Source organism: Natator depressus, chromosome 19, assembly GCF_965152275.1.
Source record: "Natator depressus isolate rNatDep1 chromosome 19, rNatDep2.hap1, whole genome shotgun sequence".
NCBI lineage: Eukaryota > Metazoa > Chordata > Testudines > Cheloniidae > Natator > Natator depressus.
Genome location: NC_134252.1, coordinates 9,878,613 through 10,022,791, shown reverse-complemented (window position 1 = coordinate 10,022,791; position 144,179 = coordinate 9,878,613). Strand labels below are relative to the sequence as shown.

At 44.9% G+C, this 144,179-nt stretch overlaps 1 protein-coding gene across 1 annotated transcript; it reads right to left on the bottom strand.

Moving 5' to 3' along the window:
* Positions 1-47,796: 47,796 nt before the first annotated feature.
* Positions 47,797-113,203, bottom strand: RPS6KA1 (ribosomal protein S6 kinase A1). Its single transcript, XM_074934277.1, has 23 exons — positions 112,970-113,203; positions 102,554-102,598; positions 72,188-72,241; positions 64,233-64,349; positions 61,160-61,241; positions 60,758-60,838; positions 59,585-59,664; positions 58,888-58,994; positions 57,576-57,613; positions 57,317-57,459; positions 56,676-56,746; positions 56,161-56,249; positions 55,862-55,926; positions 54,530-54,632; positions 54,044-54,171; positions 52,888-53,013; positions 52,288-52,377; positions 51,343-51,501; positions 50,946-51,107; positions 50,098-50,174; positions 49,820-49,937; positions 49,281-49,418; positions 47,797-48,885 (listed from the first exon to the last, which is right to left on the bottom strand). Exons 1-23 carry the CDS (start codon positions 113,030-113,032, stop codon positions 48,763-48,765), a joined length of 2,259 nt encoding a protein of 752 aa, XP_074790378.1. The 5' UTR covers positions 113,033-113,203; the 3' UTR covers positions 47,797-48,762.
* Between the last annotated feature and the right edge of the window lie 30,976 nt (positions 113,204-144,179).

Genomic DNA, 144,179 nt, shown 5'->3' with positions numbered 1-144,179 from the left:
CCTAAGAAGATCCAGAATGACCAACAGTATTTCACCCTCGTCCTGCTTTCTCTTCACTAAGCATGCCATCATATTGTTCTTCCTTGGTACAGAGTCATACTTTCTTTATTTTGCGCTTCCTTTCCCAGGTGTGCAGCCACTTTGTTCTCTCATACACAAAATCTCTCTCTCTCTCTCTCTCTCTCTCTGCAACTCAGAAAGCATAAGTCAGTAGATTTACTTAGAAGTAAACTTCAGTGCTATATTATACATATCTATATATACACAGTTTTAAGATTCATGGTATTTAGACAAAGTTTACAAGTACATACAGTTAAAAAAAGCTAAGATATTTTAAAATCATTTCCACTTTTTTCTTTCCTACAGAGACCAGAGTTCAAGATTCTGGATTTCCACTGATACAGTTAATGACATCACTGACATAACCACTTAATCTTATTGATGTACATCTCATCCTCCCATTCCCCTACCCTCCTATTGTCTATTTGCTTATTATGTTTTTGTCTGTTCTTAGACTGTAAATTCTTCAGGAAATATACTATTTTTTTTATATATTCTGTAAAGAATCTAGGATACTTTTACAATGTATAACAAATAATAGTAAATAATGCCTGAATCAGCATGAGAAATAAGAGCTCCTTAGAGGTCAGTGATCAACTGTTGCAGTGTGTTGTAATGATTCACTGCTAGCTATCAGCAGTTACAGAAGAAAAACAAAACCCAATCTCAGCTATTGGCAGGTAAAAGGCTTCTCAATAAAACCTTTAAAAAGAGGATTTCATGCTGGATCAAAATTGAATGATACAGTATGCTTTTTTCACAAACAGCTTTGATCATTAACAAATAGGGGCAGAACATGTTTGTAAAACATGCAAAGTGAAGAGACAGAATTGTGTTGAGACAAATGAAAAGTCCCCCCCCACCCCAATACTTACTATAGAAGTCCAATCATAAGGAACAGAGTCACCTAACATCAGCTCTCCTTCAGTATGCATCCACAATCATGATGGACAATTCATCACAGTGATATTTCAAGATTAGTTTTCTGGGACAAGTCATATCTATATAATAAGATTCCTCTTTGTATCACTCTGAAGCCTAAAATGTCTGTTGAATCAGTGTGTAGCAATGAAAGCAACTACAAGCATGACTGAGAGCTCTTTTTGTTCAGAATATCACAAGGATGAATCATCACTCGGTTTCATGGTTTGTTACCATCCAATTTTTAAGTTCTCAACCATTTTGAATTTACACCCATGCAGTATATAGCAATAGCAAGGCATGTACTGATGCCATGCCAAGAGTCCTAGACCATTGTGATATCAGAGATAACTCAAACACTACTCTAACTCTACAGTTAATTTGTATGCACCAATTTCATTGGTTGTAGGAGAAAGTGCACAAACGGTGGATTATGCAGCCCAACTGTCACCCACACAATTTGTAAGGGACTGGGGCATAGGCAGCCTGGCCTAGCAGTCACTGCTGGGCTGGTGTTCACTAGTCAAGGACAGCCACAAGGCAGTAGTCAGTGACCAGGAATCAGTGTAAATCACTGGAGCCAGGCTCGATAGGCAAGTATCAGGGCCAGAGAAAGGCTGGTGTCAGAGCTGGAGATCAGAGTTAGTTACGAGGCTGGAATCAGGAGGCAAGAATCAGGGTCAGAGTCAGGCTCAGGACAGAGACTGGAGGTGCAGAGAGCAAGGTGAAGTCTGGAGTTGCAACAAGACAGAAGTCTTCATGTTGCTCAGCAAACTTCATGGGGCACTCTCTGGAGTTAAACAGTAAGCATGTGCCAATCAGAAGGCCACAGGGTCGTGTCGCTATGGTCCCTTTGAGCAGTACCTCTTGGGGCACCTAGTCTCCACAGTGCTCCTTGGATATGGCGCTGCATGGCCTCCTGGTGGTGATGTGGGAACAGCTGCTATCCCATTCTTCACAAACCAGAGTTCTAGTCCTATGGATTCTTACATTACTCACTCCCTTCAGGTGGCATCCTTCCTCTGGGTTGGCACTGGGCCTGGTTTGTCTGGATGGTCTTGATGAAAGCTTGATGGTCTTGATGAAACCAGGTCAGAGGCATAGCAGGTTCCCAGGAGTGCTCTTCCAGACCATAGCCCTCACAATCTTTGAGGTAGTACAGTCTCCCCCTCTGCAGTTTAGAGTCAAGGATAGCATCGACTATGTATTCCTCATGCCATTGGACCTGGACCAGCAGGGGCAGCTGTGGGGACCACTCAGGAAAGGGGTCTTCCTTGTAAGGCTTCAGAAGGGATAGAATGAAATGAATGAAAGACAGGATGTATCTTAAGGGATCTGAGGGAGCTACAATTTGAAGGTGATGGTTGATTTCCTGACAAATCTGGAATGGTCTGAGGAACTGGTGGTCTAGCTTTTAGGATGGTCTGTTCATACAGAGGTGTTCTGCGGAAAGCCAGACTTTTTTGCCTACTGTTAGAGCTGGGTCTTCCTCGCGTTGACAATCTGTGTAGTGCTTGTAGTCCTTTTTCATATCTTCAAGGAGGTCCTTAAGCTCCTTATGGATATGATGAATTCACTGGATCCAGTCAGCGGCTGCTGGGTTTAGGGAGACTGCCAGCAAGGCCAGGTCTAAAGTGAGGGTGGTACCCGTAATTTGCAAAAATTTGCAAAAAAAAGTGACTCTGCCCCATGGAGGCACGGCTGGTGTTGTTGTATGAGAGCTCGGCATAAGGCAGGAGGGACAACGAGTTATCTTGATGATAGCTGACAAAACATCTTATCAGTTTTGCTCTAGTACTTGGTTCACCTTCTCTGTCTGCCCATCTGTCTGGGGGTGGTATGTGGAGGAGGTAAAAGCATAAACATCCAGTAACCAGAGAGTTTCATGCCCAAAGCGTGAGACAAACTGTGGGCCTTGGTCCAAGGTGATATGGTCGGAAGTCCATGAAGACTGATAATATGCACCAGCAGGAGATGAGCTGTTGTTTCAGCAGAGGGCAGGCAATCACAGGGATGAAGTGTGATATTTTGGTCATTTGGTCTACAACTGTCAAGACCACTGTGTGGCTGTCAGATTTGAGAACTTCACTATGAAATCAAGGGTGATTGAGGCCCAGGGTGTAGGGTGGGGTACTAGAGTTCTGAGGGACTTAGCACAGGGAATCCTGGTGCATGAACACAGGTCAGAAGTGTCAACGTAGTGCTGGACTTTGGTTCATATATGGGGTCACCAGAAGAAACAGGAAACCGTGCAGAATGTCTGAAGGTGGCCATAATGGTCCGCCAATGGGGTGTCATGGCAGAGGTGAAGCACTTCTAAACAGGGGTACCCCGGCGGAACATATATGTGCCCATCAAGTTATATGACGTTGTCTTGTGTGGAGCTTTGCATTTTGGTTCTGGCTCTTAATTTCTTGGTCTGTTCTGTCACCTCCTAGGCTAACAGATTACCCATGAAGCAGATCGGATTAGCTCAATCTGATCTTGGTGTATTGTGGCACTAAGGAAGTTGCGAGATTTTAGGAGACAGGATGATTCTTGGTGAGGTTCCTCACCCTCTTGGTAGTATTCTCCCTTCCAGCATAAGGCATTGGCTTCCTCATTACCAAGCAATACATGATTATGAAATAGAACTAAGAGAAGAATATTGCCTACCTGAGCTGCCTTTGGTTCAAGGCGCAAGCCTTACGCAGATATTAGAGGTTCTTACGGTCAGAGAATACTTGCATCTGATTTCAGGCTCCCTTGAGGTGAAGGCACCACTTTTCAAAGGCTGATTTAATTGTAAGCAGTTCTCTATCTAATATTTCACAATTCCATTCAGCAGGGGTGAGTACTGGGGAGTAGTAAGCGGAGGGGTGCAGCACCTCCTGTGGCCCATGACTCAGAGAGTCTGAATCCAATGCAGGCATTTCCACTATAAATGCCTGGACCGAGTCAGGATGTGCTAAATCAGGAGCAGTGGTGAAAGTGGCCTTGAGCTGTTTGAAGGCAAGGTGAAAGCTTCAGGCACCCAAACAAATTCAACACCCTTACTGAGGAAGTTTGTCATGGGGACTATTTGCACTGAGAAGCCTGAAATGAACCATTGGTAAAAATCTGTAAAGCCCAGGAAGAGCTGCAAGTCCTGGGGGGACCTGGGCACTGCGCAGCTGGAGATGGCATCCACCTTCTGGAGGGTCCATCTTAATGTCCTCTTGGGAAAGGCTATAACCCAATAATTCTGTAGAGGATTGGTCAAAGGTACATTTTTCTATTCAGTTTCACATACAGGCTGTGCTTCCACAGTCTTTCCAGGATGGAACAAACCCCATAACAATGCTGCTTGGGGTTCTCTGAAAACAAGGTGCGTTGCCAAGATAGATGACTATGTTGGTCCAGGATGCCTCTAAATACATCATTCTTGAAGTGTTAAAGGGTTGCGGAAGCACTGGTCAAACCAAATGGCATTACTAAAAATTCTAAGTGCACATAGAGGGGTTTGAAAGACAGACAGTCTTCCATTTATCTCCTACCCTAATGTGCACTAGGTTGTAAGCCCCTGCCAGCAGTCTGTTTTGGTGAAAATTCTGGCAGACCACACTTGAGCTAGCAACTCCAAGATTAGGGGTAGGAGACACCGGTTTTGGACTCTCACTTGGTTTAGGGCACAATAGGCTATCCAGAGAGTAGCATTCCATCCTTTTTCTTAACAATAAGGACCAGAGCTTCTGCTGGGAAGGTGGAGCACTGGATGAAGATCTTGGCCAGGTTTTCTTGGATGTACACACAAAGGGCTGCTGATTCTGGCCTGGACATTACACAGATCCATCCATATAGGGCTTTTGCCTCGAGTTGTAGGTCTATAGAGCAGTTGTAGTCTCAGTGCAGAGGTAGCATGTCTGCTTTTTTCTTTTCAAAATCTGCTTATCAGGTAGATGGGGACTCAAGTTTGGGAGTGGTTCCTTTTGGGTAGCCACTGCTACAGGAGCCAGGGACAGAGGGTGGGGGCCACCAGTATGCAGACCCTTCATCAATGTTCAGAGGGGAAGCTGATCCTCTCCTCTCACCAGGAGATGCAAGGATTGTGCTGCACCAGCCAGGTGACACCTAGAATCGGGGAAGCATGGAGAATGAATTTCACAGAACTGTAGCACCTTGTGATGCCCCTGGAGTATGGGCTCTACAGTTAATGTTTCCTGTATTACGGTTCTGAGGACAGGAGTGACCCATCTATCATTTCCATGAAAACTGATGCAGACTTTAACAATAGGGGGATTTGTAGGGCTTGAGCAGCTTTAGCACCTCTGAAATTATTGGTGGCCCCGGAATCAATCAGGGCCCACTGAGGGGGAATTGGCTTGGCCCCATTCACAATACGCAACTGTATCTGTACTTGGAAGGGGAGGACTTACATGTCCCGGATAAGGTTTCCGTCAAGGGCTGAGGGGTAATTCTGGAGCAGAGCGACCTGGTGGTGTTCAGACTGGCCCACTCTATATGGGTTCACTTGTTTCCAACTCCTTGTTGGTCGAGGTTCATGATAGGCAGGAGGTGCGGGCATGTCCTGGCACTCCATAATAAAAGCATAAATTATTGCCCCATCACCATTCCTTCTCTTACAGGATCAAGTGTCAGTGCACCAAGTAAACTGGCATCAGTACATGGTTGGACCCTGAGGTTTTCAGCATGGCATACAGGCAAGGTGGCGATGGCATGGTTCCCCTTCTCCTTTTGCTCACGCAGCAGTTGTCAATACGGAGAGAGAGTTCAAGAAAAACATCCATCCTGTTAGGATCTCAATATGGGTTAGCTTATCCCTTACCTCCTCACTAAGTCCATACTAAAATTGGTGCAGTTTAGGCTGCCTCGTTCCACTTGTCAGTTGCAAGTCACTGGAACTGGGCAGGGTATGAGGCAGCTGGTTCTCTCTCTTGCTGGAGCCTTTATAGTGGAACTTCCACTGAGTGGGCGGAATAAGGGTCATCTTGTGGGGAAAAGAAAAAAAAAAATCACAGAAAGACATTTTAGTTTGTTAACATCAGGATGTCTTGCTTCAGCAGGGGGAAGGCCCAATTTAGCACTTTTCCAGCTAGCAAATTGATCACTATTCCCACCCTCACCTGGTCAGTGGGATACATTCCTGCTCTGCCCTTGAAAATGAGACTGCATTGGTTCAAGAACCCCCTGAACTTCTGGCGGTTCTCATCAAAACATTCATGTAGCAGTACTGTTGGACCCTGTTTGGAGGGCAATGGCCCAACATGAACCTGCAGCATGGCCTTCTCTTCCTGGGATCATGCTAGCTGCATGCAAAGTGTCTGAGTTTCTGCTAGAAGCTGTGCCACTTGGGACCACAGCACATAGTTCTTGGTTTGGAGTTGAACAAGCAGCTCCTACAGATCTGGTACCCCAGTGAGTCATGATAGACATGCCCCTTCCATATCCCTTCTAAGGGGCTTCTGCAGAAGGGGTCGAAAGTGGTCTGGGGAAATTACAATAGGACCAGGGTGTAAGAAATCTAACTTAGCAGTCACAGCTGGTCTGGCAGCCACAAGTCAAGGGCAGCCACAAGGCGGTAGTCAGCAAGCAGGGATCAGAGTAATTGCTAGAGCCAGGATCAACAGGCACAAGTCAGGGTCAGAGTCAGGCTGGGGTCACACCAGAGATCAGAAAGCGAGGTGAGGGGTAGAGTCACAGCAAGCCAGAAGTCTGCCTGGTTACCCAGACAACTTCCTGGGCCACCCTCCAGGGTTAAATAGAGAGCATGGGCCAATCAGAAAGCCACAGGAGCTGTTGCCATAGTCCCTTTGGATCTACATCCTGCAACTCCTAATCTTCACAGTGCTCCTTGGAGGTAGCTCTGCATAACTTCCCAGTGGCAATGTTGGAACAGCAGCTGTCCAAGGCTCTGCAAACCTGGGTTCTAGTTCTGTGGATTGTTACACAAATAACACAACAGACCCAGAAGTGAAAGTAAGGCAGTATAGCATACCGGTAAGAAAGTGGTCACCAGTACAGGTCGTTACACAGCCGACATTAAAAGCGCTTTAAGCTCCATACCAGCAGGGCCGCTGATGCGGGGCGGGGCGGGGGCAAAAGGGGCAGCTGCCCTGGCAATTTAAAAGGGCCTGGGGCTCCTGGCAGTTGCCGGAGCCCCATGTCCTTTAAATCGCAGCTGGAGCCCGGGGTGGTGTGAGCTGGGCAGCGCTAAAGGGCTGCCTGGGAGAATCTGGCCCCAGCCCCGCCCCTTCTTCCCAAGGCCCCGCCCTTCCAGGGGCCCAGAGCCACCCCCCCCCACCTTGCCCAGGAGTCCAGCCGCACTGCGTACTGGTAAATCCTTTAAATTACTTTCACCCCTGAACAGACCCCCTCGTTTGCCACCAGCATACACGATAATCCCAAGCATCACTCTGAATCCTAGAATGTGTGAGTTAGCGTGAAGCAATGGGAACAACTACAAGAGGTTTTTGTTTAGAATATCACCAGGTTCAATCATAACTGGGGTTCACAGTCTTATACCATCCAATATTTTTAAGGCCTCAGTCATTTTTAGATTATTTTGTTTGTTTGTTTTGGTCACACATTACTTTACAAATTATACCCGTGCAATAGCACAGGCTTTTAGCTACTAGTTTGTTATCACTGTCACTGGAATGTTTGATAATGGATTCTGTTGAAGACAACAGATTCCTGCATTGTCAGGGAGACAGTCGGGATACATTAAATCAGTCTTTTCCATCTCTAATTTCTGATAACATGGCCATTTCCTTCCACCATAAAACCTGGAGCTACCCTCTCTATTAAAAAATATAGTCAATAAAGCCAACAACAACTGTAGAACCTTCCTCTTTGTCTTTCACATTGTTTTAGATACGGAACCTCTGCTGTGATAATTTCCTTGAGAAGCAGCATGGTCTAGTGACAGGGTACCGGACTGGCAATTAGCATTACAGGGTTCTACTCCTGGCTCAGACTATGCTTTTTTTGCTCTCCCATCTTTATCTTGTCTATTTAGAAGATTGTAAACTCTCCATCTTTTACAATGCGTTTGTAGCGTCCTAGTGCCTACCACAATGGGGCCCCAAATTTCAGGTGAGACCCTCTAGGACTAGGTGATTCTGTAATTATAGGTGAAGCTGGCAGCTTCACCTATAATTAAGGTTACCTAACATTTCCATTATAAGACCCTGTTTTCAGTTGCTTATAATTTTGCCAAACTTCAACTGCTGAGGCTGAAATTTTCCATGCAAAGTGGTTGCCTCAGGCTGATTATTATTATTACTAAGTTTCAGTAAAAATGATTCAGCCATTTGCAAGATCGAGGATCAGGTAAAATACATCTTTTTGCCCATGTTAAATTCTTACAGATGTTTGCTGAAAAGTTCTAGCACCTCCACATTTTGAACAGAAGGGTTGCCTTGGGGCGGAGATGTACTTTTTGCTATTCTTGTGAAAATCCACCTAAACTTGGCTGAATTAAAAGCTTCTGAAAATTGCCATTTGCACATGCTTAGCAAAGGCTTGTTAGAGACTGGCTGCAAAATTATCTGAATGTTTCATATACCCTGAGCATGGCCCACCTCCATACTTGTGGGGGACAATACCGTTCCACATGATTAAGTTTATGTTTTTTCAGTTTTCTTTATTAAAACATATAAATTATATAGAATAAAACTCTGTGATAAGACATTAAGGTTGTAAAATCAAGCACAAGATGGATGGTGCACAGAGAATGAGGCTGTTGTCTGTAGGAACTCTGCTTCATTTGCCCAGAAGTCAGATGTGTAGTGAAGAAAGCAGGGGACTGAATGAAGAGAAGGGATAGTCTTGTGGTTAAGACAACTGAATATCCCACTGGGCAAGTGGATCCTATCCATGCCTCTGCCACAGAATTACTCTGGGATGTTGGACACGCACATCTCGGACATCAGGAGCCTGATTTGCAGAAGTGCTGAGCACTGACAACTGCAACTGAAGTAAAAAAGAACTGTGCTTTGAACATATAAAGTGGTGTAAAAATGCTATTATGAAAAATCGGTCCCTACGTTTTTCAAATTTGGCAGCCAAAAATTAGTGGACACTTTTGTCCTTAATCTCTTTCTGAATTCCTCCTCTGTAAAATGAGGATAATATCTCACAGGCCTATTGTGAAGATAAATTTAATTAACATTTGTAAAGGAGTCAGATGCTATAGTGATGAGAACCACATAAAGTCCTTGAGGAAATTCGTAATTCTAGATTCACTGCAGGGTTTGAATTGTGTGCAACAAATAAAGTATGGGGCCCCACATTAAATCAAGAAGATAAAATAAAATATTTAATAATGACTGATTTGGTGCAATGAACAAGGCAAGGTCCTATGGAAAAAATAATATGTGACAATGTAATGTATCACAAGGGGCTGAATTAAGATTGCATGACCAAAACTCAAAGAATCCCATACAAGAAAACAGTGCACTACTCCATTCCCTGCAAAATTCATCCAGGTCACAAGAGTGTAAAGAAGCATGAAATACACAGGGTGAGTAGTATGTAGGTTGACCTGGCCCGGAATGCAAGCTCAGCAAATTCTCTGTGTCAGACTGTACTTGGAGAACTAAACAGTGATCCTTGCTGTAGTCAAATCTGTGCACATGCAATGTCACATAAAGAATCCCACACTTCTATATAGAAGTGCTGGAAGAAAAATCTTGTTCTAGTGTAAGGTTTTCCAAACTGTCTCATAGAAAACAAAATATTAGGACTCCCTAATGAACATATAAAAGGTGTGTGGAGTTTCCCATCATCATATTTTCTTGGGGCAAGTGGGGTGTGAAGGAAATTGGTGAGTGTAAGAGGATAGTCCAGTTTTAAAGAATATTTTAACAGCAAAACTTGCTTGCTTGGTATTTTTCACTTCATGTTCAGCAAAAGTAGAATTGTGTCTTGAATATTCAGAGGAGACTATTTTTATTTTAGAGATTAAAGTGAGAATCAACACAGAAAGGAAAAGAAGGGGGAATTCTTTTGTTGCATTTCCCTCCACTGTGTTTTCTTGTATCACTCAGAAAAGACAGTGGGATGTCCTAAGGAATCCACTTTGCCCAGTTTGAGAAACACAGTTTTAGGAGAAGACTTTCGTGCAGATCTAGACTATGCAATAAGATCTCTGTGAAGGTATGAGATTGAGAGAAGACAAAAGATTGATCACTATCAAAATAAAGACACAACAGTGTATGAGCAGGATCCAGAAGCTGGCAAGCCCACTGGTTATCAGTTGTAGGGAAAGGGCTTGATGTGTTGTGAACTGGCTGTGTTCATGCATGGAGGTCACACCTTTATTGTTTGTGAGAAAAAATGGAAAATCTACTTTCCTCTATTCTGCTAATTGTAGCTGTGACCTCAGTGGTTCTAAACCTATTTACCATTGTGGGGCACATATGCAGCTCTCTATGTTTTATGTGGGCCACAGCCACACAATATTGTGTGTGTATATTATATATATATATATATATATATATATATATATATATACACACACACACACATACATACACACACACACACACACTACTTGCATGCCCTGAGGATGTCACATGGGCTGCAGCTGTGTGCTCATTGGACCACAGGTTGAGAAAACCACTGTCTCAAACCCTCACACCACATTTCTTAACTATCTAATTTCTGTGGAGGCATAAATCGTTTTGGGAAAGGGTGATTATCTATAGTACTAACTGCAGACTTAGAGAAACAAAAATGTACTCAATACAAAAATATATAGGGTTTATACATATACTGCTGGTCTTACACATTTTCAGAAGATATGCCAGAATGGTTTAGGGAAGATTGGAAGTGGATGAATGCCAGTTTTTGCTAATCCCCAGTACCCACTTCTCTTCTCCTACAAATGATGTTCACCAGAAGAGTGACCTTCCCACCAGACATATGCATAAATTCCTTTCCACCATAAGGTTATACATCACAGTTAACTCTCAGTTTTATAAATATTATTTGTATTGCAGAAGTCCCAAAACCCACAGTCAAAATTAGTGTCCCATTGTCCTAACTGCTAAACAAATACATAGGAGGGCACCATCTCTACCTTGAAACCCCTCCCAAAATATTTGTTTCATTATTACTCATCTGTCTTTTCCTGGTAGCAGCTGCACTTCTCATAGAATTCCACTCCCACTAATAGCAGTTTGACCACTAACAGAGCCCTTGATGATTGCAGAGCGGGTTGCTTCATATGGGGACAGTACTGCTCCATTGTGCCTGTCACCTCATCTATACATTTTCCCTGCCAGCTCACTTCTGTCCTACTCAAGGTGGTCCAGCTGCTGTCACTGCTGTGTCTTCAGACCTTTCCTTCTCCTCCTCCTAGCTGCCACTTCCAAACTCCAAAGACTCTGTTCTTTCTCATTTTTTAAAAAAAGGACATCACCAGAGTCATTTTGCTACTGTTTGAACAACAACAGAGTGGAAAAGATTATTGCTCTATTGCTGAATTCTGTAAGACCACTTATATTGTAATTCTGGTCTCTCACAGCTGCAGGTAAAAACTTGCACCCTATTTTATATTAGTATTTTTACCAAATTAAAATGTTTTCAAACAAGAAATAAATCAATGCATATTACAACCTCCATGCCTTATTCAAAATGACCAATAGTTGCCAGTTTCTCTCTTGTATTCCCTTCAAAGGACTTGGCTCTGAGACCCATTTGGAAGTTCTCCAAATGTAGTATGTTGTGATCTACCCAGAGCCATCTCTTTCTTCTCTTTTCCAACCATGACATTTTCAGTAGGGTTTCTTGAAGCCAACAGCCCATACACCAGTTCTACACAAAACGCCTCTTTCAATTTGTCTTCTGCTACAGTTAACCCAGACAACAACTTTGGATTGCTGTTTCATTGAGTTTTCTGTTAAACACATTTTGAATAGGTTCCTGTGTAGCACTCGCTCAATACCCTCCCCTATCCCTGGCCTTACCATATATACATGTTTTAGAGTTTGGCTGCTTGATCTCCGCATAAAGCTTTGCTTTCCATTTACTTGCCAATTTTCCTGCTTTCTTATTACCGCCATATTACTAAGCCACCAAGATGAGATACAGTCAGGCTACGCTTTCATCTCCAAACGTGTTTCCTTGCCTTTGTAACACACACTTCAAGTATTACATATTTTTTGGGACCTGCAGTGCTTCACTCAGGTTCTTTTAGAACATCATGGAACATCTTACAGTATGACTCTCCAAGACAATGAGAATCATGTGACTAAGGCTCTCTTCCACTTTTGTTTAATATTTGCACCAGTTCACTCAGTATTCTCAAGTAACTTTTCTTACATTTTCTTCTATAAAGTGTGTAGGTACCAGCTCTACTCCGCTGCAGCTAATTCATGTTCTCTCCTGCTTTTCCTGTTTTAACTTTATTAACTTTGTACTTTGCAGAATTTGTCAATACCTGCAACCAAACAGATACAAGCCTTTGCCATACCTGCTTCCACCTACTTGCAAATCTGTTCCTGTATTTTTCTTGCTTTTCCTTAGCGCTTCTTTTATGACCCTTGTAGTCTCTTTTTGAAGTTTCAGTTTTTACTATAATATTTTTGCCTTTTCAGCAGCTTTCCAGAACACTTGTTCACCCAGCCTTAGACTGGAGCTACAAGAAATCTGCCTCCGTATCATATTTCTGGCAGATAAGACTAATATTGTACTTATTCTCTCTATGACTACGCAAAAGTTACTTATCTACCTCAGTTTCATCATCTGTAAAATGGGAACAATTATACTTTTTTGTGGGCAATAAGACTGTTCTCTTTCAGATATTCCGACAACATGATATGAATGAACAATAAACTAAGTCAAAACCTAAAGTTGTTTGGGACCCGCAGGTTGTCCTAAAGTACCTCCCTGGTTTGTCTTGGAATGAGCTTTCCCTAATACAAAAGGACCATTTGAAACTCTTTATGAAATTGTTCCCTGGATGATTAAGAATCCACCCTTTCCTAGATACACAAGGATTTTAATCCACTTTGTTCTGATAGAAAAAAAAACATTAAAATGAAAGAAAATATTGCAGGGAAAAGTCTTATGTCACTGAGAGTATTGTTGCTACATTTCAGATATGAACAAAGCAGGAAATAGGAGATGGTCTGAAGAAGATAGGTGTGAAAACATAAATACTGGGGAAGCTAACATGATCAAGACAGTAAGGCAGAGTAGAAAGAGTCTGCAAAATTCCTGGAAGAACACAGTGGAATCAAGCAGCAACTGAGCTGAAAGAAATCAGACTTTCTCATGGAGAAATGAGCGTGGCTGGAATGGTCTAGGTTAGCAGAGAGAGAGAGAGAGACTTGGAGTGTCCCAGTGGTGAGTCAAGTTAGTCTTGGAAGACCTGAAAACAGAGAGAAAGCAACATAATGTGGATATTGAATTAGTGGACGAGGCCAGAAGAGGGAGGAACAATTAAAAGATGCTCACAATGTTAAGGAAGGGAAGTTGAAAAAGCTCATTGAAATCATTGTGTTGTGGGGAGCTGAGAGGTTCACCAGAACTCCAAGTTAACTTGCTCTGTATATTGATTTCCTTGGCTTGATGGTACTATTCCCAAAACTTTATCTGCACTAGTCCTTTTTTAAAAAGCAAAAAAGAGGCATGATTTAGTCACATGGTCTCCGCTCACGACTAGAAGCCAGGGAGGCTGATTTCTAATGTGAATTTTCACAGATGTTCTCTGTGGCTGTGGAAAAGTTATTTAATTTCTCTTTTTCTGATTCATCATCTGTAAAATGGGAACAATTACAGTTATCCTCACAGATGTGTTAGGGTAAATTAAATGTCTGTAAAGAACTTTAAATAGGTAAAATGTTATATAAGTGCTAAGATTATATATATGCTTTCTTTAAAAAATTAAAAAACCTTCTTGTGGTCTCTCTGTAGGGTTACAGAAGGCTGGTGCGTGCATGCTAATAGTTTACTTGGTGCAGAATCCACCCTTTTACTTTAATTTCTACTCATATCAGGACATTGAGTGGAGAGCAAAGAGGGTTATCAATAACAGGATAACAATGTTAAATGGAAGACTCAGAGCATTATGTTAATGGAGAGGTTATTTAGGGGTTTGGGAAGGTTGGCTGGAGAGGTTGGCTTCGTTCAGAACTGCAGTTTGAATGATAATAGCAGCTCACTTTCACATTTCTACACAAGCATCCCTTGGAACATGGTAACAATTACTGTTTCTAAAAATTCACATTTCATATAGCTTTGAGAAATTAAACAAAACAAGAATCAGCAGTTTTCCCTTTTTGGTTCCTGCAAGTGTAGGTCTGATCAATGGAGGTCTATGAAGTAAGTCTGCTACCCTATAAAATAGCTTGAAGTTATCCCAATTAATACTCTATCAAAGCGTTTGTGGTGTGGGGGGTTGGCAAGGAGGAAGAAAAGCAGTGATCCTGTGTTAAGAAGGAAAGAACTCAGATCAATGCACCAGTGGGTGGACAGTCTTTTCTTTGCTTATTTTCACCAACAATACTACCATCTGTACACACCACTTCCTCTGCCTCCTGCCTTTTATAGAACAGCTCACAGAGAAAATTAACCTTAGTGCTACTGACATGGTTAAAAATATTGTGGAAAGAGAAAACACCACACAAGTAGTAAAATGTATGTCATTCAAGGTGGTCAAACAATGAATGCACAAAATAAATGCAAAAACTTAGTTAAGCTCTGTGCTCTCAAAGCTGGAAAATTAAAAGAAAGTAACTGTTACAATTGAACAAGTCCAATAGATACTATGGAGCTGTGGGAAAATACAGACAGGATTGTATCTTGATTGGATGAAGCACTTTCACAATGGCAAACAGTTTAAAATCAAACAAAAGGACTAAGCCTGGATGAGGGGCCTATCAAGTGTGTCCTAAAGACTTTCTATCTTTAAGTATCTTGATTTAGGTGTGTTCATCTGTCTTGATTGTAAGTAGGAAAATGGACAAATTTGCAAGATTTCATTTACATTATGGCAACAAGAATTTTAAAACCTGAACAAATTTCCCTGGCCATCACAGACAATTTTTGCTAAGAGACATGTTAGTTATCTATGCCCTGTACTGTATGAGGCAGAAATAATGGCTCTCAGGGAACAAAAATCCTTGTTCCATCTTCCAACCTCTAGCATCAGTAAAAGCTGATACCCTAATTAAAAGAGAGATGAATAAAAGGAACTACTAGGGGTATCCCCCTTCCTCATTTTCTTTGCTGGTAGTGAAGAACAGAGCTGGAATGGCAGAACACAAGAAGCCCAAGCAACACCTTTACAGTGGCCCAGATTTGTGTGTTGTAAGATTGGGCCCTTCTGCAAAACCATTCAATTGGGGTCACTCACATGCTTAAAATATAATCACTATACTATATATATGTTTTTATTAATGTTTTGTAACAACTTATTTAAAATATATTCATTATTTTTTGTAAAGTTTTATAAAAATAACACCTTCCCCTTGCTTTTGTTCTCTCTTCTCAGGTACTTCCATTTTTAACTTTCACTCCACCATTGGTGTCTTTTTCCTTTATCTTTTTCAGTGTCTGCATTTGTTCAGTCTAACTTTTCTGCAGTGTTTAATAATGGCTCCCTCCCCCTTTAAATTCCCCCTCCAACCAGTTTGTGCATGCCCTCCTTCTCTTTTTTCCCTTTCACACTCCTCTCTTCCTCCTTTGCTTTCTATTCCACATGATCTCATAAAAGTCTCTCAAATTCTCCTTCCTTTTCTCTATTTCCTCATCCTCAATCTTTTGTTCCAGCCTCTCTATTTCTTTTCTGTACAACCCCAACAAGGGTGAAACTGGAAACAAATGTAATCGTATTCTCCAAAGTTCCCTTACAAACTGAGATTTATCCAAATGAGACTTTACTTACAGTATATCTTCAGAATATGATTGTCCCTCTTCTTTCTAGCAAGCCTTGATCAGCAGTGAAATAATTAACAATGCTGACATTTAATTTGTCATTGTACTTCAGAGATAATAACCACTTTAAATTAATAGAAGTAATTCATACCTCTCTCAGAGCCATTGTTTCAGGTTGCATGCAGACTCAGGCAAACATCCTCCTCAGGCCACATTTTTAAGTTGATTGCTGCAATCATAAGAGTTAAAGTTTATATTCTGGAGCACAAGATGATAGCCTTCAGGGAAAAAAAAGTATTGTTTTGCCAAACTGCAGTGAACTGGATCGATTCAATCCCTGACACCCAGCATCCACTCTCACTCCCCACACACACATGGCCATCGGACCTGTCGTTCTACAGATACCCCTCTGTGATTAGCCTTCCACCCCTGCATATCTTGGAAGACAGGGAAAGTGAAATAATTGGGAAGGAGGCAAGGCACTGGTGGAAGCAAGCAGAATGGGAAGCCAATGGTTGTGATGAAATAGAAGAGATGTTGGGATGTGATGGAGGTAGGTAGAGCTGCTGGGCTAAGGTTGATGACTCCCAGGAAGCCCAAAGAATGAATTGCTGTGCTGCAGGCTGCCTGTACATACATTGTGCTGCCAGCTACATGTTGAAGAGCTAGTACAACTAGCAGGACCTGGGGGAAACAGGAGCTGCTGCTCCCTGGCCACTCAACTGCTTAGAAGAGCAGCACCATCTCATTTGGTAGCACAGAAGAACCTGAAGAAGCAGTCCTATCCTATGGACCAAGGAAGAGACCATCACACCGTGAAAGTGCCCAGTTGTGTAATGGCCGGCAAAGGATAGAGAAGGAGATTCCTTCTCTTCTGAGCAGTCAGGTTGCAGAGGAAAGAACGAGATATACTGCATTGTGTATAGAAGACAACATTTTAAAAAAATTCAAGGAACAATTCTCCAAATAAGGTAGAAGTCCGTGGACCCTGGTCGAGCTACTGTCTTGGTGTTCCTCCATTATGGAGAGGTATTTGAGATCAGATGAGTCCTTCAGCTCATCTGAGTCTAAACAGAAATTATTTTTACTATGATCCTCTTCCTGCCTCCAGTTGCACTTGTCTAGTTGATGGGAATCTTAAGTGTTTCACGAAGTACTAACTCTGACTGTACTGGAGTCTTCAATACAAAAGCCCCCTCTCCTCTTAAAGGAAGGGTCAGTTCAGATAAGACACAATCTCCTTCTCTAACAAAGGAAAAAGGCTTTGGACTTGACAGCCAAATTTACGATGGTATTTTTGATACAACCAGGTCAGACCAAGCTGATCTCCTATCACAAACATACAGAACTGGGGTTATTAGGGATTATGGGACAAAAAGTTTTGCAAATAGTCCAATAACCTACCTTAAGCTAATAATACAATAAGAGATACAATTTTCCAAAAGAGGAGTACCCGTATCTCTCAGCATGTCAAAGGATGCAGTCAGTACCTTGTAAGCTTTCAGTTAATTTGCAATAAATAACTCTAAAAAATTCCACTGGAGAGATTTACAAATTGGGACAAAACAATGCACAGGAGTTCTTAAAAGGCAATGAAATCAGAGAATAAAGATTTTGTTAAAGCATAAGAATCATTAAGTCATCCAAGCCCATTTACAATTACTGATGGTAAATCTGTCTAGTCCAGATGAGAAGTCTTCTTTTTCCAGAGCAAGTTTATGAATAATATGAGTGATTTAAAGCTCAAAGCAGGTGTGAAAGTGACTAAGACTAGTAAGAAAGATGGGAAAGAAACCATACACACAAGAAAATAGTCAACTTTGATTCTGAAATCACAAAAATGATTTACCCTAATCAGTTTTCAATACATATAATCTTAGTTTACACACAAACAGAAAAAAAAATTTAAACTCTTGAAAAAAAAATGAAAACTCCCCCACCCACCAAAAATTTATTTTTACTTTTAGCTCTCTATTTCCCCCCTTCCACCATGGATGACCTAAATTTCTAGCTGAAGTATCTGGTAAACTCCTTGCTTGGAAAAAGAATGCTAAGCTGCAAAAAGGCAAACTAAAAGGAGGGAAAAATTAATATGAAGGGCTCACTGGGCCAGGAGGCCATAAATGTCACAGAAAGGAGAAGACGCTGAAGTAATACTTCCCAGCAACATTAAAGTGATTGCGTTTGCAGAGAGATAGCGGAGGGCAGGTGTTGCCAACAGTGTTGAGAATACCAAAAAAAAAAATCTCAATTTTGCCCTCATTGCATTCATTATTTGTACAAAAATAAGTTAGAGAGAGGGACAAGCCATCAAACCAACATCCCAATCTTTCCTACTACAGAATGACCATTTACAAGGAAAATACTTGATCAAAGTAAGACAGGGACCCAGAAGGATGGAGGACCATGTTCTATCATGAGCAAAATCTAGAGGACACCCACTCAGAAGCAGGTAATCCAGTTTTATGGCCTACCGAACATACATTCAGTTCATAATTTTAAAAATTCAATAGTTACTTAGATACATACCCTTCACCTCTTTCAATTTCAACTGAAGTCATAGCAAAATTAAATAAGATTAGATTATAGTCAGTGTCTTACTTCTTTTAATTATTATTCCACTCAGTAGATGTTCATAAACAGACTACCTGAGCCAAATTGCAGTTTCCAGCATTGATATTTCAGACAGAGACTTTTTTCATATGGTTGAAGAGTTCCTAATTTATTGCTTAAAGTTAAAAAAAAAATCCTCACTTACTCCAAGGCAAACTCTCTTAATACAAAGATTTCTCCAGCATAAAACGTGTTTCTGACTTCCATGCCTATAGTATAGCTTTCCAACAATATATAGCATCCATGTTCTTAGTGTTAGATTCCCCCCCTTCACTCCAAGATACAGTAGTTCCCTTTGTTATATAAAGATTTCCCCCAATATAAAGTGATTTTTTCAATTACAAGGCTCCATTCTCTCTGTTTTATAAAGATGACAAAACACCATTGATACAATATTTATCCACCATATTGAAAGAAGAATTTAACATTTTAATAGAAACTTACAGAAAAATGTTAGAAAAAGGCAGAGGAAAATAAAACCTTTGGTCCTCTGGTTTAGATTTACCATTACAGTATTTCCTGTTGAGGACTAGATATAGTTTATTTTTAAAAGTAATTTCTACAATTATAGGTATTTCTAAATCACTGATTGCTTTGGTATCTAAGCATTGTACAAACTTAAATAGTATCAGAGTACATAATGAAAGTGGTGTTACTTCTCTTTGTTCCCTGGTGAAGTGGGGTGTATGAATTGAGGGGGGTTTGTTTTTGTTTTGTTTACTAGCACTGTTCCAGGGCCTTTTGTTGAAAGGCACATCTTACATTTGGACCTAAACACAGCCAGGCTTGGCCTTGATCTGATTTCTTCTGGCACGGAGTTCCTTAGGCAAAAAGTTCCATAGCTAGGATGTTGCCACCAAGAAGACTGGCCCCAGCAGCTGAGAATCTGATAAATAGAATTGATCTATTAATATAAATCTGGAAAACTGTTCGTATAGAAAAAATCAAGTTATTTTAAAATGAAGCCTGACTCAGTAAATAATACTTTGTAGTTTTATAACACCTTTCCTCTAACCTTCTTAAAGTGCTTCACAAGTATTAATTAAGCCTCACACAATGCCTCCAGAAAAAAAAAGTGTATATAAACTTAAAGGTACTCTAAAAACGATAGCATGTGAAATGAGTGAGCATCCACCTGTACACGACTCTTTTGCTGCAGCATTCCACACACACACACACACACACACACACACACACATCCAATCCACCTTGTGGTTACAGGTTACAAGTTTGTGGTATGTAGAGGGAACGGCAGAGCTGGTTAAAGATTCTCTTTTGCTTCGCATACCATGCAAACCTCTCATTAACTCATACATTACTTTCATTAGTGCTGAAGCACTCTTCCTCAGTGTGCTTCATGACTGGTTTGAAAAAAATTCATTAACTAAAATGAGATATCACAACCATAAATGAAAAGTCATCCTTCTGAACCGATTTCTGATTTAAAAATGGAAGGGGTTAAACTGACCTTCACTGATCCAGAAGAGGTGACGAGATAGAACTTTTTAAAAGACCAACATGGAGAATTTCAAGGGGTTATTATGAAGGGGTATCTACAAGATTATTTAAAACAAAATGTTGTTCTAAAAGCATGCTGCAGCCTCCAAAACAGAACAGATCACACATTTTAAAAAACTACCATTTGTGAATAAACAAAATGTGGGGAATCACCAGTTTTTCCTGCAGGGCTGTGGAGCTTGGATAGAGAGTTGGGGGAAGGGCAGTTGGGTTGGTGTATATGAAAACAGAGCTGGCTGCGGGGTTTGCACTTAAAAAGGGCTGTAGAGCTGGGTACTGGTTGGTAGAAGGGAGAGAACAGAATAAGCCTGAGAAAAACCCATCAGAGCTCCTGTCCTCCCCTTTCAGTGTTAATGGAAGAGATGCAAGTCTATGGAAGCTGCAGTGGGGGATGGGGATAGTGATGATGGAGGGGGTGGGGAGAAGCTGAGCAAGGCCTGAGAATCATCAGCAGCTCTTGTCCTACTCTCCTTTCAACATTAACAGGAGGATGTGAAGCCTGCTTAGCTGGGAATGGGATGAGGGAAGCAGGGCAAGAGCACAGTTTAGCTTTTGTCCTCTCTCCTCAGGGTTAATGGGAGGACATGAAGCCTGTGTACCTGGGAAGGGGGAGGGTGTTGGTGGAAAGCAGGACCTTAGAAGGATCACAATTTTTTTCCCTCCTCTCCCTGCAGGGTTAATGGAAGGATGTGAAGCCATTGTGAATGGGCAGCTTTAGGATTTGTGGGGTCCTGTGTGAAGTAAAATATGCAGGGGCCTCAAGCAAACTTCCACAAACATCATGGTACATTTGGGTTTGTTGTAGCTTTGCTTATCCGGAAAAGGAAACTAAACCAGTAAGTTACTCAGTGTTGGGGAGTAACAGTCAGCGGGGTGGGGTAGTGGTGAATTGGGGTCCTTATATCTGGAAGACAGGAGACTTTGGTTCCCAAGTTCATTTTTGAGGGCAGAAGGCAGTTCCAGCAGAAAGGGGGGGGTCCACAAAAGAACAAAAACAACTTGCCCTGCGTGGCTGCACTCTTGGGCCGTGTCCAAGGCCACCCTTGATGGTGTGACTTGAATTGGGGGGGAGGGGGAAAAGGGGGCGAGCACAAAGCTGAGAACTGCCATGTCTTTTCACCCTGCAGGATTAATTGGGGTGGGGGGTCATTCATGTGGTGGTGGTTACTGTACCGGGCAGCCCCACTTTTTTAGTCACCTTATTTTGTTGCACCAAACCTCCAGACCGGCTGGGGCTTTACAAAGCATCACTAACACAAATCCGACCCATGTCCTGCTTTTGTCTGCCCCACTGGTGTCTCCTCCAGGCCTGCCCTTCCTGCACCCCCTATCTGACCCTACACACAGCCCATGTCCCAGAGCCCACCAGCCCTAAGGCGCCTGCTCCGGCCCCCCTGCCCCACACCATTCGTCCCCCTTTGCCTCCCCCTGTCTCTGAGGGGGGCGCTCGCTGCTGTGGGGAAGGAAAAGCCCCGTCCCTGTGGATCCCGAGGCCCCTGCCTGTGTCTGGTGAAGTTAGGGGCCGGGCTGCTGGGGCAGGAGCCCCTGAGCCTGAGGGGCGGGGTGGAGCGTCGCTCTGCGCGGGCAGGGCCCCTCGTGCGGGAATGAGACGTGGGAAGCCCCCGACTGTGGGGCGAGATGGGGGGTGGAGGCCCCCCGGAGGTGGAGGCTGTTCCCGACTCCATCCGCGCCAGGTTTTCCCGCTCACTTCCCTCCCTCGCTGAGAGAGCACCCGGCTGCCTTTCACTCTCTTCGCCTTCGGCTCCCTCCGCCGCGGCCGGGACTCCTTCCCCCCACCTCACAGTCCTCCCTCCCCAAACTCTCACTTTAGCCCCAGGCTAGGCCAGCTCCTTTTTAGTTCGGTCCCGGCCGCCCCCCGGCTGGGTGCGTCCCACTCTGGACCCAGGCTGGGGGAAGCCTGGTTTGGGTCGGGACGGGGACTATTTGACGTTACTGCCACGGTCTCAGCGGAGGCGGGGGAGTTGAGCCTACGCGGTGAAACGGCTCCTCTCAGCGCTGCTTCCTGGAAACTCCCGGTTTGGGGGGGCGGGGGAGAGAGTCCCAGCCCCGACAGAGGAACCGAGCGAGCCCCCAGCTGGGGGGAGTAGGGGTCCCCTAAGCCCGAGGGGAGTGGGGCATACACAGCCCAGCCTGATGGAGGGTCGCCCCCCAAATCAGGAGGGGCGCAGCCCCCCTTACTGTATATGAGGGCGAAAGGAGAACCCCAGCCAGATTAGGGCAAGGGCGGGGAGACGTTCAGTGCCCCCCATGCAGTACACAGGGAGAGCAAAGCCAATGGGGGGGGCAGAGACCCCCCCTCATGCTCATCACCATGGCGGGAGCCAGCCAGGATTGGGAGAGACAGCAGCTCAAATGCCCCATACTTGGGGGGTAGGGAGGGAAAGCCTGCTGGGGGGGACAGTGGGACATAGAGTCCTTCAGTCCCATCCTGGACGAGGGGAGCAGGGGATGAGGGAAAACCTGGGTGACCAGGGGGTCCCCTGAGCCTCTCTAGCCCCCCCCCCCTTACAGTATACTCAGGGAGCGCAGAGAACCTCAGTGCCTCCACCCCCATCATGCTGTATGGGAGGTGGAACAGGCTGCAGCCGCACAGAGTTAATGGTAGAGAAACTGAGAAGGGGAGGGGGGAGGGGAGGCAGAGTTTGTAAATGGAAACACTGGCATATAAGCATTTAGCACAATCAAGCTGAAACGCTCCAACTGCAAAGGGCTGAAAACAAAAAATCTCCCTTTGCTGCCCCCTGGCAGTCAGCACCTGCCATTTCTCTCAGCAAAAAGAAAGAAAATCTATACATACACCCAGAGCCCCGAACAAAGTTTAAGTTTCTGCCGACTTGCAACTGTGTGTAAAAGATACTGTGCACACATTCTTAGAGTACAAGTCAGGGTTGGCCCAAGGTCATATGAATATTGGTACTAGACCCGTTTATATATGTCCCTTTCTCACTTGAACCTCAACAGGGTCCCACTTGCACTTAAGGCTCTCCCCACTTCGCATGTCAAAACCAGAAACTCACACCCATGTGTCTTCCCTTCCATGAAGGATGTCAAACAGTGAAACCCATCACATTTATAGGTAGCCTTCCTCACTTTGAATACAATGGATTCCCCTCTTCCACACAGATGAATTGCACCCTTTCCCTCCAACCCCAAACAGTAACGCTCCCCTTGAGATGCTAAAATATTAAGACTAGCATCTACATTGGTTATGAAGTATGGTTATTCTGCCAACAGTCCAAAAATAAAGATCTTATTTTCTCAAAGTCCTCTTTTTATAAGTCACTCTCTCCAGAGAGGCTAACTCCCACAGCTCACTGCACCACTCCTTTAAAAATGGAGCTGTTGATCATTTCCAGTGTTGCAATGCCATTTCCCCAACCATTAAAGAAACGTTTTCTTCATTGAAACCCCCAGATTCAGCAATTTTGGGATTGCACCCAATTAAAAAAAAAAACAGATAAAAGGTAATGAATTACTTGGAAGAGTAATGACAGGTTTCAGAGTAACAGCCGTGTTAGTCTGTATTCGTAAAAAGAAAAAAGAAAAGGAGTACTTAATAAACTGGTTAGTCTCTAAGGTGCCACAAGTACTCCTTTTCTTTTTTCTTTTTTTGGAAGAGTAAGGCTATGTCAACACTACACAGCTTTTAGCGACATGGCTGTGTTGCTACAGCCGTGCCGCTAAAAGTCGTGCAGTGTAGCCGCTGTTTGTCAGCTCTCCTGCCGACAAAAGCTTCCACCCACAACAAGCGGCGTTTGCGTTGTTGGTAGGAGAGCACTTTTGAGGGGTGGGGGTTTAACACCTCTGAAAGACAAAAGTTTTGTCGTTCAATTGCCAGTGTAGACATAGCCTAAAATTAATTCTTGCAAGTAGATCCTCCCAAAACCTATGTGACCAAGCATTTCCACAAGACTTGTATGATGCTTAACATCCTCAACAAGCATCCATTTCCTTAATGCTAATGCTGTGCATTTTTATGGGATCCAATATAATCTAAATGTAAGTTTTTGTTATATGAGTTGGTGGTGGAAATTTAATGAGACTCAATTGTACTAGAACTGCTGATCTATTTGAAGTTACTGGCCCACAAATCTTTCTGTAGTTCTAATTTGACCTCCCATGAGGAAGGAAAGGAAGGTTGGAAGCTGGTCTCATAGAGAACCCTATGTCTTTAAGAAATGTTGATGCAGGTAATCTCAGGAGCTGCTATCAAGGCCAAGCCAGAAATGTCCTGAAACAGCTTATATACAGTGTAGTTGTAGCTGTGTCAGTCCCAGGATACCTCACAGTGGGTGAGGTAATATCTTTTATTGGACCAACTTCTGTTGGTGAGAGACAAAAGCTTTTGAAGTCCGGGATATATGCCATAACACACTTAAAACCGCCTTCACCAAATAAGGACACTCCACCAAAGTAGTAGATCGCATCATGGAGGAGGCCACCCAAATACCCCAAGAAAAGCTTCAATACAGAAGAAAAACCCCTTCTGACCACACGTCCCTAGTTGTCACCTACTACCCCATACTAGAACCCATATGGGGTATCATCAAACCACCACAACCCATACTCAGTAGGGACCGCCAAAAGAAAATTTTCCTGATTCCCCCACTTCCGGCCTTCAAACAACCCCCCAACCTCTCCAAGCTCATCATCATCATCAAGCAAACTCCCACAGACCAGGACCCACCAACTCAAAGCAGCACTAGACTCTGCCAGAGCAACAGATGCAAAACATGCAGACGTATTTCCATTGCTACACTGATCAACACCCCCCACAACACAGCTTTCAAGATCCATGGATCCTACACATACCTATCACAACATGTGGTGTACCTCATCAAGTGCACTAAATGCCCCCAACAACAATTATGTGCATGGAACGGAACAATCACTAAGCTCTCGAATTAGTTTACACAGGAAAGTGATAAAAGACAAAACCATCCTATCACCTGTGGGTGAACACTTTTCAGAAAGCGATCACTTTATATCTGACCTAGCAGTCCTCCTCCTCAAAGGAAACCTGCTCAATACTTTCAAAAGACTAGCCTGGGAGTTTAAATTCATTACTCTGCTACACAAAAAGAGCATAGGCTGAACAGAGACAATTTTGCAACAATCTGTAACACACTGTGAATATTCCACTCCCCTGAGCGACATAAGTTACGCTGACATAAGCTTTAGTGTGCACAGCGCTATGTCGGAGGGAGAGCTTCTCCCATCGATATAGCTTATGCTGCTCGCGGGGGGTGGTGAGTGGGGTTATGCCAACAGGAGAGCCGTCTCCCATTGGCATAGAACGTCTTTGTCACACGTGCTGCAGCAGCACAGCTGTACCAGTACAGTAAGTGTAGACATGCCCAGAGACCCCTATGCATTAGCATAACAGGGAGCAAATGTATCAAATAGTTTTAATAAATGCACATAGATTCAGTAAAACAGAATGATTTATTAGACCAGTGGCTCCATCATTTCAACCACACTCCCAAATCCACATGTTTAAAAACCTCTGTGAACTTTGTAATGAGAAAAGCTTAGTGCACATTCTTTAAAACAATATTATTATTTGTATTACAGTAGCACTGAGGGGCAAATGAGTAATTCCAAAATACACAAGGTTTCTAAACCATCTTATGCACTAGTTGTCTGTAACACATTAAGAAAAAGGACTCACTTTTTAAATAACAATATTTTCAAATTTTTGTATCAAAATAAATTTACTTTGGGACAGATATTGTGCACCACATTCACTGATAATTTTTTACAGCCAAGTTACAAATTCCTGAAAATAAGGGGTTTATAACTGAATTGCTGACAGACCCTTAAAGAGTGACACTAAAAGCAACACTATAATGATATATTATTATCCCCACCACAACCTTATTTAGTCCACTGCAGAGTGAGGACCCAAGTCCCCCAGCCTCCTTGACATGCAAGTTCTTGCTAATGCTCCTCGTTTATCTCTTCACACCTCCATTGCCCTTACATTGCATGGTCTCCATTCCGTGACCTGGGCTGAGCATCTGACTAATTTTTTTTCAAACTATCAGCCTTCTGCTGCTTTCCTTTTATTATGAAAATATTAAAAGATAAAAAGCTTATACACCAATAGTTGATCATCTGTACACATGAGTAACTTTCTTTGGAGAAAGCTAGCAACTAAAAACATCCCACCCAAAGAACTTTGGCTAAGGAACCTAGTTTGATTTTGCCCAGGGCCTTTCTTCCCCAATCACAAACAGGTAGGGGAAAACTACCAAATAACCACTACCAAGAAGCCACTGATGCACCAGGTCCTGGTGCTGATTCTCTTGGAATAATTGTAATTTGCTGTTTAAATAGCAGGAGACAGGAAAATAATATCACTCTATCTGCATGCCATGTTACAGTAATTTTTCCTGAATGATTTCAATTCTAGGGTCTTTGAGGAGATAAAGGCCCAGATTTTGAAAGATTTTTAGGTGTTGCTGCACTCAGCCTTACAACATCTAACTCATTTAAGAGCAAAAAGAAAAGGAGAACTTGTGGCACCTTAGAGACTAACCAATTTATTTGAGCATGAGCTTTCGTGAGCTACAGCTCACTTCATCGGATGCATACTGTGGAAACTGGCATCCGATGAAGTGAGCTGTAGCTCACGAAAGCTTATGCTCAAATAAATTGGTTAGTCTCTAAGGTGCCACAAGTACTCCTTTTCTTTTTGCGAATACAGACTAACATGGCTGTTACTCTGAAACCTGTCATTTAAGAGCCTACATCATAATTTTAAAAGGGGTTTAGGCACTTGGGATTTAGGCTCTTAAGTGTCTAAATTCCTTTTGAAAAAGAGACTCAGACTTCTAAATGAGTTAGACATTGCAACACTGATTGCAGTGACACCTAAATACTTTTGCAAGGGCCAAAGTGTCTATCAATGAGGAATTTATAGAATATCCTTGTCCAGGGATTGGAATCCTTTTCATTGCCCATTGAACAATTCACATTTAGCAGTGGGATGTCCCATTGCAGAGGGAAGTTTTTCACAAGGTTAAAAATAAAAAAAATAAAAAAAAAATATCAAGCATAGCTAAATAAATAATTTTTTAAATCCAAAACTACACTGGAAATATAACTGTAGGAGAAGAGAGAGAACACATAGCTTGTTGAGTTTATGAATCCTGAATTTACATAACTCCTTTTAATCCTAAATTCCGTTTTTGTGTCCTGCAGCCTGTGTGTATGTCATTGTTTGTCACCTTGATTTTACAGATTTCCACTGTCAATTAATATTTCTGGTGCCTCCTGAAAACTTCATACATTTCTGGGTCCTACTGTACTTCCAAGTATTTTGATAAAGGAATTCTCTTCATAATGGATATTTAAAGTACAGTTATATTCGGAAAAGTGATTAAAAATGGCACTCTGGGGTTCCATGTGTATTGGTTATCAATTATTCTCGATAACATTTTCTCAATTTACAACTTTTTCTTCCCTTCACTGCCAGGCCTGCAGGTGCAACCTAGGATCTGCAAATCCAGCAGTGTTTTCTGGCTTGCATTACATCACCAATAAATAAAGATTCTGTAATTGAACTTAATTAACAATTCTGTTGATAATGAGTGGCCCAGAATAGAATCCAGCTCCCTTTCCCATGGGCACTGCACAGCTAATGCAGCTAACAGGAATAGAGTAAAGTCTAGTTTGGTAAAGAGAATGAAGTGATTGAAATATCTGTTTGATTTTGTAGTTTGCCAGTACCTCCTGCTAATGTGGTTTCCATGAAAATGTAGGCCATTACTAGGTTACCAGTGGTATCTTAAAGGAGAGTACATGCTTAACCATATTATTTCTTGCTGGATGTATACAGAGTTGAACTGACTAGCCAAATTTGGGGCAAAAAGAGAATTCCATTAACTTGGGTCTGACCATAATTGCCTTGGACACTGAGGTTCTTTCATTTTTGCACCTTTCACAAGAGTACTGACAGCTTTCCCCTACAATTGCAGGAGAAGGACATCAGTCTTTTCCATCTGTATTTTGCTTCTTTGTTAAAGATAATTCTAAATACTTATAACCCTTTTGTGGTGAAAAATAAGCTCCTCTATATCACCTATAGAGATGATAAAAGAGTAAATATGGACAGGAGTGGCTAATCACATCCTGTAGTAACTCTTCACGTGACATCAAGTTACCCTCTCTACAGGTTTGTTCAAAGTCAACCTAGAGTCAGCAGCTTTAGGATATAATTTGAATAAATGTTAATCCAAACGTTCAATAACTAGAAGGTGATGAAAGTGAATAATAGAAAGAACAACAGAGAGAAGCATAATGCAACAGATAAAAAAAAAGACTGCATTGCATAGAAGTGTTAGCAAGTGGAACAAGTGAGGGTACAATGTGAGATCTAGTATACATGTGAGTGTGCAACCATGCACAAGACCCTTTGTGTGTGTTTAAAAGAGAAAGACTGTGAAAGGACTGAAGATTTTCCACACACATTTAAGACAATATATGGTTATGCATTTATGATTTGTTGAGCATGTAATTATCCAGCACAGTATGTACATGGTATAAAATAAGCATGACTGTGAGTGGGACAGTAAGAAAGGGAGAAAATGTCTGCATGTGGGTGGATAGGTTTGTCTGTTTATGTTGTTGATTGCTTCAGAGATACAAATGGTGAATGCAATGCAGGGTAAAGCCTTATCTGGGAAGAGAAGGAGAAAACATCCTGGCTTTTGTGCTGCTACCAATTACAGTCTACTTGCTTACTATGAAGTGAGATCCACAGCACCTAGCCATATCTCATATCTCCAGGTAGATTGGATGATAGAAGATAAAAGTTTTAGAGTTTCACAGCTCTCAGAGTTGTGGGTGTTACATTTCTCACTAAGTGTCCTTGCTGTAAATGCAAGGTAAATTATTCTCTCTCTCTGTTTTTAGTTCCCTTTTTCTCTTCATGCTTTAATCGTTTTGACACCAGGCTGTACAAAAGTAATTTAAAATTAACATGATTGACAGTTGGTAGATAGAAGGGCCCAGTTCAGAACTCCGCCTCCTTCTCAGGACTACTGAAAGAGCTCTTCTGATTGGCTGCAGGACCTGAGGCAGCTGACAGGGTCATAGGAAAAACATAGCAAACAATTAATTTGCTAATTTAGTTTTCTGTTTAATTTGAAACCAGAAAATTGTCAGTCACTCATCATCCTATGAATTTAGCTGCATGGTTTCATTGCAGTGGCTGCAGCTCTTGCTAGCCAAGAGGGGACATGTTTGAAAGACAGGGAACTGTTCTGTGGAGGTATCCAATGCCATTTAATAGTCCTGGGAGAAGTTGTTAGCCTTTGAGTTCTGTAGTGCTGTTTTTTAAATGTCACATTTGTTAAACACACACATACAGTAACACTCTCACATTTAGACTGGAAAATATGTAATATACACACATGTATACCAGCTTTATAAAATTGTTGTGGAAACTTACTGGTCTAGGCTCAAAATTTACTAGTCCATCATTAGCATGATAATAAAAACAAAGTTTTATTTATTTATAAATAACTTGTCTTGGACAATCAGAATGCTTACAAGGCTAACTGGTACACACTAGTTAGAAGGTTTGTGAAGCATAATGGCCCTGGGAGTCTTGTGGTATGTCAGGGCTAATATCCTTTGATGGAAGAGGAAATTCAATTTTCTCCTATTCAGCTGTGAATGGGAGTGTGTAATTTTGAATCAATTTAGGGGGAGGGCTTCTTGAATTTGTAAGTGTTCTATGATAAATTCTGTACATACGTTTGAGGTAATAAACTGAATTGTAACAATATTTTTATTTGTGAATCTGTTATTTATGCTTTGTCTGAGTGCACCTGCTTACAGAAAGAAAGTGTCATTTGTATTCAAACTGAGAAGTCATCTCAGCCCTAATGTAAATTAATTTAATCTCAGATTGTAGCTTTTGTGGAGTGCCTTGATGAGGATCTGATTTTGCTTAGGGGGAAAAAAGTTGTAAACACACATTTAACAAATGAGTTCTTTGCCACAAAGGGAAGCCTTTGTGGCAAGTTTGTAGATGACACTAAACTGGGAGGAGTGGTAGATACGCTGGAGGGTAGGGATAGGATACAGAGGGACCTAGACAAATTAGAGGATTGGTCCAAAAGAAATCTGATGACGTTCAACAAGGACAAGTGCAGAGTCCTGCACTTTGGACAGAAGAATCCCATGCACTACTACAGACTAGGGACCAAATGGCTAGGCAGTAGTTCTGCAGAAAAGGACCTAGGGGTTACAGTGGATGAGAAGCTGGATATAAGTCAACAGTGTGCCCTTGTTGCCAAGAAGGCGAACAGAATTTTGAGCTGTATAAGTAGGGGCATTGCCAGCAGATCAAAGGATGCGATCATTCCCCTCTATTCGACACTGGTGAGGCCTCATCTGGAGTACTGTGTCCAGTTTTGGGCCCCACACTACAAGAAGGATGTGGAAAAATTAGAGAGAGTCCAGCAGAGGGCAACAAAAATGATTAGGGGGCTAGAGCACATGACTTATGAGGAGAGGCTGAGGGAACTGGGATTGTTTAGTCTGCAGAAGAGAAGAATGAGGGGGGATTTGATAGCTGCTTTCAACTGCCTGAAAGGGGGTTCCAAAGAGGATGGATCTAGACTGTTCTCAGTGGTAGCGGATGACAGAACGAGGAGTAATGGTCTCAAGTTGCAGTGGGGGAGGTTTAGGTTGGATATTAGGAAAAACTTTTTCACTAAGAGGGTGGTGAAGCACTGGAATGGGTTACCTAGGGAGGTGGTGGAATCTCCTTCCTTAGAAGTTTTTAAGGTCAGGCTTGATAAAGCCCTGGCTGGGATGATTTAGTTGGGGATTGGTCCTGCTTTGAGCAGGGGGTTGGACGAGATGACCTCCTGAGGTCCCTTCCAACCCTGATGTTCTATGATTCTATAAGCCAGGATTGGGTTAGGACATCACCACACACTAAAAGCAATGGACAGTTGCAACTAAGAAGTGCTATCCATCCCAGTCTTTTATATTGCAGTAAAATAGAGGGGTAGATTTGCAGGTAACTGCTTGGGGATTCCACATGAACTCAGCAACTCATGGAGTGATCCAGTCTTTGCAGCTGGTGACACCTGACTGTCCAGTTACTGTTTAGGTCTTCCATAAATCATGAAGCCAAACTTACTAGCTAGTAGTGCCATTCTTAACATTAGCACCCTTGTACCCAGGCCTACACAGGTCTTGGGGGGGGAGGGGGAAGGAAGAGTGTCCCACCATTTGTGCCCAAGTATGTGTGAGATAGCTAGATCAGCCTACAATTTATTAGGTACATGCAAGCACGCGGCCCCAAACCATCAAAAGGCAGAGGGGAAAGTAGGATGAATTTACCTCAGATGGTCCTCTTGTCAGAGAGAGAGGTGGGAAGCTGTCTTGCCTTCCAGTCCTGCTGCCCAAGAGGGAGACAGGGTCACTGCATGAATTGCAGGCTTGTATGGTACAAATGATCCCAATCACCATTTACTTTGCGCTTACGGTGAGCTGGGCTGATGGCAACTGCATCTCAACAATAAGGGCCTTATCCTGCACCAGCAATGTTGATGGAATCTTTGCTACTGACTTCAGTGGACACAGGATTGGGTCCTACCATTAGGCTAAAACCATAGCTGTGATAATGAGCATCCGGCTACAAAGCAGGGGAGGATTACACCTCATTTAAAGATCAGAGTCAGTCCAAGGTGGGTGCACAGTTCCACAGATCTTTTAATCAGTCACATCTACCCACTCTCCCAAGCTTTCAGATGACATCAGCAAGAGATTGTGGTCACTATTAGAGGGCCATTGACCTTTCCACTCTGATTCATAGAGGATGATACTAACAGGTAATTGTGTCATACTCTACATCAAGTTCCAGCCATCCCATCTGCAGAGCCAGCTGAATTGTCATTCACTCAACCATCAGCAGCAGCTATTTGGAGACACTTTACCTGGTCAGGCAGTCTGTGGAGAGCTGCCTAGTGCCCTGTCTCCAGTTAGGTTTCTATCTGAGGGGAGAGTCATGCCAATTAAATCAGGCAGCATTGAATCTCTAATTGACACAAATGAGACAGACAGACAGCTGGAAGCATGGGGGAGGGAAAGGGAGCAGGTGTTGTGGGTGAGAGAGAGAGAGAGAGAGAGAAATCTACTCTCATAGTGCTGCAGTCTCTTTATGCTATAGATGTATGCTAGTTAGAAACATTAAAACATATTTAAAAGTGTCAAGGGCTTTCAACTGGTGATAAAAGTAATCAGTGAAGTTAATACATTTATGAGTGTTCTATGGCTGACTGGAAGATTTTTAGAAATCTTCCACCCCAGCATTTTCTTAGTTTCCCCTCTTATTTTTATTTATCTATATAAATAAAAACATTAAAATGTCCTTCCCCTCTACACTTGAAAGTCACAGAATTGCTGTTGAACAGTTACAGTTGAGAGGATTTTAGATGTGTACATCTTTATGTTACTTTTTCTGCATTTAACAGTAGTTGATTTAGAAACAGTATTTTTTCTCCCTTTCTTTCATTAGCAGAAGATATTTTTAGCTTAAATGCCTTTTAAACTTTAATTTATAAATAAAATATAATAGTTCTGTCAATTCATAGATCTCAAACTTCAAAGCACCTCAGAGAGGAAGTGACTTGCCAAAGGTTACAGAGAAAGTCAGCAAGAGTGCCAGTAATAGAAGCTAGGTTGTTCGACTCCCAGGCGGTGCCTTGTTGTGAGTAGAGATTGCTGCCTCATCCTTAATACTGCTTTTAAGAAAATACACCCTCTCTCTAGCATTCTTGAAAAGTAAAACACTTTTTTTTGTTGTGTTTCTGGAGCTTCTAAAAGGGACTAGAAAAGCAAAGAATGCTCTTAAGATAAAAGTTTCATTTGGGCACAGATAGCGAGCCAGCCAAATTCCACTTTGGAACACTAGTGTAAATTTTGAAGTAGCAGCTGTGAAGTCAGTAGTCACTCTGTTTTATACTCTTGTAACTGGGATGAGAACCTGAACCACTACATGCATCTCCATTTGCATGCATCTCACAGATTTGTGGGTTGCGGTGCAATTATACCAAGAACATTTTTCTTTTCCACCCGCCAAAACTTTTGGAATCTCTTCCAGAATGTGTTGAACAATTTTCCTTCAACATTTTCCCTGCTGGGATCATCTCCTCCAGTAAAGACAATTCTTTGTGGTATCCATGGGAATTGCTTTCATAATTAGAAGTGTACCCAGCACAGATCAGAGAGTGTTCAAACCTGGGAGTTGGAACTAGTAGGCGGGTCTGGTTAAATCTGCCCTGCCACAAGGAGAGAAACCCAGTTATTGTTTAAACATCCTTGCCCCCTCCTTTAAATAGCATTTGGGAGTAGGGGAAAGAGGTGGGGGGGGGGGGGAAGGGGACATTTTAATTTTATTTTATTTCAGAGTGGATTTTTTAAATCTCCTTAAACTTCATTGGACAGAGAGAGTAGAATCTTAGGCTTGAAATCAGTAATAAATCCAGTTCAGGATATCAACTCTCCAGCAACAACAGCTACTGCTGTTTAAACAAAGTAGCATTCAAAGTATTTCTTCAAAATTGCAATAAAGATTAGGAACATCTAAGCAAAGGATGACTTCAAGAGACAAGCCACAATTCTGCTCTCATTTGGACCCCTGCAAATCTGAACTAGCTCTACTAACGTCAACAGAGATGCATTGGTGTTAACCACTGTGAGATCAGATTCAAGCTGGATGGTTATGTAACTCCCTTATAGGAAAACTGCTTGTGTGTGAGATTCTTACCTGGATGCAGGAGGAATTATTTGTATCCATCCAAGCATAGCCAGAAGAATATAGCTATTTTGGAATCTAAAACTAGTCAACTTAACTTTACCTGGTTTTGTTGGTGCAAAATAAATAAACCAACCTCAAAAATTGATCTACTGACAACTTAAGTCTACCAAATATTAGAAATATATAGTGTCCTGGACTATTATTAGTAAATATTTATATTATGTAGCAAACACCTAAATCTGTTTTACCCATCCCATCTCTATTCCAGTGATGCTAACAGAGAATTACCTTAGCCGGGTTCTTTCCATTATAATCAGAATGATTCAAGCCAAAATTGCTTCCATTCATCCTAATATGTGTGGCTCAAAAGCTGTTTTCTGCCTTTTTTCTTCTGTTGTAAATATTCAAGTAGATGACCAACCTGCTGTTTGCCTAATGAATGAACCTACCCTGGGGAAAAGAGAAATTTCTGTTACTTCTGATCTCTTATATTAAGCTGAAGAATTTCCACCTGTTGTAGGTTTGCAACACCATCTGCTGTTTAAAAGCAAGACAGCATTTGAGCTACACATCACACAAGCATTTGGGTTTGTTTAATAAGATATGAATGTGGAAGGGCTTTGTGTAATTAGCACTCTCCCTCACTTCTACTTTTTCAAGCTCCTGAATATATTTCATCTTGGTCTTGTTTATAGTGAGTAGTGTTGTGCTTTTTCCACTGGGAAACCTAGAAGGCATGTTGGCCAACTAGAGATGGTTAATAAAATCTAATGGCCACAGGCTGCAAAACAGGGATCTTAATCCACATCCAAACCATCCCAAAAGATGCTCAGATCCAGGGTTTGGGTTTGTATTTTGGGATAATCTTTGGCCACCATGAGAGGATGTGGATGATTTGACTTTTCTTTTGCAGCCCTGTCTGCCCCACCCTACCAGCATAGCAGATTTCTAAGTAGGACTGTTCTGTTCCCAAACAAACCTCATCCAAAAGGATCTTGTTAAGAACTCATTCTTGGAGAAGAGCGATCTACTTCTTGGAGAACTATTGATCCATAAATGAATGCACTTGCTCTTCAAATCAAGATGTTTCCCTGACTTATGACACTGCCAGGGTGATGCAGAGTGAATACACTAACCAGGTCCCCTGCTGTGAAGGTCAGATATTGACCTTGTAATATAAACCAAAGGCCCCAGTCAGGATTGCGTGACAAGCCTTCCCAGTCTCTACTGAGATTCTTTGACTCTTCACCCAAGAACCTCTCACTGACTTTTCCCCCACTGGAAGCTAGTCTGACAAACAGGTGTATTTTTGCAGTGTCATTCCAGGTGCTAGCAGACTGGTTCAATTTGTGAAGGACCTTTTGACAGAGGAGAGAGGCTGAGAAAGCCAGAAGGCTTATGAGTGGAGGCAATGCCAAGGAGCTGAACACCTTCCTTTGATTGGTGCGTCAGACCTGAGCTGAAGGGATATCTCCTTTAGTACATCTATCAATCTCCTTACTTCTTGGAGAAGCTAGTCCTGTCTTCTGTAAAAATATTTGCTTAGAGTTGGGATGATTACAATTAGGCCTGTCAAGTGATTAAAAAAATTCATTGCAATTAAAAAATTAATCGCAATTGCACAATTAATTGCACTGTTAATAATAGAATACCATTTATTTAAAGATTTTTGGATGTTTTCTACATTTTCAAATATATTGATTTCAATTACAACACAGAATACAAAGTGTACAGTACTCACTTTAAATTTATTTTTGATTACAAATATTTGCACTGTAAAAAACAAAAGAAATAGTATTTTCAATTCACCTAATAAGTACTGTAGCGCAATCTCTATCATGAAAGTTGAACTTACGAATGTGGAATTATTTACAAAAAAAACCTGCATTCAAAAATAAAACAATGTAAAACTTTAGTGCCTACAAGTCCACTCAGTCCTACTTCAGCGAATTGCTCAGACAAACAAGTTTGTTTACATTTGCAGAAGATAATGCTGCCTGCTTCTTGTTTACAATGTCACCTGCAAGCAAGAACAGGCATTTGCATGGCACTGTTGTAACCGGTGTGGCAAGATATTTACATGCCAGATGCACTAAAGATTCATATGTCCCTTCATGCTTCAACCACCATTCCAGAGGATATGCATCCATGCTGATGACGGGTTCTGCTCGATAACAATCCAAAGCCGAGTGGACTGATGCACGTTCATTTTCATTATCTGAGTCAGATGCCACCAGCAGAAGATTGATTTTCTTTTTTGGTAGTTCAGGTTCTGTAGCTTCTGCATCTGAGTGTTGCTCTTTTAAGACTTCTGAAAGCATAGAATCATAGAATATCAGGGTTGGAAGGGACCTCAGGAGGTCATCTAGTCCAACCCCCTGCTCAAAGCAGGACTGATCCCCAATTAAATCATCCCAGCCAGGGCTTTGTCAAGCCTGACCTTAAAAATATCTAAGGAAGGAGATTCCACCACCTCCCTAGGTAACGCATTCCAGTGTTTCACCACCCTCCCAGTGAAAAAGTTTTTCCTAATATCCAACCTAAATCTCCCCCACTGCAAATTGAGACCATTACTCCTTGTTCTGTCATCAGCTACCACTGAGAACAGTCTAGAGCCATCCTCTTTGGAACCCCCTTTCAGGTAGCTGAAAGCAGCTATCAAATCCCCCCTCATTCTTCTCTTCCGTAGACTAAACATCCCCAGTTCTCTCAGCCTCTCCTCATAACTCATGTGTTCCAGTCCCCTAATCATTTTTGTTGCCCTCCGCTGGACTCTTTCCAATTTTTCCACATCCTTCTTGTAGTGTGGGGCCCAAAACTGGACACAGTACTCCAGATGAGGCCTCACCAGTATCGAATAGAGGGGAACGATCACGTCCCTCGATCTGCTGGCAATGCCCCTACATATACATCCCAAAATGCCATTGGCCTTCTTGGCAACAAGGGCACACTGTTGACTCATAACCAGCTTCTTGTCCACTGTAACCCCTAGGTCCTTTTCTGCAGAACTGCTGCTGAGCCATTCTGTCCCTAGTCTGTAGCGGTGCATTGGATTCTTCCGTCGTAAGTGCGGACTCTGCACTTGTCCTTGTTGAACCTCATCAGATTTCTTTTGGCCCAATCCTCCAATTTGTCTAGGTCCCTCTGTATCCTATCCCTACCTTCCAGCATATCTACCTCTCCTCCCAGTTTAGTGTCATCTGCAAACTTGCTGAGGGTGCAATCCACACCATCCTCCAGATCATTTATGAAGATATTGAACAAAACCAGCCCCAGGACCGACCCTTGGGGCACTCCACTTGATACCGGCTGCCAATTAGACATGGAGCCATTGATCACTACCTGTTGATCACTAGCCCAACAGTCTAGCCAGCTTTCTATCCACCTTATAGTCCATGCTCCACATCTCATCCCTCTTAGATTTTGGACAGCACTTCAGATCCTTGGGTCAAGTGCTATATGGCATTTTTAGCAATCTCATATGGGCACCTTCTTTGCATTTTGTCAAATCTGCAGTGACAGTGTTTGTAAATCAAACAACATGTGCTGGGTCATCGTCCGAGACTGCTATAACATGAAATATACAGCAGAATGCAGGTTAAACAGAGCAGGGGACATACAATTCTCCCCCAAAGACTTCAGACACAAATTTAATTAATGCACTATTTTTTTAACGATCATCATCAGCATGGAAGCATGTCCTCCGGAATGGTGGCTGAAGCATGAAGGGGCATACGAATGTTTAGCATATCTTGCATGTAAATACCTTGCAACACCGGCTACAAAAGTGCCATGCGAACGCCTGTTCTCACTTTCAGGTGGCATTGTAAATAAGAAGCAGGCAGCAGTATCTCCCGTAAATGTAAACAAACTTGTTTGTCTTCGCGATTGGCTGAACAAGAAGTAGGACTGAGTGGATTTGTAGGCTCTAAAGTTTTACATTGTTTTGTTTTTGAGTGCAGTTATGTAACAACAAAAAAAATCTACATTTGTAAGTTGTACTTTCACAATAGAGATTGCACTACAGTAGGGGGTCTCAAACTGGGGGTCATGACCTCTCAGGAGGTCGCACGGTTATGTGGGGGGGGGGGGTCGCGAGCGGTTAGCCTCCACCCCAAATCCCGCTTCGCCTCCAGCATTTATAATAGTGTTAAATATTAAAAAAAAGTGTTTTTAATTTATAAGGGGGGGGGTCTCACACAGAGGCTTGCTGTGTGTGAAAGGGGTCACCAGAACAAAAGTTTGAGAACCACTGTACTACAGTACTTGTATAAGATGAATTGAAAAATACTATTTCTTTTATCATTTTTACAGTGCAAATATTTAATACAAAATAAGTGAGCACTGTATACTTTGTATTCTGTGTTGTAATAGAAATCAATATATTTGAAAATGTAGAAAAACATCAAAAATATTTAATAAATTTCAGTTGGTATTCTATTGTTTAACAGTGTGATTAATCGCGATTAATTTTTTTAATTGCATTTAATTTTTTCAAGTTAATCGCGTGAGTTAATGGCGATTAATTGATAGCCCTACTTTTTACATGACCATTTATCTTCAAAACATTTTTAGAGGTGGAGGGAATCTCTTCCCAGAATGGAGTTAGCATTAATAGCTGCTGTTCCAATGTAACGGGAGGAGGAAGGCAACAAGTTAGCTATGGTCATTAATCAAGACATCTTGGTATTTTAATAACCAGAGGCAAGAAATAGCAGCTCCAGCTTTAGAAGGGTGAAGGAAGGTTTTATTCAGAATTCACTGAAGCTAGAAATCATTGTCCCATAGAAATGTAGGCATCATCTAGTTCCCACACACCCCTGATGGAGAAATCTGTTAAAATTCTATTAAAACATTTGTTTTAAAAGGAAAGAATCAAATTACATCTAGGCAATACAGTAATCCACACACAAAATCAAACGTGTCCCTGAACTAAAAGTCTCTCTATTCCCTGAAAAAGAGCGTAATATACTGGATATTTTGGCCACGAGAGGGTGCTGGTACACACAAGTCAGACATACTTATTCTTCTGATTTGTTATTTGTTTTATTTTGAAATACAAGTACATGGTGAGAAAACTAGAAAGTTGTTGATAAATGTAAAATAGGTGAGAATGGTCTTGTGCAATTCACACTCTGTGATTGGAGGGGACACTCCAGTAAATCAAATTGTGGTAAATTTAGAAGGAAAAAAAATGGAAAAAATTTACAGTTAGCCTCTGAAATTCACTGAACTCATGAGACTGCTGAAAAAATGACTTTTTAAAACTAATAATTTTGGCTGGATAATTATGAACATTAACCTTTGCAGGCATAGACAAATACATTTCTAGTCTGGTTTCCTGTTTGACAAGGTGCAGTACCATATCCTTAAGAGGAAGGCATAAGGAATCCTATATATAGTGCAGTTATAAAATAATCTACCCAGTGGGGAAGTTTCTTCCCAATCACAGACAGTTAGTGGCTGATTTATGCCCTGAAATAGGAGGGTTTAATCTCTTTTCAAGGGCTTATCCTGGCTTTTGCTGCCAGAGCAAAGTGAGGTCTTATACTCGATGGCATCTGCTTGTCTGTAACGTGATAACTTTTGAACACTGCCTCCAGCAATTCCAAAATGTCAGGGAATGATCTACATGTGAATGAATGGACAGAACCCTATTGATTTTGGTGAAATCTGGAAAACTGGCAGGTGGCAAATGAAGGACATATGGAGCTCCTAGCACCTGTTGTGCAGACCGAGCGACTTCAGCCACCTCTAATTGTCTCCAGATCAAAGATTACTCCTGCCACCCTTCTTAGCTCTGATGATCCTTCCAATAGTTTTAAAATGTTGATACCCTGAATAACTTATCTCCAAGAGAGAAAGAAAAGAAATGGGGGGCGGAGGGAGGCAAAGCAACAGAGCCCCTGGTATAGGGGAAGGGGTGTTGCAGGGAGTCCTTGCAATAGAGGGGGATGGAAGACAGAGAGCTTGTGTGGAGAAAAACAAGGAGCCCTGGTATGTGCAATACGCTCAGCCAACAGCAGCAACAAACGGTGTGTCCTCATGGTAACAGTAATGTTACCTGTTGAAGTGTCTAATCCTTTTTTTTAGGTTAAGGTTAATCATGTTAAATGACTAAGAAAGCAACCGCCCACCTCCCTCACAAGTAAGCATTTGTCATCCATCACTATCAGAGCGCTTTACGAAAGGAAGGAAAGTATTGCCCGCTCGTATTTAAGGAGAGAGAAACTTGTCTGCAGTGGTTAAGTGACTTTTCCAAGGCCACCTGAAGCCAATGGCAGTCAGGAAGAAAACGCCTACCCCCCCAGCTCCAAACCCCTGGCTTTCTGCCTTTTCTGTGAAAGAGCAGGTGCCTAACCCCGGCCAGAGGCAGGATGCTGGACTAGATCGACTAACTGATCCAGAACAAATACATCTTATGAAAAAAAAAAAAAGCTCACTAACATTCTTTCCAGTTTAGTTGTTTATGGATTTGCACAATACTGCTGCACAGGGTCATTCCAGCTGGACCCAGATATAAGAGACAAGAGGCTGTGACTTCTAAAGCCCTCCTCCCTCACACACTGACAACAGAAGCAAATTTTAAACACCACTGGGTTGCAACTAAGCATATAAAATCATAGAGCAAGAAGTCTCCAGGGAGACATTTCCTCATGTGTGAAGAAATTAAATGCACCATTTGATCATCTAGGAGATCAGCCCCAATCTCTTGTGGCATTAACACCCACGGAAGGACCCTTGTAGAAACCTACAGCTGGATCTTCTGCAAGTAAGCTCAGAGCTCACCATCCTGAACTTAAGGGAACCAGTATAGACTTAACCTTTCACCAGGAACCATGTAATAAAGGGAAAAATCACTTCAACCTTTCCCAAAAATCCAGGCTGAACTAGCACCCGGCAGCAAAATGCTCTCTGGGGTTAGAAGGCTACTGGAGACGACCCAGCAGAAAAGAAAAGTAAAACCCTGAACCGCTGGTGCGTGAATGGAGAACGATAAGTGGACTTTTATTGAGCACTGGAATAAAACATGCTGCTGCAGAGATTTGATACATGAGTAAATCTGAATTAGAACTAAAAATGAAACTAATTTGGATTTATAGAGGAATCATCTGCCCTGCTTTTGGTCAAGATAATTAAGGCTTGATCAGCCTGTCCAATGTAAACTAAATGAAAGTTACTTACCTGTAACCAAGGTTCTTTGAGACAGACTATATATTCACACTCTTGGGATATGCACCGACCCGTTCAGCCTTCTATTAGCAAAGCCTAATCAGTTGCTCACTCATCCCTCTCGTCCCCAACCCTCAGGGTTGGAGCACATCCTGAAGGCACAGCTACAAAAGGGGGCACAGCAGTGGTTGCCTCCTCAGTTCCCTCCCCACTAATGCAGAACCACGAGTAGACTGGACTCCACTGAAGAGGGGAAGGAGGGTGAGGCCTGTGAATATGCAAAGTCCATTTTGAAGAACCTCAGTTACAGGTAAGTAACCTTCATTTCTTCTTCAACTGTCCTCTCCATATTCCCACGCTTGGGATAGGTTAGTCAGAAGTATGTAAGGAGACTGGATGGCAGGTAAGGGGTCCTAACTGAGCAAAGACTGCTGAACCAATCTGTCAAGCAGAGCAGCTGCCTTCGCTGCAGTATCTAACACATAAGAGTCAGTAAAAGTCTGACATGCACACTTGGTAGCAAAATGGGATTCCCTTTGCCGTTACCCACATATGAGAAACAATTTGTGTGATAATCTCAAATCCTTAGTTCTGTCTAAACAGAATGATAACACTCTTTCAGCATCCAAACAATGTGATTTTGCTTTACGGCTATTTGAATGCTATTTGGAAAAAAAATACACTGGCAGACTAACAGGTTGGTTAACATGAAATTTCAAAATTACATTTGGTATAAACAGTGAGCGAGGATGAAGAACTACTTTGTCTTTATGGAAAACTATAAATGGGGGAGGGGGCAGTCAGCCATCAAAGCATGAAATTCACTAACCCTCCTTGTGGATATTATTACTATGATAAAAGCAGCCTTAATTGAAAGGTAAAACAGAAAACAATTAGATAGTGGCTCAAATGGGGGTGAAACACATTGTAAAAGCACTAAGTTTAACTTCCAGGCAGGAACAGCATTTTTCAGCTGCAGGATACAGATTGAGTGCACCTTTCATAGATCTCTTAACAGGCTGATGGGAGGCTACTGATTTACCATCTATAGGTGTATGAACCGTTGCTGTTGTGGCTAAATATACCCTCCGTGACACCTCAAAAACTTTTGTCCTTCAATAACAAGTACTCTAAAATGGATTGTACAAAAGCTAATGGAGCTAAAATCCTTATAAACACCGCCTAGAGACAAATCTTTTCCATTTCAACTTTTAACATTTTCTAGTAAACTGTCTTCTTGCAGTTAGTAATACATGTTGTACATCCTCCGAGAAAGATTTCTCTATTTCCGGCAAAGACCTATTGCCCAGGCTCTAGGTGTAGTGAAGATGGATCATGGTCATCCATCCTCCTCTGCTGGTGTCGGAGCAGGTCGGGGCAGTGGCAATACTTTGATGTTTCTCTTTGACAGAAGGAGTAAGTCGGTGTACCACTGCTGTCTCAACCACGCAGAAGCAATCAGAATCAGCCTGTCTGACCTTCCTTATATCTGTCAGAATTAAGGGATGAAGGTGGGAAGGCATACATCAGATCTGTACCCCAGTTGAGGAGGAAAGCGTCCATCAAAGTGTATAGGTCCCCACCTGCCCTTGAATAAAAAATAAAATTAAGAAAAAGAGGACATTTTGTGTTGAATATTGTGGCAAAGAGATCTGTATTTGGAATGTCCCAGAGAGCAAAAATTTCCCTGATTACAGTGACTTTCAAGGATCATTTGTGCATTTGATCTGTTATCTGATTGAGGGATCCTGCTATATGAAGACCAATTGCATAAACTTGGTGAGTAATACACCACTCCCAGAGTCTCATTGTATCCTTGTAAAGCTGGAAAAAGCATGCTCCTTGTTTGTTTATATAGTATATTGCCGTCATATTGTCTGTTGCCACCTGCACCACACATTCCTTGACTTGAGGTAAGAAAGATTTTAGTGCTAACCATATTGCTCTTAACTCCAGGATGTTGCTACACAGATGACACTCATGCTGGTTCCACAAACCTTGTTACCAGATGTGCACCTCGGTTTAGCCATGATTTGAAAGATCCAATGAGTCCCCTGAATAAGAGAGAATGCCAGGCCCAGAAAGATGTTTGGTCTTGTCTTTCTTCTTCTTGGAACTAAAGGCCTCAGTTCCATAGAGGATTCAGACATAGTTCAAGAATTGTTCATATGCCTTTCCTTCAACAACAGATCCCTTCTTGGAATAGAGTCAGATGTGTTTGTAATCAGATATCTCTGATCTCAACTTTGGTGTCAATGCTGAAGACTTTGACGAGGACGGCTTCTTGGAACCGAAAGGTTTCTGAGCCAAAGCAGCTCTTTTGTTTTCCTTGTCTGGAGTCTTATAGCTCTTGGTTCTGTTTTTTTGCCAACAATGATTCTTGTAAAAGGAGGGCCTGAAGTCAGTTCTGTCTCTCCTTCTTAGCTCGAAGTGTAAATGTCCCATTGAGAAAAGATCTTTAGAGAGGGACACTCTAAGCATGAGGCTGGAAAAACTGCAAGACACGATGCACATCACTTGAATCTGTGCTGCTTGCTCTTTGGATCTGCCATTCCCTTAACAGCTAAACCTAACACTATAGTAATCTATTTACAGACAGAAGCAAGGCACTTATGTCAATCAATAAGGATCTTGAATCCTGAAGGCTCTCATCTGTCTGTGGTAGCTGCTGGAAAGAACTGAGGCGGCCACACCTGCTGTGCCACCTTTTATAACCACTCCCTCAGAACATGTTCAGACACTGAGAGTTGGGGGAAGAGAGGGGCATGCAAGCAATGGATCAGGCACTACTGGTAGAAGGCTGCATCATTCAACAACAATGGTCAGCACACGTCCCAAGAGTGGGAATATGCAGAGGAAACTCGAAGAAGAATCTAAGTTTCAAGGGGTATGGAGCTGAGATATACAAAAAGTACTTTGGAATCAAGTTAGCAAGGCAGTTAAGTAAATTCAGTATTATTGTGGAGGATTTGCATATGCAAGTTAGGCAGTACATAGTAGGGTATCCTCAGCTACCTTAAGTGATACTCCTTGCACATACTGAATACCCATTGCTGTATATACCATTATCCCAAAATTGGTGGGATACCACTACTTTTCAACCATCAGGCCAGTAGGATTGACTCGAGTACTGTTGTGACAAGTGGGCCTACAAATTTTCCGTAATTGAAAGCTCAATTGTAAGATGTTTATAAGATGGTAGGATAACTATAACAAGTGTTGATGGAAAGTAGGTCAAGTTGTTTTCAGTAATGAATGTTATAAACGGGTGCAAAAAAAAACAGACAGGGACTAACTCATTGCAAACAAGAGAGGCCATGTTGATATAACTCCAGGACTATGCTGAAATCATGCTGGGTAAAAACAAGATGTGGGGCTGAACCAAATTAATGAACCAAAAGTGGGGTGTTGGATATTAGGCTTATTTGATGACAAAATAATGAGGCAATGGGCTATTCTACCCACCATTTCCTTTGTAGGTCCTTATAGAAAGATTTTGGGGCAGAATACAGAAGAACAGATGGAGGAAAGTAAAATGAGCTTCTCCATCATGCTGTCACTCCCACCATCTCCTGGGACCCCGGACCTTCATCATCCTAATCCTGAGCGGTTCTGACCAGACCAGGCCAGAGAGAGGGACCCAGATATAGCATTGCCAGCCTTACAAGGTCCAGCTAGATCCTAAGCACCAGCTGGGAGGAAATGGGATTGGACTTCAAGAACTGTTCCAGCTCATCTGAGCTAACTTCCTCTCTTTTTTCCCCAAAAGGACAGTTATTACCATCTTTAATAAGTCTAAGAGGCTGTCAGACAAAGGGGGTTGTCCTTCTAAAATTCTCTCCAGCTAAAGGGAAAAGGAATGGGAACAAGAAATGTTGTCAAAATTGAAAGCCTTACTTAATACTTCACATTTCAAATGCTGTTTTTCCTTTTCTGTATCTTTCCATGTCTAAAGGTGGCTGATGTCTCTGTATACCAAACCCTGAACCTTGTTTAACACTATTTAAATGTTGGACCGCGACTGGGTTATGTTAACACCTTTAGCCCCCATATTCCATCTAAATGAATACAACAGTACCCCTGTGGGGAGGATTCTGTGAGGGCTTAGGTGTCCATCCTGCTTAAATAACTATTGTATCAGAGTGCATATGTGATGACCTTATGAAATTGTGATTCTTAGACCACCTTTCAAGCAGGACAAATATTGGTTTCTAGACCTGCTCCAGACCCTCCATGTTGTTCTGAGGCTCACTGCAAGTGGTGAATATGAGCAGCATTTCAAACACGTTCAAGCTGGTTAGAATGGAAAGTTTCAACCCCAAAGTTGGCTGGGAAGTATCCTCTACATTCCAAGAACATTTATGCTTCAATCTCTTGTTGTCAATAAATTGATACTGTCTACAGTTAACAGTTTGGGCAACATATCAAAAGTTCAAGGTGAGCGGCCCCATGCGCCAAACAGTTTATCTGATTCCTAACTCTGAACCCATTTGTATTGACACAGACGCTGATGCACAGAGGAGGAAGAGTAGTAACATAAGGCAGCCTTGTTGGCATGGATACAAGAGACACCACACCAGCGTGTGCCAGACCTGAGACAAACCAGAAGGGAAAAGAATTTTTAAAGAAGCCGTTACATGCAAAGGACCCAAACCACCCGCCACTAAACTATGGATCAAGGCCAGATTCAAGCAGGCACAACTCCATTGACCTCACTTCTTAAGTCTTCTGATGTCCCTGAGGAAAGTTGTTCTGTTTATGCAGGGAAATCGACCAGCATAGCTAGAGCAGAATGACTATTTCACTGTAGTCATGCCATTGTAAAACAGCCCCATGCTTTGGAAATTGGAACAGAGTAATTATTCTGGAGTAAGAGTCACTCTTACTCCAGATTAATTACTCTGCTTCCAACTTCCAAAGTATGGGGGAGTTAAAATGACATAGCAATAGAAGAATAATTATTTTGCTATAGCTATGCTGGTCAATTTCCCCATGTAGGCATACCCTAATAGATGGACCTGTGTTGCTGGGAATAGCGAGTGGACATCTCAACAGCAAGGCTTCAGAGTAGATGGCAAGTGGGAGGGGCTATTCAGAGTAACTGAAGGGAGAAAGATACTTGTGCTGTTGGATTGCTGCAAGGAAAAGGAAAATTTTAAATTGGAGGACTCCCATTAGAGAGTCAACTGGGGCAAACCAAGGAAAGTTGACACTTCTCTGTTCTCAAGAGCAGTAAATACAGCTGAGATTCACACACTGAAGAGAAAAGGAGTACTTGTGGCACCTTAAAGACTAACCAATTTATTTGAGCATAAGCTTTCGTGAGCTACAGCTCACTTTATCGGATGCATCCGATGAAGTGAGCTGTAGCTCACGAAAGCTTATGCTCAAATAAATTGGTTAGTCTCTAAGGTGCCACAAGTACTCCTTTTCTTTTTGCAAATACAGACTAACACGGCTGCTACTCTGAAACATGTCACACTGAAGAGAGTTGCTCAGTTCAGTCCTGGAAGCCATCCTTATAACATCCTTGTACAGTTATTTCAAGATTTCCCCAGTTCCTCTCACCGAAGATCCACATACACACACACACACGGGAGGGAGGCACCCAGGATATACAAGGCAGCTAGGAATCTAGGTCTCAATACTACAATATCTAAGGGTTCAGAAGGACTCAAAAAGTTCAGATGAACAGGGCTAGAAGTACAGTAACTCCACACTTAACGTCCTCCCGCTTAATGTTGTTTCAAAGTTAATCACTGCTCAATTAGGGAACATGCTCGTTTAAAGTTGTGCAGTGCTCCCTTATAACGTCATTTGGCTGCCTGCTCTGTCCATTGCTTGTAAGATTTTGTGGAAGAGCAGCAACTTTACAAGGGAGTATCACACAATTTCCTTTTCTCTGCCTCCTCCCCCTCCCTCTCAGTGCTTCCCGCACCTCCAAACAGCTGTTTGGCAGCGCTTAGGACTTTCTGGGAGGGAGGGGGAGGAGTGTGGAAGTGCTGCATCTCCACTCCTCCCCCTCCCTCCCAGAAAGTTCTAAGTGCCACCAAACACCTGTTTGGAGGCACTTAGGACTTTTGGGGGCGAGGGGGGGGGGGAAGGAGTGGGGATGCAGCGTGCTCCAGAGAGGAGGTGGAGTGGGGGTGGGAAGAGGCAGGCCTGGAGCATCCCCCGGCAAAGTCGGTGCCTGTTCTTCTCCGGGTAAGCTGCCATTGCTGCTGCGAAGGTGCTTCCTAGTGTCCTTGCCTGCAGCAGGCTGTGCCTGTGTGGGGTAAGCCAGGGGCACTTCCCACACACAGTACAGTACAGTACATAATGTCTTTTGTCTTCCCCCCCAAAATTTCCTTGGAACCTAACCCCCCGCATTTACATTAAATCTTATGGGAAAATTGGATTAGTTTAACATTATTTCACTTAACGTTGTAGTTATGTTCCTGAAAAATGCAACTTTAAGTGAGGAGTTACTGTAGTCTCTGAGGGCTGATTTCTATTAAGATTGTGATATTTAGTTCCTGTAAATAAGAGTTTCCCCTCTACAGGCCAGATTCTGCCACCCTTAATCTTGATTAGTGCCTTATTCCACAATTAATCCTAACGATTTCAGTTGCAGAGTGAGTTCTAAACTTCAGTGAAGATGGCATAATTTACCTGTTAGCAGCACTGAGTTCCCCCACCACTGAGACACCTGGGGAGAATAAATGCATTTATACACACAGCTTTTCATCTGTAGATGTCAAAACGCTTTACAAAAGGCAGGCAAATACCATCATCCCCATTTTAAAAGAGAGGAGCAGTGACTAGCATAGCTTATTCTGTAGCTAAAGGGATGGGTGAACATTCAGCCAGTAAAATAACTTCACCTGAATGACATGTTTATTATAAAGTTCAGACAGAAACCCTGAGTTACCAGCCATAGAACAAAATTAAATTAAAAAATAAAAAAGAAAAAGATTTTGCTTTGCATCATGGATTCCTGGATGGTGCTAAGTGAAACAGGAATAAAAAAGAAAGAAACCAAAGCCAACCCAGAAAGACTTGACTTCACAAAGGAGAATATTTCTTCCCCATCAGCATCTGTTCATCCAACAGAATCCTGAATGAATGCTGGGGGAAAGAGGAGGAATGGTCCAGACCCTGCAGGTATCTGGGACAGTTTAACCAAGTAGGTGCTTAAAATGGCTTATACACTCTTACGGCAGCCATGTGGGGGAAACCAAAACCTACAGGATGAAATTTAAGAACTGGTTTTACAAACTGTACACAAAAATGCGGCGACTTCTCTAATAGGTGGTTCTGGAAAGAACAGCTGCTAGTTTGACATTGGGGAGAGTACAAAAAGTTTGAGGGGGGGAGAAAAAAAAAAGGGTCAGACTTCCAGCTGCACCAGCCCTGAACCCCAAATCAGCCGTGAAAGGTGATGTGTCTAGAACCAAGGTCTGGCCCTTCACAGGAAAAGACAAATCAGATTTGCTCTTTCGTGACATCATTACACAGATTATACATTCTAGTTCTCATATACACAAATGGATCCCTTTAAAAATTGTATCAATTTACACTTTTTAAAAAAAGGTTTTACAGTGAACTTCTATCAGGACAGGCGAGTCCACGAAGAGAAGAGCTAGTCTTTCAGAAGGAAAAAGGCACTTGGCCTTGACATGGTTTGGAGGAAGACAGTTTGCAAATGGGCTTCCTTTCACGCGTTGTTTTCCTGCCTGTTTCCCGGCTTCCCATCTTCAGCAGCTTGTGCAATGTCAGGAGTGACAGCACTGCACAGCGATGGCATGGACTGCCCAGGCTTCCCACTACAGTGAGGTGGAGGGGAGCTTCTTCACCCGCCTCTGTGCCAGAATGGATGACTCAATGGGCTTCAGCTGGGGGCTTGGCTTGGAGCGGTTTAATGCAGAGTATGTTGCAACCATGGCTCCCTTGGAGAAAAGAATGAAAAAAAAAAGTCACTGAATTGTCACGGGACTGCATCCACCAATAATAGCTGGGAGGCAGAAATATCTTTGTACCCTACTGAAAATTACTTCATGGTAGGCTGGCCATCATATAAGAAACTGGTTTCTTTTTAGGAGAGAGATTATCAGAAGTCTTTCTGTGGCCTGCAGGAGTCAGTTTCTGCCTTGTACTTACTAACCATTCCCCTCCCACTGCAATTTCCCCCAGATCATTCCTTTGCCCTGGCAGCAGATGTCCTGTCCTGATCACCCTACCCCCCACACCTTGAGTCTGCTTTACCTGTTACCCAGAGGTGGTGATGGAGCAAGAGGGCACTGCTGAATGCACCACAGGCCAGGCACAGCCCCACAATGCGTACCTTTACAAGCTGTACATCCTGGTGACTCAGCTGGCTCTGGGGTAACCTATCCTTCTGCGTTATCCAGGGATGCTGCAGAACTTGTTTGGCTGTCAGGCGCTGGTGAGGGTCAATATGGAGCATCTTTGTTACCAGATCCTGGAGCAGAGAATTCAGAGAATTAGACTTCAGAAAGGTGGTGCAAACCCATCAGAGAGAGGTTCATCTCATTCAGAGGCCAGACTTAGAAGTTCGTTATCCTGGGGAATAGCAGCTATCAGCCTGGGCACAGAAGATGGGGCTGAGCCTCAATGGCCACGGATGGGCCACTATAGATTGGTAGTGCATGCCAGCACTAATTGCAAAATGCTGAAGTGCCCTACAGAGGCACCGCTGCCCCCGTTTTGGAGGGAAACGTGCATGTGAGATTGGAGCTACTGAACCCAAATGGTGCGGGAAGAAAAAGTGAAAGCAGTAGGGAGGTTTATTTTAAACAGGCTGCACAGCAGCTGTCCTTACTTGACCTGAGCTACAGACTTAATGCAGGTACCAGACCCTACCTTGGCTGCCTCAGAAACCGTGTCCCAATTTCCTCCTTTGAGAGTGAACTTCCCCCCGCCTATTCGGCTCAAGATGTCCTCTGGGGTGTCACTGGGCCCATTTGCAAAAGGAGCGTATCTGAAAAACAGAAAATTTGCAGGTTCCTCTTCTAACCGAGCAGAACTGAAATCTGAGTGAGTGATAGCCAAAAAGGGCAATATGGCCTCTGCAGCAGGGCACACCCATGAGCAATATACCCACAGACGCCGTCAGTGTGCTAAACGCAGCAGGTACTTACCCTGCCAGCATCGTATAGAGGAGTATCCCTAAACTCCAGATGTCACATCCCTCATCGTAGCCTTGACGTTTTAGTACCTATGCAGAATAAGCCAAGGGAAAGATGTCAGTTTCCCTCAGAGTTCCTGCTCTGTGAGGCAACGAGCATCGGTTTGACCCCTTTGCCTGCGTGCCGGACTTTTCTACGGCTCTGTCAGGGTCAGGGGCTGAAGGCTGGGACTCAGCTTGGCTTTGGTTACATGGCTGAAGAGGAAACATCTCAGGCATGTCAAAATAGCCATGGAAAAGAATCAGGCACGAACAGAATCACACTCTGCATATTAATTCTACTGGGAAGCCAGTTCTCTGACACCTAGATATACTCATTGAATTAGGTGGCCAGTACACTGGCTTTTCAGCCCCCTAAATGAGGGGCTTGTTTGCAAGCCAGTGACCCACCCAGTCCTGAAATGGAGGGTCACTGCTTCTAAAGCCCCACCAATAGAGCAAGTCTGTTAAGGAACCCAGAGATTGCAGGAGAGAGAAATAAATCAGGGGGCAACTTCCAGACTAGGAAAGGGAGTTGACAGAATCATTTGGGTTTGAATTGTGCCAATACTTCATGAGGAGGCAATAGATAGAGGGTAGGAAAGAAAAGAAGCAGGAGGGTATGAAACCTAGTCCCAGAACTTGCCTCAGTTAGTTTCATACTGGGAGAGTATTTCCGCTTTTGCCTGCTCCCCAAAGCGGGCCCTGCTGGCAGAGTGTGCCAGAGCTAGCCCTGGCCAACATTTCAGCAGGTAACTAATGTTGGCAGAGAACCACAGCCTGATGGAGGACAGCGAGAGTTTCAGGTCATGAGCCGCTTACCTCAGGGGCCACGAAGTTTGCAGTGTAGCAAGGGGTCATGAGAAGGCCATTCTCAGCTCTCAGCTGCTTGGCAAAGCCAAAGTCACAAATGCGAATGCTCTCTGGGTTTCCAGACTCATCCACGTAGAGAATGTTGCTGGGTTTCAAGTCTCGATGAACTACCTGTGAAGTAAACAACAGCAGGTGCTGCTGTCACACACCTCTGGCAGCTGCACTCAAGGCTGCAGGTGAAGCAAATGGCACAGTCTTAGATTTCATGCCTGGCCTGTCTCAAGACTGAAACGTATCCGAACAGGCAGCTGCTTCCTGGAGAAGGGGCAGGATAGTAGCCCTGTGCCTGCCTGCTTCCCACTTGATTGCACAGGGACTGGTCAGCATCTCAGCCTCCCGTACTCACCCCTTGAGAATGCAGATACTCTACAGTTTTACAGATCGTGTGCAGCACAGAACTGGCCTCCCGCTCAGAGAAACACTTCTGTCTGAGGATCCTGTCCAGCAGCTCCCCTCCTCTCATCAGCTCAGTCACCAGGAAAACATGCTTCCCGTCATCATACACCTGCCAAAGCAGACATGCTGGGGTTAGTCCCTAAAACAATAATGATCTCTCTCTCTCTCTCTCTCACACACACACACACACACACACACACACACACACACGTCTGTCCTGGGGGCAGAGTTACCTACAGCTACGCACCCTGTGGCCATATTAAAGTCATTTCCTGCATGTATTATGTGTTGTTTAGTCTCATGCAGATCTAGTTGGAGGGGACTTTCACAAGCTCTTTAAAAAGCTGAAGCAGAGCCAAGTTTTGATTCACAAGTGGAGGGACTCCTCTACGCAGCCTTTGTTACCAGGCAGTGCTGGGGGAATAGGCTGGTTTAATGCTGTGTGCACTCTGCCTGGGATCAGGTAAGGAATGGAGCATGGACCAAAGAAGCGCTGCTCACTGCTGGAAGACCTGATGGCACCACAGCCGCTGGGAGCACTAAGAAATTCAGTGATACTTCAAGGGAAAGTAGCTGTGTATGGTGAACCAAGTTATAGCTTGAGAGAGACAGCCGCTCTAAGCTAGGACGTGTAGCAATCAGGTAGCATCAGAAACCCACAGTGCACATCCAATGGGATGTTTCCAAAGCAGGCCTTTAGTACTTTCTACCACAAGCTCTACAGAAATCCTCCATCTCCCCCAGCACATTGCTGGGGAGCTCTGACACCTCCCCAGACCTGCCACCATTCTACTGGGGGGTTCTCAGGAGCAACAGCTTCAGCCTCAGCAGGCAGGCCTGTGCTTTCAGAGACAACATGTCTGCTTAGGTGCAAGTTCAACACGGTTACACTCACATCTTTCAGTGTGATGATGTTTGGGTGCTGCCCGTACCGCAGGAGGATCTCCATCTCCTCAGAAGGGTCTCGTTTACTCTTATCAATGATCTGCAGGAGAACACAGGTAAGTGTTAGCCAGGACTGGGGTCCTTCTGCAAGGCAGGTAGGACAGAGCTGTGTGCATGGAGAAACAACAGGTGGAGCACTGCAGAATTTAGCCAGGTTTGAGATTCTAAAATTATTTCCACTCCCCACCTCCTGTTGTCTTGGTTTTCCAGAACAACTCATTTTACTGTCAGTTATACATCCCCATGATCACATGGGGCACCACATCAGCCTTTGTTCAGGCCGAGAAGCACTTGATGGAATCCCTAAAGCCCAACACACAAGTGCAATTACTGAGAAGTCATGTGTGGTACCAAACTTCCCTCTCCCGGAACAGAATGTCACTTCCCCAGGACCCCGAGCCCAGAAATCCAGCCTGGCTTCTCGCAGGATCGCACAAAGCTGCAGGGACAACGGCACTTCGCTCCGTTTTATTTTCAGAGGCTGTTACTAGAGTAAAAAGGAAACCTGAGTGTGGGAGTGCACATGAGCGAGAGATGGCAGACTGCAAACCTTGACGGCATATTCCATGTTGGTGGATTTATGAATGCAGCGTTTACACACTGAATAGGAGCCCGCACCGATCGTCTCCCTCACTACGTAGCCTTCATTAAACTGGAGGCTCTTGCCATGCAGCTGCTACAGTGGGATGAATGGAGACATGAAACAAGGAAAAAAGCGTTAGTTTAGGGAAACACCACAGTATCTGAACACCAACAAAATGGAGAATGGACTGACTGACTGCTACCCGCTGTATCACACAGCTTTTCACTCTCCCTGTCCTTGGCAGGGAGAATAAGAAAGAAGGGCAAATGCAAACCACATTTCTAGAGTGCCTTTCAGCCCAGAGCTACCACCCACTGAAATGCAGCCACCTCTAAGGTGCGGGACAGCAGCCACATGGCACAGAGTTGGGGCAGTGCCCTGGTGTCCTTGGCTGAACAGTTCACCAGCCTGGGGAAGTTACGGAAAGAGTCAAAGGATCTTCAGCATTCAAGCAAAGCCGAAAGGACCTTGGTCTTTAAGGCTGTAATTTTCAAAGGTCCCTAAGGGAGCTAGGCATCTAAATCCTATTTAATTTCAGTGAAATCTGGGCACATAACTGCCTTAAACCCTTTGAAAAATCATAGGCCATTTCATCCGAAAGACCCACATATGGCAAGCTGCATTGACTCAACTGACTTGCCGCTGCAGGATGAAGGGTTGAGCTTGCCCCAGCAGGATATGAATCGTCTGGTCCTGTGCGTAAACATGCACGATTGGGTCAAACCTTCCAGGATTTTTGATCCTGTAGCATGTTGAAGTCTGATCTCTAGTAATCTCGCCACAGGAGATTATGTGGTGACTTTACCTTGGCCCACTATAGGCTAGGTCTCTTCATTTGTAATAGGTGATCAAGAGCTGCCTTTTCTCCCCTGCCCTTTCTCTTGTTCACATCCACAGCCTGGCTAAGCTATTGAACAAATTCATACACTTATCTGGAATCCATCGGGGAACTGCTCAGGAAGTTTGCAAGAGGAATCCCTCCTTTTCCACAGGAAAAAGCCTTGCCCTCAGGCTTCAGCCAGGCTGTCACTTATCAGCCCTCATCGTCTGGCTGACACACGCCAGGCTTCTGGAATTATCACTGCAGTTTAAGATAGGTCTTTCCTTGGTCTGGTCCCCTTACCTGTACCACAGAATGCAGAGGTGCCTGGGTAGGTTTGACCATGCCGTCCTCCATCAATCCAGTTGCCACAAAACTGAACCCTCGGAAGAGCTGATGGGCCCCCGCGCTCGGAGGAATTCCAGGGGAGTCTGGAATAAGTCAGGAAAAAGAGTGGTCCTGCAGCAGCGGGCCAGTAGCTGACAATTTACCCCTCGCATACTAAGAGTTATGGTTACTCCATAGTACTAGACAGTAGCCACACCGCATATTATTCCACAGCTGAATAGACCATTTACCCATGAGAGCCCCCTGCAGATTTACTTCTGCACCACCTACTCCTTGTCGAGAGCTGTAACCCTCTGAAGTCAGTGTTCCTCATTTTACAGTGAGGACAGGCCTAGTCCTGCTGGAATAGGAGTCAGTGTAATACGCCTCACCCCAGTACTGTGTGTTTATATAGCCAGAGCATCCAGTACCAATCTGCTATTTGCTGGGGTGCACACAAACCTTTCGGTGTACGAGAGGTGAACTCTGTGTCAAAATAAAAGGTGTCATCTGGTTGTGCCACTGCAGGTTTGAAAGGTGGTTTGATCTCCCTGCGATATAGCTTCTGCAAAACAAAACGCCAAGGATGCCATTCAACAAACCATCCCTGACAGGTAGATGTCCCAATTGGCAGACATTCCCAAACACATCCTAAGGGGATGGATTTACCAGGAACGAGAAGCCATGAGGAGGAAACTTTACAGGCTGGAAATTGCTTGGTAGCGTAGTGTAGAACTCTAGCTCAGTCAGAGTTTAAGTCTCTCATTGGAAGGCCCTTCCATGGAGCTGTTGAGTCACTTCTATGGCAGAAGCTTGCAGTATTTCTCCTCCCTAGGCATCTGCTACCCAAGAGCCAAAAAACCTTGTATCTCCAGGGTGCTAAGAAGCCAGCTATCCAGGAACTAGTTTATGCCACCAGGGTCTGCTGCGTCTTCTCTGCTCACTCTGGCATCAGATGCTGGGCCTGAAACCTACATCTAGGAACAGCTAGAGGAATTCCTGGCAGGGAGTTTTTTCCTCCCCACAGCCTTTCTGAATTGCTACTTGAAGATGGTGGGATAGGGAACCTCTCAAACTATCATGGGAGGTCTGTTCTAAAGCATTTCTAGGTCTTCTGTAGCCTCCATCACCACAGTATCCGAATGCCTCAAGCACTAACTGGCCAGTCCTCAGACGACCTCTCCAAGGTACAGGAGTAGAGATGGGGAACACAGGTGCCAAGAGATCACGTGACTTGCTCAAAGTTACACAGGAAGCCTGTGGTAAAGCAGGAAACTGAGTTCCAGTCTTAGTCACCAAACCATCCTGGCCCAATCGCTTCAGCCAGATATTATTCTATTAAGACAGTTTCTGTCTTTCAAACTGTAGATCCATTCCTTCCAAAGATTCCTGTCCCTCAAGGATATTTTCCAATACCTCCGAGGCCATCCCTCTCCTGCTAAATCCCAGATTAGCTTCCACATCTTTCCACTGCAAGAGACGGATGATGATCTCATTTTGATCTGAATTCACACATGTAGGGTATTTACTGTGACAAACATGATTTCTGTTCAGTTTCCTACTTCAGCCATCCAGGTGACTCCCGTTCCTTTTGTGCAAACACTGGTTTGGGGAAGGACTCTGACAGCTGATGAACAATAGGACACAGCCTGTTGACTGCCGGTCACTCTATAAGCATCTGTATTATTGCAGAGCTAAGTCAGTCGAGTGACTCATGCCTCTCCCCTTCATTGGTATGCAAGTTTGAGAGCATGTAGAATCCAATATCTAAGCAAAGAAAAGTTCAGTACTCACATTCCAGTCAATGGTGGAGTAGAAAGGGTGACGCTTTATCTCTTCTGCCCCATCTGTACCAGAACCTGGAAGACAGACATCACTCTGGATTTAGTGCTATATACCCACTCCACTGCTAACAAAATAAGCAAGGCAAAAATCCACTGTGCAATGTGACTGGGTATTAGTGGGAATCAAGCTGTACTGAGATATGCGGGAGAACCTAGCCAAAATCCAAATGTATCTGACCTACTTGGACAATAGGAGCCAAGATGTTGCACCTGGTGCTCCCACAAACAATGTAATACCAGATGTCTTACCTAATCTGTTGGCTGGATTTCTTTTGAAAAGGGCTCGCAGGAGACTCTGTGCTTCGGAGCTCAGGAACTGAGGCATGCCCAGCTTTGCTCTGGAAAGAAGAGAAATTGTGCAATTAACTATGAGTAAGTAAAACAAACAAACAGGCGCTGACTGCAGCTCCTCTGCCACCTAGCTTCCCACGTCTTCCCTTGACGTATGAGAGATAGAGTCAGTTTTTCGCTCAGTATTTTAACACTGTGGCCTCTGTAAGTCTGTTTATAGAAATTCTTGCAAATTAATGCCATTAAACTGTTATAACCCCCAGGATGCAAAATTACGGACATCCTAGCATAGGGTGACCAGATACCAAGTATGAAAAATCAGGACAGAGGTGAGAAGTAATAGGAGCCTATATAAGACAAAGCCCTGAATATCGGGACTGTCCCTATAGAATTAGGACATCTGGCCACCCTATCCTAGGAGCAGAGCAGCAAGCTTTGCCCCTGTAGAGACACTGAAGAATAACTCCTCTTACTTGAGAATGAAGGTCATTGTCTCCTTACGGTCTTTTCCCTGGAATGGCAGAGAGCCAGTGAGCATCTCAAACTGGAAAGAAGAGCAAGAGAGAAAGTTAAATGACTGAGTGAGAGTTTCTAGGAGCAGCAGATCCTAATATGCTTTAGGCAGAGAGCCCTGTAACACTGACCCTTAATAGGGTTAATGGTAATTTACAGAGTCTTTCAAAGAACTCCTTAGAGCTGAAAGGGCCATGGATTGAATGGCCACCAGGTGGCAGCTCTAGATCCAAACAAGGAACACTAGCATCACTTCCAGTCTGAAATGAAAGTATCTTAACAGGAAACTTAAGCGGTCTTAATGAGACAAAATGTGACAGTCTTGAGAGATTGTCAGAAGCCATCTAAATTCTACATGGAACAGCTATGAATGTAGCTGATCCCTGTGAAATTTGTTGCACTTCACTACTGATCGCTTTGGGCAGAGTAACTTATATGGGAGCTTGGAAACATTAGAGTGATTATTAGATCTTTCCCAGTTCAATAGTTCTCTGTTAGAGATACAGTATAACGCACAGAGATATTGCACCATCTCTCCAGAGCTACCATTTAAAGAGCCACCATAAAATTAGGCTTCAAACATGCTAGTTAGCTACCATACCATTAATACACCATATGACCACCAGTCAGCGCTGTGGGTGTGGCCCTGACGATTCACAACTTCTGGTGCCATATATTCCACTGTCCCACAGAAGGAATATGCTTTCTTCTCATGGTCAATGGCTTCTTTACTCAAACCAAAATCTACACAAAAGAGAAAAACCATGAACACATGCCCACTTTCTACAAATAGAGCACAGGCATGGAAGAATGTCTGTATCTCAAGTTGCAAGTCTGCAAGATTTTTGGAGTCACCTTACCTGTGAGTTTGATGTGTCCTTCTTCATCCAAGAGGATGCTGTGAGAGGGAGAAGAGAGACAGGCATGTAAACACCAATGATCATTACCATAACAGAGATGTTAACAAGCGATCCAGCACTTTTTTCTGCTCCTGAGAGGCTAGTTAAAAAGCTTTAAGAACCCCAGAAACAGATCTTAACTCCACCACTTTCAGCCCCGATGGTTTAAGCCCTTTCATCAAGATGTATGATGCAAAGAGAATGGCCCCACTTTCCTCCAGCCACTTACACTCTCCCTCCTAACAGGGATGCTTTGTGCAAGGACTCCATTATTTAAAATACCGTAGCACCTTGGAGCCCCAGTCCTGGATCAGGAACCCACTGTGCTAGGCATTATACAAACACAGATCAAAAAGACACTCCTGCCCCAAAGAGCTTACAATATAAGTATAAAGACAAGAGACAACAGATGGACAGACAGAGGACTACACGGAATCAATGAGACAACACTGGTCAGCAGGACACGCAGCTGTCTCAGCACACCCACGGCCTACCTGTTAAGTTTTTGGTAGGCACTATAGCAGAGGAGATTTGAAGAACCCCTACTTTTCCTTTGATGGGTCTATGGGGGGTTTGATGCCCGAGCCTTTATACAGTCTCTTTGGAGTACCCCTAGTATTTGCTATTATAAGCAAGCCAGCATTTTAGTCAGCTAGAATACAGAATCTGAGTCCTTGGGTCAACAAGAAAAAGCAAAGCTTAAAAAGAAGTCTGTTATTGTCAGAAACAACTGCCCTACTATTCCATACTCCCCTGGAATCCATTCTCTCTCTCTGACTGCGTCTATGTCATCTGATGTGATGTGCAAGATTCTGAGCCCAACCCTCAGGCTTCATGTGAACTTGGTCCCAAACGATTTCTGTGCAAGTTGCACAAGTGATGTGTATCTCTGCAGAGGTCCTGCTTTTTGCATAGCCCCTCCCCTGGGGGACTGTTCATTGCTCACTATATAGCCCACTACTGCCAGAGTCAGCTGGGAGCTGTAGACTAGCACGAGCTGCTCTCCTAGCCCAGAAGAGGGCAAGCGTGCTGCGCCAGTGTTCCCAGCCCGGCTGCCTAGGAAGGGAAGGAGAAAGCTGGAGCCTTCTTCTCCTTCTCTCTTTCCACACAAGAGATTTAGGCTACTGCTACTCATTCGTCCAGCCTACTTTCTCAGCTTAACAGGACGACGCTTTGGCATTTAAAGACTACAGACGTGAGACTGAGCTGCAGAAGAGCTGGCCCAGTGCTTTGTCATTAAATCAGAGGCATCGTAAAGTTCTGCTATACATACTTCTCTGGTTTGAGGTCTCGGTATAGGATTCCCAGGCTGTGTAAATGATCAAGCCCCAGAGCCAGCTCAGCTAGGTAGAACTTCACATCTTCCTCAGTGAACATTACCTGAGGGACAGAGGAGACAGACAGCTGGGTTATAAGAAATCAGCCTCCCAAGAACATACCATGAAGTTGTTTCCCATCCCAAAGGTCCCCTCACCAACATACCCAGCCACTTGCTCCCTCTCACCCCTTCAGACTTGTATTTCCTGCTACCCTGAGATTAAACAGCACAATTAGACATTGCTAAGCAGTGAGCTGATGTTAATTTAGGATCTTCATTTACATCAGCTATTGTTCTCCAATTATCTTTACCTGTCACTTCAATTTGCAGATCAACTTCCCATCCCTAGACGCCTTCCTTGCCCCCTCCTCCATAGGAGCAAATCAGTTCAATTAAGCAGCTACACTGCAGCAGGACAGAGAAAGGGAGTCACTGGTTCCCATCTCTGTCACTTTACACAGCAAGAGACACAGCTCTAGCCAGTCAGGGCTCACCTCATCTATGTAGCCACTGTTTTCTTTTCCAATGAGCTGGAGAACAGTGCTCCAAATACCAGTGGTCCTCTGCAATAGGCACCCACTGTTGCCTACACTGGTAGAGCTGAACATGCACGCACCGTGAACAGCCCAGCAAGATCCCAAGGCATGCTCACCTCTTTGGAAAGCCGAGTGAAGAGATCTCCTCCTCTCAAGAAATCCAAGATGAGATAGAGTTTGCCCTCTGTCTGGAATGCTGAAACATAGGCCAGAGCAGGAATCAGTGCCCTTCTACTCATTGACTGCTTGGCAATGTCAGATACCACCCAGAGATGGGTGGCTTTAGGTTTCCAGATGCCCCACATTCCCACTAGGCTCAATACAGATATGGCTAGTGACTGGGTGTCAAAATGAGATCACCTGCAAAGTCAGCACTGGGATGGGAGAGGACCAAGAACACTTAGGCACTGCAGGAATTGGCACTGGTGATTGAGTAGGTGGCATTCTTCCCTTGAAATCGGTGCCTAATCAATGCATGCATGCTGCGAGGCAGTGACTTACTGGAAGTGCTGTTTTTGCAAAGGAGAAATAAGAGGTGCCGACCACTGTAGTGCACAAATCTCCCATGATACCTTTCCTAGGAGTAGGAGTGTTAACCCTGGGAACAAATTCTAGCACAAGGAGTTATTCTGCCTTCTTAAATCCCCCCTGCTGTTTTGGTAACTGCAGCACCAGCTGCCTCTGGAGCCACGCACAATGGAGAGCTCAGCCCCCTAGAATTCTGAACTTAGGAGGGAGGGTGGGGAATGGAAGGGAGGGGAGACCAGGTCCAAGGGGCTGCACGGAAAAGACAAAACTAAGCTTTCAAAAGGGAACAGATTCAGGTGCATCTGCTACGCCTGCTCTTCTGTGTTTAGATAGAACTGCACTGAACACACAAAGCCCAAGGGTTTAAAATTCATCCTCTTCTCCTGTGTTATTCTATTTTCCTATTCAATAACCAGGCAGGGCATGGGACCAAGATCCTATCAGAGGAAGAGTTCATTTTTAGGGGGATTGTGCTTAGAAAGACAACAGGGCAATCTAGGCAATAAGAGGGACAGGGGCTACATGACAGATAAAGGCTCCTCCCATATTACTGGTATTGGCATAACCCTTCCAGACAGTATTTGAGAAAAATGCTTTGAGCACATTCAACAAGAATCTGTTGCTGGACATCTAGGGAACACCTCCCCCCGGCAACGCCCTGCACCTGCAATAGTGCATAGTGGACTGTTAGAAACTATTCAGGGCTGTTGCCACACACTGGCTCTGCCGTTCCTCTGGCCCAAGGCTAGCTGTGTACTCACCATAGTGCAGTTTCACCACAAAGGGATGGTTCACATCAGCTAAGATGTCCCTTTCCATTTTTGTCCTTACGCGATCGCGCACTGTGGAGAGAGATGCACAGTTCAGACCCTTCGGAACGGCACAGTGCCCCTGACACCAGCTACAGGGCTCCGCCTGCAGCCCCATGGCTTCTCTAGCTCTTGCCAAACTGTGTCTGAACTAGACGGTTCCCCAGTCCCAGCTCTGAAGTGACTTTCCTTCTTGGAGCAGCATTGAATTACTCTCTCCCACCTCAGTCAGTCAGCTAGCTGTGGGGAGATATGGGTGCATCACGACGGAATGGTGCGGAGTTTTCCCAGCACGACTTCTCATTCCATTTTGGGGATGCAGATGTGGATCAGCATGCGGAAAGCCCTTCTCACCTTTCAAGGTTGCTTTCTTCAGGACCTTCATGGCATAGAGTTGGCCATTGTCAGGTGGGGTGATTTTTCTTACTAAAAAGACCTGCATGCACAGGAGGAGAGATCAACTTGTGACTCAAGTTGTCTGGATAGAATTTTACCGCATACTAGCAAATAAACCCCCATGCGACTTCAGAACAGCGGGGAACTGCAGGGTCAGCAAGTTCAACGCTTTGAGCTCCGCAAGCAAAAGCCTACAGGTTTCCAGAGAGTCCTGGGGAGGGTATTTTAATGCTTCACCCTTCCTGCTCCCCATCTCCAAAGGAAACTTGCCCTTAGAGAACTCCTGCCTCTGCTCATCACACCTTTTTTCCTCCAACCGTCAAAACTGAAAGCAATACCTATTAAGAAAAAAAAAAAAAGCCAATCCCCAATACCGGTCACCACCCTTGGTACCATGTCAGACTATATCAGCCTCAGGAGTACCCAAGCAGTCGCATTAGTGTCCCGCTGTACTAGGAGATTTCCTGCTGACATGTGGATTTGGCAGCAAGACGGACTCCCAGGCATTCATGATTAATGCCATCCCTGGCAGCTTCCCCTCCTTTCCAAGTCCTCATATACAACAGTAGCTGGATCCAGACAGGGAAATGGGGCCTCATTATCGGAGAGTGGCCATTTCTTTTGGCAGCATGAGAAATAGAGCTCAGAATCCTAGTCAGATCCTCACTGACCCATGGAGATATCTGGGCTATTGACCAATGCAATATTGGGCAGTCTCAAGACTGTATGCAGCAGATTGTTTTTAGATATGGATTATTCATGGGTTGAAAGAGAAGAGAGTTTAGGTGCCACTTCCTTCCCCCTCCATAAAGGGTAAAAAAAGATCATGAGTACAAGTGAGTGGAGGCCTTGGATAGTCACCCATATACAGAGTAATCTGAGAGAGGAGGGTGGGCAGAGTAACATGTGCTGGGTCATCATCTGAGACTGCTATAACATGAAATATACAGCAGAATGCAGGTAAAACAGAGCAGGGGACACACAGTTCTTCCCCCAAGGAGTTCAGTTACAAATTTAATTAACGCTTTTTTTTTTTTTTAAATGAGCGTCATCAGCATGGAAGCATGTCCTCTGGGATGGTGAATCCCTAAATTCTCTTTATCCTGCCACATGGTTAGAGAGCCAATCGGAGAGCAGCTGGATGTTGCTTTGCCACATGGAATACCTACATTTTAGGGCTGTTGATTAATCACAGTTTTAATCGCACTGTTAAACAATAGAATACCAATTGAAATGTATTAAATATTTTGGATATTTTTCTACATTTTCGTATATATTTTGTATTCTGCATTGTAATTGAAATCAAAGTGTATATTATTTTCGATTACAAATATTTGCACTGTAAAAAGATAAACAAAAGAAATAGTATTTTTCAATTCACCTCAGACAAGTACTGTAGTGCAATCTTTTTGTCGTGAAAGTGCAACTTACAAAAGTAGATTTGTGTTTTGTTACATAACTGCACTCCAAAAACAAAACAATGTAAAACTTCAGAGCCTACAAGTCCACTCAGTCCTACTTCTTGTTCAGCCAATTGTTAAGACAAACAAGTTAGTTTACATTTACAGGAGATAATGCTGCCCTCTTCTTACTTACAATGTCACCAGAAAGTGAGAACAGGCATTTGCATGGCACTTTTCTGGCTGGCATGCAAGGTATTTATGTGCCAGATATGCTAAACATTCATATGCCCCTTCATGCTTCAGCCACCATCCCAGAGGACATGCTTCCATGCTGATGACGCTCTTTAAAAAAAAAAATGCGTTAATTAAATTTGTAACTGAACTGCTTGGGGGAAGAACTGTGTGTCCCCTGCTCTGTTTTACCTGCATTCTGCCGTATATTTCATGTTATAGCAGTCTCAGATGATGACCCAGTACATGTTCATTTTAAGAACACTTTCACTGCAGATTTCACAAAACGCAAAGAAGGTACCAATGTGAGATTTCTAAAAATAGCTACTAACGCAAGATTTAAGAATCTGAAGCGCCATTCAAAATCTGAGAGGGACGAGGTGTGTAGCATGCTTTCAGAAGTCTTAAAAGAGAAACTCTCTCATGCAGAAACTACAGAACCCAAACCACCAAAAAAGAAAATCAACCTTCTGCTGGTGGCATGAGACTCAGATAATGATAATGAACATGACTTTGGTCCGCACTGATGTGGATTGTTATTGAGCAAAACCCGTCATCAGCATTGACGCATGTTCCCTGGACTGGTGGCTGAAGAATGAAGGGACATATGAATCTTTAGCACATCTGGCACGTAAATATCTTGAGACACCGGCTACAACAGTGCCATGAGAACGCCTGTTCTCACTTTCAGGTGACTTTGTAAACAAGAAGCGAGCAGCATTATTGCCTGCAAATGTAAACAAACTTGTTTGTCTGCACAAGTGGCTGAACAAGAAGTAGGACTGAGTGGACTTGCAGGCTCTAAAATTTTACAGTGTTTTATTTTTGAATGCAGATTTTTTTTTGTACATAATTCTACATTTGTAAGTTCAACTTTCATGATAAAGCGATTGCACTACAGTACTTGAAAAATACTATTTCTTTGTTTTTTTACAGTGCAAATACTTGTAATAAAAAATATAAAGTGAGCATTGTACATTTTGTGTTCTGTGTTGTAACTGAAATCAATATATTTGAAAATGTAGAAAACATCAAAAATATTTAAATAAAAAGGTAATCTATTATTGACAGTGCGACTAATTGCAATTCATTTTTTTTAATTGCTTGACAGCCCTAGTACATTTATTAGCAAAGGTCTCTCCTTCCTCCCTCTTCTAATGAGAGCTTGTCAGAGCTCATTAGAGCCCACTGGAGCACTGCATGCACAAGGACTGCAAGAGTGGACCTCTAGGAGCAGACTGCTCCTGCAGCAGCACCTGGTCTCAGAAGAAACTCAGTCAAATTGTTATTCCAGCTATGAGCTGGTGGGAATGGTGAAGCCAGGTGCACTTCTCCCATCTCCTGGCCCCAAAATAGATTTAAATGACATATAAAGATACAGTAAGAAGCAAACTTACTTTGCCAAAAGAGCCTTGGCCCAGAACTTTGAGAAGTTCAAACTGCGAAGGATCAGCCTTCTCAGAGCCCTCCTTCACATGGTGTGTGATGTTAATTTCTTTCACGATACCTTCATCCTGAAATAAAAAACACATGGATGAGGAAGACTAAACCTCCAGAGCAGAGGAAAAGCCTCATCTGTTCAAATACAACTACAAGCTCTTGGGAAGCAGGACTGATCCCATAACACAAGCATCTCCTGCTTGCAACTTCCAGGGCAAAATCACTAGAAGGACTTCAACAAATACCCTAGCACCTTACAAATATTTCACTCTTACCAAACGCCACACTCCATGGAGGAGCACGGTATGGGGAGGAGGTGACCAGCCCTCTGTGGAGAAAGAAGTGGTTCGGGACTATTTAGAAAAGCTGGACGTGCACAAGTCCATGGGGCCGGATGTGTTGCATCTGAGAGTGCTAAAGGAGTTGGCGGATGTGATTGCAGAGCCATAGGCCATTATCTTTGAAAACTCATGGCGATCGGGGGAAGTCCTGGACGACTGGAAAAAGGCTAATGTAGTGCCCATCTTTAAAAAAGGGAAGAAGGAGGATCCTGGGAACTACAGGCCAGTCAGCCTCACCTCAGTCCCTGGAAAAATCATGGAGCAGGTCCTCAAGGAATCAATTCTGAAGCACTTAGAGGAGAGAAAAGTGATCAGGAACAGTCAGCATGGATTCACCAAGGTCAAGTCATGCCTGACTAATCTAATTGCCTTCTATGACCAGATAACTGGCTCTGTGGATGAACGGAAAGCAGTGGACATGTTGTTCCTTGACTTTAGCAAAGCTTTTGACACTGTCTCCCACAGTATTCTTCCCAGCAAGTTAAAGAAGTATGGGCTGGATGAATGGACTATAAGGTGGATAGAAAGCTGGCTAGATTGTCGGGCTCAACGGGTAGTGATCAATGGCTCCATGTCTAGTTGGCAGCCGGTATCAAGTGGAGTGCCCCAAGGGTCGGTCTTGGGGCCGGTTTTGTTCAATATCTTCATAAATGATCTGGAGGATGGTGTGGATTGCACCCTCAGCAAGTTTGCAGATGACACTAAACTGGGAGGAGAGGTAGATACGCTGGAGGGTAGGGATAGGATACAGAGACAAATTGGAGGATTGGGCCAAAAGAAATCTGATGAGGTTCAACAAGGACAAGTGCAGAGTCCTGCACTTAGGACGGAAGAATCCAATGCACTGCTACAGACTAGGGACAGAATGGCTCGGCAGCAGTTCTGCAGGAAAGGACCTAGGGGTTACAGTGGACGAGAAGCTGGATATGAGTCAACAGTGTGCCCTTGTTGCCAAGAAGGCCAATGGCATTTTGGGATGTATAAGTAGGGGCAAAGCCAGCAGACCGAGCAGACGTGATCGTTCCCCTCTATTCGACACTGGTGAGGCCTCATCTGGAGTACTGTGTCCAGTTTTGGGCCCTACACTACAAGAAGGATGTGGAAAAATTGGAAAAAGAGTCCAGCGGAGGGCAACAAAAATGATTAGGGGACTGGAACACATGAGTTATGAGGAGAGGCTGAGGGAACTGGGGATGTTTAGTCTACGGAAGAGAAGAATGAGGGGGGATTTGATAGCTGCTTTCAACTACCTGAAAGGGGGTTCCAAAGAGGATGGCTCTAGACTGTTCTCAGTGGTAGCAGATGACAGAACAAGGAGTAATGGTCTCAAGTTGCAGTGGGGGAGATTTAGGTTGGATATTAGGAAAAACTTTTTCACTAGGAGGGTGGTGAAACACTGGAATGCGTTACCTAGGGAGGTGGTGGAATCTCCTCCCTTAGAAGTTTTTAAGGTCAGGCTTGACAAAGCCCTGGCTGGGATGATTTAATTGAGGATCGGTCCTGCTTTGAGCAGGGGGTTGGACTAGATGACCTCCTGAGGTCCCTTCCAACCCTGTTATTCTATGATTCCTTTGCGTCTAGCTAAAGAAAAGAGTTCAGTTTCTTTGAACTGCATTTCATAAGAGTTTTGAAAGCAGTTTTTTTAAAGCAATAGTGGCAATAATGTTTATACTGCTAAAAATCCCAACACACGGCATTGTCGTCATACAACAAGGATGTGGCTGGCAAGTCAGACATACACAACCCCATCTGCTCAGCAATCTGAGTAGCCCTGTCACAGGAGCCTTAGTGCATCTTCAGCACATAGGGATCCTTTTTTACAGCCTCAGCTCTTCTGGGAGATAGAGAAGCCAATGTCTGTATCTGACACGTGGTTTGTTTAAACACATTCTTTTACAGAGCTCGAGAGCAGACATGATCAGAAAATAATGAAAGGTGGAAGGAAGGTAAGTCACTACCTTCCATCTACATTTTCTTCAAAAGACTAGAATACAGGACAACAAAGGACATTAAAAAGACAATATGTCCCTCCCCACCTCTCAAACAAAATGTCCTGTGGAACTCCCTGCTACAAGACTATGAGGCCAAGAGTTCAGCTCAATTAAAAAAATCCCTAGACATTTATATGAATCAGAACATCTCCAAAGATTAAAAGAGGGGCATAAGTGTTCATGCTTCAAAGCAGCCGGTCATTAACTACCTTGTGAACAGGAAGGAGTTTTACTTATAGTCAAATTACTTCATAATTGTAATTTTTTTAAATTAAACGAAGCACCCAATACTAGACCCAGGCAAAATTTGACTAAACATTTTTGGGGACCAAAAAAAAAAAAACAAAAAAAACCAAACAGATTTGGCCGCACCAAAATATTTTATGATGTTTTTTTCAGAATTGTTCCAGTCAAAGAAGCCTTTAAAAATGTCAAAACCTGCCCTCCGAAACATTGTTTTGACATTTTCTAAACAAAACAGTTCAATCTGGTTTTGAAATGACTTTCAAAATTTCCATTAATTTTAATGTAAAAAATGCTTAAAACTTCTCAAAATCTAAACAAAAAAATATTGTTTGATGCCCCATTTGTTTTTGATTTTTCAGCACTGCCAGTGAACCAGAAAAATCTGTATTTGCATGGCTTCACCTGAAATTCGCCAGCATATGGAAACTCAATGAGCTGGACCTCTGGTCTGGGAATTATGTTCTGGAGCACACTGAAGACCCAATCTACAGCAGGGCTCAGAGACACTGGGTTTAAAAGCGTCCCTGAGTTCCTAATACTTTTTAGTTGACTGTTAACAACTTGACTAAGTCAGGCTTAGAAACAACAATTCTACCCTATGTACAAACCCAGTTTTGTACGGTTTAGTCCCTACAGGTTTTAAATAGAACAGTATTTAAATCAAGTTTAACCACCACCCGAGAGGATGGAGCTGCCGTGTAGTTTGGGCACTAGCTTGCTTTCCTTACCAGAGCTGCCTCCACCCTCTCTGAAAAGGTTCTCCGGAAGCGGGGAGATGCACACAAGGATGTGGTTGCCTACCTAAGTAGTGCAGCCTTTTCTTTCTAGCTGATGAGCTTTGTTTTCTCTAGACTAGGAAGTGCCTTTGTTTTCATAGTATCGGGCAGCTCTGTTCTCTCAAAAACAGACAGTAGACACTGAATTCTGGTACCAACTGAAGCCTTTACACACACACCCACCCACCCACCCACCCCCAGGTCCAGCAAGAGCAGCAGCAGGGCCAACTTCCCCGACATTCTCCTGCCTGTCTCATCCCTCTTCTGGAGGGATCAAACTAGAGGCAAAAAAGGTATTGTCTCCAAAACTCAGTCCTAAGCTTCTATGCAGAGACTGTCCATAAAATGGTCAACAGAGTTTGTGGGTTTTCCATTGCTGGCAGCTGTCCACTAGGGACTCAATCACCAACTCCTTTCCCATGCCAATGAAAAACCATTCTCTAGGAACAGCTTTCTATCATCAAGCTGGTTTGGACTGAAATGAGCAAGGGGCCCTATGACACTATGGCACCCAAACCACCTGAAAAAGGACCCGGAAACACCAAGCTATTTGGGGAATGTCATGAAAGGTACTGGAGAAAACCTTCAGTCTAGGAGTACAAGCCTCAGCATTAGGACTGAACACACGCTGTTCTGACAAGTCTATTTTGTCAGACTGTAGAGAGTTTCATTTCCAGCACACTACTTTTGTGGCCAGAGTCACTTTTCTGGACCTCAGCAGTACTATTTGCTGCTCATAATCAAAGGAAAAAGATATGGCCAACAGAGTTTCCATTAACACAAAAGAACAAAGAAATAGTCAGAATTCTGGACAGCTTAATGACCCAGTTCAACATCAAGGAAGTAGTATTAAAGTTAGGCTCAACTGTAGAATAGAGAAACAAAAACTGGAGTTTCATGAAAACAGTAAGGAGAAAAAAATATTGACACTGATTGGGTTAGGTTAAGTTTACTACCAAGTTATATTATCTGCCTAGTAGATCAATTTTAAATGAATATTTCCTTTACACACAGGCATTTATGCTCCTCTATATTCCTTCATTAAAACTGAGGGACTCACTGTGGTAGGAACAGTTCCATGTACACCCAATAGCTGCTGTTCCAAGTCCTTCCAAAGGAGGTACAGTACAATTGTGCGAATGATCTTAACTTCAGTATATCTAGCCAACAATAAGCCCCAACTTGTTTAGTCCTAGATGGGTTTTCACCGCTATAGTTGTCTCTCAAGGCTGTCAGGCAGGGAAAGATTTGCATAGAGAGCCTGGCAACTAAAGCAGCTCAGTGAATATACGAACTCTGGGAAAAATTGGCATTTGCAAGGAGACCGAAATGGATCACATTTCGAGATGAAGCTTCAGAGATCAGCTAATAGCTCCCCTATAAAAAGGGGTGTTTTTAAAATGTTTTTGCCTGTCTAGTCCATTAACCCACAAAACTACTGCAAGGCAGACAACATCATGACTGTTTAGAGCATTAGTCAGAAGATCAGATTCCATAACTTGGTCAGTTGCAAGCCAGACAAGAAGCGGGTATAATAAGCAAGTCACAACACTGGCCAGTAGGAACAATCGCAGCAGCCAGACGAGAATAAGTGCATTATCACCGCACTGATCAGTAGCATTAACCGGCTTTATACCTGGGTGAAGGAACTTTCCTTCTCCAATGCTATTAAGCCAAAGTTACCCTGCAGGAAAGGAAGGAAAGAGGAAAGACCCAGAAGGCTGCATCCACAAATTGCAGCGACTGTTAACCCAACCAACATCAGTCCAGTTGAAGTGAGCAGTTACAAACACAAGCTGAAGCCACAGCATCCTCCAGAAAGCTAGCTGCAGTACTAACCGAGCTGGAGAGCTGGCCTGGGGCAGGCAGTTGCAGGCTGCAGGGTTTTGCTCGGTGTTTCCTGTGCCACAGTGTGAGAAAGGCACAGATGCGAGGAAGCTTGGGGTCCCTCTCCATGGTCCATCCCGTTCAGCATGACACATCCCCAGTTACCAGGGGCTCTAGGGGAGCATGGCAGGCTGCTGGAATACACACTGCTTCATGGAGGACTTGAGACAGGCTTCAGGTTTTAGAGTCACAGGCTGGAGGAGCTGCAGGTGGTTAAAGCCCCACTGGCAGATGCGCAGTGAAGGCAGCAGTCTCCGACTCTCACAGCTAAGCAGGTTAACACTCCCACTCCCCAGCCGAAGCACTTGCAGCTGGTTTTTACACCTCTCAGCTTCTTGCTCAGATCTGACTCCTCTCTATTCAGAGAAGACTCACTCTCTCTGCTGGACCCTGCAGGGTCTACTCTAGGTAGTCTGAGTTTATGTGGGAATTCCCACAAAGGGGGAATATTTTGAGGCGTTCTTTACATTTTGAACAAGAGATAAAAGCCCCACATTAAGAAGAGCCTGTACAGTGATAACAATACTGCCTAGAAGATCTGCAAATGCATCTTTGCCCCTCTGACTGGGCATGGAGAAGAGGATTTAGTATAAGATCCATCTGGGGGTTACTCCCCTTATATAACCACACTGAATTCAGTGATAAATTTGGTCCGTAGATTTCCACACATACAACTCTTGCACAGCCAAGAGAAGGATGCCTTCTATCAAAGGGGAGGCGGCTTTGCCTAATCCCTTCCCGGAATCCTATCCATGATATTTAGAAGGCACCTCTGAAGATTATAAGTAAGCAACTAGCCATGGTTCTGCAGAGGCCAGGGCTCAAGGAGCTGCAAACAGGAACAGAACAGAGGTTAACGGAGTGTTGTGGCAGACAGAGTAGCCCTTTTGTCCCATCATTGTCCAAATTTACTTACAGGATGGGAGCGATTGTTCGGATTTAAAAAAATACAAAAAACACACCAGCCTCCTTTCATAGATACTAAGGTCAGAAGGGACCATTATGATCATCTAGTCTGACCTCCTGCACAACGCAGGCCACAGAATCTCACCCACCCACTCCTGCGAAAAACCTCATCTATGTATGAGCTTCAAGGAGCAGAGACTCCTCCAGCAAGTGACCCATGCCCCATGCTACAGAGGAAGGCGAAAAACCTCCAGGGCCTCTTCCAATCTGCCCTGGAGGAAAATTCCTTCCCGACCCCAAATATGGCGATCAGCTAAACCCTGAGCATATGGGCAAGATTCACCAGCCAGATACTACAGAAAATTCTTTCCTGGGTAACTCAGATCCCACCCCATCTAACATTCCCACTCCCTCTTCTCCATGTTCCCTTTTCATAGCCCTGCATGCTGGGCTAAGTGGGCATGTTACTCCCCAAGTGAGCATAGAGTTATTCCCTCCAGTTATGTTTCTCTGTTCCAAGCTAATTTTTTTTTTTTTTTTTGCTTTAAAACTAGCCTAGCTTGCAAGAAGACATGAGCCTGTCTCCGTTCACTTCTGGAAATACCCCAAGGCTCTGGGGGTGTTTGGAGTTGGGATTTTAGTCTGAGTCTATGACCACTTCTGACCTTTCTCCTCCTCACCACGCTCTTTGGTAACTGATAATGAAAGGAGGAAATGACTGTTATTTATGTTGCATTAACACCAGTCAGGGATGAGGGCCCCATTGTGCCACACACCGTACAAGTGAGTTACACCAAGATGGGCTTTGCTCCAAAGACACAACAGGTAGAGGAGTCAGGGGTCCAGGACAGCAGGTTCAGTAGGAAAGATCCCGAGCAACGGGCCATAGCAAATCCTTGCTACAGTCCAGATGCTGTCAGTTGTCACCGGAAAGAGTAAAGCCTAGGTGCCTGATTCTGATTTACACGACTTTATTCAGCCAGGTCCCCAGTGTGAGCGGCAATCAAGGCCAGAGTTTGCACTCAACATCTGTAAAACGAAGTTAATGATACTGACCTCCTTCGTAAAGAGCTCTGAGGTCTACTAGATCTACGAGTTAGGTAATTATAAAGAAAGAGTGTCAAGAATGACTAAGGGTTGCATTGGGTCAGTTATTTCTGGTGGACACAGTAGCCATCGTTCTGCTCAAGAACTGAATGTGAACAGTTACTGCTAAACTGTTAGCATGGATACAAATGCAATCCTCTTCCCTCCCAGGGCAGCTAGCTTATTGGAGAATAGTACATCACGCAGAGGCAGAGATGGGTAGAGTGCCTTAACAACCACACAAAATGGTGCCTTCTGCCCCAAAGACAATGTAAGAGTACATCAGTTGATGACTACAACATGGGGTGGGCTGGGGGAGGGTGAAGACATGATCACAAGGTCACATGAGCGAGTGACTCATGTCTGTCGCCTTCCATATTAGCAACTCTGTCATTTGGCCAGAAAACATGTGCCATAAAAGACTTTTCAGAGAGGGACTTGTGAACTTCAGCAAAATCAGACACACAAGCAGGTGTTAGCAACGTGCACAAGTACAGTTCAGACAGTGTTAAAGGTGTGCAAAGCCAGCACAGGCGTCAGAGGAAGAGAATGATTCACAACTCAAATATGAGCTCAAATCCTATACTGTAATAAACTGTCAGAGAATCTCATCATACGATAAAGTGTGAATGAAAAGACAAGTCTCCTCAAGCCGTGTGTTTGCAATGGGCTCTCTTACCTTATCTGCTGAGTCTACAACGTCTTTCTCTATCCAAGATATGTCCGATTTTGCCTGTGGAACAGCAAATGAGTGTCAGCACAAAGGGTCTGTGATGCTCAGTTAACATTTTCCTCATGCATTTGTTTAATAGAAGCAGGCAAGCTATTTACAAAGTCACAAGATAGCGCTCCCAGTAACATTCCTCCCAAGAGGCAATTCAGAGCCGTGTTGGTACTGCCAGGAAAGAAGGGTCCAGTAGGTTTAAGAGTTCTTTACAGACTCCTTTGCATAGTAGGTGGGAGAGGGGCGCGAGAATGTCAGAAACGAATCCTGCATGCCTCCCAAGGTCGCAGGATCACTGCGGCTATGGAGAAAGAAAATTAGGCTCCTAGGTCTTCACAGGACAATTGTCCTCTTTAAAGGAAAATGGGACGAGCCTCACCCTTGCCATAGTTAGTCCCCCCGCTTAGGCTGGGGGACAGCTAATTATGGCACAGGCGGAGCTGGTTCTGCTTTCCCTTAAAGGGGCAGATGCCCAGGGCCAAATGCTGCTCTCAGTCACACCTGGTGTAACTCCACAGCAGCTCTCTGCTTGGGTAGAGTTACACTGATGGACATTCAGGAGAACAGCAGACATTGGGACCTGTACTCTTGCTCAGCTCTTACCAGCTGAGAAATGGATTCTCATCTGAGTGGGAATCAGTGCTCCTAAACCAGCTAGTAGGAATACAAACAAGTGCATCACATCTTGCAGGAAGAGAGTAGGTCTGGCTCTGGGCTCATGGTCTGTTTCCAGACCAGCTATTAGATCTCATCTCAAAGGGCGACATGAGAAGCAATTGCCTTTTAACCTGATGCTCATCCAGTTCTAGGCAGCCTTCTTTTGTTGAGAGATAGAGTAACTGTTTGAGGAAGGTTTAACCATGCCCTGGTTCAAAAGCTGTTCCTTCTGCTTTGCCCCCACAGAAACACCGGCAGACAGATTTCAGACAAGAAGGTTACATATGAAGAGCCTGAGTTTTGGAAGGTTAGAGATTAGATCCCAAAGCCTGTTGTATCTCCAAGAGGTTAACTCATGTACATATAGATTCACTATCACAGCTGGGTGCTTTTTCAGCCAGCTTTGAGAGGATGAGCTGAAGTTTAAATAAAAATAAAAAAAAAATCCCCCAGATGTGATGCATTTCCCTCCATGGGGCTTAATTCGCAAGTTGCAGAGTAGGGGTGGAGCCTCCTGCAGCATGGCCACATAATGTGTTTTTTAAAGAAAGACACTCGAATGCTACTTCTGCTTTCTCTTGATGCGGTTAGGTAGTGTCACAGGGTGGGGTGTGGGAGCTTGTGGCCCAGCATTTTGGATTATCAGAGTTACAGTTTCAAGGTCCTCTGACCACAGGTCGAAAGGAGAAACCTCCCCAACTCTGCACCCATAAACAGGATTACTGTCCAAAAAATCTGAAGTAAGTAATAGCTGTGAAGGGAAAATGAGGAAAAAAAAAAAAGCCTTGGGAGAGCATCACCAAAAAGAGATCCTTAACATTTTTAATAAGGGAGACATTTGAAGCTTGGGAAGAAGCTGAATACAGGGTGCGGGGGCCTCGTTTTCACCTCTCCTCCCACGTGACCCCATTACTACAGCTGCTTGGCACAGCAGCAGGAAGGCTGAGCTCCCTAGCTCCTCCTGCCACCCGTGCCGTTGCAGCCACGCTGTTTTCCACACACTAGCACTCACTGAGCTGGCACAAGTAGATCTCCTTGAAGTGGGATTTACACGTCCAGCCTGAAGTGCGGATGTACCCGTAGCGAAGAGACTGACTGGCCCAGCCTCTGCCATGATGGTGCAAATTCTGTGCCCCGGCCAAGAGTTGCCATTCACAGCTGAAGAAAAACAATCGCCACCAGAGCCTTTCACTAACTTCCAGCAGGTGCTTCAAAACCTCACAACAGCCACACACGGACAAACATTGTCCCCCATTTACAAATAAGGAAAGATGCAGAGGTTAAAGTCACACACGTCAGTGATGGAACAGTTCTTTTACAACTCTTCTCCCGATACCCTATCCTTTGCTCTGACCACTTTCCTTAAGCAGTGTGTTCATTTGGGTGCACTTTTTTTTAAACCAAGTCTCCCTTAGTAGAGTGGAGCCCCTGCAAACTATGCACACTAGCTCACATAAGCAGCAGGTTGCATTATCATGGGACTGCAGTGGAATTAAGGTTGCCAACCCTCCAGGATTGTCCTGAAGTCTCCAGGAATTAAAGATTATGTCAAGTGATGAGATCTCCAGGAACAGGTCCAACCAAAATTGGCAACCCGAAGCAGAATATTTTGCAGCCCTCTGCAAATTCAGAAGTCATTTACAGAGATCCCCTGTGTGAGTGGGAGATTAGCATTAGCTGCTACTCCCAGAATACTCCTCCTCACCCAGTCAGGTTTGAAACCAGGAAGTTACTTCAAGTCTTAGAGGAGAAGACTGAGTTTCTTTTGAACTGAAACATCTTAGAGCTGCTTTAGTACTAAGCAGATCACTTAGTCAAGCCTAAAACAGTTTGTACTGCAAGGGTCTCAGGATATAATTTGTCATCTCTTCCCACAATACCAGTTCAAAATGCACTCTCCTGACTCCTTTCTCTCCCCCCTTCTTTATATAAAGAGCTTTAGAAACAAAAGTGGCAAAAGACCACGTGTGTGTTTGATAACCTTGGTAGCTGATATATTTGAGTCTGAATGTTGGAAACAGGCGGTGAGAACTAGATGCTATTTCGTGTTATGTTTTCTGCATCCTGCTTTCATGCATCAAGGACCATAATCTGAGGGATCTTTTTGTTCCACTGTTGCTTCAGTCATGCTCATGTTCCAAGCCACTCCCAAACTCTGCCAGTACAGAGAAGAGAGTCCTCAGGAGAGGACACCATGGCCTTTATCATCAGAAAGGCCCTTTCAAAAGAGAATACATAATACAGTAAATTAAATGCAGCCTGGCCGGCTCTAGAGTCTTGCAAGTCTCTGACTTCCGCTTTTGATCCTGTGAAACAGAAAACACGATACTGAACACAGAACTGATAAAGAGACCACGGCACTTGCCTCCTGGATCCTTGGTTTGGTGCGAAAGAGCAGCCTCAGCATCTCCAAAGCTCCAGATGGCTACTCTCCCATAGTTTGCAAGGGAGCTTCTGATCTAGCGCTCTCCCCAGCACGGACACCAGCACAAGAACCCCCAGTAGTAGCTATGTCACTTGGATGTATTTTGGGAGTTTCAGCACAAAGGAAATTGTGGTTTTCTATGGGGAAATTACAGCGAGTGCTCACTGCACAACACCAGCAGCCAAATGAAAGCACTAGTCAAGGCACATGACCCCTAATGGGATGCTGATTTGTGAAGCCCAATTCAGAGAATCCAAATGATGTGCTGCCCATGTGCATGTAGGTCTAATTTACACAGCGGATTGTATCTCCATTGGACAGGGCAAGGGTGTGACAGCATTCAGGATACCCGTGACTGAATCACCTATTTACACCCCCCGCCCCCAGCGAGAAGGCAGCTTGCCTGTGATAGCTGGGTGTCAGCTCCCTAACATCACCAGCCTGTCAGCCACTCAAGCACTCCCCTCCGGGCTCTGTCAGCCTGTCTTTGCCTGGCAGGTGAATAAAAGGAGCTCCTCAGTCCCCGAGTCCCCTTGAAGCATTTGCCTGTGATACCCAGCCCCCAACGCTGGCTACTCACAGGAATCTCAGATCCTCTGCCCTCAAAGGAGCCGGCTACCCCAGTTTACCACTCCTGTGTAAGGCACAGCGCTTGTTAGCACTTACAATAAAACAAAAAGAAGGTTTACGAAAGAATAGAGACTTCACTAGAAACCAGAGAGTAACAGAAACAAAATGGTTACAATACAAAACAAAATCATAATACTAGGGCTGATAAGTGATTAAAAATATTAAACAATAAAAAAAATACCATTTCTTTAAATATTTTTGGATATTAAAAAATAACTGCATTCAAAAATAAAACAATGCAAAACTTTAGAGCCTACAAGTCCACTCAGTCCTACTCCAGCCAATTGTTCAGACAAACAAGTTTGTTTACATTTGCAGGAAATAATGCTGCCCATTTCTTGTTTACAGTGTCACCTGTAAGTGAGAACAGGCGTTCGCATGGCATGGATGTAGCCGGCGTTGCAAGATATTTACATGCCAGATGTGCTAAAGATTCATATGTCCCTTCATGCTTCAACCACCATTCCAGGGGACATGCATCCATGCGGACGATGGGTTTTGCTCGATAACAATCCAAAGCAGAGCAGACCAATGCATGTTCGTTTTCATTATCTGAGTCAGATGCCACTAGCAGAAGGTTGATTTTCTTTTTTTGGTGGTTTAGGTTCTGTAGTTTCCGCATCGGAGTGTTGCTCTTTTAAGACTTCTGAAAGCATGCTCCACACCTCGTCCCTCTCAGATTTTGGAAGTCACTTCAGATTCTTAAGCCTTGGGTCGAGTGCTGTAGCTATTTTTAGAAGTCTCACAGTGGTGCCTTCTTTGCGTTTTGTCAAATCTGCTGTGAAAGTGTTCTTAAAATGAACATGTTCTGGGTCATCATCCGAGACTGCTAGAACATGAAATATACGGCAGAATGCAGGTAAAACAGAGCAGGGGACACACAGTTCTTCCCCCAAGGAGTTTGGTCACAAATTTAATTAACACATTTTTTTAAACAAGTGTCATCAGCATGGAAGCATGTCCTCTGGAATGGTGGCTGAAGCATGAAGGGGCATACGAATGTTTAGCATATCTGGCACGTAAATACCTTACAACGCCAGCTACAAAAGTGCCATGCGAACGCCTTTTCTCACTTTCTGGTGACATTGTAAATAAGAAGAGGGCAGCATTATCTCCTGTAATTGTAAACAAACTTATTTGTCTTAACAATTGGCTGAACAAGAAGTAGGACTGAGTGGACTTGTAGGCTCTGAAGTTTTACATTGTTTTGGTTTTGTGTGCAGTTATGTAACAAAACAAAAATCTACATTTGTAAGTTGCACTTTCACAACAAAGAGATTGCACTACAGTGTTTGTCTGAGGTGAATTGAAAAATACTATTTCTTTTGTTTATCATTTTTACAGTGCAAATATTTGTAATCAAATATACACTTTGATTTCAATTACAACTCAGAAAACAATGTATATGAAAATGTAGAAAAGCATCCAAAATATTTAATACATTTCAATTAGTATTCGCATTGTTAAACAATAGATTAAAACTACAATTAATCATGATTAATTTTTTTTTTAAATCGCGATTAATTTTTTTGAGTTAATCGTGTGAGTTAACTGCGAATAATCGACAGTCCTATATAATAGACAAACTAGGGCCTACACTTTATTAATAGTTGCCTTTCTTATCTAATAAAGTAGGTTTTCCTCCCCAAAATTCAGTCTGTTGCGTTGCTGGCTGGCTTCACATGAACCAGGATCCACTCTTTCATGAAACACCTCCCGCTCCAGAAGATGTCTCCTCACTGAATGGATCCAGAGGGGATCTCTCTACTCTCTCATATACTGAACCAGGCTTGTGTCTTTTTTCACAGATCACACAATCCCCTGTCTGCTATAATGTTTCTTTTACCTCCAAGTGGTTTTGGTTGTTTGCGGTTGTCTTTGATGGTTTTCCATTGACTCTTCTGGAATAGGGCAAGGGTAGACAGTTGAACCTTGTATTATGTCACCGGCTGACCAGGAAAGAGTGACAATTCCCTCCCACCTTAATGGGCTTATCACTGAGACATGCGATTCCCTAGTGCCTAACTTTTACTCTAAGACCATAAAGCATAATTTTCAATATAGTTACATTCCTTAAATATTACCCATACACACATCTCACAAGGATTATGAGTATTGATAAGTTATAAGATTTCAGTAGAGACCTCACAGGCTACCCCTCATGGATAAATACAGTGAAAGCGGTGCATTAGGTGTACTGAGTTTGTCAGGTCTGGGACAGGAATTGCCTGTAAAGAACAGGAAACCCTTTGCCCATTGGCACCAATGGGCCTCCGTCAGAGGGGGAGAGATTATTTTTCTGAACGTAGTATAGTCCTTTGAAAGGAACAAGAGTTGCAGGCCGTCCACACCTCTCAAGATCGGGCCCTTTGGGCTCCCGTAAGTGGATCTGTTAAGAGGTGAGTGTGAAATTTTTCCTGTCACAGAAGGCATTTTCACAATCCTGCAGATCTCTCCTCACATGCTTATGGGCCAAATTACACACTACGATATTGCAGGTTGGGGGAGGGATAGCTCAGTGGTTTGAGCATTGGCCTGCTAAACCCAGGGTTGTGAGTTCAATCCTTGAGGGGGCCATTTAGGGAACTGGGGCAAAAATTGGGGATTGGTCCTGCTTTGAGCAGGGGGTTGGACTAGATGACCTCCTGAGGTCCCTTCCAACCCTGATATTCTATGATTCTATGAGGTTATTATGGATCATATGCATTCACTAATATTGATCACATCCAGGCTTGCTCAAATTCACTGCGAAGAGGGGTGACCACTTGTGCATGACTTGTGTCACATGCTCACTTCTAGTTCCCAAGTGTGGAGGCCTTCTGTATTTCAGATGTGCAAAAACACTGACAGGAGACTATCTGGGGTAGAAAGTTACACAGTAGTTTTGCTAATGTCAGTGCAATGTATCTCACAAATGATACCATCAGCAGCCCTGTGGCTTGCTCATGCCACACTCCGATAAACAAAACTTTGTAAGGCAGAGCTCTCTTGCGGGGGGGGGGGGGGGGGGGGGCATTGGTTCCATTTAGCCAACTTTCCAAAAGCAGACAGCACCGGCTTGACTTCTAGTGAGGTACACCCAACTCCATGGTGGTTAAGCCACCTAGCACCATCATTCCTTATATAACAATTCACCTAGTACCAAGAACAAATCAGACTCGGGCCAAAGTCCAAGTCTGAGCACCCAAATCTCACACCAGTGGGAAAGGCAGCTCTTGAGGGGCTGCTGTGATGGCCCGAAGGTAGATGATGGGTACCCGGTTTGAAGATTGTTTCATCAAACCTCTTTCAAGTCAGTTTTCTACCTTGTCCATTAGTTATTAATCCCCTTCACACACAAGGCTAGCGAGTGGGCAGTTTGCTCCTCCCTTCTACCAAGGCAGCAGAGAGGTTGCTGGCATCTCAATTCAAGGACAATTACATGCATTATTTCTCCTTGCTAACAGACAGAGGAGACAAGCATGGCTGCCCTTCTCCCTTTTCTTGTAAATGGCAGTTTCTGAATTTTTGACAGGGATTTCAATATTTGCACTAGCAGGAAAAAAGCCTATTTGTGCTAAACCTAATGACTAGAATCGTCTTAGCAGAGTCAGAAATATTAACTATGATCAAGCATTCCTGTCCAGATAGAACTGGTAGGAAGAGAGGACAAGCGTTGCCTGAAAGTGCAACATGCAATTTCCCACTGCTTTAATTTAATTAAATAATGGGAGTCTGTTTTTAAGTGAAGGCAGATGTTAATTACCACCACCATTTAGCAATTCAAGTCTAATTCTACAAGTACTATTTAAGGCACATCCAACTGCCAGACTGAAGTTAGAACACGCGGCCCAGAATCATCCATAACTACTAGGGGAACCTTCTGCTATTGCCCTCACCCCAGCCCAGGAGTAGTAGTAGTAAAGACGACAGTCCACAGCACACAGTTTAAAGTTACTGCAAATTAGATTTCGTCAGCTGATCATGATTCTAACATCAGCTCTGTAAATTGTTGGAAAAAAAAAAAAAAAAAGAGGCACCATGCTTGCTCTAATTTTAATCAGAATAACTGGAACTGCCTTTGTCTGCTGTTGAGATCTGCTCACACATCCTGTAGAGTGCTGGCAACAGAGCATCAGTTACAGCAAGAGAGTGAGGAAGGATCGGAGTTTCATAAACAGGAAACTGATAGCGTGAAAAGCTGCTGTTTGAAGAGAAACAGCGGCTGTCATTTCAGCATGCTCTTAAAGTGGGATTCTTGCCCCTTACCCGAGAAGCCACATTTCAGCAGTGGGTTATGCCACAAGCCAGACAATGTGCAACTGAAGGTTTGCGGTAGTTGTTGGGAAAAGGAATCATACCATGTGCAGTCTGGGCACTGAGTGTAGACAGTGTCTTTATTCGCGGGCTGCAGTTTTTAAGAAGAGCCCTAGATGTTCAGTGTTTTCACTAGGAGCAACAGGAACTCAAGTGCATTCAGGCCTTGCACTCTGGAGCATCTCTGGCACTAGGAAGGAGTTTGAAGCAGTTTCCAGTAAGAGTATAGAATTATGCTCATGTGATCTACTTCAGATCAGTAGGTGGCAAGAGGAAGTGACCAGAAAGCAATGCTTCCTGAAGAGTTGTTTTAAATAAAGCTGAGGTTGACTGGTCTTCTAATAAACCTTTGCATGTTTTCTACAGGAAAGAACAAGTATGCTACTGTGAAGATACAGGGGCAGACCAACCCATGTTTTACTCCTCTTAGCCCCAAATAGCAATTTTAGAGCATGATTCCACACTTAAGATAGATAAAGCATGTGTCTGTTATAGCCTGCATGTGATTTGTGGGAACAGTTTCAATTTATGATCAAGGGAATTAAAAAAAAATTAAGAGTGGAAGATGTCCATGTACACTGATCAACTGACCCCCAGTCTGCAGGATCAGGCTAGAGAATTATCGGAAGAGAACTGGACTAAAGGAAGAGAATTTTTGCAACAAGGGGTGTTAGCTCTTGATAGAGAAACCATTAGTGAGGTAAGAGGAAGTAGCAATCCTAAGTACTGCCCACAGCAACAGCAGATTTTACGTTTTTGAAATTTGGGGAACAGGGAAGAGAGTTCAAAGTAAGGTCAGTAGTAGAGCCATGGAAATCGCAGGCAGGCACCACGAGACTAACACCTGCACAGAACTCTGCCACACCAGCCCTGGGCCGCCTAGCAGAAGGGCACTCTATAGGAGAAGCAAGGAGTCTGCTTAATCCTGGTTTTCATTAATGCCCTCCACAGAGGGAGGAATTAGGGCATTAATTCACTGCTGGGCTGGGCTGTCCGTACAGCCTGAGCCCCACAGTCACAGAAACCCTATTGTGGACAAGGCAATTGTTTTCACACATTAGCTGGCCAAGGTAAGTCCTATGCTCCCCTCTAGTGTTTACCTGAATCTGTTAACGCTGTAGTTTTCACACAACTTCTTTGTCCACACTAGAATTTTGCCATGTGTTGTCACATGATTAAAAACGACACCTCTTTTTCTCCTAGTGTGGATCACTCCAAGTGGGGGAGACTCTTCCTGCCTCACATAGTGGGCAGTTATGAGATTGCTTAATCAGAAATACTCTCTTAAAGAGCCAATTTCTGAAATAAAACACAGTAGAAGCTAAGAACAAACAAATGAAGTCATCTAGGCAGAAAAACTCTCCCATATTCTTTATGGATGGGAAGAAAAAGAATTCAGGTGCACAGAATGTCAAAAAGAAAGTCCAACTGAATACAAAAGTAGATTACAAAAAGAAAAGGAGGACTTGTGGCACCTTAGAGACTAACAAATTTATTTGAGCACAAGCTTTCGTGAACTACAGCTCACTTCTGAGCTGTAGCTCATGAAAGCTTGTGCTCAAATAAATTTGTTAGTCTCTAAGGTGCCACAAGTACTCCTTTTCTTTTTGCGGATACAGACGAACACAGCTGCCACTCTGAAAAGTAGATTAGAACTTCTTATTGTGAAGGGAAAAGAAATGACTCTCAACATGCATGTGTTTGATCACTACAGATCTACACCTATAGAACACCCCGTCTACAAAGCTCAAAGGTTCTACCTATTCCCTAGAGGGTATTTATAAAAGCCTGCAGTATCTGGATTTGCCACTCAAATGTTATCCTAAACTGTATGCTATACAATTAACAACCTCCGTCAGAACACCATCTTCACCGCCATGGACATCACTCACACCAACGTCTCTCATAATGATGGCATTGCTGCCTACCTCAAATATTTACAAGACAATGGGCAACTCTCAGATATCCACCCCAAACACAAATCGCCAAACTCATTAATTTCATCCTCGCCCATAACGATTTTATAGTCAACAACAAACACGTCGTCAAAATCATGGGAACAGCTTTGGGTACTAAGATGGCTCCCCAATATGCTAACTTCTTCATGGGCCCCCTTGAACATAAGAATGGCCATACTGGGTCAGACCAATGGTCCATCTAGCCCTGTGTCCTGTTTTCCGACAGTGGCCAATTCCAGGTGCTTCAGAGGGAATGAACAGAACAGAGAATCATCAAGTGATCCATCCCCTGTCGCCCACTCCCAGCTTCTGGCAAACAGAGGCTAGGGACACCATCCCTGCCCAGCCTGGCTAATATCCATCAATGGACCTATCCTCCATGAATTTATCTAGTTCTCTTTTGAACCCTGTTATAGTCTTGGCCTTCACAACATCCTCTGGCAAAGAGTTCCACAGGTTGACTGTGCATTGTTTGAAGAAATACTTCCTTTTGTTTGTTTTAAACCTGCTGTCTATTAATTTTATTTGATGACCCCTAGCTCTTGTGTGTTATGAGAAGGAGTGAATAACACTTCCTTATTTACTTTCTCCACACCAGTCATGATTTTATAGACCTCTATCACAGCCCTCTTAGAAGAATTTCTGGACAAATGGACCATTAAATCAATGATATATCCGAGGTACATCAATGATATTTCCATCCTCTGGACAGATGGTTTAAACTCCCTCAAAGATTTCCACTACAACTTCATCAGCCACCTGATGAAGTTGTAGTGGAAATCTCTGGAACACTCCCACACTAGCATCAACTTCCTGGACACCACGACCATCATCACCAATTGAACCATAGAGACAACCATATACAAGAAGCACATGGATCACCACACCTTCCTTTATAGATCCAGTAACCACCCCAAACACACCAAGAAATCTGGTATCTACAGTTAGGCACTCAGATACCACAGAATACACTCAGAGGAGAAAGTTAGGGACAGACACCTTAGCACACTTTAAAACTGCCTTCACCAAACAAAGACACTTCTCTAGAGAAGTAGATCGCATCATGGAATAGGCCACCCAAATACCCCAAGAGATACAGAAATAACCCCCGCTCCAACGGCACACTTCTAGTTGTTACCTACTACCCCACACTGGAATCCATATGGGGTAACAAACAACTACAACCCATATTTGATGGGGACCCCATCCTGAAAGAAATCTTTCCTGAGCCCCCATTTCTGGCCTTCAAACAACCCCCCAACTTCATCATTGGAAGCAAGCTTCCCACAGACCAGGCCCCACCAACTCAAAGTGGCACCAGACCCTGCCAGAACAGATGCAAAACCTGCAAACATATCTCCACTGCTACCATGATCAACATCCCCCCACAGCACACCTTTCAAGATCCATGGATCCTACACATGCCTATGATAACATGTGGTGTACCTCATCCAGTGCACTAAATGCCCCCAACAACAATTATGTGCTTGAAACCAAACAAATCACTAAACTCTGGAATGAACTCACACTGGAAAATGATGAAAAACAAAAACACCCTATCACCTTTAGGGGAACACTTTCCACAAAGCGATCCCTTTATATCTGACCTAGCAGTCCTCCTCCTCAAAGGAAACCTGCTCAACACTTTCAAAAGAGGAGCCTGGGAGCTTAAATTTATTGCTCTGCTACACACTAACAATCACGGACTGAACATAAATCAGAGACACTGGATTTATGGCTTTTATTACAACAATCTCTAACTTACCAGCCCAGTCTTTTTCTCCTATGACTGCAGAGGTTCTTCATGAGCCACTCTACCTTGAATGGTCCCTAACAATATGTGCTAACTAGTTACGCTAAACAATCTGTTCCGCCTTACATTTTGCTGTGACTTGGGAGAACCTTTCCCAGATCTAAAGAGCAGCTCTGTGTAATTCGAAAGCTCGTCTCTCTCACCAACAGAAGTTGGTCCAATAAAAGATATTCGCTCACCCACCATGTCTCTCTAATATGATTTCAACATTACAGCCTGTTCTAATTTAAGTTCTTGCTACATCTCCATCCCCTTGAATAACCAGGGATGCAGCACTCCAGAGGTTCTTTAAACCAGAGTGTACAGTTCCAGCAGGCACACACCTCCATGAGCCAGAACAAGCTCCTGGGGCCGGGGAGGGTGTTGCATGCATGCGGGGGTGGTTTTGGAGATATAACTAGCATACAATGTCAATAAACTGTGTGTATAAGGAGCAGTGCTGAAGACATTGGCAACCAGAACTTCCTGACAGATGGATAATAAAGAGGGGGTGGATTCTTTGGGATTAGCTCAGGTAAAGCACTAATGTTTGCAAGTACAGTAGGGAAGGATTTGTTTACAGTGGGAATGCTACTGCTACAGATTGGACACCTTCCATCTCACTTGGCCTCTCTCCCCCACTCCCACTTTTTTCTTTTTTTAAGAGTAGGAATAGTTTGATGACCAAATCAGAAGAAAAATAGGCATGAATCTTATAGCAAAGTCCGCATGCAAAAGCAAGAAGCACTCTTTCCTTAAGGATTGGGGGGTGAGGGGGGCCACATTTCAATCTCATTTACATCAACAGAGCCAATGAATGAGAGTTCATTTACTCTGGATTTATACCAGGTCAGAATCTGGTTTACGGTCATCTTTCCGCAAGTTTTTAGTAATATAGGCTTCTTAGGCTATGCCTTCATGGCAAATAAGTGATCTGACAATTTTATAGTAATTAAAATGCGATGTGCCTGCGATCTGTATGAAAACCTGACATTGGGTCAAAAGCATCCCGGATGCCATTCCATTGAATTCAGTTGAACTGTAGCGGTGATGAACTTGGCATCCCAGAAAAGGATAAAGTTACTCTATGGTTGTACTATTAAAAAAAAAAAACTGCTATTTTGCTAGAGGCTGGAAGCAGCAATGATTAGATGGAAATAGCCCTGTTCTACACAGTCCATGTCAAAAGCATGCCCTGAAGTTTCTGCTTGAAGTCAGTATGCCAAGTTAATCCCCTGGTAACATCACAGAACTCAGTGGAATTGTGCACCAGAGGTCCTTTTGGCTCAGTATGTTAGGGCTTTCAGGCAGTGTTCCTCATGGAAGTATTTCTTCCCACAACAAAACAAAAAAGGCCCTGGCATTAATAGCAAGAATTAAAGAGGAAACCAGACTTCATTCCCCTGGAAGGACTTTTCTGCCAGTGCAGTTCGAATGACCTTCTGCCAGAGCAGCTAGAATGACCTCTCTGATCAGGGCTGCAAGTGAAGCCTAGGAAAGCAGGCCAATTTCAGCCCTTGTGCCTGGTGCTGGGGCAGTCTCTTCCCCACTGAGCTGGTTTGCCAGTGGAAAGTTGGCTATTTTTGTGACTGAGAAAATGCCCAATCTCTCATTACATGAAAGGCTGATTGTACTTTCTGAAAGTTCACTCCCTTCCTGTGACAGTTCTAAGTCCAGAGGCTACAAACAGATGCCAATAGCTTCTTTAGCAACAGGCAGAGAAGTCCTTGCAGGGGAATACAGTCTGAAGTCTGCATTGGGATAGAACTGACAGATACTAATATTAGCAGTTATAGGGACAAATACATACCTGGTTTCACCGACTTACACGCTACTGAAGCCAACTGAGGGACATCCACCCCCACCAGGTAAGACCCTAATGTTACACAGGCCAATATCAATTGTGCACTCCAGCAGGGGGCACTCTTAAAGTAGATTTAGAGTAACAGAAACGTTTCTACATCTGATAAACAAACCAGCCAAGAGGACCCATTTTATGATGGGCTCAGAGCTAGATTCAGCATCTTTGAAAATAGTTTTCTTAAATCCCCTCTTCAGCAAATCAGTACTGCATAAGTAACAGCTTTAGTCAGAGGCTAAAGGGAACAGAATATAGCCCAGCTTGACATCACAGGACAGAATTTCCAGGTCAAGCCAAGTTTCTTACACATTTAGAACAGCCCTTCTGGCCTGGCCAGATGCACCACGTGGCTACTACAGCAAGAATACCAGAATGTCCAGTTTTAACAGAGGACATTACCTCTAGATACTGATCTAGGAACTCATGGGTAATGGGAATCTGGTGTCACTTGGAAATGTAATCATGATACAGAATTAGCAAGGATCTTTCTATTTGAGTCAAGGACACATGGACTAGATAAAGCAGCTTATTTTATTGCCAGGCCTTGGTTCCTCAGAAAGGAAGAAGAGTTTGGCATTTGAGTCTGCAAATTTCTAGTGACTCTCCATCCTTTCAAGGCACTAAAAGCCACACCTGTCTGAGATCAGCTGACAGCAGAGTTCTGTCTGAAGATACATGCTCAGACAAAGATTCTTTGTAAATTGTGTGTTAACAGCTCACTTGTGCTACACCAGACTGTCTCCAGAGCAGTAAACAGAGCAGCAGCCATGCTAAGCAGGGCTTTGCATCTAGTGAAATGATGTACCGCAGTGGAAAGTATCCCACAACACCTTTCACGTAAGAGTCTGGATGCAGAAGTACCTAGTGTGCAACTTTTAAAGAACAAGAAGTCTCTAGAGAAAGTGCAAAGGAAACTGCTGGTCTTGTCTGACATTTCTGAAAATTCTATTAAAGGCAAGAAGGTAGGGATGTCTCCAGTTTTACCCCCAAATAAAATGCACAGCAACCTTGGATGCTTGATAAAGCAAATCTAGTTCTTGTAGTTGAGAAACATTAAGAAATTCTTAAAAACCTGTACATCAATGCTATGCTCACTCTAGACATTACGTAGCTCTTGTTATTTTTACACTTTCGGTAGAGGAACGACAGACCCTTTTCACTGCCTAAGAGGATCTAACACTAGTTCCACAAATAGAGCTGATACTCGTTTGCAATATTAAGTGAAGTGCCTCTGGAATTGCTGTGGGATGTGGAATGTATTTGCCATCATGAGGATGTGGGAATTCCATACTCCTCCCACACCAACACAGAAGACACATGTTTCCTTGTAGGACGCTCAAGGCCTCTGTGGTCCTGACAAAGCTTTTTTTTTTTTTTTTTTTTTAAAATGGGTTACATCTTTGGGGGGTGGGGGGGGTGTACAAAGCAACAGCCATGCAGTGGCAGCCTTCCTCCCCCCACCAGCCTGCAGTTTGGAAAGCTACCGCAGCAGGTGTATGCAGAAATCATGGCAGGAAATTAAGCAAGGAAGCATTGTTTCCATCAGTTCAGATAATGGCATCTTACAATACAAATTACTGTTTTTTGGATTCTGTGAATCCTTAAAGCTGAGCTGTCTGATAGCAGAGCTGTACTAAGAGCAGACAAGTTGGCAGACACTTGCCTGGCTGTGACATGACAGAATGTCATTTCCTTCCATGCCTGTAAAAGCCATGCTGTGAAACCAAACTGATGCCAGGAGGGATTCCCGCCACTGCTTAGAGACTGGAGCTAGATATGTTCACCTGGGCTGGGTGCTTAGTCTAGGATACTATGCAGGACTTTGGGTGGGGATAGGAGAAGAAAAGGTGGCTCTCTGTATGCTCTACACCTGTGATCTTTGAATAGTGATAGGGGCTGGTGTTTTGCCCTGTTCACCAAGAATGGTGTCGTTTCCATTTGAGAGTTTCGGACCAACTCCCCTCCCTTCTCCCTGCCAGTGTGAAGGGAACTGGGACTTGCTTTCCAGCACTTCATTTGCACAGCAAAGTCTACCTGTTGCGTCCAAGAGGGTGACACTTCTCTGTACATTCAGCAGTGATGTTGTAGAGGGTTGGATTGAGCTGCTGGAGGCCCAGCATATTCATTCAGCCCCCCCCCCCCCCCCCGCTGTTCAACACAGAGCAGCAAAGAAAGCCCTTCTGGTGCGAGGACATGAACGTTACAGAAAGTGAAAGGAGGGAGTAATTAGAAACACATCGAAAATATGCAGTAACTGGGTCAACCTGTGCTAAAGCATTTCAGCTGATGCATCACTTCTCTCCTCACCCCAGTGAATCACTGACACTACTAGATCACAAAGCCTCTTTAACAGAGTCCTTTTATGTGCCTCTGACTGCTGATTTGCTATTCCTGACTCCAAGTCCAAAGCTATAGCACTGTCATCTCCAGTGGAGAACTGCAGAGGAGCCAACCAGAGACTCGAGCTGGTAGGAAGAGGCGCCAGAGCAAGGACTGCTGCACTGGGAGGAGGGGGTGAAATAAGGCCCAGTTGGTGCCCTCCATCCCTCCAGAACTACCCCCAGACCCAGAACTGTGCAGGGGAAAAGCCACCCAAACAGAGGGCACCAGAAGCCAAGTTCTCCCCCGCCAGCCTTGGGGAAAGGATAAAGGAGGGAACAAGTAGGAGACTCCAGCTGGCCATTGCAGACATGGCTGGCCTACGCAGGGAATTCGAACATTCAGAGAACTTCCTACAGTTCTGACTGGACTCTCTGCCACGTGTTGACTGGCTGCTTGCGCCAACCCTCTCCCTCCCTCCGTCTGTTCATCCTTGCCTCGTGCCACACCTACCCCACCTTACTCTCTTCTCCTTGGCCCTGCCCCTCACCTCTTCTCTGTTCTTTCCATTTAGCTGATCTCCTTCTAACTAAACGCCCTGCTCCCCACCCTCCAAAGTAAGGGAATTAACATGGTTGCCAATATCTTCACATTGTTCACTCTGCTTGGGTGTGTTATAACCCTTCCCCCACCTTGTGTGTTTAGACTGTACCATCGGGCAGGGACTGCTACTCAAATAGCACCTTTTACAACGGAGCCTCATTCATGGTTGGTCCTTAGCACCACCGTAATTAACATGACTGATTAATAAGTTACGCGACAGCGCTCTCTTCAGATATGGCTCCTGCTACAGAGCGGGAATCCTTCTCCATGAGACACAGCTGCAGCGAGCAGGAGTTTTGGTGAGGCCAATTTAAAGTAAACAAAAAACAAAACAAAAAAACCACCACCACTAAACTGACACCTTCTTCAAAACAAAATACGCGCCCATCATTCCGCTGGGGAAGGGTGTGGATATTGCAACACCTGCCATTAGCATCCAAACCCAGAAGAGTGGCTGAAGGAAGGACCACTCAAATTTCAATGGCAGGTTTGTACGCCAGTTTGAGCTAGACCCATACAAGCAAAGATTTCATGGTCCTGCTGAAGAAAACCCTTTTGCCTTTGAGTATCATTATGGCAAGAGGCAGGGGGTTGTTATTTTTTAAATCCTAATAAGTTGACAGTGTGGTCTCCAATGCTCATGCTGCAGAAAGGCTAATGGATTTTACTAGAAAAAAAGAGAAGGAAGTGGCTAGCCACCTTTCTAAGCCAGATAGCCTTTGATAAACAACTTCAGAGCCATCCCATACTAGTGTAGCAAGAAGAGCTATTAATACAAAGTTCAAGATTGTTTGAACACCACCCTGTTTACACAGCACAAGCAGTTCCAGCCTGGCATTTCCTTCTGTGCTGCTCCGCTGCAGTGAACCCTCAGAAGAGCCACCATTGTTCGTGCCGTATTTATCTGCGTCGCCTTTGACAGCCAGCAGAAAAGTGAGGAAAAAAGTGATTCTGTAGTTTCACCTGAAGCTATAGAAGAATTTTACTGCTTCTGTAAAATTACATTTAGCCCCCAAATAAAGTTGACACTTGTAAAGCTGTTAAAAAAACCCAACAACCCACAAACTTCACTGAGATTGTTAATCTCTACATGGGGGAAAACCTTGACTTTAAGTTTAAACCAGCCTTAAAGCTAAATTACCTTCTGTCAAGTTAAGCATGCAGGGCTCAAAGCTAAGATTTTAAATCTGTTAAACATTATAAACTCTCTCTAGCTTCCCAAAATAATGAATTACAAAGTCCTAGCGTCATGAGGTCTGTAGTTCTCGGCGTTCCAGGACTTGGAACTGCCATTTGTCTCACGCACCTTACAAGTGCTTTGCATCATGGTGGTGAAGAATCACAGATGTAGAACAGCCAGGGCTACTCTACACTGGCAGCGCTTTAATGTGCCTTGTGTGGTCATGGCGCAGCACTGGGAGAGCGCTCTCCCAGCGCTCTCAAAAAACCCACCTCAACAAGGGGCGTAGCTCCCAGCGCTGGGGCACTGTTTACACGGGCGCTTTACAGCGCTGCAACTTGCTGCGCTCAAGGGGGTGTTTTTTCACACCCCTTAGCGAGAAAGTTGCAGCGCTGTTAATTGCCAGTGTAGACAAGCCCTTAGACTAAAGAACGGTATTATCCCTAAAGATAATCCCTTCTGCTTGGAACATTCCCCAGCCCTTCACTCCCTGCTATAGATGAAGTAACAGAACACATCTCCTCACATGGAGGGAGGGTGAGGGTGGGAGTAGCAGCTTATTTAGCCCTGCTGGGAGAAATGCAGGCAGAGTTTTTGTCAGGTTTTGTTGTGTTTCCTTCCTAGTCTGAATGCTACTATAAATTACTCTCTAGGATCACAGTCAGTTCCCCTTTGAAATTGCGATCCCAGTCTGTCCTCAAAGCCAGAGCAGCGCCAGCAAAGTTTATCAGGTCAAGAGAACACAGAAGATGAAGGGCTGAAAGGAGGGGCCTTGCTTTATAGCTCTCTTCTGAGTCTTGCTATGAAGGGAGACAGAGAGAGAGGGATGGCTTCTGCGCTGAAACATAGCGCAGGTTTGCGCCAGTGGATAGCTATCAGATAAAGGGAATTTCTTTGGAACACAAAGAGCCAGAGGCGGTTTTTATTTGAATTCATAATTAAAAAGGGGAACGGTTTCAGAATCAGCAATGCCAAGCTAGTTCTGCACGCAAAATTGCTACAAACACAAGCCTCGCTGGCTGCTGCTAACGTCACTGCATTCCTCATGTGCAAGTCCTGTAAACTGACCCCTATTCAATTATTCATTAAAGTCTGCAGCTCATCTGAGGCCAGGCTTCTCGAGCAGGGAATTTTTTTTTTTTTTTTTAATAGCTTTGAGAAACTTCCCATTAAGCAGAGGCCGATCCTTTCAGAGGATGACAGCAAGAGCGCTGGCAGGAATACAGCCAGGCGCCTGTCAGGCACTACAGTTACATTAAATTTAAGACCACTGGATTACTTGGCTGACAAGTAGGGAACAGCCAGTTTAAACAGCAGGCTTTAACTGTGACAGGCTGAAAAAGCAGTGACTAATTAAGAGTCAGGGCACCAACCAGCTCTTGGGCTGGAGTGGCGGGGGCAGATTTCCAGGTAGCGGTGCAGTCAAGGAGGAGAGTGTCAGTAAACTACTCCAGTACAGATTACACCCACCCACGGCAGATGCCTTCTGCAGTTCACTCATGTTGGCCCATCTTTGAGCAACTTTTGCCATCTGTCTGCTCTCCATGCCCCAGATCAGCAGCAGACCTTTGCAATTCTTAGAGAAAGCTGCTGCAGCTGTGTCAACAGATTGGGCCTCTGCTTCACGGGGGAGCCTTTAGATTTATTTATTTTTAAAGCCCTCATTTTCAGAGGCCAAGACGAGAGCAGCTATCCAATCTTGGCAAGGATCAAACTGCTGGGCATTCCTTGTCAGCAGGATTTATGCTTAGACTGAATTAAAAACCACTTACAATGACAGCATGTCAGTAGACAAGACTGGGCTTCACTGGCTCAGGTACAGCAGGCCCCTGCCACCTGGGCACCTCTGTATTAGGGATACAGGCCACACCTGTGTTTTTGCCTGATCTTTCAAGTCATGGCCGCCTTGGTGAATTGAGTACCAGTCTGGATTAGGCAGCTGATCCTTTACGGTGATGACTAGAAACAGGTGTTTTCTTAATACCCTTAACCTGCATTTTGAAGGAACCTGGCCTGGTCCAACTACAGACCAGTTTTCAGGGGCAACCCCTATTTGATGTTCCTGCCATGCAACCACTCTGCATGAGAGGCCGGCCATCTCCAGATAGATGGGCAGCACCAAGCTTGGATTCAGGAGACAAGTGACCATAAAGGGATAGGTGGAGCAGGCTGATTTAAGAAGCATCCTTGGCACTGGTTCAGATGGGCCATCATGGGGCCCAGTGCATGAAGATGTACCCAGGCTGTAATGGAGATGACCGTTAACGTAGGCAGCTCCTTGATTCGCGATCAGAGGCTACAAGAGGAACCCCCTTGTGGTTGACCTTGCAGAGCATCAAGCTTGTCCCAGGAGAGACTAGTGCCTGGAGAAAGAGGCCCATGCAGCACTTGGTTGCTGGATTCAAAGGGAGACAGCACACAGCTCATAGTCAGGATCTCTCTGTCTTGTCTGCATCAGCCAGTCACCCAGGTATGGGTGCACAAAGAGACAGCATTGTTTATAGCATTAGAGACAACCCGCTTTGCCAGGAGCTGTGAAACTCATTCGATCAGATGGGGCATCACAGCTACCAAATGGCTTGTAGTTTACAAGTTGAAAGAGTTACTGGGACACAGTTTAGAGAGGTCTACGCCATAAAGACAAACTGAAACCTCACCCGTAACAGCAGCCTGTCACCCCTGCCCCACGTCCAAAGGGAGGAGCCATGAGACACTGCCATATGTCCTTCTAATGTAGGCGAGTGTCTAGGAGTTACTGAAACTTATGGGCCAAACCGTACCTTGAGATATAGCTATGCAGTCCCACTGACATCAGTGGGGCATCTTGTGCCACAGGCATAAGTGAGGGCAGGGAGTGTCCACAGGCCCTCGTCATTTCCATTCCCCCGCATTTCCACCTTGTTCTCCCTCTCATCTATGGGTCTAATCTCTCATCTCTTTCTGCTCCACTGAGACTAGTAAGTGAGCCAGAGCAGCATTCCCTGTGTTCTCTCCCCTCCTCTCTAGGCAACTCCCTATTCCCTCCCTTGAGTAAACCAACTTGCATTCCTGGTCCCTGCAGGGTGGACTGCAGCCTGTGCTCCACCGGACAGCTCGCCTGGACCACCCAGACAACAGGAATTGAGCCCAGCCCTTCTCACTTATTAGATTGGGGAAAGAGGGTCATAATCATCCATCTAAATCTCATTTCAAGGAGCTACAGTGCAGAGCTGGATAGTACCAAGCACAAAGGTTTACACTTGAAATAAAGCCTCTGACTACGCTGGCTTTATCACAAGAGATGCTGCTTCTCCAGAAACCTGGGGTGAACTGATTTTGCTGTAAGGGACGATGCGTTTAGTTAAATGCCTCCTTTATAACGTAAGTCACTCAACTTGGTGCATCCGGCCCCAAATGGCACTCCACCGCTCGGGGCTGGCCAGCACGAGGTGGCAGTGGTGATGCAGATAAATTAGAAAGCTTTGTGGTATCAGAGAAAAAAGAGATTTGCGGGGGTGCTGCAATTGTAGACAGAGAATGAATGGGACCTGCAGCTGGGAAAGGGAACACGTAGGCCGAGAGCAGTAACGGTCTTATTGGGCTTATAAGCGGATGGCATTCCCACCCTGCTCTGAACACACACACACTGGTCCAAACACAGCTCTTTCCTGCGGCTTGGTTTTATGAAGGTGGTAAGACAAAGTTCCGTCTAAGCTTTCCCCAGGAATTTTCCCTGCAGGATACCGCTGCCTTCGACAGCCCTTTTTAATGGCTCCTACAACGCTGCATCTCTGTGCCAGGTCCACTTCTTCCACCCCACTGCATGCCATCTACTGCTCATTACATCCACTGCTTAAAACAATCCAAGAACAAGATTCAGCTCAAGCACGGAATGAGGTGTGCATACCACAGGAGTGTGGAGGCAGGAACCTAGGCGCTTTCAAAGGTCTCTTTTATGGTGTTGAACTAGAACCCCGAGAGGTGTTTACTCATTTACTTCCCGCCCCGTTTTCATGAGGAGCTATCATTATAACCCCGGGATATGCAGATCACCGGCTCAGTTGTAATTCCAGCAGTGGGTATTAGTTTTACCGTCACAGAAGAAGAGTGGGCACAACTTCAGCACTGTAAATCAGCTCTGCTTATTGTGAAATGATTTCACTGATTGGGTCTTGTCATTAACAGCAAGGCATTATGCATTAATTCTTTAAGAGTATGCAGCCTGCCCTTAAAGTGAGCTAGTTAATCAGCGTTTTAATGTATATTCCTCAAAGAAGTTCCATTTTTCCTGTTGAATTTGTTACTTTCTATTCCTGTTAATCAGCTGTGGAATCAGCAGCCGAGCAAGGCAGCTCATTTCTCTGCTCTTTAGATTTTGGAATGGTCAGTTTAGCTGAGACGTGAACAGGATTTACGACCCACGAGGCTAATGCAGACACTGCCAGTCAGTCTAATCCAGTGGCTCTCAACCTTTCCAGACTCCTGTACCCCTTTCAGGACTCTGATTTGTCTTGTGTACCCCCAAGTTTCACCTCACTTAAAAACTACTTGCTTACAAAATCAGACATAAAAATACAGAAGTGTCACACCCACACGATTACCGAAAAATTGCTGACTCTCTCATTCTGTCTGTATGAAATTTCAGTTTACGCTCACTTTGTTAGTGCTTTTTACATAGCCTGTTGTAAAACTAGGCAAATCTCTAGATGAGTTGATGTCCCCCTGGAAGACCCCTGCGTGCCGCAAGGGGTACACGTCCCCCTGGTCTATTTAATAAGCCAATAGGGCCCCCAAACCAGCACAACTTTTCTGAGCAAGTTCCTAAGTTCCCTTCTGACATCACAGACAGCTTCTATGCAAGGCAGCCAGTGAGTCATTGTGAGTAGAGGCATTACAAACTCCCTCCTGGTTTAGTCTAGATCAGAGCCCGAGTATCTGCTGCGCACTATACTCCAGTACCAATACAGAGCCAGTTTGGATTAACCCTTTGTCTGCTTCCCAGAGACCATCACTGGAAAGAGTTCTCTCAATGGATGGGGGAGGGGAGGGGAAGGATGGCGCGTGGGGGGAAGGAGAATGAAGATTACTTAACTGTAACTGGAGGTTCTTTGAGATGTGTGGTCCCTAGCTATATTCTGCACATGGGATGTGCGTGTGTCTCATGCACCCGAGTCTGGAATTTTCTTGCGAACAGCATCTGTTGGCCCACACATATGCCACAGCTCTCCTTGTGCTCCCACATAAGGGCATAAATCGAGGTCCAAGCTGACGCCTCCCCAGTTTCCCATTCTTACTGTAGTGAAACGAATCCGCAGCAGAGGGGATGGAGTAAGGGTAGTGGAATACAGATCAGGACCACACATCTCGAAGAACCTCCATTTCTTCTTCAAGTGATGGTCCCTATGTGTATTCCACGCATGGAGATTAGTAAGCCGTAGTCAAACAGATCGGTGCGAGGGCGTAGAAGAGATAACTGACTGTAGTAGTGTTGTCCCCACATCCACAGGTGCTGACTCCGTGGGTGCTCCAGCACCCACCTGCAGCCAAGCGGCCTCCCTCCCCCAGCGCTTCCCGCCCGCAACTCCGCTGATCAACTCCTCCCCCTCCCCCTCCCGACCCAGAGCCGCGGAACAGCTGTTCAGAGGTGTGCAGGAGGTGCTGGGAGGGAGAGGGAGGAGCAGGGACGGGGTGCGCTCGCGGGAGGGGGTGGAGCGTGGGCGCGGCTGGGAGCGGGAAGAGGCGGGGTGGGGGCTTGGGAAAAGGGGTAGAGTGGGGACATGGCCTGGGGTGGAGTGGGGGTGGGAAGAGGCGGGGCAGGGGTGGGGGCTTGGAGGAAGGGGTGGAGTTGGGCCAGGCCTGCGGCGGAGGGGAGGGTTGAGCACCCCCCAGGTAGAGAGGAAGTTGGTGCCTATGCCCACAGCCGAGAACTGTACCAAGGCGTAATCTCTTGTGAATGTCTGCAAAGTCCTCTAAGTAGCTGTCCTACATATCTCTAGTGTGGGTGTCTCAGAGATGCAGCTGAAGTAGCTTGCCCCCGGTGGAATGAGCCCTTACCTCTTTCTGGGTGGAGGATGCCAGCTAGTTGGTACCAAAAGATAATACAACCCGAGATCCATTTTGAAAATCAGTGTTAATATAGGTTGGCCTCTTGATCACTCTGCTTTTAAAACAAATAGTTTAGGTGTCTTTCTAACATCTTTTGTTCTTTGCAGTTAAAAGGCTGAAGCCCTCCGGATGGCCAGAGAATGGAATCTTCTCTCCTCTTCCAAGGCACATGGTTTAGGAAAAAATACAGGTATGTAGATGACCTTACTCATATGAAACTCAAACTACCTTGGGTATGAATCTGGGGTGGGAACTTAGAGAGAGACTTTTTCTTTATAGAAGGCAGCATATGGTGAGCCTGCCCTATGTGCTCCCCGTTCACTGACTTTTCTGGCCGATGTTATAGCTATCGGAAAGGACACCTTCATGGACAGAGGGGTCAGAGTGTGTGACCAGTGGCTCAAAACAAGAGTCTTAGTGAGAGATGACAGGGGGAAAAAAATGGAGATCCCATTGAGGTGTGAACTTCACCACTGGTAGAAAGGATCTGAGAATCCCCTTCAAAAATCTAGTTGTGACAAAATGCGTGACGATTGTATGGTTATTCATTGGAGGATAGCAAGAGCTGATTGCTACAAAATGTACCCACAGAGAATAAGTAGATACTCCCAGGGATTCCAGTAAAGTTCCGAGACAAATTCCTCTGAGGAACCCAAGCAGAGAAACATTTCCATTTAGCTGCGTAACAGCTTCCTGTACAATCTTTTCTACTTTGGTTAAGGATGGATTGCACCCCCTTGGAACATGAATGTTCTAGATTGGGTTGTGTGACCTTGCCACTGGGTTACATTAGAAGATCCAGTAACACTGGGATGTTCATGGGTGGTCACACACAACTTCAACAGATCTGTGAACCAGAAATGTCTCTGCCAGTTGGGCACAATGAGGATGACTTAAGCTCTGTCTGGGTGGATCTTCCCTAAAACCTGTGGTATCAAAGGAATTGGAGGGGAAATATACCCCAGGCAACACTTCCACAACGTCAGGAGAACATCTCCCAATGAGTCTTTGCCTGGGGCTGCTCTGGAGCAGTACTGAGGAAGCTTTCTGTTCACCTGTGAGGCAAAAAGCTCCCAAGCGGTTATTCTCCATTGACGGAAGACATCATTGAGAACTGAATCATAAATCTCCCATTCTAGATTTGTGGAAAAGTGTCTGGTCAGGTAGTCCCCTGAGGACCTTTGCGTCCCTGGTAAGTATGCTGCTGATAGGGCTGTGTGACGTTTGATGCACCACTTCCAGAGGATGACTGCCTCTGTGCACAAAGAGAGATCTCATTCCCCCTAGCTTGCTTATATAAAATACTGTTGTTGTATTGTCTGGCATTATCTGAACATGTTTGGACTGGATGGGACTGCAGGCCCAATGACTGCCCTAAATTCTAGTAAGTTGATATGCATTCTGGACTCCTGGGTCCAAATGCCCTGAGCCATATGATTGGCCATGTGCGCACCCCAACCCAAGAGGAAGGCATCGGTAATGATGTTTACCTTCTTCATTGCCTTCTCCATTCTCTTCATTGCCTTCTCAGGGAGGCTGCTGGTGGCTCTCGACCCAGCCTGACTGGCTCGGGAGGAGGGCCATCAGGGGTGGGGGTGCGGTGGCCTGGCCCAGCACTTGGGGGGCGGGGCAGGCAGGCCCCCTCAGAGCTTTTCCTTTTGGGGGTGGGTTCAGGGCTCCAGTGTATGGGGGGCAGGGCCTTGGGCGGAAGGGGTGGGGCTGGTGGGCTAGCCTCCCCAAAGCAGGGATTCACCTGCTGCTCATGGGCACATGTGGAATACACATAGGGACCATCACTCGAAGAAGAACCATAGTTCCAGCCCATGTTGTGTCAAAGGAAATGAAAAGAAAGGAAAAACGGAGGCCTCTCAAATGGCTTTGAAAATAAATGTTAACAGGCTGGTAGAGGGTGGCCTAGATGTGAGCGTTACTGACCTCATTCCATAAGCAATGAAAGGTCTGTGCCACTGACACAGAACAAGAAAGAAAAAGGTTCCTTCATTCAGCAACCCCTAGGAGTCCTAGACAATTTATAGAACTCCTTTGCCAGGGCAGCGTCCCATACGTCCATCCTAAAGGCCAACAACAAACGCAGTGGAGCTGAGCAGGAATAGCAACACCAACCGTTTAAGCTTTTACCTACATAATTTCCTTTTTATAAAACTTGCTTGGTTTAGGGTTGGATCCATCTTCTGGCATTGTGGATCTGAACTAATGTTGTCTAACAATTAGACTGCAAGCTTCTGGGAGCCAGGGCAGTTCAAGTCTGTACAGTATCGGGCATGCCAACAGCACTCTGGTAAGCATGATTCTGCTTTGGGCTCATGCTCGTTTATACTGTATGGGGTTTGTCATCTTCAGCCTGTGGGTTCCTTATAAGGAGGATCTGAAAGGTTGGACTATTAGTTCAGATTTCATTGCTTCTCCTGAAGAGAGTCACGCTACCTTTCCCCAAGACTATTACTGAGTGCGAAGCAGGTCTGGACTTAGAAGTCAATAGACGTAACTCCTCCCATCCCCAGAGTAGTTGCAGGCGCTGCCAAGGTGCTCACAGCGCAGGAGTGAGGAACAATGCTTGCACAGACTTGTGACGGCAAGACTTTATGGAGTCCCACCTTCAAGAACACAAGAGTCATCATAATATGGTTCATTTCAGAACGTAGGGCTCAATGCCAAGGACAGTGGCGTTACAATTACACTCACACTCATACAGTTAATCATTCCAACTGCATCTATCTGTGTCCCACTGAAAGAGACTGACCCACACCAGAGAGTGTCGAGACTGGTCCCAATAAGGCTGTCAAGCGTACTCTCAAAATGCACATTGCCCTACAACATCCACAATGCCGCTGTTGTACATAGCAGCAGTTCTTAGCATAATGCTTTCATACAAGGATCACAAGAAACTTTGCAAGCAGTAACCCCCCCCCCACGAATTATCCCCATTTTACAGATGGGGAACTAAGGCACAGTGACTTGACCAAGACCACGTGGCAAGTCAGTGCCAGAGCTGAGACTAGAACCCAGCAGTTCTGACTCCCAGCCTTGTCCACTAGCTTTTACTGTGCTTCATGTCTGACAGCGAAGAGGTAGCACATGCAACATCACACCACCACCACAGTCCCTTATGGGAGTGGGACGAAAACTACCTACTGGTAGCATAAGATTTAGAGAGAATCCAGCGAGGTCCCTAGCTGGTTCTTTTAGACGGACATCAACGGGTTCCTAGAGCGCGTACCTTCACTCACTGCACAACAAAAAGTACGTTTTGGCTACATGTGGGGACAGAGGGAGCAGCGGGCTGCACTGCATGTGGGTGCTGAGTAATGCTAGTTATCTGCTGATCTCACTGATGAAGGCTATTTTTAGGTGAGGTCGCAGAATTAGGCTATGTCTACACTAGCACTTTTGTCGGTATAACTTATGTCACAAGGGATGCAAAAAACTACACGCATGAGCAACGTAAGTTACACCGATAGAAGCACCGGTGTGGACAGTGCTATGTCGGTGGGAGACGCTCTCCTGCTGACATAGCTGCCGCCACTCCTCGGGGGTGGTTTATGTCGGTGGGAGCGCTGCCTCGGTACAGCTGTGCTGCTGTAGGGGTCTGGTGTAGCCTTGACCTTAGTTGTAAGAGGGTAGTGAATAAACCCCCCAAATAAGGGGTTTACTCTTACAACTATTCCAAACACGGCCATAGCAGATCAGAAAGCCATGCAACAGAGGCAAAGAGGAATTTTTCTTAACTTAATTTTTCTTTCTGACTGTAAAGGTGCAACCACCAGTTCCACAAATGCAGCAAGCAACTGCTGACAATCTGACCTCAAACTAACTGGTTCAGTGATCTGAAAACATGAAGCAAGATAGCCTTGGAGATTTTTCTGCTGATATCCAGGCCTGCCAGAATTGGTTGAGCTGGTTACAGGGTATTTCAGAGTTAGCCGTTCCATTTCAGAGAAAAGGAGTTTAAGCGGGGACTTCCTTTGCATGTACTTGAAAACATCAGTTCTACTTTTTTACAAGATAAATAAGGGGTTATTATTCCAAACAGATATTTCACAAATTAAGTTACTGAAGCCCTGGATTGGGATGGGAAGGTGTTTGTTAGCCACGTGTAGTAGTTTATTGTCAGTGTGACTGACACGGAGGCCATGGCAAATTTAGAAAGGCTCAAAGAATAGTCACCCAGTGGCTCAAACAAGACACTAGCCTTCAGGACTCCTGGGCTCCCTTCCCAGCTGCCACCAACTTGCTGTGAGCCCTTGGGCAAGACACTTAACTTCACTCTGCCTCAGAGTTCCCCACTTGTAAAGTGGTAGCCACCTCTTAGCCTCATGAAGGGGAAGGGGATTTAATGATGAGGTGCTTGCACAGCCTGTAGAGAAAATGTTAGCTAGCCTCTCCCAGACTGGAACAGAAGTCCCACAGCGTCACTTTCTATAGAGCTGAGTCTCAAGCAGGATCAGCTGGGCTGTCTTCTCATGTACTAAAAGGAATCCCAGATTTTTAAAGACTACTTGAGGTAGCAAGTGCTGCTGTGTACCTCAGGAGAAGAGCTCAGCAAGGTGCTTGAAGATGAAAGAGGCAAGTGCCACAATGAGCCTCAGCGAGCCAGTGGGAATCCGGCCAGAGCAGGCAGCACCTCTGGCAGGGAAGGAAGGGCCAGCTGTATTCTCAACGCAGAGAGGTGCACATCATCACTGATCTTGAGATGCCTGGTCCTGTGTCAGCATCAGGCTCTACATGCTACTTTTATGCCACTAAGATGACACCCCTAAAATCAGACTGGCAAGTTGAAGATCAGAGACCCAAAATAGTCAGGAATAGGTCAATATACTAATGTGAATAATCTAAGCACTATACCCAGATGTACAGACACTCTTTTCTCAGCCTATGTATTATATAATTTAACATTAGCATTATTAAAAACCAGGGCACAAGTCTGGAGAAGACAATTGGCTTACAAGAATTGGTTCTTTTGGCATCAACCCCTAGAGAGGCAAGACAATTGCTATTCCATTCAAACTTCTTTAAATGGCACAAAATTAAATCTAAGGAAGTGGGAAACTAACTTGCTGGAACACAATCAAAATCAACCTCCAGGGCCAACAGAAAGGAAAGAAAAATCCATGGAGCTGCAGGCTAAAATGCGGTGTCAGACTGAAGACTCCTTCCAGGATACACATCAGATACCAAGGGTGACTCCTGATTAGGAGAGAATGTGTTGAATGAACTCTGATGAACAATCCATTCATCATGACTTGTGATAGGTGTTGCATATTCCACAGGGCCTTTCTCCACAGCCATAATATTAGCATATTGGAAAACTACATTTTAAATACTCATCTACCCATACTGAAGGGCTTATGCCTTCAGGGTCCCAATCAGACAGCCATTATTCCCCACTCCTCAGCATGACCATCCTTGTGCAGCAGGTAGAGAAACAAGGCAGAAGCACTAGTGCAGTTTAGGGTTAGATTAACAGCAAGTTGCAAGACGTTCCTGTAGGCTAAGAGGCAGACCTTCAGTTTGAATCTCATTTCTCCTACTAGATGCTAGTTCATCTCAGGGAAAACACATCCCTGAAATCAAATTCTTCAACACTATACAGCTCACATTTAGACTAGAAAGCGCATTAGGCCTCCAGAGCAGAAGGATGAGCCCATGGTTAGGGTGCTAGCCTGAGAGGAGGTAAAATTCCCTCCTCTGTCCCTGACTTCCTGTGTGACCTTGGGCAAATCCTAGCCTGTCTGTGCCTCAGTTCCCCATCTGTACAATGGGGACAATAGCACCTACCTTAGCCCCGCCTTTCAGGGGTAGGAAAGGGGATGTAGAAATCACTAGTGTGTTGCAAGGATAAACAAACTAAAAACTGTGAAGCACCCAGGTACTATGGTAACAGGGGCCGTATACCCAAGAGATAAAGACTAGGTGTAGGGGGAAATACTTTGCACCTGCAACCCCTTTTTTTTGGGAGAACCTCAAGACAGTTGCACTGACAGTCAAGTCTCACAATATGCTGTGGATTTCTATTAACCTTTCCAGAGATGGGGAAATGGAAGCAGAAAGGTAAAGAGACTTGCCTAAGGTCACAGGGCAAGTCAGTATCAGAGCCACCAACCAATCCCAGGAGTCCAGACTGCTAGTCCTCTGCTCTCAGCAGTGAGCCCATTTCCAGTGCATTTTGCAGCACCTCCATTGGGAGGAGAGTGATTCAGGAGATTCAAGATGCTGGTTTGGTGAAATTGTCTATGCAAATCCAGGGGAAAGTGAGAAGGCAAGGATGGGGCATGACACAGACATTCAACCCTTCCCCTGCCTCCCACCCTCCCTCCCTCCTTCTACCCGCAGTTAGCAACAGAGCAGCTGATTTTAAACCATCCCCTCTCCAAGCCCCATCAAATGAAGGATTACTCAGTTGGCTCTGGACGAAAGGTCACACATAGCAGTGTAATGTACAGCTTCGATGAATGTTTCCGAGACTTGAAGATGCTACATTTGTTTTTGTTTTTTTACCTTTGATGGATGTCTCCCACCTTCTTCTGGTGCAACCTGCCCATTCTGCAAAATGCAAAGAAGAATCCACTGTTAGCAAACGCCAAGCACTATGAAAATGCCATTTTGGAGAGGGGCAGTCAAGTTTACCTGAATAGACTTTTTATACTAAGCTAGAAGGTGATGAAACCTCCAGAAGTTGTTTGGGCCAGATTTATAAAAGACACAGCACAATTGTGTCCCTTACACATCAGATATACATGGCAAGTGGAGCTGGTCAAAAACCCCTGACATTTCAACCGGAAGAGACCTGGTATAATCAGCACCATTTTGGAACTCAGCCAGGTGCGCCAAGGGAGTGTGATTTATGCACGCTTGCTGTTCTGTGAACATTGGCTGGTGGGGGCGTAGGTTAAAGGAGAGGGAGAGCTGCGTCAGCTTCACACTCTTGTATTAGTAGGAAAAGCTACACGCCGAGATGGATGTGTATGTTACACTTTGAATTGAATGAATCCCAGATCGGAAGTTACCGTTTTACTACCAATACCCATTTTAAGATGGGCTTATACTTGATATCATTTACATCACCGCTGACAGTGCCCCAGGACCTTCTGCACCAACTGCTTGGCTTGAGGTTGCATTTGGCCCTTTGTATTCAATAAATACTATCTTGCTAGCCAAACTTCTATTGCTGGAATTGGCAGTGAAGTCCTGAAAGCAGTGTCAAATTCAGCAAGATGGCAGCCCAGTAGGAGCAAGCAGACTTGGAGGTGAAAATAGGTGGGAGATATTTGCTTAGATATAGATATCTGATATTTAGCAGAGTTGCAAGAACACTCCGTAAAAATCCTTCCCCTGTAAAACCAATTTACCTGTGTTTATTAATAAACTTAGCTGAGAAGTGAGGTGAAAGAATTTGAGAAATCCACTTGCCTCATCTCTGTTTATGCTCTTTATTTTTTTTGCATCTCAACTTGAGCAACGAAAGACAATAAAATTAAAACAATGAGGAGTCCGGTGGCACTTTAAAGACTAACAGATTAATTTGGGCATAAGCTTTCATGGGTAAAAACCCACTTCACCCGCATGTTCTAAGCACTGTAATGTCTGAGTTTTAAACATTGTAGAGTGGGAGGGGCTTAAATCAACTTTTGTTAGGATTAAGTGTTTTTGTTTTTCCAAGACTGGTGTCAAGCTTTCATAACACTTTTAACAAGAAATGATGTTTTGGCCCTGTTTAATCCATGCCCTTTTAAAACAAGGCAGAGAAAACTTGCATTTATTGACCCCTGGTATGACAGCTTTTGGAGTGTGACACTAACAAAGTCTCACTTTAACACTACAGGGATTCAGTTTCTACCATAGCTTACTGGTGCTCCACATTTGTCTTGAAGGATACACACACAATTAAATATATTTCTGAACTTCATGCGTACCAGCTGGTGGCTAACTCAGGATAAAGAGTTTAGCACAGGGAGGAGTTGGCAGACTCAGCTCTTCACAGACAAGTTTATTCTTCAAAGATAAGCACAGTGGAAAACAGCTGGTAGTCTCCAAGGTTTTTTTTAAGATGAAAATTTTTATTCATATCCTTAACAGAACAACAAAAGTTTATGATCTTGGTCTCTCCTTCTTGCCTTTGTACAAGGCTAAGAGGGAAACATTGGCTACTTTGACAACCTTGAAGTGAACTCCAGGAATATCACCAACAGGAGATCCCCCTTTCTCTGAGAGCTATGCCCCGAGCAATACACTGCATGTGTGAATTTAGAGCTACTACAATTCACAGCATGGCCACATCAGTTACAGAAGAGAGCGAACCCCTGCCTGCTAGACTGACATTAGCCCCGCAATATTTACACCCATAGGGCACAATTCTGATCTCACACCAGTGTAGTGCCAGTTGCTTCCAGTTTACCCTAGAGAGAGATCAGTCTCAACCTGTAGTGCAACCAGTTGCTTCTCTAAAGTGTGGGACTTAAGCGCATGCTTAAAGCTATTGACTTCAATGGGGAAAATCAAGCATGTACCTAAGAGCTTCCGGGAATAGGGATTACTCAGTTTGGGTTTGTGGAAGTGACCTTGGCACCCTTGCCACATTCCTTGGCCTAAGCAGCTCAGGTAAGCAACATAAGAGAACACAAGAGCTGCCATACTGGGTCAGACCATGCTCCATCTTGCCCACTATCCTGCGTGGGACAGTGGCCAGTTCCAGGGTTTCAGGGAGTATACAGAACAGGGCAATTACAGAGTGATCCACCCATCTTCCGCTCCTGGTTTCTGGCAGTCAGAGGCTTAGGGTTGCCCTGAGCATGGGGTTGTGTCCCCAGCCATTGATGGGCCTATCCACCATGAACTTATCTAATTCTTTTTTGAGCCCAGTTATACTTTTGGCCATCACAACACCCCATGGTAATGAGTTCCACGGGTTAGTTGTGCATTGTGTGAAAAAGTACTACGAGTTTGCATTAAATCTGCTGCCTGTTAATTTCATCAGGTGACCCCTGGTTTTTGCATTGTGTGAAATACACCTCAGTCTGGCCCATGCAGTCCAGTCTGATAAAACTGGTTCCCCGAGGCCAGTGGTTCTTAACCTTTACTGCAGCCTTTACTGCGTGCACCCGAGGTTAAGAACCACTGCCCTAGGCTGAAGCCAGCTCAGTTGTCCTAGACTGCTTCCTTCTGAATAGACAACCATCCAGATTAAGGACTCCCGACTGCTTTAGACACAAGGATTTCTCTTGGCACCTCCTGGAATCCCAGTTCAAGATGGAGGTAAAACACAACATGACGGCCCAGCGCCATTTACAGTCAAAATGGCATTCACAAATGGAGTTTGTCGTTTGATACAGATTCATGCGGACATATATTCATCAGTCACATCCACCAGTTATCCATGCAGCACCCAAAAAAGCGTGCTTAGAGGTGGTTTAAGGACTTAGGACCAGATTCCCAAAGGTATCAGAGCTGCTTGTTCTAACTCAGCCACTTAGAAAGGACCAAACCACGTTGTGTTTCCTCTCATACACTTGCGCAATTTAAAGAATCAGAAGTATTTGCAACCATAAGCAGCCAGAGGAAAATAATGGTACCACTACAGAACCCAACTAGCAGAAGTGTTTCCAAGAGATCACAGACGTATTGTTTAGGAGAAGCTGTCAGTGGCTTTAGCCTACAAAGAATATTTAAGAAATGAAGTAAGATCCTTTCCTTGCATAGAGGAGGGTGCCTCCTTGCTCTCACTAGTGTAGAAGGGCTGGAAGCATGCTCATGTTTATTGGCTCAGCTGTTTCTGATAGACAATTCATACATCACTGCTCATTAAAAATGCAGCTTTGTAAGGGTCGTTTATGTATTTAAAAAATAAGTCTGACGAGAGGTGGAATGCCCATTTTAAGTTGAGGAATTTCACATTTAAATTAGCAGCCACTCAGAGGCTACGAGAGACACATGTCAGGAGAGTGAACCGAGCTTCACGTGGGCCAAACTCTGCTTTCATTTGCACCCAGGCAATCCGCAGAAACTGAAAACAGACTTTGGCCAATCTGAAACTCAGACACCCTTAAACAGCCTCAGGAGGAGACACAAGGAGGTGAGGGGCAGTGGTTCTCAACCAGGGGTACGTGTACCCCTGGGGGTATGCAGAGGTCTTCCGGGGGTACATCAACTCATCTAGATACTTGCCTACTTTTACAACAGGCTACATAAAAAGCAATAGCCAAGTCAGTACAAACTAAAATTTCATACAGAATGACTTGTTTATACTGCTCTATATACTGAAATGTAAGTACAAGATTTATATTCCAATTAAATTTGATAATTATATGGTAAAAATGAGAAAGTCAGCAATTTTTCAGTAACAGTGTGCTGTGACTCTTGTATTTTTATGTCTGATTGCATAAGCAGGTAGTTAGGGGAAGTGAAACTTGGGGTACGCAAGACAAATCAGACTCCCGAAAGGGGTACAGTAGCCTGGAAAGGTTGAGGGCCACTGACACAGGGCACACGCACTGCCCCCCCCCCAGGTACTGGTATACCAAGTTCTCCACAAGCACACCTAAGTAGAACACACATCCACAACCACTTGGAGAAGAACATTTCTTTCTAGACCGCATAGAAGGAGGAAAGCAAGAGAGCGTGGGTAAGGCACGTGACACCTGGGTCTGCTACAGCTTTCCTTGGGCTTTGAGATCTTTGGATGGAAGGGACTATTGAAGCACAAGATTTCAAAGCACCGAGTGAGCTGTAACTGTAACCGAAAGGGAGCATTGTCTATCCCAGCAGCGTCTCCCCCTTTCACCCTATTACCTCTTCCCGCTTCCTAAGCATTTGGCACATACCCTTAAGTGCCACATTTCACGGACTTCCTCCCGTGAAGGAGCACGTGTTCTGCTGAAAGTTCTTTGTGAGGGACTGTAATCCTGCCTGGGAGCGGTAGGGATGCTTGGAAAAATCAAAACAAAGCACACATTCCAGGGGGTGCTTTGCCCGCATATACGTGCTTCCACCGGGAACCAAATCCATCCAACCAATGAGTCACTTTTCAAACTGCTGTACAACTTAGCATTGCTGGAAGAAGCCTGCACGCTTTGAGCCAAGACTCTTCCCCCCCCAAAAGAAAAAACCCTTTACCGCCTCACCTGGTGGTTTCCGTTTAGATCTCTGTGACCCATCTGGAGTTATGTACCTATCTCTGTCCTGACACGTAAAGCAGTCACCTCCCCAGGTAACATGCTGCGTTTAATGCTTTATAAATACACCTGAGCAGATCTGTGGGTTTTTCAGCTTCATCTTTTTGTCTTGTAAGAAGCCTTTCAAGGCTCCATCTTACATTCTTATACGTACACAGCTAACCAGCTGTATGTGGCACAACCAAAGAATCTATGGCAGCAAACTGTTCTCTTGTTTCCAAACATAAGGCTACATGAGCGCCCCACCCCTACGGCGCCTCAGAAGAGAGCAATGCTGATGAGAGTGCCACAGGTACTGACCAGGCAATGCTGGCTCCAGGAATGCCATTGTATGAGACTTGGCTGTGGAACCTGGAGCGTTGTATATTAACAAGGGGCTGACACTGACTGGCCAGGAAGAGCAGTTCAAGCTACAGAAACTGCAGCTCACAGGCATCTCTGTTGGGAGTCAGCAGTCTGTCCACTCAACTTTTCCAGCAAGCTTTGCTCTGCCTCTGAGGAGAGTGCAGAGTAAGAGGGTAATCTGACATACCACCTGTAGTGTTGATTTTAGCTGTCACTTGCTCCAGAAACATCTGAGTGCATCACTTTCAGAAACAAGCTTTGCAACCTTTCATACACAGACTTTAACACCATAGGGATGTGTGTCCAATACAATCGTCTATTAAGAAAGCAAATGTATATGGTTACATAACTCTCACCTAAGGCTGCACTTGGAGATGTTTATCTTAGGACATCTTGCTTTTTAAATACCTTTAATTCTACATAATCCTTATCACAGCCAGAAAGCAATTGCCAGAACTGAACACGGTAGCCATGGCTGCTCTGAATCAGAGAAGCAGGAAGAACTCCTCCCCCTTGGGTCATAAGAGAATGAGCTTCATATTTTACATTGCTATTAAGACACTCAAGACATATTTTCTAACTAGAGTGTTCAGCAAAAGTCTAGCCTTGGACTGCTGATAGATCTGCTGTTTAGATACCCTGGTGCTATTTCTAAAGCTTTAAATTGCAACTAGTCACTATTCAGATGGCCATAAAATATAACTAGACTAGGCAGAACTGGATTTTTTAAAAATAATTTCAATGGATAATATTGATTCTTTTAAAGCATTTTTTCAGTTATTGATTTAAATTTTTACAGTTGCCTAAAATTATGGAGTGCGGGAAGTCAGACGATAATTTGATGACAGTAGATGTTGAGATTCAAAAAGTTAGAGCTTTATAAGCAATAAAGCACAAATTGTCAATATCACATGTCAAAATATACTGAGTAAATATCCTTAAACTAAGTTCTCAAGAAGAATTTCTTATTTTGCCTAGCTGTAAATATAGATTACTATACTATTGAGGGAAATATTTTTTCATCCGTTTATGTTTGTATGGTGAAATTAATGTTTATCGACATTTACCTATAAAAATCTAATCCTTCCATGCCTAAACATAACTAGAACATTGCATATCCAGAAAGAAGCTTCCCCACTCACTTCTATGAATGGTGAAACATTAAGTGCTGATGTACAAAATCCCAACACACTCTCTCTCTAATGAGAATCAAACCCTTCGTTCAAAAGTCTTTGGTACTTTGATATGCAAACTGTTTTGTTGCTAATTTTCTTTTAAATGGAACTTGAGAGTCTTTGCTGATTGTGGTTCCAGGAAGGAAAACGCCACAAAATAAAAAAAACACCCCACACAACACTGCATAGCCCAGATGACAGACTGATGAATTGGCTGTGTGATGCTGGAGAAACGTATTAATAGAGAATTGAGATCACATAGCTTCCTTCTTTATCTGATCACTGCTGTATGTAACATTCAACTAAGATATTCACAAGAGACAAGTTAGCCATAGAGAACTTTTGCTCAGAAGAGAGAGGATGACGTATTTATAATGGGCAAAATAATTCCAGTTTGAAGTGACTGTCAGTTAGGTTGCTGTATATTTGCCTAATGAAACAAGAGTTTAGAGAAAAGCATTGCCTAGAAATTGCTTGTCATTACTATGACAATTAAGTCACTCAGATTCATTTTCTACTGCTTGCACTTTACTTCACCCACATTTGCTCATTATGTAAGCAACATTCTGATCAATGCAGAGAGCAGAAGAGGGACTGAAATATTTGTGAGGCTGAGTATTAGGTGCCCAGGACTCAAGTGCATCCCTTCTTGCCTCCTGCAGTGCATTGGTCTCACACACACTCCCATGCATGCCCCACCTTCTTCACTTGAGATTGCTGCGACAAACAGAGCCAACTATGACCAGTCTCAAAAAAAAAAAAAAAAAAAAAAAAAGAAAGATTACTAATGCTGCTGGAGCATGAAAAAAACCAATAGGTTGGATTCCTCCATGCACACTGCGATAACACCTCTGATCCATGACTCAGAAAGCAAAGGTTTATGGAAGCCCATTTAAAAGCTTTGTGGCAAGGATCCCAGAGTAATTTACGTAACTGACGTTCCAGAATCATCTCGCTATGTTACCCTTCACAGGAAGGGCCAGCAGACTCTCACCACCCTTTAATAACCTTCAAAGCCATGAGGTGCTAATAACCTGCTGGTCTCACTGATTTTCTTTGGGGTTGTGGATGCTCAGCACCCCAAAGAGGGAAGGGAAGGGGGGGGGGCGTGTGTGTGTGTGTGTGTAGGGGGAAGGGGACAGGAAAAAAGCCAGGCCTTTGAGACTTAAATCAGGCTGCTAATGAGGCAGTAGGTGAGAACACATTAGTTCATGATGACAGGTTTCAGAGGAGCAGCCGTGTTAGTCTGTATCCGCAAAAAGAACAGGAGGACTTGTGGCACCTTAGAGACGAACAAATTTATTTGAGCATAAGCTTTCGTGAGCTACAGCTCACTTCATTGGATGCATCTGATGAAGTGAGATGTAGCTCACGAAAGCTTATGCTCAAATAAATTTGTTAGCCTCCAAGGTGCCACAAGTCCTCCTTTCCTATTAGTTCATTCGTTTCCTCATTCTCCTGAGGTTAGAAACAAACTTCAGAGACAGGACTGATTTCCAAACATACTGGACACCTGAACTCCACCACAAACAAAAAACCCCCAAGACATCCGTTTCAGGTCAGCACTATATCTCTAGTAACGTTGACACCCTCAGCAGACGGGCATGCAGCACACAAAAGCGCAGTTGGCCACAGGATTAGGCAGTAAATCCCAGTCCTGCCAGCAGCATTTCATGTCATTGACACTGGCATTAATTTTTCCTCCTGTTAGAGTTTCCTTTTGGGTAATCAGGTGTTATGAGGTCTTCCGATTCAAAAAAAAAAAAAAAAAAGAAGCAAACTTAAAGCACCGTGGTATCTTACTACAGCACTGTCATCTTCCAGATCTCAGTTACCTCACCGCAAAAGTCAGCCCTGAAAGCACGGCATGATACCAGGCCTCTTGATCAAATCATTGTGGAAAAAGTAACTCCCTCCTCTCCCACCCCTGTACACACACGTGCCTTGATGACTCAAAACTTTACAACAGATGCTGTTAATCCACTTCAAGATGAATCCTCTGCCTATCCATGCACCCCAGATGTTCTAAGCCCACAGCAGATGGAGACCCTTAACACTGCTGCTAACCAGCATGGTGAAGTATTAACCCAAAGCTTTGCAGGGCTTGGCTGGCAAAGAGAAGGGGCAACTGTGACCAATGACAGTCTCTCAACAGAACATTTGTTGTTATTGTCATTGCTCAGAGGTTTCAAGTCAAGTTTCTTTCTTTATCATGAAAGACCTATCAAGAGGGGAAGTGTTAGGGACTGGTCAGCTTTAGCAGGAGAACCTCAGCTTGTGCACCGGTGTGAGGCGGTGGGTAGGCAGAATAGTACACAAAGGGAGAGCCTCAGGGCCTGAGAAAAACACAAGCTGTAGAATAAAGGTGCTGGGTCTAGTTACCATTAGTAGGAGCTCAGTTACATAGCACATGGCCATAGGTGATTCTTTAGTATTCAGTTTAAATGCTCCCCAGACTTGCACCCCAAAATTTGTAGCATAAGCCTGCAACAAGGCATATTCATGGCTCATGCAGTATCCTGTCCATCTAAACAAAGATTGAGTTACGGGGGGGCGGGGGGGGGGGAGATTTAAGCAGGAAGGAAAGAAAAGTGTGTATGCGAGAAAGAAGTGTTTATACGTGATAGAACACCTGGGAATTTTAAATGTAAGCCCATCCTAGCAAACTGGATTAGAGAAGTGTCAGTGTGCATGCTTTGAAGGGGAAGCAGTGTAGTGCTCTTATGGGGACATTTTGACTTGGGACTTTGAAGCTGGAACTGCGTTTTCATCCACGTTTGAAAAGATCCTCGCATACCTGCGGCACTACTGCAATCTAAACAACAAGAGATTCGGAGATAAGGTGAGAGTTCCGGACTTCATTCTGCACTTCAGAGCATTTGTTGGGTTTAATTAGGCCCTTAAATGTTGGATAGACTACAAGCTGGATAAAAAAAAATTAAGGGAAGGAGAGTATCTAGGGTCAAATATAGCTTAAGGAGTGGTTAATACGCTGATCTGACAGATCATTACAATGCACTCCGTCTAGCAAGCAAACTGGTGGATGGTTTTCCTACAAATCCTCAGGAAATTTGATTAGTTGGGCGTGTGTGACGTATGTATTACAAACAGGAGAGATACAGGCAAAGACACTTTTTGAAGAAGTTAATTCCTCTGCAATGTTAAGAAAGTAATACAGGCAAAACACTTCTCAAATGTGGTTTAAAAGACGACAGTTGTACAGTTTGTTGTTTTTATTTGAAACTTGTAGAACTCCCCCCCAGGGGCTTGGTACAAAAGATTGCTTGAGGACTGACGCTATTCAGCACTAAGTTTTAGCCCCGGACTGGTTTGTACAGCCCAGCTGTAAACCCACAAGGGGTCACCCCTAAGGGGCTCAGCAGCCTAAATATTGCAGTGTGATAGGCCAAATCAATGCAGTGGATTATGGATGGCAGCCTCAGGGCAGCACACAAAACTCACAGGATTACTGTGAATCTGCTTCTTTGCTTAAACAACATAACTAACTAACTGCTGGCTGTTGGAACCCCTGAAACCTGCTTGCAGACATGTTGATTGGATCAGGTGAGAAGTCCCTGCCTTCCCCACCTCCCCAAAAATGAATTTCTCAATTCCTTTAGCGCAGGGTGAGGGCAGAGAGGTGATCCAAAGCAGCGATCTTGGGTGTAGAATCCCTAATTGCATTCATCTGATCAATTATGGGATTTTTATGTCTTTAATTAGTAGGCAAGCCTACAGCGAGGCTTAGCTGCCATACTCCTCATCTGGGTGAGGTGGAGACCTGGGCACTTTCTTTGTTCAAAGGGAAACTTTGTGTGTGTCTCTGATTGGGGGGACACGGACACGAACACACACTTACTTTCTCCTCAGCGCTGACCTCGGGGCTTTCAATGGGAAAGCAAAACATCCCTCTCCCAAAATCTCTGGGATCTCGCCCAGCCTGGCCCTCCTGCCCTGGCTCAGACCCAGACCCGCCGTGGGGCAGGCAGGCTCCCTTCAGCCCCTTCCCCGCAGTGCGGGCAGGGGTCCCGCTCCCCTCTCTGCCCCGCAGGGGCTCGCATGGCTTCCCCAGACCCCACCAACAACTAGGGTGGGGGGCTACCTCCACCACAGCCGGGCCCCCAACACCCTAGGGCAAGGGGTACAGGGGCGGTTGCATGCCCCTCCCCACAAAGGCCCCCCCAAAATTCCCCGCCCGCATTCCATGCCCTGCGCCCCCTCCTCACCTCCGTGTCCAGCTGCACCAGCTCCATGTTGGGCCACGGATCTCCCAGCTGGGCGAGCGGCATCCTGGCGGCTTCTGGCCCCGGGAGCGGGGCTGGCTGGCTGGCTCCTTCCCCTGGCTGCAGGTGGGTCAGGCGGGACAGCGCTGGGGCTCCAGCCCGAGCTCCGCCGCCCTCCGCTCCTGAGCCAGCTCCGGAGCGCCGCTCGCTGCCCGCATTGGGCACCGGCCTCTAGCGCCGGCCCCCTCCGCCCCATTGGCTGAGTCTCTCCGCGGGGCTGGCGGGAGGTTGCGCCCGGGCCCGGGGCGCTGCCTTCCCGCGGGGGCTCGGGGCGCAGTCCCCGCCTGCTCCGAGAGGGACCCGGGCACGGACAGAAGCCAACACCCTGCCCAAGGGGGGTGCACTCAGTCCGCACCCCTCACGGATCCCCTCCTAGTGCTGGGGCAGGGCTGCACCCCAGAGCCTCATCTTTAGGGGGTACAAATTCTCGCTCCTTTCCAGGAGCTCCCCGAATCCCACCTCTATACCCCTGCTTCGGGGGCAACCAAAGTCTCATTCTTTCAAGGGGCACCTCAAAATCTGCCCCCCGTGAAAATGTTCACCCCTTCCCAGGTGCTAAAAGAGGCTGGTGTCAGTGCAAAGCAGTTCAGTTCAGTAAGTCTCATGCTGCTGCATCAGGAGTGGCTAAAAAATATCCAGTTCCTGAGCAAAAGATAGAACCTGACCCACCTCCTCTCTCCAATTCTCCAGCGGCAGTCCTTGACCCAGATAATGCAGGCATAGAGCTCTAGAGGGGCCAGAAGATGAAGCCAGAGCAAGTCTACACTTGAGGTCTGTTGTGCTTTCCTCTCTCTCAACCATCCCCCTTCAGCCTCTCTGCCGCGCAGGGGCTCGCATGGCTTCCCCAGACCCCACCAACAACTAGGATGGGGGGTACCTCCACCACAGCCGGACCCCCAACACCCTAGGGCAAGGGGTTCGGGGAGGGTTGCATGCCCCTCCCCACAAAGGCCCCCCCAAAATTCCCCGCCCGCATTCCATGCCCTGCGCCCCCTCCTCACCTCCGTGTCCAGCTGCACCAGCTCCATGTTGGGCCATGGATCTCCCAGCTGGGCGAGCGGCATCCTGGCAGCTTCTGGCCCCGGGAGTGGGGCTGGCTGGCTGGCTCCTTCCCCTGGCTGCAGGTGGGTCAGGCAGGACAGCGCTGGGGCTCCGATGAAGTGAGCTGTAGCTCACGAAAGCTTATGCTCAAATACATTTGTTAGTCTCTAAGGTGCCACAAGTCCTCCTTTTCTTCAGCCTCTGTGACTCCTGATATACCACAGCCTCCAGCATAGCCTGTTTCTAGCTGCATCTTCCCAGCTTGCGGGGTTCATGCTGAAAGTTTCCAAGTCCCTCTTGTGAACATCCTGGAACCTGAGCCCAGGTTGGCCCCGTGGCCTTGAAGCGCCCATACAGTACACCCTTTGGAATGTGGCCTTTGTCCACCTAGCGTGCAGATGAGAGTCTAACAGAGACATCTGAGTGTTTGAGAATAGCAACGGGACTTGGTAACTTTGTCTTCTCAAGTACTTTGGTGTCGTCAAGAACATTGGATTCCCACTTGCTTTTTAGAAGACAGTGATGACAGTGAGTATGAAAGGTATTTAGCCTTCTCTCATGCCTGCTGTAGGTGGTCCAGGTCTCACCACAGTACAGCAGTGTGCTCCAAATGTAAGTCTGATAGATCCGTATCTTGGTGTTTAGTGATGGCTGAATGTGGTTGCTGCCTTCCTGATACAAGAATTAAGCTTTTCATCTAGAAATAAGTTATCCGATACCTACCAGGAGAGCCAAACCAGTGGTGGTAAGGCTGGGAAATGTAAAGAGCAAATGTCTAGTGTGGACAAAGGCTATGTGGTTTACCCAAGGCCACGCAGTGAGTGAGTGTCAGTTAGGATTTGCATGTAGGAACTTGTGGCTCCCATTACCAAAGTCGGTCCACTAGACTAAGCTGCTCTGTTTACCAAATTACAAAAGAGACTGAATAGTCCCTTTTTCATTTCCCCTTGACTTGCTTAATCAGAGGCTCCTCAAGGGGAAAACCAGGGGAGAATGTTTTCCTATCTGAATTATTTTTAAATTATATCTGTTTTTAACCAGGGCTGGGCTAAGCAATTTTCTGATGTGGAGCCTGAGAACGAGTGATAATTGGAGATGAAGTCAGAGTGATTAATTACTGGAACTTACCAAGGGATTTGGTAGATTCTCCATCACCTAAAGTCTTTACATCAAGACTGGATGTTTTAAAAACAAAAACATCCTTGATCACAAGATAAGGGCTTGATACAGGAATTCCTGGTTAAAAATCTATGGTCCGTGTTATACAGGTATCGTCAGTCTAGATGATCATAATGGTGTCTTCTGGCCTTAAGATCTACGAATTTACAGACTTAGATGTGGGAGGAAAAGGAGAAATCAAGGTCAAGGAATAAAGTTATTGAGAGTGGAGGCAAACAAAGGTCTAAATCAAGGAAGGAAATGGAGGATATATGCATATGCTTACCCAGAAAATCACTTCTGTTGTCTTTCAAGCATTAAGCAAAAGGAAGTGGAGAGGAAGCCTCAAGATTTCTTGGCCAAAATAGGGAGAGGGAGGACAGATTGAATCAACCTGTCAGAAGATATTTACAGTTGAAGACATAAAACAGACCAGTATCTCAACATATGGTAACATGTCTTTAAAGGCAAAGCTCAGTGGTTGTGCATAGGCATTTACATGCATTGTTTGAATAGTAACACTGGTCAGTGACAGGATCTTCCCTAATATATATATGAAAATAATTGAACACATACAGAAGGTACCATATTCACAGGCGTCCCTGGATTCCTTACATCAAAGAGCCACTCATGGTTTTGGATGATTTTAAGTACTGTTTGTACTTAAATATGTACAACTGTTATGTGTACATATTTCTACTGGTAAGGGAGATTTTCAAAGGCACAAAAGGCAGCTAGATGCCCACTCTCACTGCCCAATTGGAGTGAGGTGCCCAACTGCCATGTGTGCCGTGGAAAATCTCCCCCCTAAGCTTTAAGCTGAGTTGTATGCTGCCTTCATTGTATATATAACCCTGGAAAATACCCCCACAAGAAGGGCCCCCATGAAGCTGACCTTTGACAATTCCACCATGGTGGCACTGGTCTTGATTCCGCCACACTTTAGGAATCATCCAGCCCTGGTGTCTAACTGAAGTGATATATTTAAGCCATTACTGGCAGAGAGGGCATTTCCCACCAGTTGGCATGCAGAATTCCTATTGACTTCAAAGAGGAGATTTGCCTGGAGGTCTTGCAAGAGCAGGTCTTTAACAATCATGTGGAGCAACTGAGGATATAACTTTGACCCAGCTGGCCATTAACTGCTGTGAATTTTCTGACCCAGAAATCATTATTGCTATTGTAAAGAGTGAAAATATGTTAAAAATAAAGTAGTTTCCTTTTGGTGTGTTAAAAAGTTGGCATGCACATGGCCCTGGATGGGGTGCTCTGTTTACAGCACTGGTATTTTTCTAGCACTTAACAGTAGTACAGTAATCAGTAAGAATGCAAGACAATTTTCAAAATTATTGTGGGAGGTTAATGGCCACTATCCAGAGGGATTCTATTTGAAACGCAGAGCAAAGTGTGTTGGAATTCAACTAGAGAGATAGGGAGAGAATCCACTGCTGACTCTATCCCCTGATGGCTCTACTGAGATGCTGAAATTTGCTCGTATTTCACAGCAGAAAGATTTGCAAGTTGACTGCATGCTTGACAAAAGACAGGAAATATTGAGCTTTATAGAAACGATTTATTTAATTTGAAGGGAACAGAAAGATCCACACCCAGGGATGCCGAAGAGTCTAGACAAAGTATCAAATCACACAAGCCATAGTTTCACAGTAAAACTGTAAATTCAAGATTTTTTTTTTAACTGAAAAAAACACTGCACGAGTATTAGCGCGATAGTGCTTGTGCTCTGTTTATTGTTTCATTTATACAAAGACTTCAAAGAACTTCTCAAAGGTGGCTACACAGTATCCCCAAATTAGATTAGATAACTCTCATAGCAATTCAGTGGCTGAGCTGGCCATAGAATGCAAGAATCCTGAATCCAAGTCTGCTGCTGTAACCAGTAGGCCACACTGCCTCCCTTATGAAGTTTGATTTCTGCACTAGACAACCCTGAAAGATACAGGTGACTGGTAACAGAATATGGAGCCTCATTATTAGGTTGCCAGGTAAGCTCAGGGCAATGGTGACTGAAAGCGTTTTCTTGATAGGTGAAATGAGGTAGTGGTCTCAGCCCAATTTGTATTTCCCAGCTAAAAGGCTACCATACCAGGTGGCTCCAGTGTTGACACCCAAGAGCGCACAATGGCTAAATGAAGCTAAACAACCTTCTTCCTTTCCAAATGTTCTCTTCAGGTAAGTGCAGAGGTCTTTGGGGCAGCACTATGGCTTTGATGGAGACACAGAGGTCTCCAAAGCTCTTACATGGCCCCTTTCACAGAATTAAATTCACTGAAAAACTCAAAATACTGCATTGCTGTTTGTTTTCTCCAGTTTCAAAATCCAAATCCTCTTCATTTACAACACGAGACATTTTAGCATCTGAAGCTGGCTGACTTTTGGTTTATAAATGTGTTCCCATCCAAAGTGATTGTAATGTATGTGAAAGTAACATCCATTGAAACAACAAACAACCAGCTTTCCCAGGCTTGGCCACAGGTACAGTTCTCCCTTTTGCATTAAAAGCTGTTTGATTTGCTGGCCCCTTTGTGTTCCCTGTATAAGAATGCACAGACCATAGCTACTCAGCGTAGCTGCCTAGGAATAGTGATCCCCTGAGTCACCTTATCTGTCCGCTTCTCCTTTCTGGAGCCAAGATGCACCAGGAACATCTTTTTAACAGTGTGTTGTACTAGATGATTGTATTGTAAGTTTGGAGGTGTACGGATAATGTTTCTCTCTTTATTCTCCTGTATATTTCTATACTTTCTGAGACTCAAAATTGTATCCCTGTCTTCCTATATAATGTTTATCAGGCAGTCTTAGATCATTTTACAAGCATCAGAACAAATCCCACCAGCCTTTACTCACACAAATAAATGTAATGGGATTCCAAGCACAAATTTGCAGGATGAGTCCCATTACCAAGGCTATTATTTACTGAGCAAGATCAGTGTGGTCTGCACTCTACATGCATTCAGACATTGTTAATTAAGCCTTACAACAACCCTGTGCAGTAGGTATGTATGTATTTTGTTTTTTAAAATGCACTAATCTGAAATAATCTTCTAGTACATTGCTGTTATTCCTGTTGTGCAGATGGGGAAACTGAGGACCATGTCACGGAGCAAATCAGTGGCAGAGCCAGGATTAAAACTCAGGAGTCCCATCATCCTCTCATAACAGCAGAACATAAGACCGGCCATACTGGGTCAGACCAAAGGTCCATCTAGCCCAGTATCCTGTCTTCTGACAGTAGCCAATGCCAGGTGCTTCAGAGGGAATGAATAGAACAGGTAATCATTAAGTGATCCATCCCCTGTCGCCCGGCCCATTCCCAGCTTCTGGCAAACAGAAGCTAGGGATACCACACTGCCCATCCTGGCTAATAGCCACTGATGGACCTATCCTTCGTGAATTTATCTAGTTCTTTTTCTAACCCTGTTATAGTCTTGTCCTCCATAACATCCTCTGTCAAAGAGTTCCGCAAGTTGACTGTGCGTTGTGTGAAGAAATACTTCCTTTTGTTTGTTTTAAACTGCTGCCTATTAATTTCATTTGGTGACCCCTAGTTCTTGTGTTATGAGAAGGAGTAAATAACATTTCCTTATTTACTTTCTCCACACCAGTCATGATTTTATAGACCTCAATCATATCTCCCCTTAGTCATTTCTTTTCCAAGCTGAAAACTCCCAATCTCCCCTCCTCTTACCACCATAATGGGATAACATTGTTTTCATCCCAGAGACATTTTCCCTTTGCGTGGTGCAAGTGTCACTTTTTAGACATAAAACAGGAGCTCTGTAAATGAGAAACTTTGGCTGGCGTGTTTAATGACCGATTACTTTTTCCTTTTGTGGCGGATTTCTTTCCGTTGTCGTACTCATCACCATGTGTGATTACAGCTGCCTGAAATGCCACTGCTTTCTGGGGCAGGTCCAGGCAGCAGCCGGAATGCGGAAAATACATCACTGCAGATTATGGTACGGTGAGTTCCTTAGGGAACACAATCAGTTCTCTAACTCTAATTCCCCTGGAAGAGAGTGTTCAATGTGTAGTGAGGGCCTATTAACAGGACAAATACCTGCATCTTCTGCAAACACAAACATGAGCCTCACAGTCCCTCCTGACATTGCTCATGTGGCCAGTTCTTGCAAGAATTAAGCTGTCTCATCTACTCAAACCAAGTTGAAAAGGAGTACTTGTGGCACCTTAGAGACTAACCAATTTATTTGAGCTCACTTCATCAAAGTGAGCTGTAGCTCACGAAAGCTTATGCTCAAATAAATTGGTTAGTCTCTAAGGTGCCACAAGTACTCCTTTTCTTTTTGCGAATACAGACTAACATGGCTGCTACTCTGAAACCTGTCAAACCAAGTTGTGATTCTTATGGCACCATTTACTGTATTTTCCTTTGAAAAAGGCTCCTGGTTCTATGAAGTGATTGTGGGATCACCGACCCCATCCAGTCCACTGCTTCCACATGAATTATTATGGTAAGTATCATAATAGCACCTAGGAGCTCTAGTCATGGACCAGAGTTTTTGACTGGAGCCCCAGAAATCTGCAGGAGGATTGTTTAGCATGGGCACATGCAGCCTAAGGTGGGTCTGGCTAAGAGAGAATGCATTGGTTAAACTGATGCCTAGGAGAGCCTCTTTTTATTTGGGAATTTGCCACCTGTGTCTCCAGAGCACCAGGTTGGAGACAATAGGTGTCCTGAGCAAAGGGACCCATTGAGGTTGGGAACACATCCTGGGAGGACATGGGAACCAATCAGGCACCAGCCATCTGGGCAGCAAGGCCATATCTGCTGGTTGTCATGGATACAATCTTTCCGTCAGTCTTCCCCGATATCAGTTACCTTCCGTTTCCTGGATGCAAAGAAACGAGCCATGAGTCTAGTCTAATTTCCATGAAGAGCAGAACACTTGACATCCAAACAAAAAGAAAAATTATTCTGTTCAAAGCTCAGACATCTCTTCCTAGCACGAACTGAACCAGGAGCTGAAGCTGACTTGCTTTTTGGTATTTCAGCTATGTGAGCCTGATAATGCTCTGAATAATTCCATTTTGATGCTGCTGTTACCTTCAAATATCTGATAGGACCTCAGAGGAGTTGTTTTCTCTGCCTGTTCATATTTTTCTCTTGTTTAGCCTTTTGGATCCAGGATAAGCCACTGTGGAGTCTCCTTATTGCCTGATTACTGCACAGATGTGCAGTTTCATTTACTTCAGCTATGCATTAGAAAGTTCAAGCTAGTAACATCAGCTAACAAGAAACTGGCTCAGCCTTTCAGATCCTAGCTGCCTTCAGCTCCCTGTGTGGACGAGACAATGGTGGGTCAAATGTGGCTTCAACGTTTTATAGAAGAGAAGCCCTTACAAAACCTAAAGCCAATTCCAGGGGAAACAGCAGGTGGGGATAGCGACTTATTCACAGTGTATAGTTTATCTAATGAAGTTGGAAAATTTTGTTGAATCATTGGCACTCAGAGGTGTTCATCATACAGCCAGCTCTCACTGCAGCACCATGCCAGCCAGTGAGAATGTGAAAGGGAAAATGACTAGAAACTGTAAAAAAGAGTGAAACTGACAGATGTGCTTTCATTGTCCCCAGCTGGGGAGAATGCAGAGTAAACAGTACAAATCCAGGAACCTGGGTCATGAGGCAGGTTTGCCAGGGATATGGGGGAACCTGGCAACATAAAACAAAAGCACCCTCCAGCAGAAGCACAATTTGAATTAGCTGAAAATCTTAAATGAGCTATTAACAGTACAGTGCCTACAACACACAGCTGGGCAGTTCTCATCCCACTGTGTAGAGGGCACTGGTGTGCATTACATCCATTCATTCCAAATTAAACAATTTTACACTTTGGGAAATGCCACCCACTTCAACACTTGGGAAACTTGAGAAGGCGTGCAGCGATTGGGGAAGAGAACACATGCTGTGGGGGGATGCAGGGTGACCTCTCGTGCTCCTGAGTCTCTAGCCACTCACTGACCAGCTTGTGGAAGATGGCAGCTGATAAGTCCCTCATCCTCCTCTTTCATTTTAATTTAAACCCTAGCCCAGGTCATGTGGAGCTACTTTTTGCTGTTTCAACAGACGCAGAGAAGTTAAGTCAGTTGTTCAAAGTCATACAGTGAATCAGTTTCACAGCTGAGAAGAAAATCTAAAAGTCCTGACTCCCAGATTCTTGGCTCTAACCCCAAGCCACACAAAGCAAATAAACGACCCAGACTCATTGGAAATCCAGGCCCTTGGCAGCTATTCTTCTTTCTCTCTGGCCTTGTCTACACTACGAAATTAGGTTGAATTTATAGAAGTCAGTTTTGTAGAAAGCGTTTTTATACAGTCGATTGTGTGTGTCCCCACACAAATGCTCTAAGTGCATGTAGTCAGCGGAGTGTGTCCACAGTACCAAGGCAACCATCGACTTCCGGAGCGTTGCACTGTGGGTAGCTATCCCACAGTTCCCGCAGTCTCTGCCGCCCATTTGAATTCTGGGTAGAAATCCCAGTGCCTGATGGGGCTAAAATATTGTAGCGGGTGGTTCTGGGTACATATCGTCAGGCCCCCCTTCCCTCCCTCCCTCCGTGAAAGCAAGGGCAGACAATCGTTTTGCGCCTTTTTCTTGAGTTACCTGTGCAGACGCCATACCACGGCAAGCATGGAGCCCGCTCAGCTAACCATCACCGTCTGTCTCCTGGGTGCTGGCAGACGCGGTACTGCATTGCTACACAGCAACAGTTTATTGCTTTTTGGCAGCAGACAGTGCAGTATGACTGGTAGCCATCGTCGACGTAGTCCAGGGTGCTCTTTTAACCAACCTCGATGAGGTCGGGGCGCCTGGGCAAACATGGGAGTGACTCAGCCAGGTCATTTCCCTTTTAAGTTTCGTCTCATGGCGATTCAGTCCTACCAGCAGTGCACTGTCTTTTAACCTGCAGCCAGCAGAAGACGATGGCCAGCAGTCACACTGCACCGTCTTCTGCCGAGCACCCAGGTATGACGATGGCTAGCGGTCATACTGCACAGTCTGCTGCCAGCAAGATGTATAAAAATAGATGAAGTGGATCAAAACAAGAAATAGACTAGATTTGTTTTGTATTCATTTTCTCCTCCCTCCCTCCATTGAATCAACGGCCTGCTAAACCCAGTTTTGAGTTCTATCCTTGAGGGGGCCATTCTGTTTCTCACAAAGCCACCCCCTTTGTTGATTTTAATTCCCTGTAGGCCAACCCTGTAAGCCATGTTGTCAGTCGCCCCTCCCTCCGCCAGAGCAATGGCAAACGATAATGCATTTCGCGCCCTTTTCCCTGGATTGCCCGAGCAGGAGCAGACGCCATAGCACAGCAAGCATGGAGCCCATTCAGCTCACCACAGCAGTTATGACCATTGTAAACACCTCACGCATTATCGTGCAGTGTATGCAGAACCAGCACCTGAAAAACCAGGCGAGGAGGCGACGGCAGCGCGGCGATGAGGACATGAACACTCTTTTCTCTAAAACCGTGTTCCCCTGCAATTTGGAGATCATGGTGTTAATGGGGCAGGCTCATGACGTGGAATGCCGATTCTGGGCCCGGGAAACAAGCACAGAGTGGTGGGACCGCATAGTGTTGTAGGTCTGGGATGATTCCCAATGGCTCCGAAACTTTTGCATGCGTAAGGGCACTTTCATGGAACTTTGTGACTTGCTTTCCCCTGCCCTGAAGCGCAAGAATACCAAGATGAGAGCAGCCCTCACAGTTCACAAGCGAGTGGCAATAGCCCTGTGGAAGCTTGCAACGCCAGACAGCTACCGGTCAGTCGGGAATCAATTTGGAGTGGGCAAATCTACTGTGGGGGTTGCTGTGATGCAAGTAGCCAACACAATCACTGAGCTTCTGCTATCAAAGGTAGTGACTCTGGGAAACGTGCAGGTCATACTAGATGGCTTTTCTGCAATGGGATTCCCTAACTGTGGTGGGGCTATAGACGGAACCCATATCCCTATCTTGGGACTGGACCACCAGGGCAGCCAATACATAAACCGCAAGGGGTACTTTTCAATGGTGCTGCAAGCACTGGGGGAATCACAAGGGACGTTTCACCAACATCAACGTGGGATGGCCGGGAAAGGTTCATGACGCTCGTATCTTCAGGAACTTTGGTCTCTTTAAACGGCTGCAGGAAGGGATTTACTTCCCAGACCAGAAAATAACTGTTGGGGATGTTGAAATGCCTATAGTTATCCTTGGGGACCCAGCCTACCCCTTAATGCCATGGCTCATGAAGCCGTACACAGGCACCCTGGACAGTAGTAAGGAGCTGTTCAACTATAGGCTGAGCAAGTGCAGAATGATGGTAGAGTGTGCATTTGGATGTTTAAAGGGTCGCTGGTGCAGTTTACTGACTCGTTCAGACCTCAGCGAAAGCAATATTCCCACTGTTATTGCTGCTTGTTGTGTGCTCCACAATCTCTGTGAGAGTAAGGGGGAGACGTTTATGGCAGGGTGGCAGGTTGATGCAAATCGCCTGGTCGCTGAATACGCGCAGCCAGACACCAGGGCAGTTAGAAGAGCACAGCAGGAAGCAGTGCGCATCAGAGAAGCTTTGAAAACCAGTTTCAAGACTGGCCAGGGTACTGTGTGACACTTCTGTTTGTTTCTCCTTGATGAAAACCCGCCCCCTTGGTTGACTTTAATTCCCTGTAAGCCACCCACCCTCCCACCTTCGATCACAGCTTGCTTGCAAAGGAAATAAAATCACTATTATTTAAAAAACATGTATTCTTTATTAATTGATTATAAAAATAGGGAGATAACGCACAAGGTAGCCCGGGTGGGGTGTGGGAGGAGGATAGGAGGGAAGGAAAAGGCCACTTTAAAGCTTGTTGAATGCCCGCCTTCTGTTGCTTGGGCTGTCCACTGGGGTGGAGTGGTTGGGTGCCCAGAGCCTCCCACCCCGCGTTCTTGGGCATCTGGGTGAGGAGGGTATGGAACTTGGGGAGGAGGGAGGGCGGCTAAGCAGGGGCTGCAGCGGCAGTCTGTGATCCTGCTGCTGTTCATGAACCTCCATCAGACGCCGGAGCATGTCCGTTTGATCCCGCAGTATCCCCAGCGTTTCCTCTTGCCTCCTCTGATCTTCCTGCCACCACCTCTCCTCACGTTCATCGGCCACCATCCTGTACTCTGCTATTGTGTCCCTCCACACAGTTCTGTCAGTGCCGGACGACTGCATGAGCTCAGAGAACATTTCGTTGCGTTTTTTTCGCTGCCTTATCTGAGATAGCCTCTGGGACAGAGGAGGGAGGCTTGAAACATTTGCAGCTGCTGGAGGAAAAAAAGGGAGTGAAGTATTTAAAAAGATACATTTTACAGAACAATGGCTATACTCTTTCACGGTGAACAACACTATTCACATTACATAGCACATGTGATTTTGGTACAAGGTCGCACTTTGCATCTTATATTGAGTGCCTGCGGCTTTGGTGTTAGAGATCACACATGCAGGGCCGGGCAACAGAATTCGGCTTGCAGGTGGCCATGGTAAGCCATAGTCTTTCGGCTTCTGCAACCTTCATAACAGCAGCCCCCTCCTTTCCTATACCAAGCAAAGCCTGTTGAGTTGGCCATTTACTGCTGCAGTTTTCCTGTTAACGTGCAGCAGCAGAAACCAAACTAACCCCCTCCCCCCATCCAATTCTCTGGGATGATCGCTTTTCCTCTCCCCCCACTGCCTGGCTGGTATCAGGGAAGATCCCTGCTAGCCAAACGCGAACAGCTCAGCGCCAATGGCCCCCCCTCCCACCGCGTGGCTAACTGCAGGGAGGATTTCTTTTCAGCCACAGGCAAACAGCCCAGTAGGAACGGCCACCTCTGAATGTCCCCTTAATCAAATTCCCCTATTTCAACCAGGTTACCACGAACGATATCACTCTCCTGAGGATAACACAGAGGGATAAAGAACGGATGTTGCTTGAATGCCCGCAAACACCGGGACCATACGCTGCCAGGCTTTGTCATGCAATGATACCAGATTACTTGCTACTAGCATGGCGTGGTAAAGTGTCCTACCATGGAGGACGGAATAAGGCTGCTCTCCCCGGAAACCTTCTACAAAGACTCCAGGAGAGCTTCACGGAGATGTCCCTGGAGGATTTCCGCTCCATCCCCAGACACGTTAACACACTTTTCCTGTAGCAGTACTGGCCACGAATGCATCCCAAGTCCTCAGGGCTACTCAGTCATTAAAAAACGCTTGCTTTTATAACATATTGTATTTAAAAAGGTACACTCACCAGAGTTCCCTTCTCTGGCTTCGTTGGTTTGGGAGGGTGTAAAAAGATCCTGGCTCTCGGGGAGAATGGTGTGCTGTGTGTTCTCCCAAAGCTCGTCCTCCTCCTCCTCATCTTCCCCATCTGCAAAATCCTCAGCCGTGGCAGAGAGTATCCCATCCTCAGAGTCCACGGACAGGGTGGGGTAGTGGTGGCCGCCCCCCCCAGAATTGCATGTAGCTCAGCATAGAAGCGGCATGTCTGGGGCTCTGACCCGGAGTGGCCGTTTGCCTCTCTGGTTTTCTGGTAGGCTTGCCTCAGCTCCTTAAGTTTCACGCGGCATTGCTTCGGGTCCCTGTTATGGTCTCTGTCCTTCATGCCCTGGGAGATTTTGACAAATGTTTTGCCATTTCGAAAACTGGAACAGAGTTCTGATAGCACGGATTCCTCTCCCCATACAGCGATCAGATCCTGTACCTCCCGTTCGGTCCATGCTGGAGCTCTTTTGCGATTCTGGGACTCCATCATGGTCACCTCTGCTGATGAGCTCTGGCCAGCGTGGCAAGCTGCAGGTGACCATGCAAACAGGAAATTGAAATTCAAAAGTTTGCGGGCCTTTTCCTGTCTATCTGGCCAGTGCATCTGAGTTGAGAGTGCTGTCCAGAGCGGTCACAATAGAGCACTCTGGGATAGCTCCCGGAGGCCAATACCGTCTAATTGCATCCACAGTACCCCAAATTCGGCCCAGCAAGGCCGATTTAAGTGCTAATCCCCTTGTTGGGGGTGGAGTAAGGAAATCGATTTTAAGAGCCCTTTAAATCGAAAAAAAGGGCTTTGTCGTGTGGACAGGTGCAGGGTTAAATCGATTTAACGCTGCTAAATTCAACCTCAACTCCTAGTGTAGATAGCTCCTAGTTCTGATAGCACGGATTCCTCTCCCCATACAGCGATCAGATCCAGTACCTCCCGTTCAGTCCATGCTGGAGCTCTTTTTTGATACTGGGACTGCATGGTCACCTGTGCTGATGAGCTCGCCTGGCCAAACAGGAAATGAGATTCAAAAGTTCCCGGGGCTTTTCCTGTACACCTGGCCAGTGCATCCGAGTTCAGAGTGCTGTCCAGAGCGGTCACAATGTTGCACTGTGGGATAGCTCCTGGAGGCCAATACCTTCGAATTGCGTCCACACTAACCCTAATTTGAAACGGCGATGTCGATTTCAGCGCTAATCCCCTTGTTGGGGAGGAGTACAGAAATCGGTTTTAAGAGCCCTTTATGTCTAAAAAATGGCTTCGTTGTGTGGACGGGTGCAGGGTTAATTTGGATTTAATGCTGCTAAATCCGACATAAACTCGTAGCGTAGACCAGGCCTCTGACTCTCTGCTTTCTCCAAGAGGTGGCATTTTCACCTATGTGGCACTTCATTGCTTCTTGGCTGTTGGTGCTGCTACACAGCAGGGACTAAGCCCACACCAACCGGTAGTGAAAAGCCATGCCACAAAAATGAATGGAGTGGATTAATTAATAACTTAATAATTTGGCAGCTAATGAGATCTCAGAGCAAACATATTCCCTGATCAACAGAGCTTTGATTCCGCTCCCAGCTGATTCCCATTAGCCATTCTTTCTGTGATCCTACTCCTCAAATCCCAGAAGTGATCCTGCTTGAGAAATTATTTGGGATGAGCACCCCCCCTCCGCCCCCGGATCCCCCCAAATCACAGAACGGTATTATAGTGTGTGGCAATTGAGTCCTTTTACATACTTTATGAGCCCTCTAGTGGACTAACTGTATTCTATATTTTAGAAACCACCTGAAACTGTTCAGAGCTGCAATATGTATGCAGCTACTAGGCCCGTGTATAGTCAGCAAATGCAGTTATTTGGGACCCAACTGTGCCCTGTGGCTTTTTCATATTCTGTTGTACAAAGAGTAAAAGACATAACAGATTTAAATATGCTGGGAAATGCATTTACTTGGCCAAAGGAAAAATAATGCCTCACAAGCTTCAAAACAACAACAACAACAAAACCCACCTGAGTTTGTGGCACTCTTGCGTATTTGGCAATGCTGCAGCTCAAAGGAGCATGTGTCACCACAAAGCAAAAGTGGCTGGAACAATATAAAGCTTGTACTGTGTTGCTTCTCTGTATGTTTCATAACCTTTTTTCCCAGAGGGAATGGACCAAAGTATGAAGTCTACAAAGGGACTCGGCAAGTGTTTGTTTTTTTAATCGGACGTGTGCCCTTTTTTCCTCCCTCTTCTTTACGATAGAGAAACAAAGACCTGAGAGGAGGTTGGACGTTTTTTGGGTATCCCAGCAGCTCCCTCCTCGCAAAAGGAAATTTTTTTTCCTATTTCTTTTTTACATTAGAAATCTCAGGAACATCCAGTCTGGCCTTCCCTGGGTCTGTCAGACTAATGTTTATCCTGGCTCTTGCACCTTGATGACAGGCGGGCGGGAGGGCATCGAAACTTTTACCCAAAAAAATGTCCTAACTCAGTCATATTCACTAGGCATCAATACGAAATAGGTATTAACAAACCCAAGTGGTTTTACAGTGTGTGACTGAAAATCCCTTCCCCACTCAGCTTCCGCTCATAGCTCTTGGCATTTCACTAGTTCTCCAGGCACCATCGACTCTTCCAGGACAGATTAGATCTCAATTTATAAGATTTTTAAAAAATAATAATCCTGCTTGTTTTCTAGCAAAACGTTTTAGGCCTCCTGCTCCATCATAATGAAGTTGAAAAGGGCATTGCCCATTTTTCCCCCTTTGCAGCTAACTTTGCATTTGAGCCTGTGCTCCCCCTCTCCATCGCTACAAGATGAGGACAACGTTAATCAATTGCAAGGTTTTAATGCTGGTTAATTTAGCCAACAGACAATGTCTAATCTGCTATATATTTTTCATGTAAGAAAATGAAAATGTGCCCTGAGGGGCTCATATTAAAAAATGTGTAAAATAAACATAGCATCTATAAAAAGATACAAGTGCAGGGAAATATCAAGGGTGCATGTGTGTTTTTTAATGAAAATAATGCATTGCACTTAGGTAGCACCTTCCATCTGAGGATTTCAAAGTGCTTCATAAAGGTAGATATCGTTATACCCATTTAGAAGATGGGGAAACTGAGGTACAAAAGTAAAACTACTTATCCAAGGTCACAAAGCTCACAGCCAGTCAGTGACAGACTCGAGACGAAAATCCATGTCTCCATGTCAGTTTGCAAAATATGAACTTCATGCATTTTGGCCCCTGGTAGATTAGATAAAATCTTTATTGCACCTACTTTATATTGCAGCATAATACTATAAAGCCTGTGTCCATGGAAGTCAATGTGAGTTTTGCCATTGACTTCAGTGAGAGCAGGGATAGCAGGGCTTGCAAGGCAGGTAAATAAAGGTTTCTTTTTGCCTACTTTCCAACAGGAGCTCAGTGAGACACTTGCTCACAAATTAGCTTTTGAAGGCCCTGGCCAAAGCTGTGGTGTTGATTTGTCTCTTTCAAAGTCTCCACAGAATCATTTCCACCCCCCCATCCTTGCATGCCACTAATTAACATACAAGATAAACATCCCACAGGAGCCCAGAATAAGATATAGTGGAAATAAGGTCAGTGTGTTGGAAACAGATAATAAATAATGTTACATCAGATAATATTTAGCTCAAAAATCCTATCCACTCAAACAGCAAGAACTCCAGTGTACAGTAAGAATCCTTTAAAAGGCCACAAGATCCACTGGATATTGACAGTAATAATACATTAGTAGCTGGCGGCGGGCAATGGTAATAGGTCACAAAGAACCTGGTTACTCACCTTCTCTTAACTGTTGTTCTTCGAGATGTGTTGTTCATGTCCATTTCAATAAGGTGTGTGCGCATGCACATGCATGATAGCTGGAAGATTTTTCCCCTAGCAGCATCTGTGGGGTCGGCCTGAGCACCCCCTGGAGTCGTGCCTTCATAGTGCCCAATAAAGGGCCCTGCCAACCCGCTACCGCCTCAGTTCCTTCTTGCTGGCTACTCTGACTGCGGGGAAGGAGGGTGGGTATTGGAATGGACACGAACAACACATCTCGAAGAATCCGATGAAGTGAGCTGTAGCTCTTGAAAGCTTATGCTCAGATAAATTGGTTAGTCTCTAAGGTGCCACAAGTACTCCTTTTCTTTTTGCAAATACAGACTAACACGGCTGTTACTCAGAAACCTGTAGTTATGAGAAGGTGAGTAACCGTTTTTTCTTCTTCGAGTGCTTGTTCATGTCAATTCCAATCAGGTGATTCACAAGCCCAAGTTCAGGAGGTGAGCTTGGAGTTGTTCACCAATTGGAGCACTGCTCGTCCCGTCTCTGGCCTGCTGGGTAATCACCTAGTGCGTGGCGAAAGTGTGTATGGAGGACTACGCCACCGCCCTGCAGATTTCCTGAGTGGGAACCTGAGCCAGGAACACTGTTGACGAGGCTTGCGCCCTGGTGGAGTGTGCAGTGATTGGAGGTGCAGGAACCCCCGCCAGGTTGTAGCACTCATGAATGCAGGACATGATCCATGACGAAATGCGTTGCGATGACACAAGCAGACCTTTCATTCTTTCCGCCACTGCCATGAATAACTGGACAGATTTTCTGAATGGCTGTATTCTCTCAATGTAGAAGGCTAGCGCCCTACGGATATGCAGTGAGTGAAGTCTCTGCTCCCTGCTGCTGGAATGCGGCTTAGGGTAGAATACCAGGAGGAAGATGTTCTGGTTGATGTGAAACTGCGACACAACCTTTGGGAGGAAAGCAGGGTAAGGTCTGAGCTGAACCTTGTCCTTATAGAACATGGTGTAAGGAGGCTCTGATGTTAACTCTTAAGTTCAGAATCCCTCCTGGCTGAGGTAGAGCAGGGAGCACGATGCCAAGCGTTCAAATGGAGGTCCCAGGTTGAGGTCCCAAGCTGGGACAGGCTGCCAGATGGAAGGGTATAGCCTGTCAAGACCTTTTAGAAACCGGCTGACCATCGGGTTAGCAAAGACAGAATGTCCGGGTGGAAGGCTGAGATTGCGGCCAAGTGAACCCTTATTGATGACACTGAAAGCCCCAGCTGCTTCAGATGGAGGAGGTAGTCCAGAATAAGCGGCACTGAGGCTAGTATTGGGAACGAATGGTGCTGTGCCAACCAGACTGAAAAGCTCTTCCACTTGGCAAGGTAGGTGGCTCTCGTAGAGGGTTTCCTGCTGCCAAGGAGGACTTGTCTAACCTGGTCTGAACAAGAAAGCTCCACCGGGTTCAACCACGGAACTTCCACACCATGAGGTACAGTGACCCGGGGTTCAGATGTTGGAGATGACCATGTTCTTGTGTCAGAAAGTCCGGGAAGAGTGGCGGGGTGATCGGGGCTTCTACGGACACATCTAGGAGAGATGTGTACGAATGCTGGCGGGGCCAGGCTGGAGCTATCAATCATAGAATCATAGAATATCAGGGTTGGAAGGGACCTCAGGAGGTCATCTACTCCAACCCCCTGCTCAAAGCAGGACCAATCCCCAACTAAATCATCCCAGCCAGGGCTTTGTCAAACCTGACCTTAAAATCTTCTAAGGAAGGAGATTCCATCACCTCCTTAGGTAACGCATTCCAGTGTGTCACCACCCTCCTAGTGAAAAAGTTTTTCCTAACATTCAACCTAAACCTCCCCCATCAATATGACCTGAGCACGGTCCCTCCAGATCTTGAGGAGTACCTTGTGAACGAGCAGTATGGGCGGAAAGGCATATAGGAGACAACCTCCCCATGGGAGGAGGAACACCTCCGTGCTGGAGCCCTGGCTATGATTTTGGCGGGTCAGTAGGGCCCTTTATTGACCCCCACGGATGCTGCTAGGGGAAAAATCTTCTGGCTACTGTGCATGTGTGCACGCACACACCTGATTGGAATTGACATGAACAAGCACTCAAAGAAGAACCTTTCATAGAATCATAGAATATCAGGGTTGGAAGGGACCTCAGGAGGTCATCTAGTCCAACCCCCTGCTCAAAGCAGGACCAATCCCCAATTAAATCATCCCAGCCAGGGCTTTGTCAAGCCTGACCTTAAAAACTTCTAAGGAAGGAGATTCTACCACCTCCCTAGGTAGCGCATTCCAGTGTTTCACCACCCTCCTAGTGAAAAAGTTTTTCCTAATATCCAACCTAAACCTCCCCCACTGCAACTTGAGACCATTACTCCTTGTCCTGTCCTCTTCTACCACTGAGAATAGTCTAGAATCATCCTCTCTGGAACCACCTCTCAGGTAGTTGAAAGCAGCTATCAAATCCCCCCTCATTCTTCTCTTCTGCAGACTAAACAATCCCAGTTCCCTCAGCCTCTCCTCATAAGTCATGTGCTCTAGACCCCTAATCATTTTTGTTGCCCTTCGCTGGACTCTCTCCAATTTATCCACATCCTTCTTGTAGTGTGGGGCCCAAAACTGGACACAGTATTCCAGATGAGGCCTCACCAATGTCGAATAGAGGGGAACGATCACGTCCCTCGATCTGCTCGCTATGCCCCTACTTATACATCCCAAAATGCCATTGGCCTTCTTGGCAACAAGGGCACACTGCTGACTCATATCCAGCTTCTCGTCCACTGTCACCCCTAGGTCCTTTTCCGCAGAACTGCTGCCTAGCCATTCGGTCCCTAGTCTGTAGCTGTGCATTGGGTTCTTCCGTCCTAAGTGCAGGATCCTGCACTTATCCTTATTGAACTTCATCAGATTTCTTTTGGCCCAATCCTCCAATTTGTCTAGGTCCCTCTGTATCTTATTCCTGCCCTCCAGCGTATCTACCACTCCTCCCAGTTTAGTATCATCCGCAAATTTGCTGAGAGTGCAATCCACACCATCCTCCAGATCATTTATGAAGATACTGTGTGCCTGTTCAAAGATATCCGAGGTCAGTAGTGATTGGAAATAGTTATCTGACAGCCATTCAATGGCCCCTGTGAAATGAGTGGGTGGATCTCTTAGTTTCAAATGGACAAGTTCTGCTCACAAAACCACCACCACTTTTGGCACTCAGGCTTTATCTACACTGGAACTTAGTTGGCAAAATTTTTGTTGTTCAGGGGTGTTAAAAAAATCACCCCTCCGAATGACAAAAGCTTTACTGATGAAGCGCTGGTGCGAACAGTGCTTTGTCAGCAGGGGCACTCTCCTACCAAAGCTACAGCCATTTGTCGGGGGTGGAAGTTTTTTGTCGGCAGGAGAGCTTTTTCCTGTCGACAAACAGCAGCTACACTGCGTACCTTTTAGCGGCACGGCTGTAGCAGCAGAGCCATGTCGCTAAAAGCTGCGTGGTGTAGACGAAGCCTAATTGACCAATGGCAGTCTCAGCAGAGGCAACAGTGGGCATGGAAATAGGCATGCTTGGGCACTGCCACATATATAAGCCTGGCACTATACTAGGACTTTAGAAATTCACTTAATAAAAAAGAATAGTAATGAAAAGTGAACCCCAGGCAGGGTAAATCTCTAGTTTGAGACACATTGGTGGAATGGAGCAGTGGAAACTTGGATAAGTGAACCAAAATGGTCTGAGTCTTGCAGTCCGCACCATCACTCACTTCAACAGCTTGGGATCTGCCTTTGTGCAGGATAGGGATTGTATCTCAGATCGACAAGAGCCGCAACAGGAATGCAGAAGTAGCGTGTTTTTGTGGGGATACCACTGTGAAGTATCCTGTTTGTGAGGAGAGGGTGATATTACAAGCTACATAAGCAAAACTGTGTGTGTGAGGATTGCTGAAGGGGGATATGCCCAGACCCAGTGGGCATGACTGCACAGAAGCCCAGGGCAAAGAAGTATCTGTTCTGCCTGCATATGTATCCGGTTGTGTAATGAAGTGAGCTACCTGTTCAGTGTGCAGATTGCAATTGCTCCATATCTGGGCTGGAATCCAATGCCTTAGGGAATAAATCATCCCACTGTTCCCTGCTCCGGTGCACACAGGCAGCGTGCGCACAAATCTGGTGCTGAGCATAAACATTGTGTGATAAGGAACTTGATGACATTGGGGCTTTTTAACTTCAAGATCTGGGTCCAGGCAACCCCTATTGTTAGCAGGGCATTATGTAAGCTACCCCAGATCTATTTCAGTGCGTCATAACTGAAGCATTCGTGTTGTGGCCCCTGCGAATTCTGCTGCCTGTCACTGACAACTTCAAATGAATTATAGACTGAACAGGGACACTGGATTTATGGCTTATTACAACAATCTGTAACCCACTAACCCTGTCTTTTTGTGCTATGCCTGCAGAGGTGTTAATGGGCCACCCTACCTTGAATAGTCCATTACAATATGTGCTAACTACTTATGCTAAACAATCTGTTCCACCTTGCATTTAGCTGAGATGCTCGGCGTACCTTTCCCAGACCTGAAGAGCTGTGTGTAGTTCAAAAGCTTGTCTCTCTCACCAACAAAAGTTGGTCCAATAAAAGATATTACCTCACCCATCTTGTCTCTATTTATTTTTCATTTAATTTTAACAGTTTATAAATTCACTGCAGTCTTGAAGACCTTCTAGTACAGGGGTCTCAAACTCGAATCACCAGGAGGGCCACATGAGGACTTGTACGTTGGCCTGAGGGCTGCATCACCCCCTGCTGCCCCTGCCCCCCACTCCACACCTGCCCCTGACCACGGGGTGCAGGAGGGGACTTAGGGCAGGGCGCTGGGATGCAGGAGGGAGTGCGGGGCGTGGGAGGGGGTTGTGGTGTGGCAGGGGGCTCAGGGCATGGGGTTGAGGTGCAGGAGGGAGTACGGGATGTGGCAGGGGGTTGGGGTGCAGACAGGGGCTCAAGGAAGGGAGTTGGGATGGAGGGTGCAGGAGGGGTTGCGGCCCGGCACCGCTTACCTTGAGCGGCTCTGGGATGGCAGGGGCACGCACCAGGGCCAGGGTAGGCTCCCTGCCTGTCCTGGCCCCGGCCCTGTGCCACTCCGCTCCAGGAAGCGGTGGGCACCCTGTGAGCCCTTCTTGCCTGTGGGTACCTCCCCCGAAGCTCCCATTGGCCGCGCTTCCCTGTTCCCGGCCAATGGGAGCTTCGGGGGAGGTAACCACAGGCAAAAACAGCTCAGGGAGTTCTCTGATCCCCCTACCCCCGGGGCCGCAGGGAAGCGGTGCGAAGCCCTCAGGACCATGGGGTTGGCAAATCCATGGGCTGGATCTGGCCCGGGGCCGTAGTTTGCCCACCCCTGGCCTGGAGGTAGGCTGGGGACGTGGCGCGCTGGGGAGGGGACGGGCAGGGGGGATGCAGGGAGCTTGGCGGGCCGCAGGGAATAACCTCGCGGGCCGTGTGTTTGAGACCCCTGTTCTAGTAGCTGAAATCCTAAAACAGCTTCCAGGAAACAGTCTGCTTTCAACTAGGCCATGCTGGATTGGCTCATAGTTTAATTTTAATTGTAAGTGCTTTGGGGCAGAACTGCATTTTCTACTACACTTTGACTTTGCTTGGGGAAGAAGCTAGTTTTCAGGAAGTCCAAAGCAGATTGGTGCACACACACACACACAAAAGTAAGTATATTTTCTGACAGACGCTGAGTTTAAATAGGCTTGGCAGAATTCCTTTTTATAAAATTTTCAATGAATAATATAAATGGTTATTTTTAAGCTTTTTAAAAAACTTTTATTTATTTCAATTTTCAGAGCTGTAGGAAATTATGGGGGATCAGACAATAGTTATTTAATGATAGTAGACATTGAGATTTAAAAAATTAAAGCTGTATAACTTAAAACACAAATTTTCAACATTACATGTCAAAATATACAAAGTAAATATCCTTAAATCAAACTCCAATAACTTCTCAAGCAGCATTTTTTTTACTTTGCCTATCTATAAATTTTGATTATTGATGGAAATATTTTTTCATCGGTGTGTGTGTATATGGTGAAATCAACATTTACTAATAAAAATCTAAAGCCTTCCAAGTATCAGAAAACTTGATTCAATCAGAATTTAATGTGCCTTATGAAGTGGGACAAGTCTTAACATCCTAGATCCTGAAGTGCATTTATATTGTGAAAGAAACTGGAGAGAAAGCAAACACACGCAAAATATTTGGGATGGGCTGATTGGGTAGAAAAGTGAGGGAACACAATAATAAGTGGAGGAAGCTTGCAGTGAAGTGAGGTTTAGATTATGTGATTTATACTATAACCTCGATTTCATGATTTAGCAGTACTGACATAATAATTTTACACTAATAAAAGCAGGATAATATTAGGCTTGCGGATACCAATTTAAATTTGAGTCTGAAATAAGGAATCCCCTGCTAACTGAGGACAAATAAGGATGACAAGGGTTCTCAGGTTGGACCCAGGTCTCTAGGATAGCTCTGATAGCACCTGTAACAACTCTTCAAGAAGGTCGATCCAGTGCTTCATGTTCTAGTCTAGGCCTTGGGAGACCTGGATTCAATTACTTTCGCCACCACAGAATTCCTGTGTGAACTTACAAGCCTGAACAAAGGTCTTGTACTTCCCTACTTCACATGTGTGTCGTGAGGCTAAATTAAGATTATGAGGTTCTCAGATCTTGTGGCAATGACAGCCATATAAGTACCTTAGATACAGAGACCACCACGCTCTTAAGGGAGCCTCATGTTGCTTAAGTGACCAGTTGCATGATTTTGCTCTTTTCAGGTCAGAAGAACATCAGCACAATGGGGAATATTAGAGCATTCCAGGGAATTCCCTTTCTCCATCCTAAAAGAACACACAAGTTAGATTTTGTGATTAAAATGGTTTGGAAACACCTGCTTGTTGACAGGCACAGACTATGTTACAGGTTGTCAGTGTCCCAGCTTGTGACACATGGTTCCAAGTATTGATTTTATGTTTGCTGGTGGTGCCACCACCTGGTGAAGTGGGGAATAGTCTCTTAATCAAAAGGGCTGCTCACTTGAAGAGCAACACTGCATAATACAACCCTGAATCCACCAAACTGGTGTAGGACTGTCCTGAGCTTGCCAAACACAGTGCTACCCTGGCAGTAAGCTTCAAACCTGACTTGCAGGGATGCTCACACTTTTGGGGGTGAGTGGTGTTCATTGAGTCCCCATGGCCCATTAAATTCTGGGCCTCTGTGAAGAGGCTAATTATAGTGACTGGGACACTTGTGCATTAAGAACCAGACTGAGACTCAGCAAAATCATTTCACATAGGCCACTGAACAGCCAATACGATTTAAAAATCTTTGGTATTATCTCCACTTTAGAGAGGAGAAAATTGAGGTAGAAGTTAAATTAATTGCTGAAGGACACAAAGGCAGTTGGTGCTAGGGCTGGGTTTACAAGCCATGGGCTTAGCATCCTTATGCTTACATCACATTCATCTGCACCAGCATTAAGCACCAAGAGATGCCATGTTGTTAGAATAATGGCCTCTCCTGTGCTTATCTCTTACTGTCTGTATTAGTGGAGCTAGATTAGTAACTCTTGCCTAGAGGTAACTGCTGTCTTGTCTCATCTGTGACCATTGTGCTGTACCCCTCTTGTTCAAGAGGGGTATAACACAATGAAAATGGCTAGAAGAATTTAGGTCTGGAAACTGTTGCTCTGGGGAAAATTTCAGTTAGAAACCCAAAGATAAACTGAGTAAGATCAGTTGAATAATGGAAGATGCTGTAACAGTAGGTGACAAAATCATCATTTAGAAGGGGAAACCAGCCCTAAAGTCTGGTTTTGAAGGACCAGTCCAGACGGCGAAAAGTCTTCCTGAACCCCGACTTAGTAGAAGTTAGAGAAGGAAAAGACCTATTAGGTCACATTGATGACATCCCCCAGCCATTGCAAGATTGTTTCTTATGCTAAGTCTAATTTTAAGCATCCAAAATATGAAGGTTTCTACTGTTTCCCCTGGGGAGACTATTCCATTTGAACAGATCTCACCAACAGGAAGTTTTTTGTCCTAGTTAGCCTAATTTCTCTTCCTTAGCCCTGGTCTACACTAGGAGTTGAGGTTGAATTTAGCAGCGTTAAATCGATTTAACCCTGCACCTGTCCACACGACGAAGCCCTTTTTTTCGATTTAAAGGGCTCTTAAAATCGATTTCCTTACTCCACCCCCAACAAGGGGATTAGCACTTAAATCGGCCTTGCTGGGCCGAATTTGGGGTACGGTGGATGCAATTAGACGGTATTGGCCTCCGGGAGCTATCCCAGAGTGCTCTATTGTGACCGCTCTGGACAGCACTCTCAACTCAGATGCACTGGCCAGGTAGACAGGAAAAGGCCCGCAAACTTTTGAATTTCAATTTCCTGTTTGCATGGTCACCTGCAGCTTGCCACGCTGGCCAGAGCTCATCAGCAGAGGTGACCATGATGGAGTCCCAGAATCACAAAAGAGCTCCAGCATGGACCGAACGGGAGGTACAGGATCTGATCGCTGTATGGGGAGAGGAATCCGTGCTATCAGAACTCTGTTCCAGTTTTCGAAATGGCAAAACATTTGTCAAAATCTCCCAGGGCATGAAGGACAGAGACCATAACAGGGACCCGAAGCAATGCCATGTGAAACTTAAGGAGCTGAGGCAAGCCTACCAGAAAACCAGAGAGGCAAACGGCCACTCCGGGTCAGAGCCCCAAACATGCCGCTTCTATGATGAGCTGCATGCCATTTGAGGGGGTTCAGCCATCACTATCCCAGCCGTGTTGTTTGACTCCTTCAATGGAGATGGAGGCAACTCAGAAGCAGGTTTTGGGGACGAGGAAGATGATGATGATGAAGTTGTAGATAGCTCACAGCAAGCAAGCGGAGAAACCGGTTTTCCCGACAGCCAGGAACTGTTTCTCACCCTGGACCTGGAGCCAGTACCCCCCGAACCCACACAAGGCTGCCTCCTGGACCCGCCAGGCGGAGAAGGGACCTCTGGTGTGTGTCCTTTTAAAATACTATACATGGTTTAAAAGCAAGCATGTTTAACGATTAATTTGCCCTGGCATTTGCGGCTCTCCTGGATGTACTCCCAAAGCCTTTGCAAAAGGTTTCTGGGGAGGGCAGCCTTATTCCATCCACCACGGTAGGACACTTTACCACACCAGGCCAGTAGCATGTAGTCAGGAATCATTGTAGAACAAAGCATTGCAGTGTATGTTTGCTGGCATTCAAACAACATCTGTTCTTTATCTCTCTGTGTTATCCTCAGGAGAGTGATATAATTCATGGTCACCTGGTTGAAATAGGGTGCTTTTCTTAAGGGGACATTCAGAGGTGCCTGTTCCTGCTGGGCTGTTTGCCTATGGCTGAACAGAAACGTTCCCCGCCGTTAGCCATGGGGAAGGGGGAGGGGCTAGCCACGTGGTGGGGGGAGGCAAAATGCGACCTTGGAACGAAAGCACATGTGCTGTGTATGTAATGTTAACAGCAAGGTTTACCGTGAAAGAGTGTACCCATTGTTCTAGAAAATGTGTCTTTTTAAATACCACTGTCTCTTTCTTTTTTCTCTCCACCAGCTGCATGTGTTTCAAGGATCACAGGATCTTCTCCTTCCCAGAGGCTAGTGAAAATTAGAAGGCGAAAAAAACACACTCGTGATGAAATGTTCTCTGAGCTCATGCTGTCCTCCCACACTGACAGAGCACAGACGAATGCGTGGAGGCAGACAATGTCAGAGTGCAGGAAAGCACAAAATGACGGGAGGAGAGGTGACGGGCTGAAGAGAGTAAGTGGTGGGCTGAAGAGAGGGCTGAAGCTGAAAGGTGGCGACAGTGTGATGAGAGGTGGCAGGATTCAATGCTGAGGCTGCTGGAGGATCAAACCAATATGCTCCAGCGTATGGTTGAGCTGCAGGAAAGGCAGCAGGAGCACAGACCGCCGCTACAGCCCCTGTGTAACCAACCGCTCTCCTCACCCAGACGCCCAAGAACGTGGTGGGGGGGCCTCCGGCCACTCCACCCCAGAGGATTGCCCAAGCAACAGAAGGCTGGCATTCAATAAGTTTTAAAGTTTTAAACTTTTAAAGTGCTGTGTCGCCTTGTCCTTCCCTCCTCCACCACCCCTCCTGGTGCTTCTCTCCTCCACTACCCCTCCTGGGCTACCTTGGAAGTTATCCCCCTGTGTGTGTGATGAATGAATAAAGAATGCATGAATGTGAAGTAACAATGACTTTATTGCCTCTGCAAGTGGTGATCGAAGGGAGGAGGGGAGGGTGGTTAGCTTACAGGGAAGTAGAGTGAACCAAGGGCGGGGGGTTTCATCAAGGAGAAACAAACAGAACTTTCACACCGTAGCCTGTCCAGTCATGAAACTGGTTTTCAAAGCTTCTCTGATGCGCACCGCGGCCTCCTGTGCTCTTCTAACCGCCCTGGTGTCTGGCTGTGCGTAACCAGCAGCCAGGCGATTTGCCTCAACCTCCCACCCCGCCATAAACGTCTCCCCCTTACTCTCACAGATATTGTGGAGCGCACAGCAAGCAGTAATAACAGTGGGAATATTGGTTTCGCTGAGGTCTAACCGAGTCAGTAAACTGCGCCAGCGCGCTTTTAAACGTCCAAATGCACATTCTACCACCATTCTGCACTTGCTCAGCTTGTAGTTGAACAGCTCCTGACTACTGTCCAGGCTGCCTGTGTATGGCTTCATGAGCCATGGCATTAAGGGGTAGACTGGGTCCCCAAGGATAACTATAGGCATTTCGCAAAAAGAAAAGGAGTACTTGTGGCACCTTAGAGACTAACCAATTTATTTGAGCAAATAAATTGGTTAGTCTCTAAGGTGCCACAAGCACTCCTTTTCTTTTTGCGAATACAGACTAACACGGCTGCTACTCTGAAACCTGTCTATAGGCATTTCAACATCCTCAACGGTTATTTTCTGGTCTGGGAATAAAGTCCCTTCCTGCAGCTTTTGAAACAGACCAGAGTTCCTGAAGATGCGAGCGTCATGTACCTTTCCCAGCCATCCCACGTTGATGTTGGTGAAATGTCCCTTGTGATCCCCCAGTGCTTGCAGCACTATTGAAAAGTACCCCTTGCGGTTTATGTACTCGCCAGCTTGGTGCTCCGGTGCCAAGATAGGGATATGGGTTTCGTCTATGGCCCCACCACAGTTAGGGAATCCCATTGCAGCAAAGCCATCCACTATGACCTGCACATTTCCCAGGGTCACTACCCTTGATATCAGCAGATCTTTGATTGTGCTGGCTACTTGCATCACAGCAACCCCCACAGTAGATTTGCCCACTCCAAATTGATTCCCGACTGACCGGTAGCTGTCTGGCGTTGCAAGCTTCCACAGGGCTATTGCCACTCGCTTGTGAACTGTGAGGGCTGCTCTCATCTTGGTATTCTTGCGCTTCAGGGCAGGGGAAAGCAAGTCACAAAGTTCCATGAAAGTGCCCTTATGCATGCGAAAGTTTCGCAACCACTCGGAACCATGATGCCCACATTGCCAGGGCCCATGCTTTGAGAGAAGTCTGTGTCCATGTCCTCATCACGTCACTGTGCTGATGTTGCCTATTTGCCCGGTATCGCTTTGCCAGTTCTTGTGCTGCATACACTGCTGGATAATGCGTGTGGTGTTTAATGTGCTCCTAATTGCCAAAGTGATCTGAGCGGGCTCCATGCTTGCCGTGGTATGGCGTCTGCACAGAAAAAAGGCGCAGAACGATTGTCTGCCGTTGCCCTGACGGAGGGAGGGGCGACTGACAACATGGCTTACAGGGTTGGCTTACAGGGAATTAAAATCAACAAAGGGGGTGGCTTTGCGAGAAACTGAATGGCCCCCTCAAGGATAGAACTCAAAACCTCAAGGATAGAACCCAAAACTGGGTTTAGCAGGCCGTTTATTTCACAGAGGGAGGGAGGGAGGAAGGAGAAAATGAATACAAAACAAATCTGGTCTATTTCTTGTTTTGAGCCACTTCATCTATCTTTATACATCTTGCTGGCAGCAGACTGTGCAGTACGACCGCTAGCCATCGTCAACACCTGGGTGCTCGGCAGAAGACAGTGCAGTATGACGACTAGCCATCATCTTCTGCTAGCTGCAGGTTAAAAGACAGTGCACTGCCGGTAGGACTCAATCGCCACGAGACGAAACAAGGGAAATGACCTGGCTGAGTCACTCCCATGTTTGCCCAGGCGCCCGGTTAAAAGAGCCCCCAGGATTACGTCGATGACGGCTACCAGTCATACTGCACTGTCTGCTGCCAAAAGGCAATAAACTGCTGCTGTGTAGCAATGCCGTACCGCGTCTGCCAGCACCCAGGAGACAGACGGTGATGGTTAGCTGAGCGGGCTCCATGCTTGCCGTGGTATGGCGTCTGCACAGGTAACTCAAAAAAAAAGGCGCAAAACGATTGTCTGCCCTTGCTTTCACGGAGGGAGGGAAGGAACGGGGGCCTGACGATATGTACCCAGAACCACCCGCGACAATGTTTTAGCCCCATCAGGCACTGGGATTTCTACCCAGAATTCAAATGGGCAGCGGAGACTGCGGGAACTGTGGGATAGCCACCCATAGTGCAACGCTCCGGAAGTCGATGGTTGCCTCGGTACTGTGGACACACTCCGCCGACTACATGCACTTAGGGCATTTGTGTGGGGACACACACAATCGACTGTATAAAAACGCTTTCTACAAAACCGACTTCTATAAATTTGACCTAATTTTGTAGTGTAGACATACCTTTATTCCATCATGTTGCTCCCAGTTATACCACTTTTGAGCACCCTAAACAATTCCTCATAGCCAGAAGTCAATAAAAGTCAGCACCAGGCTCTCTTACTACCTTGCCCCTCAGTTCAGGCAACAGACCTTCCAAACTCATTCTTACTAAAGTTTTTCTTCCATATAGGCCGAGATCCATACAGACACCTAAGTCTCAGTTTTAGTCTAAGATCCACTTAGACACCTAAGTCTCAGTTTTAGGCACCATTGAGATCCACAAAACCCCTGCTTGGCTGCTGCCTAACTCTCTAGGCGCCTACATTCATTTGGAGCCTAAATTTCTGCTGTAAAAGTTCCATAGGCCCCTACGTTTCTGCCTCTGGGCAAGTGCACTGCTGCCTCCCTCTAGGCATCTGGTTGCTTAAGCCCTAGTGCAGGGTAGTCAACAGGCAGACTGTGGGCCAAATCTGAACCGCCAGAGGCTTTTGACTGGACTGTGAAACTGCTCGGGGACTGTGGGCAGTTAGTGCTGGGATAGAGGAAGTCTAGTGCACGTAGAGGAGTGACTGGCTGTGTGCTGGCGGGCTTGGGGGAGCTGGTGCCCGAAGCTGAAGGTGCCTGAAGTGTCCCCTCCTGCCCTCCCTAAATGGAACCATGCTGGGTGCACTGGGGCCTCAACCCCTGCTGGGCAAGCTGGGCGGGACTCCATTTCAGGAGGGTGGGACACTTGTCCCCTCAAAAGTTGAGTCATCCTCAGGTGCTTGCCGTGGCTCTTGCTCAGAGCCCCATGGGGGTGGGGCTCCATTTAGGGAGGGTGGGGAGGCACCTGCCACCCTGAGTTGTGTGTCAGCCCTGGGCACCAGCTCCCCCAAACCCGTCAGCATGCAGCCAGTCACTCCTCTACCTGCATTAGCTGCCCCCACCTGCATGAACTGCCCACAGCTTCCAGAGTTTCCTGGTCCGGTCAAAAGCCTCTGCAGTCTGGATTTGGCCCATGGTTCACCTATTGACTACTCCTGCAGTAGGCCCTGCGTATATTACACAGCATTTTAGGTGTTTGTTGAACAGGGGGACTTGTGGTGTGAAAAATGTTTCTCTGCAGTCTGGACCTTGACTGTACCTTGACCAAGAAATTTGGACCATGAGAAAAAATAATTGACTATCTTTGCCCCAGTGCAATCCACAAACCAGATGAAGATAGGCATTCTTCCACCTGTTTCAGAGTAACAGCCGTGTTAGTCTGTATTCGCAAAAAGAAAGGGAGTACTTGTGGCACCTTAGAGACTAACCAATTTATTTGAGCATAAGCTTTCGTGAGCTACAGCTCACTTCATCGGATGCATACTGTGGAAACTGCAGAAGACATTATATACACAGAGACCATGAAACAATACCTCCTCCCACCTCACTCTCCTGCTGGTAATAGCTTATCTAAAGTGATCACTCTCCTTACAATGTGTATGATAATCAAGTTGGGCCATTTCCAGCACAAATCCAGGTTTTCTCACCCTCCGCCCCCCCCCCCCCCCACAAACTCACTCTCCTGCTGGTAATAGCTTATCCAAAGTGACCACTCTCCCTACAATGTGCATGATAATCAAGGTGGGCCATTTCCAGCACAAATCCAGGTTTTCTCACCCCCCCACCCCCATACACACACAAACTCACTCTCCTGCTGGTAATAGCTCATCCAAAGTGACCACTCTCCCTACAATGTGCATGATAATCAAGGTGGGCCATTTCCAGCATAAATCCAAGTTTAACCAGAACGTCTGGGGGTGGGGGGAGGGGGTTAGGAAAGAACAAGGGGAAATAGGCTACCTTGCATAATGACTTAGCCACTCCCAGTCTCTATTTAAGCCTAAATTAATCGTATCCAATTTGCAAATGAATTCCAATTCAGCAGTTTCTCGCTGGAGTCTGGATTTGAAGTTTTTTTGTTGTAAGATAGCGACCTTCATGTCTGTAATTGCGTGACCAGAGAGATTGAAGTGTTCTCCGACTGGTTTATGAATGTTATAATTCTTGACGTCTGATTTGTGTCCATTTATTCTTTTACGTAG

Coding starts and splice junctions, on each gene's coding strand:
- RPS6KA1 (XM_074934277.1), bottom strand. CDS start 113,032: ATGCCGCTCGCCCAGCTGGGAGATCCGTGGCCCAACATGGAGCTGGTG. Junction 64,350..72,187: donor TTGTAGACTCAGCAGATAAG/GTAAGAGAGCCC, acceptor TTTTTATTTCAG/GATGAAGGTATCGTGAAAGA. Junction 54,172..54,529: donor CACCTCTCGTACACCGAAAG/GTTTGTGTGCAC, acceptor GACTTATTCCAG/ACTCCCCTGGAATTCCTCCG.